We start from the raw sequence: 122,445 nt of genomic DNA, 5'->3' as shown, positions 1-122,445 counted from the left end.
AATACACAATCATATAAAGCCAAAATGAACTACCTCTTTCCCTTTAAAAAGTTATATTACAATTAAAAGTGCTAATAGCTTTTTAGTGTTGCTTTTGTTGTATTCTTGAAATGATTTTAGTAGCATATATACCAAAGCCATAAAGGTGTTGATAGTAAAGAAAATTGTATGCCTATAAAAGCCAAGGAAAAAAAAACAATATGAGAATGAAATGTCATCCACAAAAGTTATGGGATAGGGATATGAAAAGAGAAAATTAAACTTCTAATTTATAGCCATGTTTGCAACAATTTTGGCTTATTTTTCAATAATTGATGTCTCACCTTAAAATTTTTAAGAAGTTAACAATTTGACTGTCTATTTTATTTAAAAAAAAATGAATTTCCGGTGTGTCACTATTGTAAGCAAATAGAGTTGTTTAAATTGCTATTATGACAAGTCTTACTAGTTGATGTATTGTGGAATACTTAGGATTTGTGGAGTCTCTTTATTATTCGAGATATTGAGATGCTCTAACGTTTGTAATTTGAGTTTTCAGCACTATGTCTCCATCATTGTATTCAGCAGTTTTATTAATTAAAGTTTGAAGGTAATCGCGTTGGCCTCTATTTAAAAAAAAAATTTGAATTTCATTCGACCATGATCCAATTATAGACAGAGTCTAATTATAGTGTTTAGTTGACTGTATTCGTACGTTTAAGTTATTAAGAGGGTCATCATACAGTTGCAACACTATGAGAGAAGGGTGAGGTGCAAGATATTCTTTGGATCAACCGATGATTCTCTAAAACCTTTATCTTCATATCTTCTTTACATAATCATACTAGAAATACTAAAAGTTTCATATACTTTGGCCATTTGTTAATAGATGTGGTCCTTTTTGTGGTTATGTGATGCTTAGCTTAGAGTACGTTGGTACCTACTCTATCTCTGTTACGATACTGAGGTTAATAACTTTTTACAAAAGCTATCATGTACTTCGCAATAGGACACCCTACCAACCAAACCCTCGTTTTGATGGCATTTCCTAGATTTTAAATTACATGTATTCCACTTTGTGTTTAGTGGGAACTTTTCAAGGATAGAAAATTATCGAAGTGCTGAAGTGAGCTTAAGATGATAAAGTGATTTGTTAAACAAATAGATGGGTGATTTGTTAAACAAATAGATGGGTCTCTTCTTTCTCCAATCTCATCATTTATCCGACAGAATAGTGAAGTGTCAAATTTTTTTCACATTGCTAGGTAAACTATCTGGGGATTGCATAATGCATACCACCCATGTGTTATAGTACTGCATATAATATGAACATGTTCCTGTTATTAATTGATACAATATCCAAGCTCGAAATCCTCAACCCCAAAATCCTTGCAGTCCATAAACCAAGCTGAGCTATCCTCTGATGAAGTTGAAGACAAGCCAAGATCACTGTAATTGTCTTCCACAGCCGGAAAATTCCATGACCAATCCTGGAGAAATGTATCGCCAGTATCGGATAATATGTAATTCACCAAAGGGTCATCGTCACCATTGGCATTGACCTCAATTAGTGACTGAGCTTCATTGCTTGAGGAATTCTCAGTTGCAGAGCTGCCATTTTCGTTGCCGGAGACTCCATGCTCCGGGATGTTCACACTTTGTTGAATATTGGCTTCACAAGGCGTTTCTTGTGGGGTTGTAGTGACTTGTTTTTGGAGAGGCGCATGAGTAATTGGATCAATCCCCATCTTGATAAGTTTTTTCTTAATGTGTGTATTCCAGTGATTCTTGATCTCATTGTCTGTTCTTCCAGGCAGTCTTGCTGCAATTTTAGACCACCTACACAACAAAAATCAAAATCCACAACTATACTAATTAGCTAAGAAATTAAGGCAGCTAGCTGGGCTATAGTTAAAGTACATAATGACAAGAAATGAAGTGAGCAAAAGGAGAGAGAACCTATTGCCAAGACTAGCATGGAGGTCAATAACAAGCTGCTCCTCAGCTTCATTGAGTAGCCCTCGCTTCAAGTCGGGCCGGAGATAGTTAGTCCAGCGGAGGCGACAGCTCTTGCCGCAGCGGCGCAGACCCGCGAGCTTGGGTACGGCGCGCCAGCAGCATTGGCCATGAGTGAGGATGAAGTTCACTAGTTTCTTGTCTTCCTCGGCTGTCCATGGACCTTTCTTGACGCCAAGCTTGTCACAACAAGGTTGCCTGCCCATCACCTTGTGCTGGTACCTTGCTTAGCTTTGCACTAATCTCTGCAACTCCAAGAGAGCCTAAGCCCCACCCACCCACCTATATATACTGGTGAGTAGTGACTGCCTAGCTTTTAGGAGAAATCAGAAAAAGATGAAAAAGAATGTACTAGTCTCACGCTTGACATTTATGCGTGTGTGACACAACTGATTCTTGGGCCAAACTAACACCGACAGTTACCATGGTATTATCATTTTTCTTCCTTTGGCATATATTATGCATATCTTCATGGGTAAGTGCAATCTATTGTACCCCTTTTCGGAAAGAATTTCTTTTGAAGTATAAAAAATAACTGACTCAATGGATTTAAATTCTTGCTAACTTCGTATCTAATGAAAAATAAAAAAAAGACAGTTTCCTTTCATACCCTAAACAACCAGCAAATGTGATTTAATTCATTAATCTCGACTTTTATACTGGATACTCTACTACATCTACTCAATATATAATGTAAGAGTTTTTCTATTGAAACCTCCAAGTTTACTCACTTGACCTCTATGCTTTTTACACCTCTTATCAAATTTTCAAATACTAAATTTACTCACTAAACCTTACTAAACTTCCTCAAATAATCTCACTCATATAATTTGCAAACAAATTATTATCTTTAAAATAAAAAATTTAGTCATTTGAATGATTTAATCACTCTATAAATCTTAACTAAATCTACATTTCTTAATCAAACTTGAGTTTCAAAAATTAATGTCTAATCAATAAGAAAATGCCATGAACTATTCTATTTTTTTTCTTTCTATTTTAGCTGTGCAAAAAAAAAAAATCACTTGTTTTTATTCTAAAAAAAAAAATTCATTTGTTTTTTAATGTTTATTTTTTTTCCTGTATTTTTTGTACCACATGATTAATTATTTAAATATATATATTTTTTAACTGCTAGTTTTTTTTATTTATTTTATTGACTTAGATTTAGATCATAAATCATAAGCGAATTTATTTTGTTTTCCCTCACGAATATGCGTTCAACATATATATCATACATTTTTATGTCACAAGATCTTAATCATATTTTTAATTCTTATTAAATATATATGAATGTTTTAATGAGCATGTAGTGAAATTGGAAAATGAAAATAGATAAGGAAAATAATAAGAAATACAATCTAATAATATTGAATTAGAAAGTCTACATAAAATAAATATAATATTTTTTGGTATAATTATTGTCCTTAATTGTCATTTTATAGTAGGTTATATATGTCATTTAATAATTCATAATAGAGTGAGGTCAAGTGAGTAGATTTGGAGGTCCCAATAGAAACTCTCATAATGTAAACAGCCCAAAACAATTCTTTTACTATTCTATGTATGTATAGTAGCAGTAGGGTCTTTGCTAACTTTGTATCTAATGAAAAATCAATAAATAGAGTTTTCTTTCATACCCTAAACAACCAGCAAATGTGATTTAATTCATTAATCTCGACTTTTATATTCGATACTCTACTAAATCTACTCAACGTATATGATATATAATGTAAAGAGTCCAAAACGGTTCTTTTACTATTCGATGTAGTAGCAGTAGGGTCTTTGCTAATCAACTATTATACATACCCATTTTTATTATAAAGGGTCTTCATTGATAAGATGATAATGTATTTTTTGTCTTTAAAGATCATTATAGATACATAGATAGATATACATTAATTTGCTTTTCTTGATGAATCAAAGAAAAACATATATGCTTTAGGGAAATTTTGGTCCCAAAGGCGCAAGCATGCCCAACAAAAAGGTCCTTCCCAAGGGTGGCACTCCACTTGCACTGTCCATGATGATGAGTTCATGACAAGAAAATGACTGGGGCGGTGCATGCCTTTGTCCAAAGGATTCGAATTCCACAATAACAAACAATTTATATTGACAAAAAATTCATATAAAAATCAATATAAACAACATAAATAATAAAATTCTGTGGCGCGTGGAGTCACGCGCTTGGTAAAAGGGATATGGAGGCGAGGCCCAAAGGAAATAGAGTGGAGTAGTGCACCCACCAGGGGGAGGAAATCTTCTGTCCCCAATCCCCCTATCCCCTCCTGTCTCTTCCTTGTGATTGGTTCACAAGGAATAAAAAAATATTTATCTTAAACTTTGTTTCATTTTTTAATTCTTGTATTCATTTTTTATTCCTTGTGAACCAATCACAAGGAAGAGACAGGGAGGGGATAGGGGGATTGGGGACAGAAGAATTCCTCCCCCCACCAGGTGTTTGTGAACAGTCCTCACAGAAAAGTGCCTGGGACCTAACCTCAACTTTGATCATCCCATTTTCTTATGTTCCCATTTTGTTTAATTTTTTATGGCATTCACCTTTCTATTTCTTTCCTTTTCAATTTGTTTTTAATTCAATATTATTTTCCACGTGTCGTGTTCTCACTTCTCTCACTCTTACTTCAGCACTCCATCACCTATATCGTCACCACACTCAAGCCATAGTTGTGGTTCTTGCTAGCTTCACAATCTTTGGTCACTTCATTTCAATTGGGTGCTTACGGTTCAATGACTTCAATCCATCATTTTCCTCTTTCAATTCAGTCTCTCACAATTAGTTGTATTACAACATCAATAATATTTCAAAAATTATGAAATTTCTAATTTCGTCCGAGTCATAATCCATAACATAACAAAATTATTATTCATAAATATTGTAATATTTCTAAGACAATATTTCTGACTTCATGTCTTTTTTATTTTTGATGAATGTTTCCGACTTCACGTTAAGTCTGACGTATATAGGGTTGGGTATAGAGTTACATACAAGAATGCATAGAAACTTGTGAGCAGCTTCGGATGATATTAAACACTTTGTAGAATCCATGGAATAGTAGGAGTGATATCATTATCCTATTAAGTGATATCAGTATCCGAAAGAGTGATGTCATTTATGCATACTCAGTAAATTGAAACCATGACAATAACATATAATGCCGGATCAAATTACTTAAAGGTTGATCAACTTTTTTGTCCAATATTCAACATGCATGTGTACTAAGTTTATTCACCTGCGTTGGTTGGTCGATCTGGTGGGGGAGTTGGCTGCTTCTAAAGTTATAATACGCGATGGTCATAATAAACTTTGAGTGTTAAGGCAGCAACACCGTTTAGACCAATCCCCAATATCCAAAAGCAATTTCGATCAAACCCACTAAAAGCTTTGAGCCTTTGACAAAGGTACCATCTTGAATAAGAAGATCCCAATAATCTAATCGATCAGTGCTGAGTGCGTCGAGTCTTTTGACGTTTGATTTCTTTCATAGTAGAGTTTGGTTATGATTGATGGAATAATGGATAATGCAATTGTAACATGAGTTTGATTTGGGTATCATTAGATAATAGATACTAGCTAGCTAATGTTCAAAGAGTGTTGTGGATGAATGATGATAGATTGAGCACATTTGTATGTCATGCCCTTTGCATGTTCTTTAGATGCAAGATGGAAATAGTAATATAAATGTATTTATATGTCGAGGAAAAATGGAATTTAAGATCCAGCCTTTATTTCGTTATACTTGTATCTCGTTGTGCTTGTGTTAATTGAACAAAGGCACATAAAGACTTTGAAATGGATTCAGTACGTAGAAAAGGAAGTTTTAATACTGGATAAACTTTTTATACTAATTGATTTGGGTATTGTTAGATAGCGCTAATATAGATTTCAAAGAGTGTTTTGCATGAACATAATCTTTTGCACACTTTAGCAGGGTTTACCAAGTTCAGTATCTAATTCTGTTTCGTTAATTTCATCTCGGTGTGAACTTACGATCTTCATCACTTCATGTCATTTGTGACATATAAATTAACGTGTGAAGTTCAAGTTTTGGGTCACTTTTAGGTCGCATATCCACATCTCGACCGTTCAGTTTTTAGGTACTAGTGTATAGATCATCTTTGCAAATTTTCAGCCAAAATGATGATCGTTAAGGCATTGATAACTTCCTTAAAGCTAGTACGGTTCAGGTTGACAGATTCAGTCCGTCCATTGGTTTAAGTGAGTTAGATACCTTAACGATCATCAATTTGTCTGAAAATTTGCAGAGATGATCTGTACACTAGTACCTAAAAACTGAACGGTCGAGATGTGGATATGCGACCAAAAAGTGACCCAAAACTCAAACTTCACACGTTAATTTTCAAAGCGGAGCTCCGCTCTGGATAGGATATGTATATATATATATATATATACACACACACATATGTCACAAATGACATGAAGTGTGTGTGTGGAGTTTGAGTGTTACAACTTACAACTAGCAATAGCAGCTTGTTTTGAACTTTTGATTAGTAGCTTAATTGAGATGACATAAACAAATTGTTAAAACCCATTCAATAATGAGTGATAAAATTATTTGAATGAGTGATTAGTAAACTAAACCCTAACTAAAAATGACTAGATGCAATAGCATTTGAAATGAATTTGAAATGCCTGTGCAATGAATCATTTGACATCCATATGTTTTATTGTTTGTTCAACTCAAATCTTGAAAACTATAGATTGTAAGAGCAAGATTGCAATAGCCAACACAAGGAATTTAGCCTTCTAAAGGTCAATGGATTGAAAATCACTCCATCCAAACTGTACATTACAGTGGAACCAATGGAGAATTCATTTGCAAATGAACTGATTAATTTCAATATTGTCCTTATCTGATTTAGTTCCAAACACTAGCAGCAGATGTATTATATACAAGAATTTGAATGCGCCGGTATAAAGACAAACAACTGTAATAGATAAACCAAGAAATTAAATCCAGGATTGAGGATGTGAAACGCTCTGAAAGTCAGAACATTATAAATGACAAGTTGTCCAGCAAGACACAGAACTATGAAATTGTATTGCATTTGAAAGCTATGTTTATTTGACACGCCACGATAGAGCTGATATTGTTTCCATAGATACAAAACTAAGAATCAGTGAATGAGAAACCTCCTAGAAAGTTGAGGGTCCAAACATTATAGTCTTGGTACTATGAAGCAAATATTGATAAGCATGAAGAGTATAATAAGATACTTTTATTTTTGAGTAATGAAAGCTTGTATCCAAATGACACCATTTGAGTCGTCTCTTATATCTGCAGGTGGAAAAGGATGTGCTCAACAGTTTCCAGCATGAGCAGAACTGCAGATGGAAAAAATAAAGTCAAATGTTAAAACAGAGGAAAATCTAATTGCTTCAAAATATGTTGTCATTCGCCCTCGTTTTTCTACATGCGTAACATATCTAATAACACTATCATCAATAACCATGACATCTGAAATGTATTCATAAGAATGAATAGTATAATAAGATATTCTTATTTCTTACTGAAAGCTTTAATTTAGATAACACCATTTGAGTTGAAAATACCTGGTGAGTCTGAGTTGTCTCTCATTCTCATTCTCAGCAGGTGGAAAAGGATGTGCTCAACAGTTTCCAGTATAAGCAGAACTGGAGATGAAAAAAATAAAAATGTTAAAACAGATCAAGGAAAGTTTGAGATGAGCAATGTGTTGTTATCCTTGTTATATATGGATCAAAAGAACCTGAAGAGTTGATGACTTGATCAATAACTGGCCTTCAGTGGCTTGATTAACAAGAGTAAGAGTGCTTCAATTGTAATGTGTGTATATATATATATATATATATATAACATTAGGATCAATATGGATGTTGTCTGAAAATTACAAGTAGCTGGAATTGAGAATCCAAATATTATATATGTTCTTGGTACTATGAAGCAAATGTATTGATAAGAATAAAGAGTATAAGAAGATATTCTAATGTCAATAAAATTCCCCTATTTCTGACTAGTGAAAGCTTGATTTGAGTTGTCTCTTATGTCAATATGTGTAGGAGGAAAAGGATGTGCTCAACAGTTTTTAGAAGATGGAAGAAATAAAAAGTTAAAAGGTTTTCAGCAGTTTTCAAAACATGTTGTCATTTGCCCTAGCTTTTCTACATGCTAAATATATCTAATAACACTATCATCAATAGTGCTATGACATCTGTAATGTATTCATAAGAATGAAGAGTATAATAAGATATTCTTACTGAAAGCTTTAATTTAGATAACATCTTTTCTGTTAAAAATACCTGGTGAGTCTGAGTCGTCTCTTACCTCATTCTCATTCTCCTTCTCAGCAGGTAGAAAGGGATGTGCTCAACAGTTTTCAGCATAAGCAGAACTGGAGATGGAAGAAATAAAAAGTTAAATCAGAGGAAAATTTGACAAGCTTCAACATGTTCCCTCGCTTTTCTACATATTTGATTATTTGATAAACATTATCATCAGTGAGGATGTTGTCTAAAATTACAAGTACGTACCTGGAAACGACTAGATCAAGGAGCGTCAATTGTCTATTATATGAGCTTCCCATCAATATATGCGCGAGGGATGTGTGCTATCTTGGGCCGGTATCGTCCTTTGCATCTCTCTTCAAGTAGAGGACACCAGCAAATCTCAAGTTTCGGGAGTTGAAGATTATATACATTTTATACAATCAATCTTCTAATGAAAAATTGAAGATCAGAACTTGATAAACTAGAGCGAAATAAAAGACTTTTACCAAGTCAAACCAAGTAAGCACCAACTAGAGGATAAGCAATTCAAACAATGACAACTATTTGTTTTCCCTCTTTTTAAAATCACATCTGAATTCCCCCTTTTTGCCCCAATGGCTGAACAAGACACCAGGAGTAGCTCACTAGGACTTGAGGCAGCTCCTTACATCTTGGCCATTGGCACAAGCATATCTCTTAGACACATACAATACAGCATGGGAGACTTTGAAGACTGGTTTTGAATATGGCAAGGAACAATAAGAACTCGATGACTGAAGTGATTATTATTATTATATTTTTCTTCTGAGATTTCAACTGAAGATTAGCAACTTGACTTGAATAGGCCTGAAGCTTTTCATGGACAAATATGTGCTGATTCAAAAGCTTATTAAAATTCCTTACAGTCAACAGGTCAAATCTAAAATGAAGCCATCTTTTGAGAATCAATGAAATTCATAGCAGTTCACAAAAACCAAACACTCTAAAGCAGGGTATTAGGTAAATAATTCTTTAGGTTCTGAAAAGTGTTAAATTCACTTGACAAAACCACATACTGAGTATTAAGTCATTAAGTACATGTCCAGAATTCCCAACAAAAAGCTCACCATAACATACACGTCACGCCCCTGCACCAAAACACAGCCAAGGAACTCAATTTGGAGTTTATGTAAATGACAGAAATTCATGTTCTATTTCTTTCAACAGAAAGTACAAAATGAGAATGCATAATCCTATTCATCCCGCTGGTTTTAATTATCTAACTGATATCAATGGCTTAAACAATGAACTGGACACATGCAGATACACATAAACTACGAAGTAAATACCTTGTTTTCCTTTTGAATCCCTGATGCAACTCCAGCTACGCCAACCAAAGACTTTGAACTTATCAGATGAACGCTCATAACACTGCAAACAAGCACCAAGGGAAACTCTTTTAGCACTATATAAACAAGTAAAAGCAAAGGCCAAGGAAACTAATCTTACTTAAGCTTCTTCTTAACGGTGGCCTCCACAACCCAATCACCAATACAATTAAATCAGTCCCCTTGGGAAGTAAATTAACCTGTCATTAGAAAGTCCAATTAGAAAACTGCATGCATCAATGTCACGTTAAATAAGTACCAATGAGCAGCTTAATACCTTAGTAATTACAAACATTATCGGATTTGCACCAGCCAAATCACACACACAAGCCAAAAAGCTACCATTGAAGTCCACAATATCAACCTACATTCCACTAACCATCTGCCTTGTTCCCAATTTAGTCAGTAGATTAAAATATGAATTTGGTGTTAATAGGTAGAGTAATCTAGTATCTTTGCTTACTTTAGAGTTTGTCTCAGAGCCGAAACAGGGTCATGATGATGACTACCCCATAACTTAGAGGTAACAAAAATGTCTTCTCTTTCTACAGTCCCATCTTGAACTGCGTCTGTTAAAGCATTTCCCAGGGCAGCCTCAGAACCATATATCCTGGCTGTGTCAAAATGCCTGTAACCCATCTGCATTGTACAAATCAATTATTTCAGAAATTTGCAGGAAATTGGAGCATACTACTCTGGAAAGGCTACTATGTTTTGCTACTAAAACTCACTTACAACACTAAATCTAAAAAAGAGTCTCATGATGTTGTACAATATGTTTTGCTACTAAATATGTTACATTTAAAAGTTCGAGCTTTGAACTTTTTTTTGACAAATATCATCAAAATGAACGATACCCTTGACTGAGTGTTTCAGTTTTGAGTGAGAGCGTTTAAGTGTCTGAGACTGTTACAACTTACAACTAGCAATGGCAGCTTGTTTTGATTAGTAGCTTGATTAAGATGACATAAACACATTGTTAAAACCCATTGAATAGTATGAGTGATATAATATCCGAATGAGTGATTAGCAAACTAAACCCCAACATAAAATACCAAATGAAATGACTAGATGCAATACATTTGAAATGCCTGCTGCAAGTTGTCCGATACAAAACTAACAAACAGAATTGCATTTTGAAAGCTAAGTTTGTTTGACAAACCTCGACAGAGGTGATATTGTTTCCATAGATACAAAACTAGGAATCACAAACTTACTGGAAAGGCTGGAATTGAGAATCCAAATATCATATTCTGTGGAGGAGGAAAAGGATGTGCTCTACAGTTTTGAGCATAAGCAGACCTGCAGATGGAACAAATATAAAGAGGTAAGTTTGACACGCTTCTTCAACATGTTCCCTCGCTTTTCTACGTTTCATAACATTATCATCAGTGCGGATGTTGTCTCAAATTACAAGTTCCTACCTGGAAACCACTAGATCAAGGAGTAATTAATTAGTACCCAAGGGATGTGTGCTATCTTGGGCCGGTATCGTCCTTTGCATCTCTCTTCAAGTAGAGGAGGACAGCCACAAATCTCAAGTAGAGTAAGTGAAAGAGGCAGGCCCTCCTCTGGAATGGTTGTAAGCTTCCGACAGTTGATGATGTAAAGACTCTCAAGAGAGGTGAGGAATTGAAAGCCCTTGCTCAGTTTCTTTAGATTTGGGAAGCCTACAATTCTCAATGTAACAAGAGATCTGGGGAGCAGCATCTCCTTCTCATTCGAATTCTCACCAGGTGGAAAGGACACCAGACCTCGATCATCTCCACCACCGTAGATCCCCAATTTTCTCAAAGAGGTGAGTCTGTGCAACCCTTGAGATTCCATCAGCGCCTTACAATTATTGATCCCCCAAATGTCAATTGTAAGTGATGTTAGGTTGGGGGGAAAGGAAGTAGTAGTCAAACCTTCACAGTAATCAATCCACAATATCTCAGTGTGCATCATGTCTCTCAGCAAGTGTGCCACCTCCAATTTCGCACAATATCTGATCTCAATGTCTCTTGGCCACACACTCATTCTCGGCAACGAAACCAGACTTTGACAACGCCTAATATATAATGACTGAAGATTGGTGAGTCCCTCAGGTAAGGATTTAAGGTTTGGGCAGTCGTAGATGTTAATTCGTTCGAGTTGACATGTGTCATCGAGGAACCTCTCACTTATTAACTCCAGCTGTCTACAATTATCTATCCAAAGCTGTTTAAGAGCCCTGGGTAATTGGCCTTTGCATAATAAAAACAACAGAGATGGACACTCAGTTATCTCTAAATCCTCGAGACAATAAGACGAACAAGAACCATCCACCACCACCTCCTCTTTCTCTATCAATGATTTCAATTTCTCACATTCCTGAATCACTATTTTTTGTAGGCTTGGAGGAATCTGGTATTTTGCAAAGTGCAACAGAGAATCGCAGTTCCGAATGCTTATGACTTTAAGACAAGGTGGCAGACCAACATCCGGAAAAGAAACTAGACTTGAACATCCCTTTATGCCAAGCACTTGAAGAGATGTAAGGTGATGCAATCCTTCTGGTACCTTCAGAAGGCTTCCACACTTGCTTAATTCCAGACGTTCAATCTTGCAATCCAGTATTTGCAATTGCACCAACTGCTCTGCTTCTTTCCCTAGCTTTTCAACAAGGGCAGAGTTGTCTTCAATACACAAACGACCAAGAGAAATCAAATGTTGCAGTAATCTATCCTCATTCTGAAAGGAACATGTCAGCTCCTCACAACCAGTAATCTTCAACTCTTTAACATTTTTCAAGCTTTTCATGAACGCCTCTCTTTCGAATCTCAGCTCTGAAACATTTGAAAATGTCAACCTCTCTAGTAAGTCCAAGAGAACTGGACTTGTGTCGTAAACCACCATCTTGCAATTGTTGATGTCTGATTCATGAAGCTGTTTATAATTGGATATTGAAACCACCAATTCCTCACATCCAGATATCTGAAGCTGCTCTAATGAATCAAGCTTCTCCGGTAAACTACCCTCCAATTTGGGGCAGTCGCTGATGGAAAGCTTTTTCAGGCAAGAGAAAACCCCAACCCCCTCATTTTGTTGGCAAGCAGACCACTTCTTCCAATTTTTCAGATCCTGAAACCCAAGGGTCTCTAAAGATTGAAACGGCAAGTTACCTTCTCCATAAAACTCAATACCAACACTTTCCACTGCATCCATTCTTTTTATATAAAGTTCTTTGAGAGAAGGCAACTGTCCGAATGGTGGCAAGAATTGACAACGATGACAATCTTCTAACCTTACATGCACCACATTAGAGAATGAAGGGTCTCCAATCCATGTTGAAAATTTCAATCCGGCATAACCTTGGATGGTGAGCTCTTTGAGTTTGGTATGAGGTTGTAACATGTCAAGCACATGGTTTGCAATTTCTGTTGAGTCACTTGAAGAAGACCACGAAAGAAACAGAGCTTCAAGCCCCTCCTTGCTCTTTAAGCTAGCACTTCTAGCATCCTGGACACAAGCCACATTCTCTAGTCTTGAGAGGTGCAATGTACCTTGCAGGCGCAACAATGACCCAATCTCTCTTACTCCTGATCCACTACCTTTGCCAACAACAAAATTAGGCAATGTTTGGAGATTAGTCAATCGACCAAGCTGAGGAGGCATTTCTTCCAATGAAGATGTATTCGAATTCATGAGGTGACGCAAATTTACTAGATTCCTCATGCCTGTGGGTAGTGCCCCCAACTGATCACAATTGTCCAATATCAATGTCTCTAAGTTGTAAAGAGTGGCTGTTGAGTCTGGCAAACTTCTTATTTGAGTGTCAGAAAGATCAAGATACCGTAGATGCTTCAATTTACCAATTGTATTTGGCAGCTCGGTTATTTGATATCCACTCAAAGAGAGCAGTCGCAAGTATTGGAGTTTGGGCAATAAATCAGAAGTAACCCTTTGAGCCAGATAATTATAATTTGAAAGTGAAAGTGGTAAGAATGTCCGCAGACATATAGCTTCAGAATAGACCTCAAACTTTTTAACCCCATCATACCTACCAGGAATGTAAGACGAATGACGAACTTTGGGCAAGTAGTCATAATTCTGCATATCCTCCAATCTAGAACATGAATTTCCTGCAGCCCAACGTGCCAAATCAGTAATGAGGTCATGCATTATGTATCGCGAGTTTTCTTTGCTTGACTTTTGAAACAATGACCTAGACACCAACTCTTGAAAATAGTCACGGCCCAAATCTTCCATTTGTTTATTTTGTTGCTTCGGAATCAAACCCTCTGCCATCCACAAAAGGATCAATTGCATCTCCCCAAATTCAAAATCATTTGGAAGTATTGCACAGTAGGAGAAACACTGTTTCAAATTCGAAGGGAGATAATGATAGCTCAATTTTAATGCTGGAAGGATGTCTGTCTGGCGGTCTGATAGAGTCCACATCTTGTGGTCTAATATTTCTTCCCATTCTTCTACTCTTTTACAACGTAAAAGACCACCAAGTGTCCTTGCAGCCAACGGCAATCCATTGCATTTTACTACAATTTTTTCCTGAAGTAACTCAACATCTTGGGGTCTGTTGTTTAAGAGTGCATGGTGCTCAAAGATTTTCCAACAATCATCTTTTGACATCGACTCCAAGTTATAAGGACTAGTGTCTCCCATCATCTTTGCAACATTGGTATCGCGTGTCGTAACAATGATCTTACTTCCAGCTGCTCCAAGACGAAAGGAGGACTGTAGTGTTGTCCATTGACCATACTTACATGTGTCCCAGACATCATCTAGAACAATTAAAAACTTCTTGCCAGCCAATTCCTTACATAACTTCTCCTGAATTGAATTAAGCTCCTTGAATTCCTGAACATGAGCTGACGTGACTGATTCAAGAATTGCTGCTGTCACCCTTACAATGTCAAAGTCATCGGACACAGACACCCATCCCTTTGGGTAAAACTGTTCAGCTGCAGCGTCGTTGAATACATGTTTAGCAAGTGTTGTCTTCCCGACACCAGGCGTACCAACAATGGCAACTACTTGAAAATTCTGAAAACTGCTGGTACTATGCTCTTCTTTTGACAGCAATTTATCAACAATAAGTGTTTTTGCTTCATCCCTTCCGATCACAGGTCCATCTAGTTGAGAAGTAGTTTGTGGCATGTTCCATGGCTTGGTAGACACTCCAAGTTTCTTCAGATCAAACTGCTTTTCTTGAGTAGTTATCTCTTCTAGTCGATCACTTATCTTCTTGATTTCTGAGTTCACACTAAAATTAAATTTAGGTTTAGAGAGGCAGCTGATGCATGAATTACTTGTGCTTCCTTGTTGTCTTTCTATCCTTCGCTTCAGCATTTTAGTATCAAATATGTCCAACATGTCCTGAACATCGTAAGCCAAATCTCTGAGATCATCTAGCCATAGCTTCACTGCTCCTTGTGTTAGTTGCTTCTCCTCCGCATCACTCAGCACCGCGTCAATTGCAGTCAACATTCTTCTCCATTTCTCCAGCACCTTTTTGTCGACCCCCTTAAGGCGTCCGAAGTACTCAATGACCTCTCGATCCGCCAACTTCTCAAGCAGCACCGGGAGGAATGCCCCAAGAACAGCCTCTCCCATAGCTTTTTGGTATGAGAGTACTTAAAAGTTAAAACTGTAGAAAGTGAAACCAGTAGTTAAATAAGGCGCAAATATAATATTTGTGATGTAGGACGAGGTTTCAGCCAATTTCAACAAAGAATCTCGAAAAGAAAGAAACGTCTCTACATTAAGAAAAATGATTTGAATATTGGAAATTGGTATTCAAATAGGCTTCTTAATGATGAAATTAATCATAAATTACTTTTTTGGATATATCGGGATTTTCGAGCAAAATCTTGATTGGGATTCCAAACGTAATATTCTTTAGTATCTAGGATTTTATTTCCGATTTTTATTTAATCAGGTTTAATTAGGTTTCCTAGTTTTAGTCTACAATAAATTGTTTTTTATGCTTTCTAATTGTATTAGGTTTATGCTATGTGCCCTATATAAGGGACTTCTTAGATTGTAATTTTGATTCAAGTTATCAATAAAAAAACCAAATCTTAGAGAAGTTTCTCTATTTTTCTTACGGCTGTGCCCGTAATTGCTAGTGGATTCTAGCTCATCTCATATGGCTTTCGACGCTTGACGGAGCCTCTTACTATCGTGTTCACGCTTCCCGCATCAATTTGGATCATGTATTCACAATTAAGAAGATGAGAAATCATTGACTAAAACACAAGAAGATGAGAAATCGAAATTTAAAGGGAATTTAATTTATATCATGCATGTTAATTATAGCTAGCATGATCTGTTTAATTTGATATGTTTCCCTTTGATTTGCAGGATGAGAACACACTTACATGAAAGTTAATTCTTCTCTCAGATCACTATGAAAGCACTAGCGAAGCTAATTCTTCAATATCGATCGTAAGCAAGTCTCTGATTCCGCTTAAATCCCAACCAGTCCAAATTGAAGCAAGCAAGCAAGCTAGTGCAAAAATTAGTGGAATTAGTTCATCATAATGATGCATACAGATTAAAATTCAAACAGAATGAGAAATATTGGGTTCAAGAAGCACTTACATGGACGTTTATACGGATCCAAATTCAAGAAGCACCGATTGTAAGCGACCAAATTTAAAAGAAGCACCAACTTTAATCGATTCAAGTATAGCTTCGGCCGAACGCAAAGTCATTGGCCGAAAGTCGAGAATAACTTCAGCTTGTCATCTTTTATGTGCCTTGGGCCCAGCAAAAACCACAGAATCATCATGTAACTCCAAACCAACCACTTGCCTTTCCGCCAGGGCCCGTATATGGCAAACCAAACAAGAGTACCGTGTTTCTCTGATTCCCCTCGTTTCATAACTAGGTATGCACGTCCACACTGTAAGCCTCTATCCAGCAAATTAACAATCGCAATTTAATTTTATTTTCAGAGAAATTGATATCATTGATATTGAATCATTAATACACTGTTATTAATTTTGGAATTTATATTTTCCCTGTTGGGAATTGTAATGAGTTGTTTTAACTGTCAGTGCGATCTTATTATCAATCTTACTAGGTCAACCAGTGATGTCATTTTAATCTAATTGACTGAATTATATGTTGCTACATTGTTTTACTTTCAAATATTGCCTCAGCATGAGATGCTTTAGTAATAAAATTCTGTTTTTAACTTGATCTTTTGCATGCTTTAGCAGGATTTACCTAAGTTTTATATCTAGTTCTGTTTAGTTAATCACATCTAGTGTGGATTTACAATCTTCATAATATATGGAGTTTATCTTGATATAAATATGGAGTTCGATAGAGTAGTATAACAACTTACAACTAGCAATGGCAGTTTTGATTAGTAGATTAAGATGACATATACACTTTGCTAAAACCCATTGAATTGCAAGAGTGATACACTGGTTATCCAAAATTCCAAACGAATGACATATCGATTAGATGCAAATAATGCAATACATTTGGAGTAGTGCTACATACACCAAAAAATTATACAAAAAACTAACACTAAAGGATGTGGCATCCTACGTGGCATATGTCCAGTCATCACCTTCAATTAAATAATTTGCAGCATATTATCTATCTAATTAATAATATTCATTTTCAATTAACCTAAAAAAGTAAAAAAAAAAAAAATTAAAATAACTTCCTTATCTAAAAGGAAGACGTGATGATGAAATAAAGTAATCTATAACTCTGCAAATTTAACAGTTCACAGATGTATAGAAAGAGGTGGATGATTATAAATACCCAGCCCTGAAAAATTAAACTTTTTTTTTTTTGAGAAGAGAAAAAAAAAAATTAAACATAACTGAAACAAGTCATGTAATCTAACTAAGATAACGTTCATCTTTAGAAATTAGAATCATCGACCTTCAATTCTTCAACTTTTGATTAAGGCACTTGAGGAAGGGTGCGGAAGATGCCGATGCAGCAAGAATTCTTGGCTTTGGATTGGAGGCCGGAGGAATAGTAAAGTGCATTTGCATGGTTTGCCCTTCTTTGACAGTTTTATCAGATTCTTGTCTATAATTTTGTCCTTGTCTTTGCTTGTATTCATGATTTCATGGCTATGGCTATGGTGGATCATCTTTACTATGGAGAACTTTGAAGGTGTTCTATCAAAATAAAAATTTTAATTGTTGATTTTTATTTTAAATGAAAAAGAATAAAATAGGAAGACATGTGGGAAATTATTAGGATTAAGATGATGATGTGGCACATGCCACCTTATTTGGTATAAGTTTTTTGTATAACATTTTGGGATCTTAAGCATTTTCCATACATTTGTTTTTGGCTGAAGTCAAAGGTTAAGAGAGGCAAAACAACTATGTTAATCTCTGAAATTTATTAAAGAAGAAAAAGAAATACAAGAGGAGGAGGATCAAAAAACCAAAACATTCCATAATATAAACAAGCTATAGAAAAAAATAAACTACTGAAAATGAAAATTTGACATAAATTACTCTGAAAATGTTTATGAATGAAAGAATGAGCTAGGTCCCACCAGATTAACTAGATGCAATACATTTGAAATGCTTGATTTTGATGATACCCCCTGTTGGTGTGGAAAAATTCATTAGAAGATTTTCTCACCTACTTGGGATTTTGCATTAATATTTTCTCACCTACTTATTCTAACTAGAGTGAAAGTGAAAGTTTTACTATTAAATAATTGATTTATGGTCTTTGAAATGAAGTCTTGCGTTTGACAAATCAAGCTTTCAAAAGAAAGATGAGATACATGCTAAACGTACTCCGATGCCTAAGTTAGTAATAACTTGAGTTGTAGTGAGTGTATATAAGGGTTGATTGCTCACCTCGAATGTTTACTCCGCCAAGTATTTATACGAGAGCTCGAGCTAATATCCTAATTAGTGCACATAGTGGTGTGCTTGGTCCACAAGCCATGAGTGAACGGACCAATGATGCTACTCTTTGGACAAAGTGGGAAAGTGTTTCCGCTTGCTTCAAACTCGAATGAACTAATAACCAACTGACCAATTTTGCCTCATTTGGATCAATTTTGAGAGGATTTTTGTTCGAATGGATTGTGCTTCGAATAGATTGTATCTCAAAGGGATTGCACCTCACATGGATTGTTCTTTAAGCAAACCTCTCCTCACTCATATTTTGTCCAATCAAGATCCTCCTCGACAAGTTATTTCCTCCTCAATCGAATATTTCTAGCCTTGACTAGATATCTCCACCTTAACCGGGTATCTCCTCCTAAGCAAGAAATCTTCTTATTGAATTACTAAAGTTATTCTCAAAATTTCTTTCCCGCCACGCCAATACTAAAAACCAAACAGATGGACCAGAACAGACAAGCGCATCGTGAGGATTGCAGACTGTTCCGCGTTGAACCATGACCCCGAATAGCAAGCCTTTCTGCGACACACCGTTTTGGAACAAATTATACAAAGTAGGGAACTATGGGCCCAATAGCAGTTTGGGCCATACATACAAATACGAAATACCACCGTGTACAAAACCAGGTTCACTTGCCGCGCCCTGCCCAGACAATAAGGCACACCGCACCAGTCGCTCGACGAAATGCCTCACTGAGAAAAGCGTCAACCCAAAAAAAGCAAACACCAAAATCTGAGCTAGCTCTGCCGCGATGTGGAGGCGCGTGGCTTCACTCTCTCCTCTGATTTCCCACTCAAAACCCTCCATTCATAACCAGGTATGCAACTCCACGCTAATTGCGATTTGATTTTGTTTCCCTAGAGAATGATATTGAATCATAAAATCATTGACCTCAGGCAGCTTCCACATTCAAGATTTGGGAATCATTTACCTCACAATCAGAGACAGTAACTCCTGTACGGTCAAAATTTCCATTGTTATAAAGTCTAATTTATACCCTAATTGAAAATTGTGACGAGTTTTTTAACTGTGGTTGACATGCCTGTTTGATCTTATTGACTGAATATTGGTGTTTGGGTGCAGTCGAAAGCTGCTCCATTCATTACTTTCGTGTTGGGTAAGTTTTTTTTTTTAATTTTATTTTTTGGCCATGCTTATGTACTATGTTGCTTTGAGGTGGGTGACGTTATGGTGATGTCATTCTCAGGTGGCCCTGGTAGTGGGAAAGGTACTCAATGTGCTAAGATAGTTGAGGCATTTGGGTTCACTCATGTGAGTGCAGGGGATCTGTTGAGGAGGGAAATTGCTTCGAATAGCGCATATGGGTAATTGTTTTTGTCTTCTTTTTGTTGTTATTGCTAGTTTCTTTAAGCATTTGTGGATTTGCTTGAGTTAATTTTGCTTATGGGTGTGACGGGGCTACAATTTCAGCGCTGTGATTCTTAGTACGATTAGAGAAGGAAAGATTGTTCCCTCTCAAGTGACGGTTCAGCTCATTCTAAAGGAGATGGAAGCGAGTGATAATTGCAAGTTTCTCATTGATGGGTTCCCTCGAAGTGAGGAGAACCGCAAGGCATTTGAAGAAGTTGTGAGTTCCCTTCTTTTCCTGTGATCTATCTACTGTGTGCATAATGTTCTTGTTACACTTGTTAGGCTTGTCTACAAGGTCGTGTTAGTTTGTAGCGAATTCATAACATGTACAAGTATGTGAAAGAGAAAACTGGAGAGATCATATGAGGTGGCATCTAAAGTAGCATTTTGTTTTTCAACAACTATTGTAGATTGGAGCAGAACCGGATGTTGTACTTTTCTTCGACTGTCCTGAACAAGAGATGGTGAAGCGAGTGCTAAATCGTAATCAGGTTGGGACTTATATGGATTATATATTTCTGTTAGGTTGAATAATGTGCAAATATTTACCTTGAATGTGGTGTTTTATTGCAGGGACGAGTTGATGATAATATTGAAACAATCAAGAAACGGCTTGAAGTGTTTGATGAATTGAATTGGCCTATAGTCAATTACTACACACAGAGGGGAAAACTTCACAGGGTGAGTTCGACATTCAAGGGTGTTTTAATGTTGGTGGTATCGATACAGCTCTTTTCTGGGCTTATCAAATACCATTTTGATTCTGATGTTACTTGTATATTGCTAGTGTCTAAAACTATAAACTGACAATTTGATATGTGCAGATCAATGCAGTGGGAACAGTAGATGAAATATTTGAAAAAGTTCGCCCTATTTTTGCTGCGCTGAGGTATGTTCGGTTAATCTCCACATAAAATTTTTAGCAAACGTTGTTATTGGTAATTCTGGTTTTGTTCCTTACCTTAGAAACTTTGTATGAAACAAAAAATTAGTGAGCAGCCTAGAAGAATCCAACTTTTATGCCACAAGTTCCTGTATGCCTAGTTTTGAAAAGCTTCTTTTTTTCTTGCAGCAAGTGAAATGTTGAATGTTTGAGTACAATATGGCAGAGAATGTAAAGATTCTCGAAGAACACCAGAGGTCGGTCTGCTAACTACAAGCTTCGCGAGGAGTGGAAATTCCTACTAAAAGGAGCACTGTCAATTCTAAAGCAACTACTTATCAACGGGATTGATTTTTGTACCCCGATTACTGCACTTGATATATGTACACCCCTTAAGCTGGACAGAAAACCACGCAGCATTACTGTTTAACCGCAAGTTCTCACTGTTGTGACCTTCCTCAAACTGAAGCTTAATCTCCTCACTGTTAATCTGAAATCTAATCTGTATTTCCTAAGCATGATAAGAAAGTTTTTCTGATTTTATTTTACTCAAGTAACTCAACAGACTCAGAAATCTAAATCTTGATTGTTGGTCCCACAGGCACTAGTGGCTGTATAACTATAAAAATCATCTTTGGTTTCTTGTATACTCCCATTTGGTTCACAAATGGTGACCACTTTACAACCCTCGAGTCTACCCACAACAAAACTCACTATCCACTGCTCCTCTAATAGCAAGAGAAGCAAGAAGCCCAAGCAGCTTCACCAAAAGCAGAGCACCAAGCTCCTCTCTTTCTCAAACTCATCCCCAGCCCCTCTCATTATCTACCAAAAACCCCAAACCCAGACCAAGCTCCAAGCCCTCGAGGCCATCATCAAGGACCTTGAAGCCTCTAGCGAAAACGGCATAGACGTCGACACTGAAACCTTTGCTTCCCTTTTAGAAACATGTTACAAATTAGACGCCATGGACTACTGTCTCCGGGTCCACAGACTAATACCCAGAAACCTTTTACGTAGGAATGTAGGCCTCTCATCAAAGCTTCTTCGCCTGTATGCGTCGTGTGGGTACGTTGAGGAAGCACACCAGGTATTCGATCAAATGCCCAAGAGAGACGTTTCGGCTTTTGCGTGGAATTCACTTATATCCGGGTATGCTGAGTTGGGTTTGTATGAAGATGCTATGGCGCTGTACTTTCAAATGGAGGAGGAAGGGGTTGAACCGGACCGGTTTACGTTCCCTCGAGTTTTGAAAGCTTGTGGGGGAATTGGGTTTGTTCAGATTGGTGAGGCTGTGCATAGGCATGCGGTGCGTTTGGGTTTTGTAGGTGATAGGTTTGTGCTTAATGCACTAGTGGACATGTATGCTAAATGTGGTGACATTGTGAAGGCTAGGAAGGTGTTTGATAAGATTGGTAGCCGGGACAAGGTTTCTTGGAACACAATGCTTACTGCTTATATGCGCCACGGCCTTTTGTTGCAGGCATTGGACATTTTTCACCAAATGATTAGAGAAGGGTACCAGCCGGACTCCGTTACTATATCCACAGTTCTCACCGCAGTACCATCACTGGAGCTTGTTGTTCAAATTCATGGGTGGACGATTCGGCAAGGAGTTGAGTGGAACCTGTCTATTGCTAATTCCTTGATTGCTGCATATTCCAATCATGGAAAGTTGAAGCGCGCTCGTTGGCTGTTTTGTCAAATGCCTGAGAGGGATGTGGTGACATGGAATACTATAATTTCAGCTCATTCTAAAAGCCGAGAAGCTTTGGTGTACTTTGAGCAGATGGAGAGTGCCGGTGCCTTGCCGGATGCTATCACATTCGTGTCAATTCTCTCGGTTTGTGCGCATTTGGGTTTGGTGAAGGATGGGGAGAGATTGTTTTCTACCATGAAAAACAGATACAGAATTAGTCCAATTATGGAACATTATGCTTGTATGGTGAATCTTTATGGAAGGGCAGGTCTAATCAAAGAAGCTTATGGTATTATAATGGAGGGAATGGAGTTTGAGGCTGGTCCAACTGTGTGGGGTGCATTGCTATATGCTTGCTACCTTTATGGGAATGCAGAGATTGGAGAGGTTGCAGCTGAAAGACTCTTCGACTTGGAGCCTGATAATGAATATAATTTTGAGCTTCTGATGAAGATTTACGGCAATGTGGGTAGACTGGACAATGTAGAGAGAGTAAGAATGATGATGGTGGATAGAGGACTGGACTCGTAGAAGCCTTTAGCCATTGCTGTTTCTAAATTGGTAGGGGAAAAACAGATTTTACCTTGTAAATGGTCGACATAAGTTAGAAAATAGAAGCATTAATCTACCGCGTGTTTTAATGTTCAATTTATGAGCTTGATTAGATTAAATTATCAGATTCTACACATTGAAACATGATTATCATGAGTTCTGATGACATAAGTTAATAAAGAGAGAGAGATTTATTTATAAGTAGATAAAGAGTACAGATGATAGCAGTGCTATTGAGGCCTATGTATTATGTAATTTCCTTGATCTTCTGAAAAAGAGCCAGCAACCTTTTTCTCCTTAGTTTCTTTGCTTGTGCTTCTTTCTTTTTTTCCTTCTCCTTCTTCTCATCCTCCTCCTTCTTTTCCTTGATGAATTTCACCAGCGCTGCAAGAGCAACATCAGCATCATAACTCACCTGTAGCTGCCCAGCTACCTGTGCCGGGGTGACCTCTGTGGTCTGCATCAACCCTTCAATTTCTGCAAAGAGAGGATGATCATGAATGTCAAGGTACCTAGAAGCCAGGATCTTGAATCCATTCACAGTGCAATATGACATGTGTATATGCACATCCATTCGTCCTGGCCGCAACAATGCAGGGTCTAGTTTATCCTTGTAGTTGGTGGTGAACACAATGATTCTCTCATCACCACAGCTTGACCACAGGCCATCAATGAAGTTCAGTAGCCCCGACAGTGTCACAGTCTGTTGCTTTAGTTCGTTCTTGTCCTTAGTAAGGACAAGCACTTGCTCATCTGATTCCTCCTCTTTTTCCCGGTTCTGTATATCCAAGGAGCAATCAATGTCCTCAATTATCAAAATAGAGCGATTGGTGGTGGACAGCAAAGAATGCCTCAAATCAGAATTGTTGGAGATGCTTGTCAGCTCCAAATCATATATATTGTAGTTGAGGTAATTTGCCATGGCTGCAATCAAGCTGGATTTGCCAGTACCAGGCGGACCATATAACAAGTAGCCTCTTTTCCACGCCTTCCCAACCTTCTTATAGAACTCTTTCCTCCTCACAAACCTATCCAAATCGTCCATGATCATTTTCTTCTCCGTTGGATCCATGGCCAGTGTCTCAAAAGTACAAGGATGCTCTAATATTGTTGATTCCCAGTATTTGTACGAACCTGAAGTGCAACGAGAATAAATCCTGAGAACCTTTTCTGCATTTTTGATCTCTTTAGCTTTAGCAACGACATAGTCCAAGTAGGAGCTCATTTTGGCTCTGTGCTTCTTGTGGAAATTTAGTTCATAGTAACGTTTTTCTTCAGAGTGATGATCCTTTGGTTCAATGTGTTAAATCTGGTAATGTATTTGCTATATTCAAGCACCCATACAACTGAATTACAAACCTGCTCTTATAGAGCTCCTACAAGATTATAATATCAGCATTGTAGCTGGAAAGTTCATATTTACATCCTGTCAAGATGAGTGTGATCCAGCTGATGTGAGGCTGGAAAGGTTAGTGGCTACAGCTCACTTAACACAATGCACACATAACGCCACTTAATACTGAAGTTTTCAAATGTGTCTGTGACTTCTTGATAGTCGTCAAGGGTAAAGCTGGTGGTCTTTTGCCTAGTGGTTTTGCTGACTCTGACACGTTTCGTATTGGTGCCTATTTTTGCTCGGAGGTAGGGCTCCACGGAGTCGTATATCTGATTACGTTCTCCTACTTCGGTGTACTCCGGGACAACAAAAGTCAGATCAGACCGGAACCAAGCCCAGAGAGCCTGGAGGTATGAGTTGTTGAAGACTTGATCCACCATGGAACGGCCCAACATCAGTGTTGCAGCAAAGGAGGCAGCAGTTGAGAACAAGGTCGACATTGTGTTGCTAGCTCTTTGCCTCTTTGGTGCCTAAGAGAGATTTCTTTGATTCTTAGCTTTTGGTTTAGCTCAAGTCTGAAAGATACGATATAGTAGGGACCTTATATAGAGTAGAATCCCTAAATCTAATAGGAATATAAACATAAACGATCCCTTCATTCTTGGGCGGAATCCTTTTCAAAATAACAATGTCTTGATCCTTAAGTTGCAAGGAATCCTTGTTATCCTTGAATAATAAGGATTCCTGATTCAAATACAAAAACCATCTTTTAAGCTTTAAGAGTAGAGTCAGTAGACTTCTAAAGCAAAACGAAAAATGGGAAAAGGTGTTTATTCCAGGCTTATTTATACTACTAATTACAAACCTTTTAGGCTCATAACTGACATTGCACATTCAATTTAACAAACACCTCTTTTAAGTACTTTTTCATTGATAAAAACATTTTGGATGAAAAAGTAAAGAGTGTTTTAGAGAAACTGAATTTGAGAGGAATTTGCTGTGTATTCTCATTGATAATAGGGGCTTCTTTATATAGAGGATTACAATGTCTAGAATCTCAATCATACAAGGAAAGTAATTCTACATTGATTAGGATTCTAGATCCTTCTAATTAAATCCTATTACCACTAGGTCAAGTAACCTAGAGTTTGGGCTAAACACAAATTAGGTTTTCCTTCAACACTCCCCCTTGTGTTGCCCAAACGCGGTGCTTCTCTCGTTGCCTCGTTAAAAACCTTGCCGAGTAACAAAAACCCAGTGGGACAAAAATAACCTCGGTCGAAGGGGAAAAAGAGCACAACACACCCTTCACGATTCGAGACAAACATATAGACATCTCCCCCTGATGTCTGCACCTCCCCCTGATGACTACAATCATGGGAGTTCAGATAATTTTCTCAAGCCAATTCTTGCCACATGTTTCTCGAACGTGGTATTAGACAATAACTTTAGTAAACAAGTCTGCCTCACTGTCCTCAGATCGAACCTAGTTCACTTTGATCTCGAGGAGTGTCTGTTGTTGCTGATTATGCTTGGTGTTGTCGCTTTTGATGTAGTCTTGCCTCATTTGTTCAAAACAAGTAGCATTATCCTAAATGCTCGTAGGCTCATCTGTGGTAGACTTCAAACCACAACTGCTCGAACATGCGTAATTATAGATCCAATCCATATACATTCACGAACCACTTCGTGAAGAGCAATGATCTCTGCACTGTTCGAAGATATAGTGACTAGGGTCTAATATATAGACCTCCAAGATGTCACGGTCTTTTCCCATGGTGAACACTTAACCGGATTGGGAATGACCATTGAGTGGGTAAGACAGATACCCAACATCAGCAAAACCTTCCAAAACACATGTCGTTTTGGGATGGGGATAGAGAACGCAGGCCAGCGTTGGCGGCGTTTCTGGTGTGTGATGGGTCCGAATCTATCATCTCTCTATAGGGATAGAACAAGCCCATATCATTCATACATCTCAAGTATCGAAAGATATCTTTTACACCAATCCAATGGCGTCGCGTTGGCGCACAGCTATATCTTAGCTAACAAGTTCACAACATATGAGATGTCCAGTCTTGTGCATTGAGCTAAGTACAATAATACGCCTATTGTACTAAGTAAGGCACTTCCTCCCCTAGCACATCTTCGTCATCATCCTTTTGACGAAGAGGATTCTTTTCAGGATCAAGACTACGGACAATCATGGGGGTGCTTGAAGGCTTGACCTTGTCAAAATGCCTAAGCATCTATCGACACGATGCTCAAGTTCCAAACCGAGACATAATCGTGTTCTCCCAAAATCCTTCATCTCAAACTTGGATTTCAAGTGTTCAGCGGTTTCCCTTAACTCTTTAAGGGCTTCTAATGAAAATCATGTTCAACATGAACCGCGATAGGATCCGAAACTTGTTATATAAACGCGTGGGCATATCCCTTCCCAATCAAGTAGTCACTTTAGTGAGCGTTTCAACCTCTTTGTAAACGCGCTCCATGGTCTAGAGCCACTTGACTTGGGTAAATGAAGTTCACCATGAACCTTCATGTATATTCTGTATCTAGATCCCTATATAGATACATAGTGACCACATTTGTAGGCTGCATGTTCAGTTATTCGGAAACTACCAAACTGACAGGGTAGTGGAGTGCAATGACATCCATTACGAGAGAATATGTCTCATCGTAGTCGATTCCAGGGCGTTTTGTGAGAAACCTTGCGCCATAAGGCGAGATTACCATATCTTTTTCTCATCACGCGTTCTAACGAAGACCCATTAGTCAATAGGTTTTATGTTAGGAGGTGTTGGCATCTCTAGCTCGAAAACCTTCCTCTTCGTTAGAGAATCCATCTTAACCTGAATCGCATCTTTCCATTTAGGCCAAAAACTCTCTACGTTGGCATTCATTCATCAACGGAGCGTGGTTCGATATCATCGGACTCAGCAAACTCATGCGCAACAAAATGCGTAACTACATCATCAATTATGATGGAGTTTCTATCCCACGTCTCATGTACACTAGTGTAAGTTTCATAGAGCTCTATATTCTCAGGAATAGGGTTTGACGTTGAGGCGTCCCCCAACGATAACCATAACCCGGAAGATACTCATGAGACGGATTTTGAGTCTTGATGATTAAAGGATTGGAATGTGCCAAAGTATCCTTCGAACCCACGGGCCTGATGTCGCTAAAAAGCAAGCGCATAATTTAACCCTAAAATATCGTTAGTAGTATAAGCAAATAGGGATCGTTCTATTCCGGGGATTGAGGGTACACCTGTCATTGTGAAACAATTAAACAATTAAAATTAAAACAAAGTATAATATTCACAAATATATTCACAACTATAAACATTATTTACGAAAAAAGGGGGGATTTTTTTTTTGGATTTTCGAAAATAAAACTAAGTTAACAAAATAATTAAAATGCAAAAACATAAAAATACGAATGGAGTGAGAGAACAAAGATCAAAATCGAAACATATGATTAAAATTGATTCAAACCCTAATATTGTTCATCTAAGTCATGAGAGAGGAGTTGATCATGTGAAACGTTAAAAGCAAACAATTTCCCATATTTTACTTTTCAATGCTAATTAATCTAAGTGAAAGCACAAAGACTAATCCTATCAAACATGCATTCAAGCCCTAGAAAGCTAGTCAATCATAACATGTTCAACGCAATAAACATAGAGAAAGGCTATCAACTCAAGTGTATAACTTAGTATGGAAAAGTCCACCTAATTGCAATCCTCGTTAATTAAATTCGATCTTTGTCCAAAACCTTTACTACTTTGGTTCAAGTTTACACAAAACGAAAAGTCGATTTTATGTTCTTAAACCTAGCAACAATTATGCATAAACCCTATAAGTGTCGACCCAAATAAGATTAATACACAAAGGATATCTATAATGCAAATTTAATTAAACAAACCCACATAAGCAACTCTCGAAGAACAATAATATGAATCTGAAAATTCTCAATTAATCATAAAAATTCCAGAAATTAATATTTGTTCAAACACATGTGTCAACTAGTTCATAACCAACGAAATTCAAAGCAAAGGTTACAAAGGAGAATCGGATTACACCGTGGATGAAGATGAGATGGATGATAAACGTTGTGGGCTCTTGAATCTCGAAAGCAAGCTTCAAGGATGGATATGGATGGTGATGGTCACGGCTTCTCTTCTTCTTCCTTTGGCCTTGCTTGAACTCGTGGAGATGACTAGAGGATGGATGGGAAAATGGAGAGGAAATGGTGAGACAAGGAGATGAAATGGATGAAGGAATGTGTTTTAGAGTGAGAGGAGAAGGTGTTTATATAAGGAAGAGAAAGAAGAGTGAAATTGGAAAAGATGGAGTAAATTAGTGTGAGTAATGATGGAGAAAACATGATGATTACACCCTAAAACATGGAATGTTTTTGGGTGATGATGATGGTGGATTAGTGTGAGAAATGATGGAGAAAACATGATGATTACACCCTAAAACATGGAATGTTTTTGGGTGATGATGATGATGGATTTCCTACTCATTTACTTCAATTTTATCTCCACCGAAAGTTTAGATTCTGCCCAAGACTTCTTCATAACAAATATTCCCCCATGAATGTAGATTACTGTGGTAAAATTTCAGAATGTATTGCCATATGGTTGGGCCGGAAATGCTGCTGGACCTCTTACAGGTCCAGTTTTCCAGTTTTGATTCTGTAGAAAATTGGGCTGATTGTTTGAATGCCTTCCACTCATAGTTTGCTCTGGCACTTGATGCGCTTTTAGCAAGCGCATAATTTAACCCTGAAATGTCGTTAGTAATATAAGTAAATAGGGATCGTTCTATTCCGGGGATTGAGGGTACACCTGTCATTGTGAAACAAATAAAGAAAAGTATTATTTACAAAAATAAAATAAAGAATAAATATATACAAGTGAACAAAAATAAGGGGGGGTTTAGGATTCTTAAAAATTAAAATAAATAAAATAAAGAAAACGTAAAAACATATATACAAGGGTGGAACGCAAGGAACAAAGATCAAAATCAATTCCATGTAATCAAATTCGATTCAAACCCTATAATTGTTCTTCCAAGTCATGAGAGAGGAGTTGATCATGTGAAACATTCGAAAGCAAATGATTTCCCATATTTTGCTTTTCAATGCTAATTAACCTAAGCGAAAGCACCTAGATTAATCCTATCAAACATGCAATCAAGCCCTAGAAAGCTAGTCAATCATGACATGTTCAACGCATTAGACATAGAGAAAGGCTATCAACTCAAGTGTACAACTTAGTTATGGAAAAGTCCACCTAATTGCAATCCTTTTCAATTGAATTCGATTTTTGTCCAAAACCTTTACTACTTTGATTCAAGTTACACAAAACGAAAAGTCGATTTCATGTTCTTAAACCTAGCACCAATTACATGCAAATCCTATAAGTGTCGACCCAAATAAGATAAACATATAAAAGTTTTCTGTAAAGCAAATTTAATCGAACAAACTCACATAAGCAACTTAGAATCACAATTATAGAATTCGAAAACTTTATTTAAACATAGAAATTGGGCTTAAACTTTGCCCTAAACATTATTGTTAACTATAAACAAGTTCATATGAATTCAAACAAGGAAAACAAAAGATCATTACAAGGAAAAAGAATGAATTACACCGTGAGGGGAGATGGAGATGGAGAGCTAGATGGTTGGATCTTGAATCTTGGAAGCAAGCCTTCAAGGTGGATGATGGAGGATATGATCTTCACGGCTCCTTCTTCTTCTTCCTCTCCTTGCTTGAAAACGCAGAACTTTGCAACTAGAGAATGGAGAAGGAAAATGGAAAGGAAATGGAGAGACAAAGAAGATGAGATGGATGAAGGAATGTATATAGGAAATGGTGACTAAGGAAAATGGAGAGAAAATGGTGAGACAAGGAGATGGAATGGATGAAGGAATGTATATAGGAAATGGTGACTAAGGAAAATGGAGAGGAAATGGTGAGACAAGGAGATGGAATGGATGAAGGAATGTATTTTGAGAGTGAGAGGAGAAGTGTATTTATAGCCCAAAAAATGATGAATGGAGGGTAGAGATGAACATAAATGAAAGGCTAGATATGTTAGACAAATTTGTAAAAAATATCTTCCCACTTGTTTATCACTTGTTCAACTTGAATTGATTTTCCTCCTCAAGATTTTCCACTTGCTTGCAACTTTGATTTTCCTCCTCAAGATTTTCCACTTGCTTGCAACTTTGATTTTCCTCCTCAAGATTTTCCACTTGCTTGGAGGTCCTAAAAATAGAAACTAATAAGAAAAATAGAAACTTTCCTAAAATGAAAAATGGCAACTTTCCTAAACTGAAAATGGAAACTTACTAAAAATGATAAATAGAAACTACAAAAATATAAACTTTCTACAAATAGGAACTTTCCCAATCAAAGAATGGAAACTTTCCTAAACAGGGTTTTAATAAGGAAATAACGTAAGAAATGTAGGGAAATGCAGTTAAAACGTCGCATTAAAATGCTCCTATCAAATTCCCCCACACTTAGCTTTTGCTAGTCCCTTAGCAAAATCACACTAAGACACACACTAAGACTCAACGAAAATTAAAGACTCTACAAAAACAATGACTCTATTGCCCTTCAACTTTTTGTCTCAGAAATCTCCTACTTTCACAACATCTAGATTAGCACTCAACCAAGAATCAATATGTAGATATTCAAGAGTTAATTAAAAAATATAATCCACACATACACAAGTAGGACTTGGTTGTAATAATGGTGATGGTTTCTGTTAAGCATGCTTCGAACAAGTATGATTCATATCCTCACAAGGTATATCCACTCTTTCTTCTCTCAGAATTCAAGACAATGCTTAAAAGCTTATAATCACTCAATTATATGTGAGAGAAAATATTTTGAGGCAATCAAATAGCTCACATATATAAGAAACGAAAAGCACTTTGTGAATATAATTTTTTTTGAAAAGATCTCATGAAGGATATCAATTACTTGCACGGATGGACCCAAGCCATAGGTTCAACTCTTGTAACTCATCTCCACATCAAGGGCTGTCCCATCTTAAGGATCAAGAAGGTCTTCTCAAAGGTTGTAATGGGGCTAAGGCTCAAGGTTTAAAGAAATGAAAGGTAAGGATTTATCAAAGTGTCCTAAAAACCTAGCAGAGCACATGTAGATGTAGAGACCTCAAGAAATCCACCAAGGCATTGCAAAAACGTCACTTTCCCTAGAGGTAACATAAAAGGGCCTAATGTCTTCATGTTGGGCCAAATCTTCATTGTAAACTTCCCTAGAACTATAGTGGAATGGACAAAGGCCAAATTTTTCTGTAGTGGGCCTTCAGTTCAAAGTAAACTCCAAAATCACTAAGTATGGGGGACTAAAATCCATAAACATTTTTCTTTCTTTTCTTTTCTAGCCGTACACAATTTTTTTCTTTTCTTTTCATTTTTCACGGCTTTCACAATTTTTTTTTTTCATGGACAAGTCTACCCCCACACTTGAATTTTCACCTCTTCTCAATCTTCTTTCTCAATGCCAAATCCTCAAGTAAAGTCCCAAAATATAGCTCCACTAAGTTTTTAGAACAAAGGGTAGGAGTGTAGCTATACTAAGGTTCAGGGTTAAGAATTTAAGGGTGATGAAAGAAAAGGCTTAATGTAAGCTCAAAGGGGTTTATCTAAGGGAGTCCCATGACGGGCACAAATAGGGACACATGCTTATTTGGCAATGGTGATAATTCCTAGGTTGCCTCTATCCCTTCCAGAATCAGGGCCATGTATTGACAAACGTCTCAACAAGCACAAGAGCGAATTCTAGCATTCTCTAGTCCATCAAACTTAATCTATGGCAAGCAATCAATCAAATGAAAGAGTAATGAGATCATCAAAACATCGCCAAGAAATTAAGAATATGTTTTTCATTTATCACTCCAAGAAAAAGGGACATGGCTCAAATATCTCACATGGGCTTTTATGAATCAAAACTCATCCTAACATGCTCATATTCTGTACCAAGGTTACGAAATCCATATCCACTACACATGCATGCATTTTTCATATATCTCAATTAACCAAAGAATACCATTTTAAAAATCATCTCAATTTTGTGATCCTCTTTTAATCATGATTTCAGAGATATAGAATCATCTTAGACAGTTGAAAGGGCATCCTAAGACTCAAAAACAAAAACAAAAGTAAAATTTTTTTTTTTTTCTTTTTCAATAATTTAATTTAATTTCAACACTTAGGTACGGGAACAGGGAGTCTCGATGTGCAATGGGACTGAAACAGCTACCCTTTTTCAAGACTATGTTTAATCCAATATACCTTAGTGTATCACAACATCAATTAAAAACACAATCCAACATCAACTATTTTTTTTTTTCTTTATATACTAACTACTAAAAATACAATAAAGCAATAACCCTTCCCCCATACTTAATTCATGCATTGTCCTCAATGTATAAACAAATATAAATCATGCAAAGCATAAATCAAGCATAGAAGAGAAAATGAACACAACGAAACCTAAAACAACTTAAAATTTAAGAAAATAAAATAGAAGGAAGAGTTCAAGAAAGCAAATCTGCGTTTGATGTCTCCTCCACAGCTACAGTTGAAATGGGTTGCCTCCCATGCAGCGCTTAATGTTTAAAGTCTTTCAGCCTAGACTTGTACCTCCATTTACTCCTTTGGAGGAGCAGTATGCGGGCGAGTGGCAGCCCTCTTGCTGGTTTCAGCCTTCGGAGGCGGGTCCTCATGTTGTGATGCAGTAGCGTCCTTGCGAGGAAACCCAGGAGGATAACTCTGCAAGTTATTGACTTCCTGAGCAAGCTTGTTTATTGCAGTGTGACAGCGGATCAAAGAGCAGTTCATCTCAGAGATGTAATCGATCATGCAATTGACTCTCCAATCTGTCACCATAATACCATCGCGGAGAGAGGAACGCAAATCATCAATCGAATCCGACAAGCTTTCCAGGGTGGCCATAGGCCGAGGAGCACGAGCAGCTGGTGAGTGATAGGAGCATTTTAATGCGACGTTTTAACTGCATTTCCCTACATTTCTTACGTTATTTCCTTATTAAAATCCTGTTTAGGAAAGTTTCCATTCTTTGATTGGGAAAGTTCCTATTTGTAGAAAGTTTATATTTTTGTAGTTTCTATTTATCATTTTTAGTAAGTTGCCATTTTTCATTTTAGGAAAGTTTCTATTTTTCTTATTAGTTTCTATTTTTTTTAGGACCTCCAAGCAAGTGGAAAATCTTGAGGAGGAAAATCAAAGTTGCAACCAAGTGGAAAATCTTGAGGAGGAAAATCAAAGTTGCAAGGAAGTGGAAAATCTTGAGGAGGAAAATCAAAGTTGCAACCAAGTGGAAAATCTTGAGGAGGAAAATCAAAGTTGCAAGGAAGTGGAAAATCTTGAGGAGGAAAATCAAAGTTGCAACCAAGTGGAAAAACTTGAGGAGGAAAATCAATTCAAGTTGAACAAGTGATAAACATGTGGGAAGATATTTTTTACAAATTTGTCTAACATATCTAGCCCTTCATTTATGTTCATCTCCACCCTCCATTCATCATTTTTTGGGCTATAAATACACTTCTCCTCTCACTCTCAAAATCAATTCCTTCATCCATTCCATCTTCTTTGTCTCTCCATTTCCTTTCCATTTTCCAAACACATTCCTTCATCCATTTCATCTCCTTGTCTCACCATTTTCTCTCCATTTTCCTTAGTCACATCTTCCTTCATCCATCTCATCTTCTTTGTCTCTCCATTTCCTTTCCATTTTCCTTCTCCATTCTCTAGTTGCAAAGTTCTGCATTTTCAAGCAAGGAGATGAAGAAGAAGAAGGAGCCGTGAAGATCATATCCTCCATCATCCACCTTGAAGGCTTGCTTCCAAGATTCAAGATCCAACCATCTAGCTCTCCATCTCCATCTCCACTCACGGTGTAATTCGTTCCTTTTCCTTGTAACCTTTTTGGTTTCCTTGTTTGATTTCGTATGAACTTGTTTCTAGTTAACAATAATGTTTAGGGCAAAGTTTAAGCCCAATTTCTATGTTTAAATAAAGTTTTCGAATTCCATAATTGTGATTCTAAGTTGCTTATGTGAGTTTGTTCGATTAAATTTGCTTTACAGAAAACTTTTATATGTTTATCTTATTTGGGTCGACACTTATAGGATTTGCATGTAATTGGTGCTAGGTTTAAGAACATGAAATCGACTTTTCGTTTTGTGTAACTTGAATCAAAAGTAGTAAAGGTTCTGGACAAGAATCGAATTTAATTGAAGAGGATTGCAATTAGGTGGACTTTTCCATAACTAAGTTGTACACTTGAGTTGATAGCCTTTCTCTATGTCTAATGCGTTGAACATGTCATGATTGACTAGCTTTCTAGGGTTTGATTGCATGTTTGATAGGATTAATCTTGGTGCTTTCGCTTAGGTTAATTAGCATTGAAAAGTAAAATATGGGAAATCATTTGCTTTCGAATGTTTCACATGATCAACTCCTCTCTCATGACTTGGAAGAACAATTATAGGGTTTGAATCGAATTTGATTACATGGAATTGATTTTGATATTTGTTCCTTGCGTTCCACCCTTGTATATATGTTTTTACATTTTCTTTATTTTATTTATTTTAATTTTAATTTTAAGAATCCTAATCCCCCCCTTATTTGTGTTTACTTGTATATATTTATTCTTTATTTTATTTTTGTAAATAATACTTTATTATTTTAATTCTTTATTTGTTTATACAATTGTATATATTTATATTCTTTATTTTATTTTTGTAAATAATACTTTTCTTTATTTGTTTCACAATTACAAGTGTACCCTCAATCCCCGGAATAGAACGATCCCTATTTGCTTATACTACTAACGATATTTCAGGGTTAAATTGTGCGCTTCCCAAAAGCGACATCAATTTTTGGCGCCGTTGCCGGGGATTGAAAAATCACTTGCTAAATTGTGTCATTTATTTTATATATTTGTTGTATATAAATTGTTTGAAACTTAGTTTAAATTAACTAGGATATTATTTATATTATTGAACACGAATTTTAATTGTAGGTTGTAAATTGAGAGGAATAGGTGAAGTCTCTTTTGTTAATATTGGCCTAAACCCCTTATTGGTACCTAGCTAAGGACCCTTAAGGTTGAGGGCGGCCTTTATTAACACTTGTTGAACTGTCTTCACACTTATGAACTTTTTCATCTTAGTAAGTATAGCCTATGTGGAATGGTGTCTAGGAATGGGATAACGTTCATGACGGGTTTTTGAATCCAGAAGTGCTTGCAAATGGGCCTAAACCACTATGTGGGAGTAGCTCATGCCAAAATGGATTTTTCCTCTCGTGTTCGCCCTCCCCCACCTGGCCATTTCAGTAAGGTTGCCCAAACGATTTGAAAGGGAGTTTGTGTCTAGGCGACTATACTTGGGCCGCACGTCCACTTGATTTACAGTTTGGAATCTGATTCGATATCAATAATGTTTATAATAAAAGAAATACTTGTGAATACTCTATACGTGTAAATTATTTTGTTGTTTCACACTTTAAACTTGTAAAAATACTTTTCACGTTTTATACTCACTTGTGTACTTAACTTGTGTGTTATGTACAATATACTTGTTAATTTTACTTGTAGTTTGTAATTAATAGTTATACTTGTTTTTATTTTGTATTTCTTTGTTAATTATAGTTACTAACTTTATTTAATGTAGGTACCGTCTGGCTGCAAGACGTAAAATACAAGCGCTACTTGGGAGGCAACCCAATTCAGAATATAATCAGATTTGCTTTCTCTTTCCCTATTTCTTTTTATTTTTCAATTTTTCTCTATTATTTTTATTTTAGGATTTGTTTTCGTAAATGTCTTCTATCTATGCTTACTTATTTCATTGCATGCTTTTAATTGATTACATTGAAGATAATGCAATATTTAAGTGTGGGGGAAGAGATTTATATATTCGTCTTCATTTTGAGTCCTATAAATATTTTTGTCTTTCATTTTGAGTCCAATATATATTTATATTTGTTTTTTGTTTTTTTTAGTCCTTTATATATATTAAAAAAAAAAAAAAAAAAAAAAACTGCATTCATTCAGTCTTTTTAAATTCAGCTATTTACAAAAAAAATTTAAAAAATAATAATAATAATAAAAATACTCTATACTAAACCATGTCTGCATCTCCGTAGGAGTTGAGGCTGAGCTCAAGGGAAATGCGAGAGTCACCGCCATAACCGCTACCTCCCTCAGAAGTAGTCTTCATGTTGCCAAAGATGTCCTCACCATGCATGGGGAATAGTGGAAGGGTTTCAATCTCCTGGTGATATTCTCCTCGTTGTTCCATGATCGATCCATCAACACCATAGCCGACACGTGACCCAAAGTTTAGATCAATGGATCTACCATCATCAGTAGAACTAGTGGATCCAAAATTGAGATTGAGAGATCCACCAACCGGAACGTTCCGAAATTCCTTCAACTTCTGCCTCTCACGAGCCTTGAGGTTCTGGAACCAAAAGAAGACATTTTTGTCCTCGATCTGCCCATACTGTTTCAGATGAAGGCAGATCTCTTGAATCTGCTGTGGAGTTGGGTACTTAAAACCCTTATCATAGTAAAGGCCCTTGAGGATTCTTAGTTGAGGCGGTGTGGGAGCCCACCGGTTATTAGTCCCGGCTGCTTGGTTGTTTCCTCCATCCTCGATTTGTTGTTGGGTCTGTTGCTCCATTAGTTGCAGAGTTCGTGGTTCCATGTTGATGAAGAAAGGATTTGAGTTTCGAAAGAAAGGCTGAAGGGTTGAGAGAGAAAGGCTGGAACTCGGAAGAATTTTCTTTTGGAGTGAACAGTCGCTCAGAATGCACCTATTTATAGAACGAGTGAGCAGATCTCCACCGTTGGATCGACGATCTCTGAGATTAAATCTACTCGTTGGATTAAAGTCACCCGAAAACACGGAAAAGCTGTTGGCTCGTGAAGGACACGTGGGGGAACCAAACTGATCTCGAGGAGCTGTGACAGATAAGCTACAGCCGAAAGTAGGTATGATTGCCATAAATTAAGGAAAAGAAAGGACGCGTGGGGGAATCAAACGAATCTCGAGGATCCGTGACAGACAAGCTATAGCCGAAAGCATGCCATAAATCCAGGAAAAGAAAGGAATATTTACACGTGGGGGAGTTTCTTGGGCCGTGAACTATCATAACTCTTCTCCTTCCCGGAGAAGCTTTGTTAAAACCGTGTGCCTGTTGAGATTTCTACCCTATTTTGTGCTTTACATATACATCCTTTTTTGTCTCCTCCAGATTTTACTAAGGTTTGTCTAAGCGTGCAGTTTCAAATTCCTTCTACTTCCTCATGGCTCGAACCAGGGTTACCCCTCGCAGGGGCGTCAATCAACGCCGTGTTCTCTCTTTGGAAGAAGAAGGTCGTCAAGCGGCCACTAGAGCTGGGCTTACTCGTCCATGGGACCATCGTCCTATCCGTGAGCGTACCCGCAGTCCCCCTCCTCTGCCTCGTCGCTCTCCCAGACTGCATCCCGGAGAGTCTTCTTCCTCACCAGCTGCTCGTGCTCCTCGGCCTATGGCCACCCTGGAAAGCTTGTCGGATTCGATTGATGATTTGCGTTCCTCTCTCCGCGATGGTATTATGGTAACAGATTGGAGAGTCAATTGCATGATCGATTACATCTCTGAGATGAACTGCTCTTTGATCTGCTGTCACACTGCAATAAACAAGCTTGCTCAGGAAGTCAATAACTTGCAGAGTTATCCTCCTGGGTTTCCTCGCAAGGACGCTACTGCATCACAACATGAGGACCCGCCTCCGAAGGCTGAAACCAGCAAGAGGGCTGCCACTCGCCCGCATACCGCTCCTCCAAAGGAGTAAATGGAGGTACAAGTCTAGGCTGAAAGACTTTAAACATTAAGCGCTGCATGGGAGGCAACCCATTTCAACTGTAGCTGTGGAGGAGACATCAAACGCAGATTTGCTTTCTTGAACTCTTCCTTCTATTTTATTTTCATGAATTTTAAGTTGTTTTAGGTTTCGTTGTGTTAACTCTCTTCTATGCTTGATTTATGCTTTGCATGATTTATATTTGTTTATACATTGAGGACAATGCATGAATTAAGTATGGGGGAAGGATTATTGCTTTATTGTGTTTTTAGTAGTTAGTATAAAAAAAAAAAAAAAAAAAAATAGTTGAAGTTGGATTGTGTTTTTTGTGTTTTTAATTGATGTTGTGATACACTAAGGTATATTGGATTAAACATAGTCTTGAAAAAGGGTAGCTGTTTCAGTCCCATTGCACATCGAGACTCCCTGTTCCCGTACCTAAGTGTTGAAATTAAATTATTTAAAAAAAAAAAAATTTGGTTACTTTTGTTTTTGTTTTTGAGTCTTAGAATGCCCTTTCAACTGTCTAAGATGATTCTATATCTCTGAAATCATGATTAAAAGATTATCACAAAATTGAGATGATTTTTAAAATGGTATTCTTTGGTTAATTGAGATATATGAAAAATGCATGCATGTGTAGTGGATATGGATTTCGTAACCTTGGTACAGAATATGAGCATGTTAGGATGAGTTTTGATTCATAAAAGCCCATGTGAGATATTTGAGCCATGTCCCTTTTTCTTGGAGTGATAATTGAAAAATATATTCTTAATTTTTTGGCGATGTTTTGATGATCTCATTACTCTTTCATTTGATTGATTGCTTGCCATAGATTAAGTTTGATGGACTAGAGAATGCTAGAATTCGCTCTTGTGCTTGTTGAGACGTTTGTCAATACATGGCCCTGATTCTGGAAGGGATAGAGGCAACCTAGGAATTATCACCATTGCCAAATAAGCATGTGTCCCTATTTGTGCCCGTCATGGGACTCCCTTAGATAAACCCCTTTGAGCTTACATTAAGCCTTTTCTTTCATCACCCTTAAATCCTTAACCCTGAACCTTAGTATAGCTACACTCCTACCCTTTGTTCTAAAAACTTAGTGGAGCTATATTTTGGGACTTTACTTGAGGATTTGGCATTGAGAACGAAGATTGAGAAGAGGTGAAAGTTCAAGTGTGGGGGTAGACTTGTCCATGAAAAAAAAAATTTGTGAAAGCCGTGAAAAATGAAATGAAAAGAAAAAAATTGTGTACGGCTAGAAAAGAAAAGAAAGAAAAATGTTTATGGATTTTAGTCTCCCATACTTAGTGATTTTGGAGTTTACTTTGAACTGAAGGCCCACTACAGAAAAATTTGGCCTTTGTCCATTCCACTATAGTTCTAGGGAAGTTTACAATGAAGATTTGGCCTAACATGAAGACATTAGGCCCTTTTATGTTACCTCTAGGGAAAGTGACGTTTTTGCAATGCCTTGGTGGATTTCTTGAGGTCTCTACATCTACATGTGCTCTGCTAGGTTTTTAGGACACTTTGATAAATCCTTACCCTTCATTTCTTAAAACCTTGAGCCTTGGCCCCATTACAACCCTAAATAAGACATTCTTGATCCTTAAGATGGGACAGCCTTTGATTTGTGGAGATGAGTTACAAGAGTTGAACCTATGGCTTGGGTCCATCCGTGCAAGTAGTTGATATCCTTCATGAGATCTTTTAAAAAAAAAAAAAATTATATTCACAAAGTGCTTTTCGTTTCTTATATATGTGAGCTATTTGATTGCCTCAAAATATTTTCTCTCACATATAATTGAGTGATTATAAGCTTTTAAGCATTGTCTTGAATTCTGAGAGAAGAAAGAGTGGATATACCTTGTGAGGATATGAATCATACTTGTTCGAAGCATGCTTAACAGAAACCATCACCATTATTACAACCAAGTCCTACTTGTGTATGTGTGGATTATATGTTTTAATTAACTCTTGAATATCTACATATTGATTCTTGGTTGAGTGCTAATCTTGATGTAGTGAAAGTAGGAGATTTCTGAGACAAAAAGTTGAAGGGCAATAGAGTCATTGTTTTTGTAGAGTCTTTAATTTTTGTTGAGTGTTAGTGTGTGTCTTAGTGTGATTTTGCTAAGGGACTAGCAAAAGCTAAGTGTGGGGGAATTTGATAGGAGCATTTTAATGCGACGTTTTAACTGCATTTCCCTACATTTCTTACGTTATTTCCTTATTAAAATCCTGTTTAGGAAAGTTTCCATTCTTTGATTGGGAAAGTTCCTATTTGTAGAAAGTTTATATTTTTGTAGTTTCTATTTATCATTTTTAGTAAGTTGCCATTTTTCATTTTAGGAAAGTTTCTATTTTTCTTATTAGTTTCTATTTTTTTAGGACCTCCAAGCAAGTGGAAAATCTTGAGGAGGAAAATCAAAGTTGCAACCAAGTGGAAAATCTTGAGGAGGAAAATCAAAGTTGCAAGGAAGTGGAAAATCTTGAGGAGGAAAATCAAAGTTGCAACCAAGTGGAAAATCTTGAGGAGGAAAATCAAAGTTGCAAGGAAGTGGAAAATCTTGAGGAGGAAAATCAAAGTTGCAACCAAGTGGAAAAACTTGAGGAGGAAAATCAATTCAAGTTGAACAAGTGATAAACATGTGGGAAGATATTTTTTACAAATTTGTCTAACATATCTAGCCCTTCATTTATGTTCATCTCCACCCTCCATTCATCATTTTTTGGGCTATAAATACACTTCTCCTCTCACTCTCAAAATCAATTCCTTCATCCATTCCATCTTCTTTGTCTCTCCATTTCCTTTCCATTTTCCAAACACATTCCTTCATCCATTTCATCTCCTTGTCTCACCATTTTCTCTCCATTTTCCTTAGTCACATCTTCCTTCATCCATCTCATCTTCTTTGTCTCTCCATTTCCTTTCCATTTTCCTTCTCCATTCTCTAGTTGCAAAGTTCTGCATTTTCAAGCAAGGAGATGAAGAAGAAGAAGGAGCCGTGAAGATCATATCCTCCATCATCCACCTTGAAGGCTTGCTTCCAAGATTCAAGATCCAACCATCTAGCTCTCCATCTCCATCTCCACTCACGGTGTAATTCGTTCCTTTTCCTTGTAACCTTTTTGGTTTCCTTGTTTGATTTCGTATGAACTTGTTTCTAGTTAACAATAATGTTTAGGGCAAAGTTTAAGCCCAATTTCTATGTTTAAATAAAGTTTTCGAATTCCATAATTGTGATTCTAAGTTGCTTATGTGAGTTTGTTCGATTAAATTTGCTTTACAGAAAACTTTTATATGTTTATCTTATTTGGGTCGACACTTATAGGATTTGCATGTAATTGGTGCTAGGTTTAAGAACATGAAATCGACTTTTCGTTTTGTGTAACTTGAATCAAAAGTAGTAAAGGTTCTGGACAAGAATCGAATTTAATTGAAGAGGATTGCAATTAGGTGGACTTTTCCATAACTAAGTTGTACACTTGAGTTGATAGCCTTTCTCTATGTCTAATGCGTTGAACATGTCATGATTGACTAGCTTTCTAGGGTTTGATTGCATGTTTGATAGGATTAATCTAGGTGCTTTCGCTTAGGTTAATTAGCATTGAAAAGTAAAATATGGGAAATCATTTGCTTTCGAATGTTTCACATGATCAACTCCTCTCTCATGACTTGGAAGAACAATTATAGGGTTTGAATCGAATTTGATTACATGGAATTGATTTTGATATTTGTTCCTTGCGTTCCACCCTTGTATATATGTTTTTACATTTTCTTTATTTTATTTATTTTAATTTTAATTTTAAGAATCCTAATCCCCCCCTTATTTGTGTTTACTTGTATATATTTATTCTTTATTTTATTTTTGTAAATAATACTTTATTATTTTAATTCTTTATTTGTTTATACAATTGTATATATTTATATTCTTTATTTTATTTTTGTAAATAATACTTTTCTTTATTTGTTTCACAATTACAAGTGTACCCTCAATCCCCGGAATAGAACGATCCCTATTTGCTTATACTACTAACGATATTTCAGGGTTAAATTGTGCGCTTCCCAAAAGCGACATCAGTGAGGAAGAAGACTCTCCGGGATGCAGTCTGGGAGAGCGACGAGGTAGAGGAGGGGGACTGCGGGTACGCTCACGGATAGGACGATGGTCCCATGGACGAGTAAGCCCAGCTCTAGTGGCCGCTTGACGACCTTCTTCTTCCAAAGAGAGAACACGGCGTTGATTGACGCCCCTGCGAGGGGTAACCTTGGTTCGAGCCATGAGGAAGTAGAAGGAATTTGAAACTGCACGTTTAGACAAACCTTAGTAAAATCTGGAGGAGACAAAAAAGGATGTATATATGAAGCACAAAATAGGGTAGAAATCTCAACAAGCACAGGGTTTTAACAAAGCTTCTCCGGGAAGGAGAAGAGTTATGACAGTTCACGGCCCAAGAAACACGTATGCACATGAAAAACTCCCCCACGCGTAAATATTCCTTTCTTTTCCGTGATTTACGGCAATTAGGTCTGCTTTCGGCTGTAGCTTGTCTGTCACAACTCCTCGAGAACCGTTTGGTTCCCCCACGCGTCCTTTCTTTTCCTTAATTTACGGCAATTAGGTCTGCTTTCGGCTGTAGCTTGTCTGTCACAACTCCTCGAGAACAGTTTGGTTCCCCCACGTGTCCTTCACGAGCCAACAGCTTTTCCGTGTTTTCGGGTGACTTTAATCCAACGCGTAGATTTAATCTCAGAGATCGTCGATCCAACGGTGGAGATCTGCTCACTCGTTCTATAAATAGGTGCATTCTGAGCGACTGTTCACTCCAAAAGAAAATTCTTCCGAGTTCCAGTCTTTCTCTCTCAACCCTTCAGCCTTTCTTTCGAAACTCAAATCCTTTCTTCATCAACATGGAACCACGAACTCTGCAACTAATGGAGTTACAAACCCAGCAACAAATGGAATTACAAGCCCAGCAACCAACCGAGGAGGGAGGAAGCATCCAAGCAGCCTGGAGTAGTAACCGGTGGGCTCCCACACCGCCTCAACTAAGAATCCTCAAGGGCCTTTACTATGATAAGGGTTTTAAGTACCCAACTCCAGAGCAGATTCAAGAGATCTGCCTTCATCTGAAACAGTATGGGCAGATCGAGGACAAGAACGTCTTCTTTTGGTTCCAGAACCTCAAGGCTCGTGAGAGGCAAAAGTTGAAGGAATTTCGGAACGTTCGGGTTGGTGGCTCTCTCGATCTCAATTTTGGATCCACTAGTTCTACTGATGATGGTAGGTCCATTGATCTAAACTTTGGTTCCACTGGTTCTACTAGTACTGACAGATCCATTGATCTAAATTTTGGGTCACGTGTCGGCTATGGTGTTGATGGATCGATCATGGAACAACGAGGAGAATATCACCAGGAGATTGAAACCCTTCCACTATTCCCCATGCATGGTGAGGACATCTTTGGCAACATGAAGACTACTTCCGAGGGAGGTAGCGGTTATGGCGGTGGCTCTCGCATTTCCCTTGAACTCAGCCTCAACTCCTACGGAAATGCAGACATAGCTTAGTATAGAGTATTTTTATTATTATTATTATTTTAAAAAAAAAAATTTATTATTTTTTTTTTGTAAATAGCTGAATTTAATAAGACTGAATAAATGCAGTTTTTTTTATATTATTTTTTATATATATAAAGGACTCAAAAAATAAAAGACAAATATAAATATATATAGGACTCAAAATGAAAGACAAAAATATTTATAGGACTCAAAATGAAAGACAAAAATATAAATCTCTTCCCCCACACTTAAATATTGCATTATCTTCAATGTAATCAATTAAAAGCATGCAATGAAATAAGTAAGCATAGATAGAAGACATTTACGAAAACAAATCCTAAAATAAAAACAATAGAGAAAAATTGAAAAATAAAAAGAAATAGGGAAAGAGAAAGCAAATCTGATTATATTCTGAATTGGGTTGCCTCCCAAGTAGCGCTTGTATTTTACGTCTTGCAGCCAGACGGTACCTACATTAAATAAAGTTAGTAACTATAATTAACAAAGAAATACAAAATAAAAACAAGTATAACTATTAATTACAAACTACAAGTATTAACAAGTATATTGTACATAAGACACAAGTTAAGTACACAAGTGAGTATAAAACGTGAAAAGTATTTTTACAAGTTTAAAGTGTGAAACAACAAAATAATTTACACGTATAGAGTATTCACAAGTATTTCTTTTGTTATAAACATTATTGATATCGAATCAAATTCCAAGCGGTAAATCAAGTGGACGTGCGGCCCAAGTATAGTCGCCTAGACACAAACTCCCTTTCAAATCGTTTGGGCAACCTTACTGAAATGGCCAGGTGGGGGAGGACGAACACAAGAGGAAAAATCCATTTTGGCATGAGCTACTCCCACATTGTGGTTTACGCCCATTTGCAAGCACTTCTGGATTCAAAAACCCGTCATGAACGTTATCCCCTTCCTAGACACCATTCCACATAGGCTATACTTACTAAGATGAAAAAGTTCATAAGTGTGAAGACAGTTCAACAAGTGTTAATAAAGGCCGCCCTCAACCTTAAGGGACCTGAGCTAGGTACCAATAAGGGGTTTAGGCCAATATTAACAAAAGAGACTTCACCTATTCCTCTCAATTTACAACCTACAATTAAAATTCGTGTTCAATAATATAAATAATATTTAAACTAAGTTTTAAACAATTTATATACAACAAATATATATACAATAAATGATACAATTTAGCAAGTGATTTTTCAATCCCCGGCAACGGCGCCAAAAATTGATGCGCTTTTAGCAAGCGCATAATTTAACCCTGAAATGTCGTTAGTAATATAAGTAAATAGGGATCGTTCTATTCCGGGGATTGATGGTACACCTGTCATTGTGAAACAAATAAAGAAAAGTATTATTTACAAAAATAAAATAAAGAATAAATATATACAAGTGAACAAAAATAAGGGGGGTTTAGGATTCTTAAAAATTAAAATAAATAAAATAAAGAAAACGTAAAAACATATATACAAGGGTGGAACGCAAGGAACAAAGATCAAAATCAATTCCATGTAATCAAATTCGATTCAAACCCTATAATTGTTCTTCCAAGTCATGAGAGAGGAGTTGATCATGTGAAACATTCGAAAGCAAATGATTTCCCATATTTTACTTTTCAATGCTAATTAACCTAAGCGAAAGCACCTAGATTAATCCTATCAAACATGCAATCAAGCCCTAGAAAGCTAGTCAATCATGACATGTTCAACGCATTAGACATAGAGAAAGGCTATCAACTCAAGTGTACACACTATGCCAAAAACTGCATCAGACGACAGACAGAAACTGTTGTCTGATTTGGAGTGCCACCGTTGTAGAGCGAGCCGTTGTCTGTTGAAAATTCAGACAACGGTGGAACACAGTTGTCTGATCAACAAACAGGCAACGGGTATGTGTTATAACTGTTGTGTGATGGATCGACAGATGGCTCGGCAGATGCCATGCGCAGCTGCGCAGCAGTTGAAGCGCTGCCTTCAGACAACAGTGCTTGGTTTCAAACTGTTGTATGTTATGCATATCAGACAACATACTTTTATTTTTTCTGTTGTCTGATTGATCCTCAAACTTCAGTGCTTGGACTATATCTGTTGTATGATCAACATTTAGGACAACGGAATTCAATTGCCACTGTTGTCTGATTTAGTTTTTGGACAACAGAGTTCAATTGCAACTGTTGTGTGATTTAGTTTTTGGACAACAGAGTTAATTGCTTCTGTTGTATGATTAATGTTTAGGACAACTGACTTTAGTTGCTTCTGTTGTGTGAGTAGAAATTATAATACACTGATTTGTTAAGAACCGATGTGTGATATGAATCATGGCAATCAATTTCTGCCCCATTTTCGGCCATTCAGACAACGAGCAGTCGACATTATATATATTCTGTTGTGTGATCACCTGAATTAGATTGTGCATTCATTTCGGCTATTTACCAAATGGACAGTACTCCATCAAACACGAATATTGAAAACCATCAAATGAGTAATCTAACCAATACTTTAAACTTCAAAAGCAAAAGAGGTGCATTTCCAAATAAGAAAGCCAACATTTTAAACAAGAAAAGCATTCTAGTGCATGCCCATCTACTTGGGACATCAAAAAGCTGATACACATATATGTATTGTTCCAAAACATGCCACATGGTGCGTGACAATAATGTACCAGCAGAGAAGCACAAAAAAGATGCTTTCCTTATCAAAATTGTACCAGCAACAAGTGCACTACTTCAAGGCTCATGCACGTATGTGTTGACAACAAATTTTCCCCACTCATTTCGCACTTGATCAATATCTGCTTGGGTGTATTGGCTGCTGCCTCTTCTCTCCCACTGAAATCAGTTTATTATATCAAAAGAATTAGTAACCAAACTTTTTGGTGAATAAGGCATGGACATAACAACAAAGTTCTGAAAAATTGAGTCTAGTTACTATATTTATAGCTATATATATGTCGATACCTTCATAGGAAACAATGACATGTCTTTATCCTCAATGATATCTCTCATGTATCGCATGATAAAGTATCCACACTCCTTGTTGCTAGGTTGGGGAGGAATGCCCTAAACACAATCAAATGACTCAAGAAGTGAAATCGGACAAAATGAAATATTGTTTTCTGAAAATCAGAAGTAGTGAATCTTACAGCCAAATTTTTCCATTGGACTGAACTGCGGCCTTGCTTTTTCTTTTCAGCATTATACATACGCATAGCACTACACCAAAACAACAATATAATCAATACTTCTGCCATATAGGAAAGGAAACAACAAGTACTGTATTCAACAGATTTTATAAAATTGAGGCATGTGTGATCAATATATAAACCAGTGACTCACGTTTCCACGATAGACATCCAATCTCCTGTGGGTAAGCGTCTTTTTAGCGGGTCCATAAAATAGGCGGTTTGTTTGTCCGGATCAACAAGTGTTAAAGTCCAATGATCACTACATGCATGCAAAATGTCATATATCCTTAACACTAAATTTTTGTTTCTGACACAAGTTACTTAATTATGAAAGTTTGCAAACCTTCGTGAACTTACCCCGAGTTAAATGGCAACATGAACATCTGTCCTGGTTTAGCAGTTGCAAGCCTTTCTTTGATGTGTTGGGCCCTGATAGTTCCATTCCCACACCCCACAGCACCAACAAGTGAAGGGTCAACAAATGCAACCATGTCAAGCATTTTATAAGCCTTCAACTGATCATAGAGGTACCTGATAACAAACATTTACACAATGCAAGTTTCAGCAACTTCATTTCTTATCAAGGCAACAAACATTTACACATAGTAAGTTTCAGCAACTACATTTCTTATCAAGGCAACAAACATTTACACCAAGTCAGTAAGTTTCAGCAAGATGCATTTCTTATCAAGGCAACAAACATTTACACAAAGTAAGTTTCAGGAACTGCATTTCTTATCAAGTTAACAAACATTTACACCAAGTCAGTAAGTTTCAGCAACTGCTCCGATTATCAAGGCAACAAACATTTACACCAAGTCAGTAAGTTTCAGCAACTGCATTTCTTATCAAGGCATTGGGGAGAAAGAAAAAAAAAAATATATATATATATATATATATATAATAACAGTACTGCATATTTCCTACCTCTGGTACACTACAATGCATGTTCCAGTTAATTCCCTCATGCTTGCCAGTCGCCGAACATCTTTTCCCAATATATAAGTCTTGCGAGAAAATCCAAACACTTCAGGCTCCATGTAGAAGCTGATTGTATTCCCATCTTTGAATGCATCTTCACCCCACAGACATAACATCTTTAATGAAGCTGGTAATGATGGTGCCAATTTAGCCAAGCCAAATTCAATCTCCGAGTCTTCTTCCCCTATCTCTTTCCTTTTCTTCTTCTTTTCAGCACTATCCTTGGGAGGTTTCTACAATAAGAAAATAAATGTGAGGTATATATCATAAATATATGCTACAAATCTAAAGTTATGTGAATTTCTATAAACAATTGAATGTTACCGAAGTATCTATAGATTGAATTAGACTGAGTTTTTACCTTGAGATGTGATTTTATGACTAGGTGTTTAGGCCATGCTATCCAACTCCCCATAGCCTGCTTCACTGTTTCAATTTCATCTTTCACAGGAAATGGCACTTTTGCTTTCTCCTCAAGCGCGGCATAGATAGAAACGTGCACATTGCCATTCCCTAGTGGAGTGCCATGAACAAGTTGGGAAGGATCCTCGCACTCCATAACAGTCGCACAAGCAACAATATGTTCAACAGAACCTATTGCCAACTTGCATTCAACCTCAGCTACCTTTGACTAAAATGTAGACAAAAAAAAAACAAGATTTATAGCTGGAAAGTAACAATAACTTGCAAGCTTGAGACAGTTTCAAAAAATTGGAAACATGAATAATAGTTATTCACCACCAACTATTGTTTCTTTGATTTGCAGCAAAACTTTCCAGATTTCAAGTAGACATTCAAAGATACTATTTTCCAGAGTTTCATGCTATTCGCAATGAAATTCTTTAAGTGTGCAGTAACTTAAAAATAGCATAATGGACTCACTTCAACTCTGTTTTTCTCCAAACCAAGTTCAAAATGATCATTGAAGATTCGCCTTTAAGCTACCAAAAAATGAGAGTAAAACAAGTACAGTTTTTTTGAAAAATCATGAAATGACCGACTGGTTTAGTTTTGATAATTAAACTTTGATCTTTTCCAGTTCATTATTGGCGTTAAGTAAGACCAAATTACCTTTGATGTGGGTGGACACATCGTCAAATCCACGTATTCTACCCCCTCCTCATTCTCCGGCTCCTTGGTTAGATTGACATTTTCTTCAACAGCCTCAGTGACATCCTCACGGTTGACAACTGCTTTCTCAACCAACTTGGGAAACTCATTACCTCTGTTGGAGCAAGGACGTTTATCCAACCTACCTTCCTTAGCGATCTTTGTCCGTTTCCTTTTATGTATGAGGGTGTTGTTTTCCATTGCTTCAAAAATGCTCCGAATTTTAGTTCCATCCACAATGTTTGCTACTTCTTCCAACGGAGCTTTATCCGATTCTTGAGCAATCTCATCTACTGTCCTTGAGCAACTTCCTTGGCCAGATGCATGTGGCTGAATAGTTGCACCTTCTTTTCCATTTACCTTTGCTTCAAGTGCAGCAAACTTGGCCTCCCACATAGCCCGCTCATCTGCAAGTATTTTTTCTTTCGCTTCCTCAATTATCCTCTCCCTCGCCTCCTCTACTATCTTCTCTCTCTCCTCTAACAATATTTTCTGCACACTAACTCTGACAGTAGCTTCTATGCTCTCCTTTCTACGTTTAGGGAGGTGGAAGTAAGTAGAGGGAGTGACAAAACCTCCTATTCCACGCACTCTTCCCCCATGCTCTGGAGTCCCCAAAGCCAATGTCAAGACATCATTTGTTCCTTCAGCATTTAGTTCTCCACTAGCAACCTTTCTCTTCAAGTTTGCCTGAAAGTTTAGAGTAGGAAATATCATTACATATCATGTTCAGAAACCTTATACACCTAGTCATAGGCTTTCTATATTGGACTTACTATCTTTTCAGCAGTCCTTTTTGACTCCTCATCCTTGAAACTGCCATCCTTTGTTTGCCGTCCTTTTATCCACAAAGTGGCCCTATCAACTTCTTCGTCACTCATTCCGGTAGCCTACAAAGTGAAATAGTTAATGCATGCATTACACATGGTGTAAACTCCATACTAGTAAGGTAGAAAACAGTTTCACTAACCAACTCATCCTCCAACCCTGCATATCCCTTACGGGACATTCTATGAGGATACTTATTCAAGCTGCGCCTCTCTTGTTGCTCACGACGCTTTTCCTGCAAAATAAGGATACTTAGTTAAATGAGAAGTCTATATATACATAACTGCATTTGATATTTGTACAAGTAAATGATTTTAATAGAAGTGCATTTATACCAAGAATGAGGCCTTCGTCCGCATTTTCACAAATTCTGTCCAATGGTCAGCAAGGATGAAAGGATAATCATCCGGAGGATATCGCAAGGCTTCATGGTCATCCAAATAGGGGATAATGTACTTGGAAGTAAGTAGAGACTTGAATTGCCTCCACTTCGTTGCAGCAGATTCCAAGACCAATTTTTTAGCTTCAGGACCAATCAAAAATGGAACCTGTGCGTATATCGTTGCTAAATATCAGTTCAAGGTTAAGAAAATAGCGAAAAATTGAAACAATATAATGAACACTATTATACCAAACTAACTAACTGCACCTTTAATTCTTAATAAAACTGAGACTGATTTGCATACCTGAACACGTTGCCAGATTTTGTTCTTCTCTTCATCAGTTGCCGCTTTCCAGTTTTCCCTTATTATCGGTACTTTCCTTCTTGCCAATACACCAATGTAGCTTTGCATTTGCTTAGCCACCTTCCCACAAGGGGTCCCTTTTCGGTTAAATAAAACAACCTTCTTCTGAATACGATTCTTGCGGCTTGTAATGCGTGACATAGTCACCGCATGCCGCTTCAGCAACTTTAGGCCCCCGGTTGGTTCAACTTCTTTCTTTTTGGACTTTCCCTTATTTGAGTGAGATCCATCAGAAAATGAAGATGTTGTTGGTGACTTCAAAGACTTGGTCTTCTTATGCTTCGAACGTTTTTCCTTCGACTTTGTCTTCTTCGATACACTAGCAGATGGTGATCCCGCCATTATCTACACAAATGTTAGCCCCATTAGTACAGCAAAACAGAAAAATCATAGTCATTTCCAAAACAAACACTTAACACATAGTAGTACATAAATCTGCAAGTGTTTAAAATAACACACTTTAACACATATTACTACACATAATTAGTGCAGAAAATAAGAGTAATTAAAATAACAAACACTTAACACAAATTGAAGCAGAAAGTAAGAGTAATTAAAATAACATAAACTTTAACTTGGTACATTAAACTTAACAGAAAATAACCAACGTTGACCACACATTTAGTTAGCCAAATATCCTTTACACATGTCAATTATAAATTACATGAATACTACTATGTGAACTACTCTCCCTCAACTACTATATCCTCATCCCCTGCACGCCTATAACCCATTGGCTCCTCATCCGGATAGTTCTCAAGTGACTGAATAGTAGGCATCGTAGTTGCGATGGGGGGGTGAGAAAGAATGGTGTCCCCAACATCATCATACTCAACAGATTCATGGTAGTCTCTTTTTGGGACTCTTACCACAACATGCCACCTACGATCTACAGGGTCTTCAACATAAAATATTTGCTCCACACTTTTTCCTAAAACAAAACTATCGTTTAGATAACCTTTCCTATTCAGATTAACCAAAGTGAACCCAAGATCATCTACTCTAACACCCTTTTGATTCTCTACCCAATCACACTTAAAAATAGGAACCCTAAACTGACCATAGTCAAGTTCCCATATTTCAACAATCACCCCATAGAAGCTCATGTCTTCAGTAATAAGGTTTTTGTCCCTAGCAGTAGCTACTTGAGGTGTTTTGGCAACCAAATAAACCCCACTGCTTTGTGTCGACCGAAGATCATCGCGAAACTTAGTGTTATATTGCACCCCCCCTATTTGGTAACCACTAAACTTCGGGACTTCATTGCTTGGTTCATCTGCTAGCCACCTCACAATCTCTGGGATGTCACAACCTGGTTCTGCAAGCTGTGATTCAACCTACAAAATAAAATATAACAGTCAACATTTCTGTGCTCAAATCATCCAAAACATTTCTAGCTACAATTATATACAAGAAATGGAGAATACTTACCCTCTCCTTCACCCACTGGCCAAAAGTCTTGTTTTGTTTGTCCAGCAGCCATTTTTTATTCTTTTTGTACTTGGGAAACTCCCTCTTCAAATGCTCCATGTGTTCCCTACAAGAATATTTGTAAAGTGTTAAGTGTATAAGCATTAGAACAACAAAATAAACAAAACTGTAAAAAACAGAATTTAATGATTGACTTACAAAAAGTAGCTTCTAAATTCATCAGTGTTTTGAAGCACGCATAGATGAGCTTGCTGAAATTCTTTGCCATAAACTGACTCAACAGTTGCACCGGAGGTAGGCTTGTCAACTATGTATTTTTCTTTTGGGATGCCAACAGTCTTGTCATCAAGGAGAAGTTCAGCTAAGAACTCAATCGCCTCTTCAGCTATATAACACTCAGCAATGCACCCTTCCGGATGCCTTTTATTTCTAACGTACCCTTTGCACACCTTCATATACCTTTCGAAAGGGTACATCCATCGAAAACAAATCGGTCCACATAGTTCAACTTCTCTAACCAAGTGGACTGTTAAATGAACCATTATGTCGAAGAAAGATGGCGGAAAATACTTCTCAAGCTCACACAAAGTTTCGACCAGATTACTTTGTATTTTTGGAAGCCTTGAAGCATCTATAGTCTTGCTGCAAATTTCATTAAAAAAAAGGCAAAGCCTGATTACTGCAACTCTGACCGGTTTTTCCAACACCCCTCGGATAGCAATTGGGAGTAGCTGTTGCATTAAGGCATGACAATCATGGGACTTAAGTCCGGTCAGCCTCAAATCATCCATTGAAACAAGGCTCGAAATGTTTGAACAATAGTTTTCAGGAACCTTCATGCCATGAAATGATCCACACATACATTTTTTCTCATCTACTGTTAGGTTCCAGCTTGCCAATGGGAAGCGCTTCTTTTTCGGACCATCTAGATTTGGGTGCAGCTGTTGCCTTATACCCATTTCCCCCAAATCCAAACGAGTTTTCAGTCCGTCCTTGGTTTTTCCGGGAATGTTCAACAGCGTCCCTATTAGACTATCACACACATTTTTTTCAATGTGCATGACATCAAGGCAGTGCCTAACAGGGAGATACTTCCAATATTCAAGCTCAAAGAATATCGACTTCTTCTTCCAACATGGCCTGGTTTCATCCTCAGCACCCCTATAAGTAGGAGGAGGTTTTTTTTTTTCCAAACGGCCACTGTGGAACTTCCTCCTCCAACCTCCTCAACAATTCTTCTCCACTCAATGGCACTGGAGCTGTTGCATGTTCTGGCTGGTTATTGAAAGCAGCCCTTAGCTTTCGATAAGGATGGTGTCTTCCTAAAAACCGCCGATGAATGGTGTAGGCCATCTTTCCTCCATGAACTAGCCTTGTAGGTTCTGTTTTATCAAGGCAAATAGGACATGCATTATAGCCTTTCACTATACTTCCTGAAAGGTTACCATAAGCTGGAAAATCATTGATTGTCCAGAACAGTAAAGCCCTAAGGGTAAAATTTTCATTCTTAATGGCATCGTAAACTCCATTCACCCCTTCCCATAATAGCTTCAAGTCATCTATTAACGGTTCAAGGTAAACATCAATGTCGTTTCCCGGTTGTTTAGGGCCTGATATCAATAAGGTCAGCATCATGTGTTTCCTCTTCATTACCAACCATGGAGGCAGATTATAGGTTACCAAAATAACGGGCCAACAACTATACTTGCTACTTAAGGAACTATGGGGATTGAACCCATCTGATGACAATGCAAGCCGTAGGTTTCTTGGCTCACTATCAAAATCTGGCCATTTATCATCTACCAACTTCCAAGACGTAGAATCTGCAGGATGCCGAATTAAGCCATCCTTGTTTCTATTGGTGGCATGCCAAGTTAAACTCTTCAATGTTTCAATTGATTGAAACATTCTTTTGAACCTAGGAATCGGTGGAAAGTACCACAACACTTTTGCAGGTACTCCCTCCCTTTCTTTTTTGTTTTTGCAGACTTCCCACCTAGAAATACCACATGTAGGACAACACATTTCATCAGCATACTGTTTTCTATATAGAATACAGTCATTCGGGCAAGCGTGTATTTTGGTGTAATTCATTCCCAATGCACTCAAAGTCTTCTTTGCCTCGTACACAGAGGCAGGTATCTCGTTTCCTATGGGCAGAAATTCAGCAAAGGCAATCAACCAGTCAGAGTATGCTGCATCACTCATACCATGCTTCGCTTTCAAGTTGTAAAGCCTAACCAACACATTCATCTTTGTGTGCCTATTGCAACCCGGGTATAAGGGTTTGTTGGCATCTTCTACAAACTGCCTGAATTCATTACACTCAGTTGAAAGCTCATCATTCTCATTGCCTTCCAACTCCACATCACTATCTAATTGTACTTCATAATCTGCCCCTGCATTACCCTCCACAGATTCAGATTCAACACCCTCTGTCTCTGCGCTATCAATATCACTATCTGATTCTGACTCTACCACAACCTCCCCATGTTCTGTCCATTTATCATAACCTACGTCTATCCCATTCATAAACAAGTGATCCTTTATCACTTGTGCAGAAAAGTCTTTCACATTTCCACATTTTGTGCAAGGACAACAAATGCGATTAGGGTCTCTAGCATTATCAACAGCAAACTGACAAAACTCCTTCACTCCTAGCTTATATTCATAAGACCTCCTATCAGCATGCATCCATGACCTATCCATCTACATTACACGAAACTAATTTATAACACAAACCAGGCCTACATTTACCAAACCATTTAAAAAAGACAGCAATTTGCATTTATATATACTCCGATATCAAGTGACTAAGCAAAGCATCTATATAAACCAATTTACATGTCAGAGAAGTAAAAAACAAAATTGTTCGACCAAAAATTCATTCAAAAAGTACCTTAACAGTGCTCAGAAATATATAGGTACTCAACATCAAATTAGTTCAGTCAATACATGATATAAACAACAATTAGCATAAATATATGGATATTACGAAATGCATCTCTTTTAATAAACTTCTAGTAGCCTACCTGTCTTATACATTCAAAATGCATTAATTAATCATGGTAAATGCAGATCAATGCATAACCATAAGACACCAAGTCAAACCATACCAAAATGTTTGGACAACATTTTCCCAACTAATAAACATGCTCCACACTTAGTTTGATGTAATATTTTATTGTTTTCTACAAAAGCTTACTGCCCACACAGAGATAAAACAACCTATTTCAATAAACAAACAACATAGATGCAGATCAATGCATCATGGTAAATGCAGATCAATGCATAACCATAAGACACCAAGTCAAACCATACCAAAATGTTTGGACAACATTTTCCCAACTAATAAACATGCTCCACACTTAGTTTGATGTAATATTTTATTGTTTTCTACAAAAGCTTACTGCCCACACATAGATAAAGCAGCCTATTTCAATAAACAAACAACATAGATCAATAATTCACAACCATTTTTTATGAATCATATAAAGAATACAAAGAATCATTTTACAGAAAACCTTACCAGTTAAGCTCCCAGCAATACTCTTGCTTAACTCTAGCTAGCTTCAATCTCCCAACTCTAATGGATAAAACCCTATACAACAAAAGCAGTGGTTAAAAGCAAAACCAAAACCAAAACCAAAACATGGAGCCGAGAATTTAAGGCGGACCTTCAAAATTAAATACTCTTGTTTTGTATAAACCAAAAGCATATCCAGACTAAATTAATAGAGAACTGAAATCCCTACATCAATACTTCACCAAAACTCAATGCCTTATCAAAGTTATTCACATTGTCAAAAGTGGGAAAAAAACTCAACATATAAGCCACCCTCATTGACCAGTTCACATTACTATGTACTTCAATTAGGTATCTTGATTACAACAACAGAACATAAGGCGGTTTATTTATACTTTTAACTTCATTACTATATGTTAAAAAAAAAAAACAGGAAAACTAGTTTCACTCTCATAAGTCTACCTCTAAAAAAGTTCAGTTCTTTTGCTCTCAAACAGTGTAGTATACATTACAAAACGAACTGCAATTTGAGCTCATAATATGAATAATCCTTGAGCCAAAAAAACACACCTGAAGTTTAACAAAATGGGAATGGTATCCTACAGCATTGACATTCCATTTTCTTTCAACATCCACATTTAGAATCAGAAGCAAATTTCGACCCAGATTTGTTGTTCTTAGAACTTCGATTCCTCCCTGCAATTCGAAAACCAAAACCAACTTCAGAACAACAAAAAAATGTAAACTTGTTTCATTCAATGCACACACATACATAGGTTTCTACTCAAGAAGATTTACTAAGTACCTACAGACAACAAGAATATCTAAATTACAACCAGGTTGTTCATACAAAACATAATAAAGAAAAATTTCACCAACAATTCAATAAACAACTACTAACCACAAAGTCCACAAAGTCCACAAACCAATTAACAAAACGATCAAATAAGTATAATCTACCAAGAATTAACAGACTAAAAAGAATGGTCTTTCACCAAACAAAGATGGCACCCACTTTTGGACAACTAACATTTACATTTGAAAATATACCCATCTCTTTAACACCTGACAGAAATCGGAGGACTTGACAATCATCTAACAAGGTAAAGTTAGAACAACCAAAGAGAAGAATATGAACGATTGCACATGCAGTACCAATTAAGGAAGTCGCACTCACCCCAAATTCCTAAACGGAACAAAAATAGAATTCAAACACATGCAGCTCAATTATTTTTTCCCAATTCCAAACTTTACCTTGACAAACAGACCACCTCGGGCAGAGGATATCGACGATGATCTTCTTCCGCTACTGTTCCAAGTAACCCAGCTCGATGTTCTTGTTCTTGTTATTGTTGAGTCTTCGTCTTCCTCCTCATCTTCTTCATCCAGATTTAACTCCCCCCTCCCTCCTTTTCCTCCTCCTCCAAATCCCCAAATTGAAAACCCTAATCCCGTGTTTTCAGAAGATGGTGTTCTAAGAAGATGGGTTATGGGAAGAAGATGGGTTTGTAGATGAAGATGGGTTCGATCCGTAAAGAGAAGAACACGGCGGGGTTTTGCTTTGAGATATGAGTTTTCAGGTTTTTGTCGAAGACTAGCTACACCAGTGTTGAAAACGGCCAAGTACATTTAAGTTTCGCTGTTTTGTCGAAGATGGGAGACAATATGAATGCCCTAGCTATTAATTCTTGTCAGTGTGGTAGCTAGACATGCGTTTAAGTTTAGTTTTTTATTAGTATAACCAATTCAGACAACACAGAAATTCATTTTGGTTGTCTGATAATATACAATGAAACTTCAGCTTAGAGATCCATGATTAGCAAATCTCCCGCCCAGACAAATCACAAACTCATTTTTCCCTCCAAGGATTACCATCGCACATTCACACAACAAAAATAAGTAATTCCGTTGTAGGAGCTTACTATCGTGTAACAGCATTTCACTCAAATATTGGTCTTTTTGCGATACTCACTCACATTTTGGGGTACATGTGATTTTCTTCCTAACTTGCACAACGGAAACAAAAAAATGCGTTGTATGTTATTTTGCAACTTACTCTCATACAACATATACAACAATACTGTTGTGCAAGGTGAGTCAAAATTTCGACCCAAATTTGAGCAAGGTGAGCGGGAATTTTTTTTTTCATTCAGACAACAGACAAATCCTTAAAACTGTTGTACAATAATCTTGGACCCAAAAAAATTTATGAACAACCCCCTTATACAACGCCAATCTCATTAAACCTGTTGTGTGATGCAGTTTCAATGATCACACAACGGAAATTTTTTTTTCGTTGTCTAAAAAGTGTAGTGTGATGCAGTTTTTGGCATAGTGACAACTTAGTTATGGAAAAGTCCACCTAATTGCAATCCTCTTCAATTGAATTCGATTTTTGTCCAAAACCTTTACTACTTTGATTCAAGTTACACAAAACGAAAAGTCGATTTCATGTTCTTAAACCTAGCACCAATTACATGCAAATCCTATAAGTGTCGACCCAAATAAGATAAACATATAAAAGTTTTCTGTAAAGCAAATTTAATCGAACAAACTCACATAAGCAACTTATAATCACAATTATAGAATTTGAAAACTTTATTTAAACATAGAAATTGGACTTAAACTTTGCCCTAAACATTATTGTTAACTAGAAACAAGTTCATATGAATTCAAATAAGGAAAACAAAAGATCATTACAAGGAAAAAGAATGAATTACACCGTGAGGGGAGATGGAGATGGAGAGCTAGATGGTTGGATCTTGAATCTTGGAAGCAAGCCTTCAAGGTGGATGATGGAGGATATGATCTTCACGGCTCCTTCTTCTTCTTCCTTTCCTTGCTTGAAAACGCAGAACTTTGCAACTAGAGAATGGAGAAGGAAAATGGAAAGGAAATGGAGAGACAAAGAAGATGAGATGGATGAAGGAATGTATATAGGAAATGGTGACTAAGGAAAATGGAGAGGAAATGGTGAGACAAGGAGATGGAATGGATGAAGGAATGTATATAGGAAATGGTGACTAAGGAAAATGGAGAGGAAATGGTGAGACAAGGAGATGGAATGGATGAAGGAATGTATTTTGAGAGTGAGAGGAGAAGTGTATTTATAGCCCAAAAAATGATGAATGGAGGGTAGAGATGAACATAAATGAAAAGCTAGATATGTTAGACAAATTTGTAAAAAATATCTTCCCACTTGTTTATCACTTGTTCAACTTAAATTGATTTTCCTCCTCAAGATTTTCCACTTGCTTGTAACTTTGATTTTCCTCCTCAAGATTTTCCACTTGGTTGCAACTTTGATTTTCCTCCTCAAGATTTTCCACTTGCTTGCAACTTTGATTTTCCTCCTCAAGATTTTCCACTTGCTTGCAACTTTGATTTTCCTCCTCAAGATTTTCCACTTGCTTGGAGGTCCTAAAAATAGAAACTAATAAGAAAAATAGAAACTTTCCTAAAATGAAAAATGGCAACTTTCCTAAACTGAAAATGGAAACTTACTAAAAATGATAAATAGAAACTACAAAAATATAAACTTTCTACAAATAGGAACTTTCCCAATCAAAGAATGGAAACTTTCCTAAACAGGGTTTTAATAAGGAAATAACGTAAGAAATGTAGGGAAATGCAGTTAAAACGTCGCATTAAAATGCTCCTATCAGCACTCTTCATAAGAAATGATCCTTGGGCTTTCTAGAATGAATCTGAAAAGTTTCAACTCATTTGAAATTCGGATGGTTAGTCTGCCACTCCTCATTTCTTGTCTAGCTCGCTTTCTCATTGGCTCAATTTCTCCAAGACACGCTTTCTCAGGCCAAAATGCTCATTTTAGGGCCAAACAGCTCATTTCATCATCATCTACTCCAATGTACCTAAAAAATAGAAATTGAGTTAAAAATCGATTCGTTAAGGAATTAACTAAGCAAAATGTGAGGAATTAACTATTAAAATACCGCATTAAAATGCTCCTATCAAATTCCCCCACACTTAGCTTTTGCTAGTCCCTTAGCAAAACAAAACAAAAAAAATCCAAAACAGAACAAAGACTTGACAAAAAGCAAGTAAATGACTCTATTGCTCCTAACTGTTGTCTCAGAGACTCCAAACTCATGGCTTTCACGTTAAACACTTAATCAAAATCACAAAGATAATTCCATGGTTAATAAACCTGTGACATTCGTATGACTAAGTAAGATATGGAGAACTTAAGTTATACAGTGAATGATAGCATGTTTCGAACAAGTCCAATCCAAACTCACAGGGCATACTCTCGATTTTTCTCTCAGAAATGGCTATGCTTAAAAGCTTCACACTCAAGCATATGCAAGAGAACAAATTGTAAGGCAACAAACAGCTTGCATATTTCATCAATAAACACATTTTGTGAAGAATTTTTAAAGACCTCATGAAATGACTAAGTGCACAAATGGACCTAAACCATAAGCTCGACTGCGTAACTGACTCCACTAACCAAATACTGCCCATCTCAAGGATCAAGTCAGCACTTAAAACAGGTTGTGCTAAGCTAGGGTTTTTGAAGTGAAGATTAAGGATACAAAAAATCCTAAGGACCTAGCAGAGCATATAAGGACCACCTTATGTCATCATTTTTGTAGACCAAATATCATTGTTTTGGGCCAAACCTTCACTCTAACCAACATGGGAATGGACAAAGGCATAATTTTCAACTTTGAGCCTTCTACAAATTTGCAAGTCCAAAACCACACTTCAACATTTTCCCAAGAGTTTTCTTCTCTTTTGCCGCTTTTCTTTCTTTCTTTCTTTCTTTTTTTTTTCAAGGCAAAATTTTTTCTTTTTTTTTTTCTTGGATTTTCCCCACCCCACACTTGTCTTTCATCGTCACCCCTACATACTATGTCATGCTCTACTAAGTCCTTGAGACAAGGGTAGAGATATCCTGTACTAAGCTCATGGTAGGGTAGTGAGGGTGATGAAACAAAGGTTTTCAACGTAGGCTCAAAGAGGTTCATTCTAAGGAGTCCCACGACGGGCACAATTGGGGACACATGCTTGTTTGGCTATGGTGGTTACCCTAATGCCTTCTATCCTATCCAGGATCAGTGTATATTATGGCATACAAGTTTTGACAGTCACAACAGCCGAGTTCTAGTACTCTCTAGTCCATTAAAATCTATGGCACATGATCATTGGATTTTCAAAGAAAGATGAGGTTTTGCAAATACAGCCATGAAATTATGAAATTATCAGTAAGCACTCAAAAAGAAAGTATTTTAGCTCAATAGCTCACTTGGGTCAAATGAATCAGACTTAATCCTAGCATGCTTAATGAACCAAGTTACAATCCTATCTCAAATCTTCATACAAGCATCACAATGTCGATTAACCACAGAATTCAATTAAGTCCTTTTTCGATTGTGAAAACCTTCAGCCATGAATTCGGAGACATGTTCATCCTAGACGTTAGGAGCATCCTAAGACTCAAACACACAAAAACACTCTAAAACCAACATTTTTTTTTTTTTTTACAATTTAATTTAATTTCAACACTTGGGTACGGGAACAGGGAGTCTCGATGTGCAATGTGACTGAAACAGCTACCCTTTTTCAAGACTATGTTTAATCCAATATACCTTAGTGTATCACAACATCAATTAAAAACACAATAAAAACACAATCCAACATCAACTATTTTTCATTTTTTTTTTATATACTAACTACTAAAAACACAATAAAGCAATAATCCTTCCCCCATACTTAATTCATGCATTGTCCTCAATGTATAAACAAATATAAATCATGCAAAGCATAAATCAAGCATAGAAGAGAAAGTTAACACAACGAAACCTAAAACAACCTAAAATTCATGAAAATAAAATAGAAGGAAGAGTTCAAGAAAGCAAATCTGCGTTTGATGGCTCCTCCACAGCTACAGTTGAAATGGGTTGCCTCCCATGCAGCGCTTAATGTTTAAAGTCTTTCAGCCTAGACTTGTACCTCCATTTACTCCTTTGGAGGAGCGGTATGCGGACGAGTGGCAGCCCTCTTGCTGGTTTCAGCTTCCTGAGGAGGGTCCTCATGGTGTGATGCAGTAGCGTCCTTGCGAGGAAACCCAGGAGGATAACTCTGCAAGTTATTGACTTCCTGAGCAAGCTTGTTTATTGCAGTGTGACAGCGGATCAAAGAGCAGTTCATCTCAGAGATGTAATCGATCATGCAATTGACTCTCCAATCTGTCACCATAATACCATCGCGAAGAGAGGAACGCAAATCATCAATCGAATCAGACAAGCTTTCCAGGGTGGCCATAGGCCGAGGAGCACGAGCAGCTGGTGAGGAAGAAGACTCTCCGGGATGCAGTCTGGGAGAGCGACAAGGCAGAGGAGGGGGACTGTGGGTACGCTCACGGATAGGACGATGGTCTCATGGACGAGTAAGCCCAGCTTTAGTGGCCGCTTGACGACCTTCTTCCTCCAAAGAGAGAACACGGCGTTGATTGACGCCCCTGCGAGGGGTTACCTTGGTTCGAGCCATGAGGAAGTAGAAGGAATTTGAAACTGCACGCTTTAGACAAACCTTAGTAAAATCTGGAGGAGACAAAAAAGGATGTATATGTAAAGCACAAAATAGGGTAGAAATCTCAACAGGCACACGGTTTTAACAAAGCTTCTCCGGGAAGGAGAAGAGTTATGACAGTTCACGGCCCAAGAAACTCCCCCACGTGTAAATATTCCTTTCTTTTCCTGGATTTATGGCATGCTTTCGGCTATAGCTTGTCTGTCACGGATCCTCGAGATTCGTTTGATTCCCCCACGCGTCCTTTCTTTTCCTTGATTCACGGCAATTAAACCTGCTTTCGGCTGTAGCTTGTCTGTCACAGCTCCTCGAGATTCGTTTGGTTCCCCCACGTGTCCTCCACGCGCCAACAACTTTTCCGTGTTTGCGGGTGACTTTAATCCAACGCGTAGATTTAATCTCAGAGATCATCCATCCAACGGTGGAGATCTGCTCACTCGTTCTATAAATAGGTGCATTCTGAGCGACTGTTCACTCCAAAAGAAAATTCTTCCGAGTTCCAGCCTTTCTCTCTCAACCCTTCAGCCTTTCTTTCGAAACTCAAATCCTTTCTTCATCAACATGGAACCACGAACTCTGCAACTAATGGAGTTACAAACCCAGCAACAGATGGAATTACAAGCCCAACAACCAACCGAGGAGGGAGGAAGCATCCAAGCAGCCGGGAGTAGTGCCAACACGCCTATCAGGCCTACCAATAATCGGTGGACTCCCACACCAGATCAACTAAGAATCTTCCAGGAGCTTTACTACGACAGGGCGCTTAAGAACCCAACTCCAGAGCAGATTCAAGGGATCTGTCTCCATCTGAAACCGTATGGGCAGATCGAGAACAAGAACGTCTTCTTTTGGTTCCAGAACCTCAAGGCTCGTGAGAGGCAGAAGTTGAGGGAATTTCGGAACGTTCGGGTTGGTGGATCTCTCGATCTCAATTTTGGATCCACAAGTTCTACTGATGATGGTAGGTCCATTGATCTAAACTTTGGTTCCACTGGTTCTACTAGTACTGACAGATCCATTGATCTAAATTTTGGGTCACGTGTCGGCTATGGTGTTGATGGATCGATCATGGAACAACGAGGAGAATATCACCAGGAGATTGAAACCCTTCCACTATTCCCCATGCATGGTGAGGACATCTTTGGCAACATGAAGACTACTTCCGAGGGAGGTAGCGGCTATGGCGGTGGCTCTCGCATTTCCCTTGAGCTCAGCCTCAACTCCTACGGAGATGCAGACATGGCTTAGTATAGTGTATAAATTTTTTTTTTTTTTTAAATAGCTGAATAAGACTGAATGAATGCAGTTTTTTTTTTTTTTTTTAATATTTTTATTATTAATTTTTTTTTTAAATATATAGGACTCAAAAATAAAAGACAAATATATAAATCTCTTCCCCCACACTTAAATATTGCATTATCTTCAATGTAATCAATTAAAAGCATGCAATGAAATAAGTAAGTATAGATAGAAGACATTTACGAAAACAAATCCTAAAATAAAAACTAAAGAGAAAATTTGAAAAAAATATAAAGAAATAGGGAAAGAGAAAGCAAATCTGATTATATTCTGAATTGGGTTGCCTCCCAAGTAGCGCTTGTATTTTACGTCTTGCAGCCAGACAGTACCTACATTAAATAAAGTTAGTAACTATAATTAACAAAGAAATACAAAATAAAAACAAGTATAACTATTAATTACAAACTACAAGTATAATTAACAAGTATATTGTACATAAGACACAAGTTAAGTATACAAGTGAGTATAAAACGTGAAAAGTATTTTTACAAGTTTAAAGTGTGAAACAACAAAATAATTTACACGTATAGAGTATTCACAAGTATTTCTTTTGTTATAAACATTATTGATATCGAATCAAATTCCAAGCGGTAAATCAAGTGAACGTGCGGCCCAAGTATAGTCGCCTAGACACAAACTCCCTTTCAAATCGTTTGGGCAACCTTACTGAAATGGCCAGGTGGGGGAGGACGAACACGAGAGGAAAAATCCATTTTGGCATGAGCTACTCCCACATAGTGGTTTAGGCCCATTTGCAAGCACTTCTGGATTCAAAAACCCGTCATGAACGTTGTCCCCTTCCTAGACACCATTTCACATAGGCTTTCTTACTAAGATGAAAAAGTTCATAAGTGTGAAGACAGTTCAACAAGTGTTAATAAAGGCCGCCCTCAACTTAGTATGGAAAAGTCCACCTAATTGCAATCCTCGTTAATTAAATTCGATCTTTGTCCAAAACCTTTACTACTTTGGTTCAAGTTTACACAAAACGAAAAGTCGATTTCATGTTCTTAAACCTAGCAACAATTATGCATAAACCCTATAAGTGTCGACCCAAATAAGATTAATACACAAAGGATATCTATAATGCAAATTTAATTAAACAAACCCACATAAGCAACTCTCGAAGAACAATAATATGAATCTGAAAATTCTCAATTAATCATAAAAATTCCAGAAATTAATATTTGTTCAAACACATGTGTCAACTAGTTCATAACCAACGAAATTCAAAGCAAAGGTTACAAAGGAGAATCGGATTACACCGTGGATGAAGATGAGATGGATGATAAACGTTGTGGGCTCTTGAATCTCGAAAGCAAGCTTCAAGGATGGATATGGATGGTGATGCTCACGGCTTCTCTTCTTCTTCCTTTGGCCTTGCTTGAACTCGTGGAGATGACTAGAGGATGGATGGGAAAATGGAGAGGAAATGGTGAGACAAGGAGATGAAATGGATGAAGGAATGTGTTTTAGAGTGAGAGGAGAAGGTGTTTATATAGGGAAGAGAAAGAAGAGTGAAATTGGAAAAGATGGAGTAAATTAGTGTGAGTAATGATGGAGAAAACATGATGATTACACCCTAAAACATGGAATGTTTTTGGGTGATGATGATGGTGGATTAGTGTGAGAAATGATGGAGAAAACATGATGATTACACCCTAAAACATGGAATGTTTTTGGGTGATGATGATGATGGATTTCCTACTCATTTACTTCAATTTTATCTCCACCGAAAGTTTAGATTCTGCCCAAGACTTCTTCATAACAAATATTCCCCCATGAATGTAGATTACTGTGGTAAAATTTCAAAATGTATTGCCATATGGTTGGGCCGGAAATGCTGCTGGACCTCTTACAGGTCCAGTTTTCCAGTTTTGCTTCTGTAGAAAATTGGGCTGATTGTTTGAATGCCTTCCACTCATAGTTTGCCGGCACTCTTCATAAGAAATGATCCTTGGGCTTTCTAGAATGAATCTGGAAAGTTTCAACTCATTTGAAGTTCGGATGGTTAGTCTGCCACTCCTCATTTCTTGTCTAGCTCGCTTTCTCATTGGCTCAATTTCTCCAAGACACGCTTTCTCAGGCCAAAATGCTCATTTTAGGGCCAAACAGCTCATTTCATCATCATCTACTCCAATGTACCTAAAAAATAGAAATTGAGTTAAAAATCGATTCGTTACGGAATTAACTAAGCAAAATGTGAGGAATTAACTATTAAAATACCGCATTAAAATGCTCCTATCAGGGCCTCCCACGCATCCTGGCTGGGGCCATGGCCTGTAATGCCAGAGTGCCACTCTCTTTGGCATTGGCGCCATGCCTACCTCCGTGTAGGGTGGCGCTTACGTCCTCTCGTAGGGACGTCCTTCCTTGCAGGCATGTTTGCAGCATAATTGTGTGATCTCGTCACTTTAATAGGGATTAAGATGAGACATAGTAGGGACAGACTACGACAATTCTTGTCGTTCCTGTTGAACATTCGTGTTCTTATCTCCCCCTAACGACGGGAAGACTGTCTCATCAAAGTGATATCCGCGAATCTAGCGGTAAGGAGATCGCCTAGCAAGGGCATTTAAGTGGCAGACGATTGTTGGAAGCGCAAATCTAACGTAGTTGCCCATTCGTCTGTAAGGACCCATCATAGAGCGCTGTGGTGGCGCAATTGGCACATAAATGGCTCACTCAAATGTGCGTAAGTACAAAATACGTGTACCCAGTCACTAGCTGTAACGCATAGGTACATTGAGTGGCGGTAGGTCGTAGACGAATTAGCATGGTTGCATGCGATATAGCATCACCCCAAGCGGATGTAAGAAGATTGGTGCGCATTACCAATGTTCGGACTACCATCGTAGTCGTTTCCGCGAGACCAATTGGGTGTGTACATGGGAATGTGATGTCCAACATCAAACCCATTGCAATATCCATCGAAAGTCTTTCGATGTAAACTCTCTAGCATAGTCAAATCCAAATGACTGAATAGGATGATTCGGGGAGTGAGCCCGTTGTCACATGATATGTGCTAGGAGTGTAGCATAAGTAGCATTTATAGGTGGACAATGACACAACACGTGACCAGCGTGTTTGCGTGCCAACCAACATCATGAAATATTTAAACGTCCGCAAGTTGGTTGAATCAATCCACAAAATCCCTACGGATTCTTTATAAGAACAGAATGAGTAATGTCATATCCTTTGCATAGGATGGTCTCAGTCCTAATTTCCCTAAGGAACAGGCTTAGTAAAATGAGCGAGAGGCCTTAGAAGCAACCAGGATTTTGGTTAGGCCTAAGCGTCTGTAGCGCTTTTAGAAGCAAAATGTGTGACTACATCTCCCATCATGGTGTGGGAGCCATGGAAATTAGCATGTATGGCGTCATGGCCACTAGGAGGAACAACCATGGCGTTATGCCCATGGTTGGCGCCATTTATGGCGGCATCTTGCTTCATGTTGCTCAAAAGAAATGATGCCCATGTGAAGTCTTTTGTAGACGGATCATCATATCATGACTAGGATGATCTATCCTGTCGTGACAAAGACAATATGTGTCTAAATCCAAGAGATCTTCTCTCATAAGTTTATTGGATTTTAGAGCTCGAATAGTGACATAAAGTCCACTAGGGAGACACATAAACGTCTCTAAGATGCGTCTTTGTTCGCAATCATTAGAGGTAATGCAAAGGAACTCATTTCCGTTCTCTACATGCATTTTCGCATGGAATTCGTTGGCTATTCATAGGGTACTTTTTGCCCTAAGAGCGAAGAGAGTTTCTGTGACAACCGTAATCAAGGTGCCATTTGGCAAATGGAACTTGGGCTATTCCATGTCCTTAAATTAATACTGATGGTCTAGCCATCGTAGTCACAAAGTCATATGCTCAGAATCAAAATTGAGTCATAATGAAAAGAACTTGAAATTTTATTCATAAGCCAACGAAATACATCATTGTTTCTATGATCAAAGAAAATCTAATCCAATAAAAAGGAATATGGCAATCGCCTACATCTCTTGGAAAATAAAAAAACTTAATCAAAATCGCCAATTTCTGGGTCTTGATCCTTGTAGTCTTCCACCCTTAGATCTAGATCACCATCTTGATCTTCTTGTGCCATGTAATTTGCTTCCCTTGCTTCACGATACGTCTTGTATGCGTTTGCAACATTCTGGGGTGCGGTACATGTTTTGGCCCAATGGTCAATTGATCCACATCGAAAACAAACATCATTATGGTCAGGCTCCCTTGATCGAGGCGCCATTGGGGCGCGATTTGAACGACCTATCCTTTTGGTGGAGTTACCACCATGGTCGGAGGCTCCGCCTCTCTCTCTCTTCACACGTTGACCTCTACGGTTCCGTGCACACCTCTCTTGGCTATTTCCTTCCTCTTTAGGGCGAATATATGGACCAGAACGTCCAGAATTGTCCCTATCCTTAGGGTTTCGCTCCTTGCGTCCTCCATTGGGGGCGCGACTATAGTTAGACTCCGGAATAGGCTTAGTTCCCACGGGTCTAGCATTATAGTTCTTCACAAGGATATTATCGTGCTTTTCAGCTACTTTCATGGCGCCAATGAGCTCATGAAACCTTGTGATACGTCCTGCATTTACATCAATCCGATGATTCTTTGAAATCGTAAGTGCAGAGACGGGGAAGGTAGAGAGAGTCTTCTCGATCAACATTGTATCAGTTATGGCTTGGCCACAATACTCCATCAGAGACTTGATACGAAGAGCTTCCGAGTTATAATCAAGCACAGACTTGAAATCACAAAAGCGGAGGCTATGCCATCGTACTTCTAAATCAGGAAGCATGGAGTCACGAACGTTGCCAAATTGCTGCTCTAGTTCTACCCATAGCTTTCTTGGGTCTTCCTCATTGAGGTATTCATTTTGGAGCGCGTCATTCATGTGCCTTGTCATGAGAATTATGGCCTTAGCTTGTTTTGCTTCAAAAGCAGTAGCTTGCTCGAGTGAGAGCACGTTCTGACCAGGCTCTTGGATGGTTTCCAGAATTCCATCAGCCTTAAGATGTTGGCGCACATCTCGGACCCACCTATGGTATCCTGCGCCAGTTGTCTCGAGTGGGACAAAGCTCAACTTGTTCAGGTAACTCATCCTGAAAAACAACACAAGATTAGGGTTAGTTTCGGAGCGAAAAAGGCTACCACGAAAAACTATTAAATTTCTGAGCGTAGTCGCTTCCAAGAAATTAGGAATTTTCTGAGCGTAGTCGCTTCTAAGAAAATCAGATTCCAAGAGGGGTTTTGGATTAGATCGAAATAACGATGTATGTGGTCGATCGTTTTCTTCTCAACAGACTCTAAGTTTGGAGGACTCTACAAGCTCCAAGCTTGAAGTGAGCGCGAACCCCCACAGTTCGGCTTTTGGTCTCCCCTATATAGAGAAAAGGGGGGTAGAAGAAGGGATTTTGGAAGTCCCCGAGAAAAGAAGAAGAAATTGAAAAACTTCACAAAAACGGGAACTTTTAGAAAAAATTAGCTTAAAAGATGGTCGGAAAAATCGTCGTCGGAAGTACTGTAGCGGCCAGAGTTACTGTAGCTGACCGGAAAATTAACTGGAAAATGGCCGGAAGTCGGCCGGAAAAGTCACCGGAGGGTTGACCGGCGTTGATTGTGGTTGACCGGCCTGCTGACGTGGCTGCTGACTGGATGCCTGCGTGGCTTGATGACGTGGCAGGTTTCTTGGCGGCTATGCGGCTTGGCTTGCACGTGGGCTTCGCTGGGCCTGCTGGCGGGCTTGGGCTGTGAGGTTTTGGGCCGGACGCAGGGCTGGGCTTATCTGCTGCCTTCCCTTTTTTTTTCTTTTTTTTTTTGCTGGTTCGGTAGTAGTCTTTTCCGGTGGCCGGTTCGGACGGTTCTAGGCCCGTTCCGGTCATGATTTTTTGTCTTCGGTGAATTGAGGTGCTGCTGCAACTGCTGGTGAATTTTCGTGGCAGTTGACAGGGTGGAAAGTATCGAACCGGGCAGAAGGATTTTCGATACTTCCGGTGGCCGGTTCGGTGGTTTACCGGCCGGTTCTGGGGGTGAGACCGCCGGTCCTGGACTCCTGGAGTTGAGATCTTAAAGGTGGTCGGCGGTGGTTTCTGGGATTTGAAGGCTACGAATTTAGGGCTTCAGGGTTAGGGCTTCGTGCTGATAACGTGTTTTAGATAAACTGAATTTGAGAGGAATTTGCTGTGTATTCTCATTGATAATAGGGGCCTCTTTATATAGAGGATTACAATGTATAGAATCTCAATCATACAAGGAAAGTAATTCTACATTGATTAGGATTCTAGATCATTCTAATTAAATCCTATTACCACTAGGTCAAGTAACCTAGAGTTTGGGCTAAACACAAATTATGTTTTCCTTCAACAAAGAGAAAGTTTTTGTGTATTTTTCATTTCTATTTCTTGTGTCTTCTGGCAAAGCATTGAGATATGATGTAGTAAATATTACTTTGAGAACTCATGTTACCACTTTGAGTCCTCAAAGTGATAACTATAAAAAAAAAGTTCTCATTAAGGTAAGAGATCATTGTTAGAGTAAAATAGGTTCTAAAATTGGTAATTGTAGTAGGTTCTCTTTAAGTAATTAAGGCTTATCTGGCTATTTTTTATTTTTTAGGAAAATATAATAGTTTCATTCATAGTAATGCAGGCCAAAATTGCACAGATACAAAGCCCTAACTAGGGATGATAGGTTCCATTACATTAAAAAACAATTCCGCTCCTTTATTCAGAAGCCTAGCAAAATGACTATTCAATACATCAGTTTGTATCTTTATTTGCTAATTGCTTTCTTTCATTTTCTAGTAGGAATTCATCAGTGCAGAAAAGGCTCGAGATGTGCAGACTAATAAAGATGGAGGATAAGTATAATTGGATTCAAGAAATATATGGAGCTGTTCAAGTAAACCCTAATTTGTGTTTGGCCCAAACTCTAGGTTACTTGACCTAGTGGTAATAGGGTTAAATTAGAAGGATTTCGATTCCTATTCAATGTAAGATTACTTTCCTTGTATGATTGAGATTCTATACATTGTAATTCTCTATATAAAGAGGCTCGTATTATCAATGAGAATACACAGCGATTTCCTCTCAATTTCAGTTTCTCTACAATACGTTATCAGCACGAAGCCCTAACCCTGAAACAAATAGCCAAACCTTGATTCAAGAAACTAAAAACCTTGAATCCGAATACAAAACCTTGAAGCCTTTTCTGCCTCCACCTCACACATTGAAGAACTCGATCCCAGGAGTCCAGAACCAGTGGCCCCACCCAAAGAACCGGCCGGAAACCCACCAAACTGGCCACCTGAAACTCGCAGCAAATATTCCACCGGTTCACCATCATCCGGACCTCCTATTTCAACCAAATTTTGTAACAAGAAGCTCCTCCAGTTGAAGATTTAGGAACCGAAAGAAATATCACAAAAACCAGCCAAAACATTGCTGAACCGGCCAACTGAAAGTCCAGCAGAAAAACCGGCAGAAGGAAAAGAAGAAAAAAAAAAAAAAGGAGGAAGAGAAGCTGCAGCCCAGAGACCCAAGCCGAGCCCACAGACAAGCCACGTCAGCAACCACGTCATCACTGGACCCCATTGCCACGTCAGCACACATGGACCCACTGCCGTGTCAGCATCAGGACCCACTGCCACGTCAGCGATGGTTGACCAATTCCGGTCCTTTCAGGCCACTTTTTCCAACCTATTTCGAGGTATTTTTTACTAAACGTTCCCCTTTTTTTAGAGTTTTTAAATTTAATTTCTCTTCTTTTTCGGGGACTTGCAACCTCCCTTCTTCTACCCCCCTTTCTTTATCATAGGGGAGACCAAATTAAGCCGAACTGTGGGGGTTCGTGCTCACTCCAAGCTTGGAGCTTGTAGTTGGTGGTGAATATAATAAGTCTTTGATGACCACAGCTTGACCACAGACCATCAATTATGTTGAGCAACCCCGAAAGTGTCACCTTATGTTGTTGCTTGTACTTCTTCTTAGAGGAAGAAGAAACTTCCCCTTCTGGCGATTCTGTCCCCTTTCTTGATGTCTTTAGCTTGAGCATACACATTGGCCAAGTAGGAGTCTATCACATAACCTCTGTGTTTCTTGTGGAAAATCAGTTTGTATAAACGCTTTTCATCGGAGAGACGGTCCTTTGGTTTAATGCACACGTAACGCCACTTGACATTGAAGTTTTCGAATGTGTTGGTGACTTCTTGATCGTCGTCAAGGGCGAAGGCGGTGGTCTTCTGCTTAGGGGTTTTGCTAATGCGGATGCTTCAAGTTTGGGGGCCAATTTTAGCTCGGAGGTAGAGCTCAACGTAGTTGTATATTTGGTTGCGTTCTCCGACTTCAATGTACTCTTCAACCACAAAAGTTTGCTCAGAAGAGAACAAGGACGACATGAGGAGTGAGAACATGTATTTTCTCACCTGCTTCGGGATGATTTGCTCCGCCAGGGAACAGCCAAAGATCACTGTTGCGGCAAAGGAGCCATAAGTTGAGAAGAAGATAGACATTGTGTTACTAGCTTTCAGGTTTCTGACAATTAATTTTGGATGTGAACGTCAGATTACTTATGTTAATTAAGAATTCTCACCCGTAGAAGAGAGACTTCACTACATTAGCTTTTGATCTATCAACTGAGTTATGAAATATACAATCAAATAGGGAACTTATATAGCACAATTCCATAAATATATCTAATAGGACTAGAAACACAATCTATCCTTGAATCCGTAGGAATCGTGCTTGTAGACTTTAAGCTTAACTTGCATGGAAAACAAGACCTTAACAAAATAAGAAAAGTAACTAATCCCTTGCAGACTAAAGCCTAAAACAAAAGAATCCTAGTTCAGAATACGAGAACAACCTGTTAATCTTTGATAAAGATGACAGAAATCCAAACCCCTCGTGAGCTCCAAGCAAACTCTGTACCTACAACAAAGCATCACACTACCTTTCATGTGGATCAATTTATATTGCGTTGGGCTATTATTTTCCGTTTGGGCTTGGTGATTGGGCCACCCAGCTGTTCCAATGAACATACATCTTGAGTGATGAAATTTTGTTTCGGGTCTTTGGACTGTTTCCTTTTCCTTCTCTCTCAACATGGGAGGTTTCAGTATGGTGGAGATCGAACAGAACTATAGAACTGAAGTTTCAGTATCTTCTCTTCTACTTGAAGCTTATCCTATTATTCTTTTTTATCAATCCCTATCATGTTAAAGGTTATAGCTCTGTATGGCCTTTGGTAAAATACTAAAATATGAGTCTAATGTTCACAAAGCCGTCACAAATTATTGATCCACACATTAATTCACTGTACTTAAAGTTTGAAAGTTAGTTCTATGATGTCCTTTCTCATGGGGAAGGTGATGAAAAAGTTCACATAAGTGATCAAGCACTTGCTCGTTATTATCCTACTTTACTTACCCAGCCGATTATAATATCATTGTTTTCATCTCTTTGAGACAATTTTCCAAATACTTTTCCATACTCTTTGTCAAAATTTATTTTATGTTCACTCTAACAAGTTCTTAATTGTTATTAGGCTCTGAAACAGGGACATGGAGAAACTGATACATATACCAGCTTTTCTGATCTTCGATCGGCCAAACCCTGATAGGTGCTTGTCGGCCGCAAAATTTTCTGCTCGCGCTTTGAGTATGCTTGAAAATATTGTATACAATTGATGATAGCTCATTGTTGGTCACATGATTGTCTTAATTATATGCCAAATTGTCAATAATGCATCTTGGCAGGTCCCATTTTTTCTTTATTTTGGTTGTTTGGTAGGTCCTTTAAGAAGTGATTGGAGCCTGGGTTTTCTGTGCAGCAGCAATAAACCCTGGTTATGCCTCTTGATATTTAATGACCCGAGAAAACTGGATGTCGGCAAGGGAGGAGTGGGGGACTGGAGAAGAGGCCTAGGGTGGTGGTTTGTTAATCAATGAAAGTTTATTCAGAAATAGAAAAGCATTTGTTGTAGTTAGGCTGTGTTCCTTTCACATATCTTTGTACGGCCTCGGCCTCGAAAGCTCTCATTTATGTGTTCCACGTTACAATGTTTTCTTGTTTGTTTCCCACTTGAGTATTTTTAGTTGGTTATCGTATCCACTTTCTCTACACCATTTCTTCTTATCTACACGTTCTTTATTCACTTCACAACTACCTCAGGATCGGAACTACCTGAGTTACTTTTCCAAGGAGTTATATCCAAGGAAATTTACCTAAACTTCGGCAGTCAGACACCCAGCCCCGGTAAGTGAGGTGAGAAAAGGTAACCACTTTCGAATCACATGTTTGTTGAGCAATTGAAGTAGTACTAGCTTGACCCTCTCGACCTATAGGTTTCCACGAAGTAAGTGCTTGTTAAAATGCATGAAATAAACTCATTTAAAAATAAGACAAGTGGTGAAATAATTAGTGATACTTAATAAATTTTAAAAAAGATCTCTAAGATTTGTCTAGTAAATACTAAGCAATGACAATAATCAAAACAACATGGAGTACGCGCTGATTTCTTCATTTCAAGAGTAGGATCGGATAAAAGAAAAAATTTAAAAAAAAATTATTCATTTATAGATTTGCTACTGGTCATAGTCATATATAGGCTCACATGTGTCTTCTAGAATTCTAGTTAAGTAAGCACTCAGCGCAGAGATTATAGAATTAAAAGTCATTAGCCCGCCATTGTGTTTGTGACAGAGTCACTTTGGCAGTTTATGCTTCAAGAAATCCTTAAATCCTGTAACCTGTTGCATGACTAATGGAAAATCTAATGCTCTATAATCCGTGATTGGTGTGTGTAGGGCTGTAGGCACAACAGGGCTTCTGCTTTTTAAATTTGTCCTCCAATCCACAGCTTCCTGCGATGTGGATCCTACGTGATCGATTACCCCCAGGCTACTGATGCGAATTTATATTTGTATCTGCCATTCTGCTTATTCATAAAGATATTTAAGCCAAGTCGGTCGCATTTTCAAGAAATTTAATATCTAATTATAGTATAGCAAAATAAGATTGTCATGGGCCTAAATTTTCATGAAGTTGACAAAGATTTCACTGGCATTTTATTTGATAATATGTTCTGCTATCTGTTCACATTTCTTTTCAGCTTCATTTGTGCACCGTCGACCTTTGCTTAGCCTTTCCAAATCGAATACAATGAAAATACAAAAAAATAGCACATTAGCATTTTTTATTTGGTAACAATCCATTAGCATCTGGACTCGCCAAAAACAAAAATCATTCATTGGGAAATTGCCAACCCTAGGACCCCAAAGTCATTTTCATTTTCATTCTCTATGACCTTTCCAAATGTTAAAGAAAAAGGAGTGAAATTTGCACTATTCTAATTAAATATAGAGAAAATCGTTCAAACAGTGTCTGAACTTTTCCATACTATTAATTTTCGTACCTATACTTTCAACCTGAAAATTTAAACCCGACCCAATTTCCGTACCTGGCAACAGTAATATCGTCAATGGCGTTAATTTTTGAAGGGTAAAATTGGTACTTCATATGGTTTGAGATATGAAGCGGAACCACCCCGAAACTTCTCGTCTTGGCTCATCCTATTCGTCTCCGTCACTTACAGCGTCTATGCCCTCAAGCTCGCCTCCACCTCACTCGTCGCCAGTGACATCGACGACCCGTTCTCCACTCCCCGCCACCTCACCACCCCAACCTCATTACTCACCAACACCAACAACAATTGATGGATCCCAATCCCAGTATAAAAGGATATCCGAGTCCTTGTATTGCATTTTTCATCAATCCGAACACCAGCAAGATTCTCCTCTGGTCTTGCAAGTTTTGTCAACGGTGGCAAAGCTCTCCGCTTGAGAACAGTATCTTATCCCTGTGTGGTGAGAATGACAAGGCCAGAAGCGGCAGAGCATACTATATCTTTAATTTCTTTTGGATTACTCCATGAGGTTTTAATTGTTTGTTCTGTTGATATCCACGAAACGAAGGTTGATTGAGAATTTTGCAGTAGTCTAATCAAATAGTGGTTTAGAAATAGCTTTGTTGCAAATGAGGTATGGTCACAGTAAGAACTTCCTTTATAGGATCAAGAGAGGAGGAGTAAATAAAGGAAGAACTTTTCAAAAATGGTTCTACTTCCAGCGAAGGAGGTTTCAAGCAGAATTGGGAAATTGATTTTTGCCAAGTATATCTTGCCGAAAGGGTAGATGGCATGTTCCCCACAAGATGGTTTATTGAGAGATTGAGGTAATTTAGTCCCTGACCCAGACGATCTCATGCAGCTCCACTTGAGTGAGTTTGGGCAACCAAAGAAACCTTTAGGAATTGACCCATTTAGAAAGTTCTCACCCATTTGAATCAAGAGGCAGAGCTCCTGTCAAATTTCTATTTATTTATTTTAATTAAATAGAGGATTAGGCCCTGTCAATTTGTTCAAAGACGAGTCTAGGATTTGAAGTTTTCTATTTCTGTCCATACCTTGAGTAATAGACCCAGTGAAGTTGTTCTCCAATAGCTGCAAAACCTGGAGCTCGGGCAAGTCTGCCTCGCTACACATGGCCAGCACCCCGCTTGCGCAAAGCCTGCCCAGCCCCGCGAGTCCATTAGCCTCTCTAGCTCACGCATAGGCCCTGCTCAACCCTTGCAGCCCCGCCCAGCCCATGCACGGCCCCCAGCCCTTCAATTTGAATAAACCAGATTAAGGTTTTGGAGGCCGAAGAATTTTAGCACTATTATGAAGTGAATCAACCATCAGAGAAAGAGAGAAAGAAAAGAATTCGAAAGCAGGTGGAAGGAGAGGGTTAACTTCAATTTTTGTTTTTTTTTTTTTTTGTTTCCAGAAGTACCAATTTTACCCTTCAAAAGTTAACGCCGCTGACGATATTACTGTTGTCAGGTACGGAAATTGGATCGGGTTTAAATCTTCAGGTACCATTTTGATGTTTTTGAAAGTACAGATATGAAAATTAATAGTCTAGAAAAGTTCAGACACTGTTTGGACGATTTTCCCTTAAATATATTCCACACTACATTTCCCACTTTTAGCTGTGGAAATGTCAAAAATGCCACATTCTTTATCTTCTCAAACAGCCCCTCTCCTCTAGTGATCTCAGAAGGCTGTGCTTTGAAAGAACAGAGTCATGGACAGTTCGATCTATCAGGATACCTTCAAGTTGTAGTATGTGTGTGTGCCTATAAGATGGACTAATTCATTCCATGCCTCATTCTCCGTCAAACACAGAATTTCTTTAGTGCTTTTTTAACAATAGATAGTATGTAAGAACTCCATCACCACGTCAATCACGTACCCTTTAAGCTTTGTTTTGCTGCTTAAGGTGCTTTCTCAGTATTTTTTTCTTTTTTCAATCAACTTTAGATTTTAATGAAAATGAAAAAAAAAAAAAAAAAAACATAAAAGAAGGGTTCATTACAAGCGTAGAGAGGGTATAGCTCATAATGAGATATTGAAATTTAATATTTGTGAGAGAGGGCTTTTCTTTTGATTAAAAGCTTTTGTCACTTCTTTGAAAGTTGAAGTAATTGATTGAAACTGTTACCATCCCCAAGCCAATCGGTTTGCTGGGTCGTCCTAAATCTGGTACACAGAGGAATGCAAAGCAAGCAATAAATGGGGAAAAAAAAGATCAACGAAGGAAGGAAAAACTGGCAAATGGGAAGCATGAGAATACCCGTGGAGAATTATTAGGTAGTCCCGGAGTGTGTTTGGTTCAAGCTCGCAACTCAGGAGCCAAGATCACTTGCTTGAGGATGGGGATGGAGGCCATGCGATTTGTGGACCACCAATGTGCGGAAGAGGCAGATGATATAATTTGGCCATGGCTACCTTAACCAATAAATAAGCTTAACCATATGCCAATACAGAAGGATCAGCTATGTTCTAGATGGTTTTCTTGTAAGCACTTTGGGAAGATGGATGAGGCACCTAGAATTCCTGGTAAGTTATGGACTTCTAGTGGTGTATTAGTGTTCGATTAGCTAAAAGTAGGAGAGGAAGTGTGGAATGTAATTGAGAGAGTGCAAATTTCACTCCCTTAAAGAAAATATTGTATTACAACAACGTATTTTTATTTACATTTGAACTTGTTTTTTATGAGTTTTTTATAACTAATAAATTTCATTAGAAGGTATTAGATTCATCACCCTATATACTTTAGCTAAAGACCCTTTAATTTGCTTATTTTAGCTTCGATCGAAGACTATCCTCTTCCAATTTTTTCTTACCCTTCCCAAACTCCAAGAAGACATTAACCCATTTGACCATCCATAACCTAACCATACTTGACCATGAAAGTGTAAAAGGACATTAACCCAATTTGTCTATACACGCAGTCGTACAGGGTGTAGATTAGCACAGATGCTCACCAATCCCATCCCCTCTATAAATACACCATCCCCCTCATCCTCATCCTCAAACCTCAACTTTCCCAATCAGTCCCTTACTCTCTCATCCCTACTCCAACTCAGCCTCATAACAATGGCTAGATCCTCCATTCTCTTTCTACTTCTTGCCCTCTTCGCCCTCACCGCCAACTCTGCTTCCACCACCACTGCCTCCAACTTCGTCAAAACCTCATGCAGCACCACCACCTACCCTGACCTCTGCGTTCAGTCCCTCTCATCATTCTCCACCGCGATCCAGCAAAGCCCTCGCCAGCTGGCGCAGACCGCCCTCTCCGTCAGCCTCACCCGAGCCCAGTTCGCCAAGTCCTTCGTCACCAAGCTGACCAAGTTCAAAGGTTTGAGCCACAAGGAGTACGAGGCCATCGACGACTGCCTTGAGGAGATGGGTGACAGCGTCGACCGGCTGAGCAAGTCCGTGGACGAGCTGAAGAAGATGGGGAAGTCATCCAAGGGCCAGGATTTCTTATGGCACATGAGCAATGTCGAGACTTGGGTCAGCGCTGCGTTGACTGACGACAACACTTGCCTTGATGGGTTCTCCGGGAAGGCCATGAATGGCAAGATCAAGGCCTCCATTAGAGCTCAGGTGCTTAATGTTGCTAAGGTTACTAGTAATGCTCTGGCCCTTTGCAACCACTTTGCCTCCAAATACTGAGATATGCAGACCCTGTAGTTGAGTTTGTCTTTATGATTAAGAACTATATATATGGTTTTGATGCGTAGTATATGTATACCCCAGTCAGTATTTTATATATATGACAATATGAGATGTAGAATTTGTGTTACAAGTGTTAATTTTGTGTTAATGACCTAGTTTTGGTACTTTAATTAAGCTCGGAAACTACATATATATAGATCGATCGTCTTCACGCAATAGATACTACCCAGCTAGATCTGTGTAATGGTCGACCAAGCTGTCATTACCGCAACACATGAAATAGGTCTTTCAATGCATAAAATCGGCTATGATCTGTCTATCAAATTGGTCTACTTTGTTGTGCTAATGTATCTGTATTAGGAAAGAGACTGTAAACGGTTTCTAAGGCTTTTCTGTTTGATTTTGATTAGTATCCCTTGATTGAAGGATTAATTGGCTTATGACAGATTTGCTTGTAGGCACAAAATCTCAATTGAAGTGACTGGCATAATTAAAATAGGTAAATGTTTTTCGGGTAGTGATGATGGTGATGCGAAGCAACAGTCTGTTTTGTTTAGATTAGATTGAACTCATTATGATTTAGTGACGGAAAGAAATTTGGAGGCTGTGAAAAGGTTAAAGGGTGGGCTGTGTGGAGGAGACAAAGAGGAGGCTGGTGGAGACTCACCGTGTGACGATGGTCACGTGAGTGGGTGAGCCAGTTAGGGACGTGGGGGGGGACTGAGAGCCAGTGAGGTTCCGTAACCGTAAGTAACCCTGGCCTAGCCATGAATGCAAAATGTGAATGATTTTCTTCCACATGCTGCACATGCATTGCCACACAAATCAACGTTACTATAATACTATCTTACACATGACCAAGTCACTGACCCCATCTTAGGGGCCTCTTTTTGGGCAAAATATTAACGTCATTATCCAGACATCATGGTCAAGCCGAATTTTGAGAATTTCAATTTCCAAACTGATTACTTTACTCGTTAGATAGATCTCCATTGATATTATCATTGTAGAATATATCTGTAGAGAGTGTCAATTTTTTTTTTCCGGTATTTTTAGTCATACTTTCGATAAACTATTTGTATAATTAAATAGTAGTCTCAAAATTATAAATAAACAAATTGTTTGATATTTTCATTTGGAGCAATTCCTATGAAATTATGGTTTAGTGACCCATCTCAATGAAATGCATTCTTTATAGAGCACAAAGTCTGTCCGAACGAAGGCCAACTCAATGTTCAAGAGACTTCTCAAATTAAGGTTAAAAATATATTTATATGACGTCTCGATCGAAAGTTGCTCGTATTAAATCTTCATAAAAAGACCCTATATTACTAACGATCCATGCAAAAACCTTGTTTTGGTGTACGTGCTGATAAGATTGGGGGTTTAATTTGTTCCACAGACGATCTCTTCCTATGTGTGAAGTTGCATTTTCAAGTCTTTGACTTGTAACACATTCAGGTAAACTCCTAGTATCTACATGCATGTGATGCCTACCCATAACAGAATCTGCCAAATTATGCTAAAAAGTAAATCATATCAACAATTCAATTCTCTGATGAAAAAAAATTAAAAATTTTCAGTTTTTTAGTCACGGATCCTTATCCCAGTGGATCACTTATTTTGTATGGGCCTGGGAACCCATCAATGTATGATGACATTTAATTGTCAGGCAAATGAATACTGAAAATAGTCGATCGGGAGACTATTTGAGCTTATGGACATGGGCGTACGGAGACGGGGGTAACCCTCATCATATTTTCATCTAAATTGTTGATTAATTAAACTTTTTATAAAAAAATATAATACAATACTATAATGACCATCTTATTAAGTCCTAACAAATGACAATAATGTATTTTTAGCTTTACTTTTGGTTCAATTAGATACATAATTTTATCTCTTTACTTTCCGGTTTTAAGGTTTGATACATTCATTTTTCAATTTCTAATAATACAGAGAAAATCATGACCGATATTCTCAAATAAATCAATCTAATAAAGTAATTTATAAAACTAGGTATAACTCAACTATTCAAAGATTTTACATGGAGCAATTATGTTGTCAAATATTTTTATTTTATTCTAATGTAATAGCAATTTATGTTTTGACCCTTTTAAGTAAAATTTCTAACTACGCTTCCTGGATTCTTTTGAGCTTCATGTTTCGATATTTCTTCTTTTCTAATAATTACTTTGTCAATGAAATGAAGGAACGGAACCTAGAAGATTTTCAAGGATAAGGTGACTGCGCGCTGTTTGGTCCTCTTTCCGGTGCCTTGGACGTTTCTACTGACACTCATGTGAGCAGCTAGACTTTAATTGTACAAAAGTTGGAGGGTCTAATTTTCAAAATGCAAGAAAATAAAGGTTCAATCATCGGACAATTACCAATCATCCATTGTACATGTGATTATACATCAAGTCTAAATATGGGCTGTCCCTCATTGACCTCCATCGATTGTCTAAGATAAGTGCATAAGTAGTTTTTAGATCAATTGTTACTTGTTAGTCGATCGGGAGTAGAGATTAAAACTTGAAACTTGAGGGTTCATTTAATAAAAATATTGGAGGTAGCCAGTTTTTTTTAGCTTTCCAGTACATGCATCGCACAATCGCACATTGATGTCGGAAACAAAACCCAAGATAGGCTAATGGTGGAAACCTAATTTCATACTAACGTACGAATATGACGTGCATCATGGCTGACTGGCTGTGGTTGAAACATGCTGTAGCTAGCAATCATTCATATATTTTAAAAGTCATGTGGGAAAAGTGGAAAACCTCTGATAAAAAGGAGAAATAATTAGTTAAAGGACAGCTACAGAATCAAAGTTCCAGAAACTTCAACCGTCTTTAACTTATTATAGATGAGATCTTCAACATGGGGCTTATTTGTTGGTTTGTATGAGCTTGGTCGACATCGACGGATCTCATTATCAAAACTCTGAAAGAAATCCAAATAAACAAAACAAAATAGAGCTCAAAAGTACCTCTTAGCATAATACGTATCATATTAGAATCCAAAACTACACCATTTTTTAATTACACTTAAACAGCCAGAAAACTATAAAATTAGGGCTGCAGCACTAATAATTGAGGCTGTTGATGAGAGACAGGGCATTACTAGCCAATCTAGAAATATTGACGATGCTCTTACTGATGGCGTTCTTCACATCCAAGCTCACCTAGCCCTTCACCTCATCAAACCCTTCCATACAAGTATCATCGTCTGTTAGGGCAGCGCTGACCCAAGTCTTTATGTCACCCAACTGGTATTCCATATTGGCACCTCCCAAGTTGCTCATGGCACTCACGGACTGCTTGAGCTCGTCAATGGAGTCCCTGATATTCTCTATGCAATCCTTGACGACCAAAGCCTCTGAGTGTGTCAATCCATTCCTCTTGGACAGCTTCGTCACGGTGGAGGAGGCGTTGCGGGCGGCTTTAAGGGCGACAGAGAGGGCGAAGCTGCAGAGCTTCTGAGGGTTTGAGTTGATTGTGGAGGCGTAGGAGAAGAGGGACTTGTAGCAAATTTGTGGGTATGTGGTTGAATTGCAAGCTCTTAGGAGATAGGAGTTGTGAGGTTCTGGGGTTGAAGAGGAGGCTGCCATGGTTGTGTGCATGTTTATCATGATGATGATAATGATAAATGGGAGAAGAGTGACATGAGATATGAGAGTTTGAGCTCCCATTTTTGTTTTTCTCGGATTGATGGGTGACTGTGTGAGAGGAGGCCAACACCAATTTATAGGCATTTGAAGTATTAAAGTATATATGAAGTCTAAATTTTTACACCATGAACTAGTCCAAATCTCAAATACATTATTTTTAGCCAAAAACAAAAAAAAGATAGAGAGAGAGCGCGCTGTTCTTTCAATAGTATATAAGCAATAAACGAGATGGCACATGATCATTTGCTAATTAAGCATTTAGATCTTGCAGTGGAACCAACCAATTAAAAAGAAAAAATGTAGAGCAAGGTAACAGTTTAGTGAAATATCCAAGGTATTATTCTGATAAAACAAGAGACAATATCTTAGAAGACAGTGAGAATAATGTTCATGGGTCATAAATGTCCCTGTGAAACAGGCTAGCTAGCTATATATATAACGTAATTATCCCCAATACTATAGCTTGAGATATATTACCCAAATTATAACAGGCTTGTGTACTTAATTTCATTTTAATGGCTATCAAGGTCAGTACTTTTTCTTATGCTGACAGTTATACAATTTTATATTGGCCATTGGTCAATTCTGAAATAACGTAATCTCATTCATACATCGCGAAACTCACATGGCAATGGAATTTTTTTTTGAATATTTGCAGCTGCCCTCAAGCCTTAATTAATGAAACTGTCGAATACAAAATGAGGACATAGAGCCTAAACCCTGATTACAATATTTAAAGTATTTCCCAAAATAATATTAGGAATTTATATAGATTTACATGTATTCTAACAAGCACCAACTAGCAAAGAGTGTCTTACTGGCTACTCAATTTGCTTTGACATAGCGGTGATATAATGGAAAGATAACTCGATATGTAACCCGATTACAACGTAGCATAATTACTATAATCCCAACTTTCCCACTATGTTGCCGCCGGAGAATAAATCCGACGACATTAAGCTCTTTTTTCTTTTTGTGAACAGACATGAGAAAGCTCTTTATGTACAAGAAAATTAAACCACGTCCACAACGGCAAATTAATTAAAACGTCTATATAAGATCGGACTATAAACATCTATAATATACCAGCCAACACACGCATAACAAAGAACAGACAATGGGGATGAAGAAAGCACAAGGGTACGTTAACTGCACTAGTAACTGAGGTTGTTGATGAGAGATAAAGCATTGCTAGCCAATCTAGCAACAGTGAGAATGCTCTTATTAATGGTGTTCTTCACCGCCGCACTTACCTTCTGCTCATCGAATCCATCCGTACAGGTGTCCTCATCCGTCAGCGAAGCGCTAACCCAAGTCTTTATGTCATCCAAATGAAGTTGGACATCCGCATCTCCCAAATTTTTCATGGCAGTCACCGCCTGTTTGAGCTCATCGACGGAATCCTCAATGTTCTCTATGCAATCCTCCACTACCCCGGCCTCTGCTTTCGTCAATCCTTTCTTATTGGACAGCTTCGACACCGTGGAAGAGGCTTTTTTCGCGGCTTTTAGGGTTACGGAGAGGGCATAGTTGCAGAGCTTCTGAGGGTTTGATTTGACGGATCTGGCGTAGGTGGAGAGAGCCTTGTAGCAAATTTCTGGGTACGTGGTGGAGTTGCAGGCTGTTTTGACGTAGGTTTTGTAGGTTTGGCTCGAAGAAGAAGTAGCCGTGGTCGTGTTGATGAAGAGGATGAATAGGAGAAGAGTGGAGAGAAATGTGGGAGTTCCCATTTTTTATTTTGTTGGATATTGATGGATGTGTATGATGACATGACAATTATGAATTTATAGGTGAGTGTGGGATGTCGAAGCAACTTCCAATCCCAAATATCTTGTGTTTTTAATTAAGGGTAAGCAATAGATCGATGAGATGACAAGTACATGATCATTTGCTTATAAGGAGTGTTGCTTTTGGATCCCAACTATTTAAGAATAAGAAAAATTAGTTCTTAATCAGCTTAATATAATAGAGAATTATTATTAAAAGAACAATGTTCATGAGTCAATCTCTTAGATTAAACATGCTTAATTCATTGACTTTTAGACTTTTACAACAGTGTTTCCATTCCAGTATTCTCACAACTCTATGCTCAACTCATCGACTAAAGTGAACTTTGAAATTTTTTTGGTCAATAGTGAACTTTGAAATTAAGAACTGTTTTTGCACAACAAAAGGAAGTATCAACACCACTTTTTTTTTTTTTTTTCCTCTAGTTGTATCACTTGTATGTTCTTATTCATGGTGTTTTTAATCAATATTGTTGGCCCTCAGACAAGCGCTCTTAGCTACTATAGGTAGGTGCTTTGTTTGAGCTACTTAAGGTACTGGTGCAATGCCATTGAAATTCTTGAAAAAGTAAGTAGCTCATACAAAACAAAGTGTTCTAGTTACTTTCTAACTAATGTATGTCATGTTTTCCTCACTAATCTTATGCACTCTTGATACAAACGGCTTATATATAATTAAAAATGCGTGTTTATAAATTAAAGTTTTTTTTTTTTGCATCAAATGAATATGCAACCAGGAAATGAATACTAATAGAGTAATAGGAAGCAAATCACCAAGAAATCGGATAACAGTGTGTTTCACAAGGATGATATCGGCTGATCAATCTTGTAGCCGACGTGATAGCGGAGGCGCGTGGGCACTACTGCGTGAGTTCGAAGAAATACCGCAGTGACATGAGCCTATAATAGAGGTCATGCGCGCCCACCCTATCACATGTAGATACAGCATCAAATGACGTACGACCACTTAAAAAAGTCAAAACCATACAAGAACGTGCGGGAGGCATATCACATGTACGCATGCACTGTAGCCTAGCGTGACGGAAGGCGGTGTTCCGGGGCGGCTGAGGTGGGCTGGTGGGTTGCACTCCTCTACATCTCCGCCCACTCCTACATTGCTACGTTCTAGAGACCCGTCGGCCACTCATCGCTAGCCACCTAAGGGATTCGAGAGTATGGTAAGATAATCATCTATGTTGCATACTTGCATTATTAAGGGGAAGACTTGAGGAAAATAATTCTTGAATAATCAAAGTGCAACTGCTCGAGACATGGAGGTAATGTACTTATTAAGCTAAGGGTTTCCCTAATCCCATAATGCATGGAAGAAAGGATGGGTTTATGTTTTTGTAATAAAACAATGTGGTTTGTCAATGTGATACAAATCTCTTTTTTTTTTTTTTTTTTTAAAAGAGGTACTGGGAAGGACCACAAGGAGGCACGCAATGGCCTTTTTTACCCGAAATCCAGCACAGTGCCGCGCCAAAGACGCAGCGACACCCCCCCTCCGGGCATCGAGTACACCAAATAGGTGGGCTTGCCCTCCCCGCATAGTCTTTTCCATACACAAGGCATACAAATCTCTTTCTTTGAGATCGAGCTTCCCTAATTTGGGGCTCTAGAACTATTTCATAAATTTTTGCATTATTTCTGTAAAGGGCAATGATATAGGGCCTCAATGAGGTCTAAGATTTATGGTCTCAAATTCTAGGTGTCATGCTATGTAAGCAAATACTAATTTTATTTTCAATTTCACATAATATATCTTGCCACATCATACTATTGCAATACCAACTTTACTATTTTATATTTCCTTTTAGATGTTAGGGGTGAATCAATTATATTAATGAATTTAATTAGGTGACGAAAAAAAAAATCTGCTATTAATTATGTATTAATTTAAGAGATATGTCTTCAAATTCTTTAACCAATATTTTTCTTCATTTATTTAAATTATTTCCTATAATTTTTCTTTCCAAATAGCATAAATATATTGAATTAGGTGTCAAGAAATAGGCAATAACTTTATTGATTAATTTCATCCAAAAAAATAGCATTAATAAATTGAATTTGGAAAATACATATGTCTAAATTAAGAGGTAAGTACCAATGCTTGGTGGTTCAAGTGGTAAAGAGCTTGTTCCCCTTAAGCAAGGTCTCGAGTTCGAACCTTGTGAATGGAGCAGCCAGTATTGGGCCGGAGAGCTTCCCCCCTAAATGGGGTCCGACCCGGCTCTAGAGGGATTAGTCCTTACCTACGGGTGGGGGATACATTGGTTTAACCAAATTTTTTTTTTTAAATTAAGAGGTAAGAAAAAAATTTCATGTTAGTAGCATTCATTAATTATCATTTACAATCTAAATACAAGGAAAATAAACAAATAGAAAATAATAAACTAAAATATAACGTTTAAACCCTAGCTACATAAAGAGAAAAGAATGAACATAAGAACATATAGAATGATATAACTATGTATTTTTCACATTATATTTTCAAACTTTACATAAACGCAATAAAGGTTGAACTCATATACATGTGTTATGCAAATCTATTGATCAAATGTATGTGCAAATCTATTGATTGAATTACATGAAATTTTTTCTATTCTTGGCATTGTTATTTAAATCTAAGCATGAGTGTAATGAAAAGAAAGAAAAAAAGACAAAATAATTTTTTCTTTTAGGAAAAAAAAATCAAAATAACTTAGAGACATTAGATTTTGGAAGGCTAAAATTGTATTTTTCTCAAGAATTACATGGCATAATTTGACAAATAAGTGATGTGTGTAGGTGACATGACATGACACCTAATATTGAGACCATAAATCTTAGGTCTCATTGAGACCACAAATCATTTTCCTTCTGTAAATATGTAATCAGAAGTTTGTGCTGCCTAATGCTCCTCTTTTTCAGGTTATATTCAATTGTTTTTGGACCCCTTAATTGATTAAAAAAAAATTCCAATGATCTGGCTAGTGATTTATTAAATGCATTGCACAATTGGATCATGTTTTTCAATTGTGAATTAAGACCTATTACGGACAAATTAGGTTTACAATGCATGTATTTCTATTTGCACTTATATGGCCTTTATACCAAGCACCAACTGTTACTAGGTCAAGGTCGAGGAATTAACGACATTCATATTTTGACTTCTTTATACTACTTCCATTTTTGAAGTTTCTCTTATAGCTAGAAAAATCTTATCGATCAGTTATATTCCTAATAGCCTCCACCAATATCATGAAACTTGATATTAATTGGTACATGCAATACAGTTCATAAACAATCCTGGGCTGAGTGAGCTCGGTACAGACATATGTTGCTTCTTGATCCTTCGTTGTCAGCTCTTCATTTCATTCGGGGCTGAATGAAAGATATTGTTGAATTATTAATGCTCACCTACTTATATTTGGAAATATGAGCTGACTTACAACGTTGTGAGATAAATTAGTTTTATCTAGCGGACTAGCGATGAAAAATGGCACAATAATAATTGAACCTAGCTAATGTATGAGATGAGCCATTGATTCACACACTTAGAAACTCCTAAGCATAACTAAGGGATAAGAGAAACGACATAAGTTAGATAAGGAACAAAGAAATTTAGCAACCAAGACAAGATTTAATGGGTTGATTGCTCATGCTACGATGATTTCTAGACTTATTTCAGGACATATACAAGCTTCTAGTCATCTTGCTAAGGGATGCATGCATAATCTTTTACAAGACTTTTGAGTTGTAAAAAGTTTTGGTACTCAATGTAATCCATGTCGTACGTACTCCTGTAATAATTGACGTAAATGGCCTGCTCCTCCTTTTGGTTGGGTTAAGATTAATTCAGATGGGCTTGGAAAAGTGGCTCCAACCTTGGTAGTTATGGGGCTGTTTTTCGTGACTATATAGGGGACTTTCTCGGAGCTTTTTCTTCAAATATAGACATCCCTAGCTTAGTTGCAGCAGAGGTTATGGTAGTTATTAAAGCTATCGAGTTAGCATGGATCCGGGATTGGAAGCATATATGGCTAGAAGTGGATTCCTCTATTGTTCTTAATTTTCTTCGCTCTCCTCATTTGTTGCCATGACAATTTAGAGTAGAGTGGATGAATTGTTTGCACCGCATTTCTCAGATGCATTTCCGATCCTCACTTATATTTCAAGAAGGTAACAAAGTTGCTAACATCTTAACAAATCATGGTACCATGCTAACAAGTTTAGTTTAGTGTGATTTGACTCCTCCGTTCATTGTTTCGGCTTGCAATAGTGACCGTTTCGGTGTTTCTCAATTTTATTTTCGTTAATTTGTTTTCTTTAATGTTTGATGTATTCTATAATGGATGGTCTAGTTTCGTCCCCACTTATTGTATATGTTTTTTTCTTTAATAATATGGAGCTGTAAAAAGGTTTTTGCCTCTTTTATCCCTCATTGAGCCAAAAAAAAAAAAAGTTTAGCAACCAAGTATTTTTCATATAATATAATTTAGCGAAAACTCTACCATATTCAGATATATAATACACATTTTACAATTTTCGGTCGTTTAATTAGCTAAAAATTATGTGTGTGTGTGTGTATTTTAAATAAATAGAGGATTAGACGATATTAACTCCTCTACAACAGTCGATTTTGGGTGTCAAGCACCCTCCCACATCCCCGAAGGAAAGGAGGCTATCACAACCGGGAACCCACCGCCCATCCCTCCATTTAATTTTATTAAAAAATAAAGGATAAAAAAATACAAAGAGGAAAGGGGACCAAACCAAAACATTTCCCAGAAAAAGCAATAACAGAAGAAGAAAAAAGAATACTCCTCCAACAGAGAGTAAAAAGAAATCATACGGTGTGCAGCAATTGTGATTACTATGTAGAAACAGTTCGCACAATGAAACATTGATTGTATTGTGGCGAATATATGAAGCTCCAAAAGCATCGCGTGACAACAACCAGTAAATCTCTATCGGTGGAAATAAGAACCAAGAAAGAGACGGAGAATCTAAACCCAAGTTGGCGAGACCATCAGCAGCCGCATTAGTCTCCCAGAGAACATGAGAGCAGCGAAATTGCATTACTCGAAGACGAGCTAGGCAATTACGTCAAGAGATTCGCATAGGCCAAGGAAGGATAAGGATGATGACGTGAGACAATTAACAACAACGGGGCGGCTCAAGATCATGTCGACAAGAATGCTATCTATCATATCTCCAATGTGGCCCTATTCAATAATGAGAATCGACAAATTCAGTGTCCCAAAATTTTAAAAAACTTTCAAACAAGTTATACCAGGATTGTTAGCTAAGCATACCAACAAGAATTGCACAAATGACCTATATATTGATTCACAACATGTAATCTCCAAGTTAAGATCAATCTTTAAGGTATCTTCCTTAATTTGCTTGGTCATAACATGGAATTCTATCTCCACTTGATTGACCAATTTAGCTCAACTTTATGGCATTTGGATTTTTGCTGAATAATTAATATCTAGTTTGATTTTCATGCATGTTCCTTTCATACAACGAATTCCTCTTTGAAGGGGCCGATGTATATATCAAGTTGCAGAAAGACACTAGTCTATTGTTTCATCAATCAAACCTCATTCAATCATAAGTCTAGAGATAGGTTCGAGTCGCTTTTGTATCACTGTTGTAATAACAAAGTTCAACATGAATACAATTCTCTTTGGATATGGCAACGTGTTATAACTTGCAGTATGAGTTATCCGAGATGAACTATGATTCCTAGTCTTTGTATATTTGTGTTTGTGATAAGAATCACACAAACATAAGAAGAAGTCCAAACAACTTGGTAACCAAGTAAATATCATCAGATAAACATATAGTGTAGCAGTTCGAATAGAATACATTAGCCTCTTATGGGGAGGACTCTAATTGATTTGTTCACTATATAAACAAGGTCCCTGTGACCTCTCTTGTTACGAGCATATTCAGGTAATCTAGCCCCATAGATAATCGCGAGTTATAGAGAGAATCACAGAAGCTCTTGTTATTTCCAGAAATTCTTGTTCTTCAGCAATGGCCTCCTTTTCTTCACAAGCTGGTATTGGTCTTCAGCCTGCAAGACGTTCACGTACAAATTGTTTTCTTCATGCACTTGTATCATGATTGATGTGTTATCCTTGTTTTGTATGTCTATTGTGTTGATCTAATATGCAATTGTATGATCTTCAGGTTTTATCTTTAAGTTAACAACTGTTCCTTTCGGACAAGTATTGGACCCATATTAATTGACCCACCAATCGGGCAAATTGCACCAAGTTAATATCAAGAAATGAACATGTGAGAAACATATAATCCAAAAAAACCTTTGCAAGCAGTAGATGATATGCCATGTATATCCAGATGAAATTTTCATTTATTTTATTTTTGTGTGTACGTGGTCGGTTTGTTCCTATAAATTGGTACCTTTGGCTCCCTAATTTCATATCACTCCCCTCTCTCCCAAAATTTGAAAAGAGAATCAAAGAAAGAAATGGCCTCCTCATCTTTCACATCTCTTCTTATAGTACTTTCCATTAGTTGCTGCATATTCTACTCAACCTCAGCAGCTAGAGACCTTCCACCAAAAACCAACACTGAGTTCATGAAAACATCTTGTAGTGCAACAAGATACCCAAAACTTTGTCTTACTTCCCTTGCAAGCCAAGCAACTGCAATCCAAACAAGTCCGAAACTCATGGCGGCTGCAGCCCTTAGCGTGACACTTTCCTCTGCTAAATCAACCTCTACCATGATGTTGAGTCTCTCCCACAGCCACGGAATGAAGCCTAGAGAAGTTGCTGCCATGAGGGACTGCGTTGAAGTGTTGAGCGATTCTGTGGACGAGCTTCAGAGGTCTATTTCCGAGATGGCTAACTTTAAGAGCTCGGATTTTGAGATGATGATAAGTGATGTACAAACTTGGGTTAGCGCGGCCTTAACGGATGAGAGTACCTGCACAGATGGGTTTGCTGGAAATGGGTTGAACGGGAATTTGAAGACTGTTGTGAGGGGGAAGATTGTAAACATTGCACAATTGACTAGCAATGCCTTGGCCTTAATCAACAGATACGCCTCAGTTCATGGTTAAAGTTGTCTCCATGTTCTCAATTACTGAATATGTTTGTTCGATCTTAAAGCGGTATTGTAATTGTTATATATATGTAAATGATTAAGGTGTAAATTTTTACACGGTGCATGTTTGCTCAACAAGTAACTACTGACTAGCTAGGGAGTGGAACGTAACTAGCTAGAGAAAATCATCAAGAACCCTGGTAACTTTTTAATAGAAGGTGACAGCAGGCTAATCCTTGTCTAAAATTGGGGCGGCCATGGTTCCAGGTCGCTCTTGGTTGTCTGATTTTCTAGAGAAAGAACACATTTTCCGTCATGTTAAAGTCCAATGGTTTCTTAGGGGTCCAAGCTAAACTGCAAGTCGCCGAGTCGGGTTCATCAACTTGGCTAATGGCGGCTATCGTATTGGTCAACATGACCCAGAATGAAAACAGAGTTGATATGTCACACTACCTGCAGTCGTATATATGAATGTGGTCCATGTGGATGTGCGATGGTCGATGTCCTCGTCACAATGTCCCCTACCAAGAAGCCAGTAGTACAACCCTTGGTTTTGATGGTAACTTTGTTGAAAATACTCTTTTGGAGCATGATATGATTTTCACTTGAATCAATAGATTTGTGTCTCATATGGGATTGAATATCCAACTCTCTGGCCATCTTCATTAATCTTAGTGGGTTCATCTGTGTTCAAGTGAGGATTCAGATTTGAGAAAAAGAGTCATAAAAGATGTTGTACTAGTGTCGATATGTTAGTTGCAGATTGCTGCCAAAAGCTTTTCCCTAAACTTGCTTATCAATCAACCTGGCCAGTCAGTCAATATTACATGACTTGACCAAATTTAGCCATTAAAAAAAATAATAATAAATAAAACTTCGATTTGTCATTTAACGTACTCTTTATCATTTGATCAGGACCGTCCCTTTTATTTAGCCACTAAGACCTGCAGGGTTAATAACCGAATCCCCAAAGAATTAGGAGATCACTCTATGCCCTGACAGAATAGAAGATTAGAAGTAATCCAAATCCTCAAAGACTTGGGAGAACACTCTCTCCTACATTCAACAGGATTGAAGTGATAGAAATCTATAAAACATATATACCATACCCTCTTGGCTCTTCACTTTTAGTAATCAGAACCAAGTCATCAAGGCGGGTACCGCCATCCTCAAGTACTCACCGCTTGTGTTTCTCCAGTGGAAGAATGGAGAGGTACGAGTTAATAAAGAAAGTTGGCCATGGAGCATTTGGGACTGTCTGGCGAGCTAAAAATAAGCAGACTGGTGAAGTTGTTGCAATTAAAGAACTCAAGAAAAGATACTATTCATGGGATGAGTGCATCAGTCTTCGAGAAGTTAAGTCATTGCAGAAAATGAATCATCCAAACATTGTGGAGCTAAAACATTTGATCCTATCAGAAAATAATATTTTGTACTTTGTGTTCGACTATATGGAGTTCAACCTGTACCAGCTTATGAAAGATAAGGTAATGCCTTTCCCTGAATCTCAAGTGAGAGATTGGTGTTTAGAAGTTTTCAAAGGCCTTGCTCATATGCATCAACGCGGATATTTTCATCGCGATCTAAAGCCGGAGAACTTGTTGCTTAACAAAGATTTCAAAATCAAGATTGCAGATCTTGGTTTTGCTCGGGAAATCGATTCCCAACCACCCCATACTGAATATGTGTCGACACGCTGGTACCGAGCTCCGGAACTCTTGTTCCCAGGTTTGTATAGCTCTAAAGTTGATATGTGGGCAATGGGTGCAATCATGGCCGAGTTGCTTACTCTCCGCCCTCTATTTCCTGGTATTAGTCAAGCAGATGAAATGTACAAAATTTGCAGTGTACTTGGCACACCAACCGAGGATTCATGGGCCGATGGGCTTCGTCTTGCAAGAGATATGAACTACCAGTTTCCACAGTTGGCTCGTGTTCATCTTTCGTCACTTATTCCATCAGTTAGTGATCATGCAATTAGCCTCATTAGTTCACTTTGTTCTTGGGACCCTTCCAAGAGGCCAACAGCTGCAGAGGCCCCCCACCATCCTTTCTTCCAGAGTTGCTATTATCAGTATTATGTTCCTCCACCTCTTCGTTGTCACAAATCAACAACTGCTGGAGCAACAAGGGGAGCGTCGGAGCAGCAAAAATATCTGCCTCCTGGAAAGAGAGTCGATCATATTCCTACCTTAGTGAACAAGGGAAGGAACGTTGCACGCGGTACTATGGGGAAGCCGCTGCATCCGCGTCCCATGAAAGCTGGAGTCCAATGGATTGGCAAGTCAAGAGAATCAAGTCAATCAACCGTTACATTGTCAACAACTAAAAGCATAAGTAGTTTTTGATAAGCAATCCATCAATGCAAAGCAATGAATTGCATTTACCTCATCTTGATTACCATCTTTATTTCTCTGATCATCAACTATTAGTATCAATGTTTCTTAGTTGTCAATTGCTTGATCTTAATGTCTTAATTGTATTGATGGTAATTGCTGACCTATAGGATCTAAACTGACTATCAGTCCTATAGTGTACTTATTGTAATAGCAGATCTTTAGGATCTAAATTGATCCTCAGTCTTGTATATAAGTTGAAACACATCAATGAGAAAGTATGAAACATTTTTCTCCCAATCTTCTTTATGGTATCTAGAGCCTCTTTCTAACGACATCATCCCTTTCCTCTTTTTTTTTTTTTTTCTCTACTCTTTCTTTTCCTCTCTCAAGATCAAATGGCCACTCCAAACACCACCACCACCTTCAATTTCCTCACCATCAGCTTGATCGGACTAACTACTCACTATGGTTAGCTCAAATCACTCCCTTACTCAAGATGTTGAGAATATATACATCCCACATGAGAAAAATGGGACATTGCCTATGAGTTTATAAGGGTTTGGGCCACTCTATCCATTGCCAATTGGTTTTGGATGTGAACCCCAAATTACTTTATCATGATATCAGAGCAGGTTACCCACGTGTGCATGCCTAACGGCCACACGGGCTTCACATCACCTAAAAGTTGTCCACATGTATAGCTTGAAAATTTGTTACACATGCGGGGGCGTGTTGAGAATATATACATCCCACATAAGAAAAATGGCAAGATCCTAAGATCAAGCAATTGACAATTCAGAGTAATAAAGATGGTAATTAAGGTGAGGTAAATGCAATTCATTGCTGTGCATTAATGGATCAGTTTTTAAGTTTTCCTTAATTGAATAAGTCTTGTAATTTGGTTATACGTGAGTATCATTTTGTTTTGTCCTTAGCTTTATACCCTCGAAATGACTAAAATGTTTGAAGGAACTAGCAAGGTGTGTAAGCCTATGTGCAACACTATTTGCTTCACGGTAAATATGTCGAATTTCCACAGATTGAAAAGCAATTTGGTTATACGTGAGTATCATTTTCTTTTGTCCTTAGCTTTATACCCTCAAAATGACTGAAATGTCTGAAGGAACTAGCAAGGTGTGCAAGCCTATGTGCAACACCATTTACTTCAAGGTAAATATGTCGAATTTCCACAGATTGAAAAGCAGTTAATTAAGTATATGCATGTTATTAATTTTGTAGTCCTTGTAGGTTTACTAGTTAGCTTGAAAACTTCGCCGATGATTGAAAAATACGAGTCTTGTTGCATGTACTGGGTTTTACACTTATACATGAACAAAACTCCTTGATTTTATCATCATTATAGATTTTACCCATAGTTTTTCTTTTACTTTGAGAATAGGAAGTCAATATAAAACATGGGAGGCCAGAAAAACATGAATAAAACTGGAGAACTTAGAACGCTAATCATTCACAAAGAACCAACAATCAAGGGATCCATCAAGGACCAATGCTCCATGGTTTAACACAGCATATGGATGCAGACCACTGGGAAAGGGCTGAATGTAAACATATTATCGAGTTTTTTTGACAAAAAAAAAGTGTTAAGATATTTGTAGGCCTATAAGGTTCAAGAAATATCTTTCTACTAAAAATATAAAAAGCCTAAAATTGATCGACATGCCCCATTTGGTATCTGTAGGACAATAATTTTGCATGATCTTTATTTGCTCCATATATGATATTTTTCAAACTTCCTCCTTATTTTATCAAAGATATCCTTCCGTTTCTTGTCCCTTTCAGACAATAAATTCCGTTTGGATTTGCTCCAAAATGGGGAAAGGCAGATTTTCACAAGTCGGCCAATGTTTTTCACCATTCAAGCTGCGCTTAACTACAAAATTTAAAGATGAGCGTAACTGGAAGGAACATGCTTTCGTTTCACATCGCTTTGTAGACTTAAATTTCTCCAAGTTGAGGAAGCAAAAACACCAACAACTACTTTCTGGCTAAAGGAAGGATGTATTTTTAGCATTTGGGGCCCCAAAGAAAATAGATATTTGTCTAATTTGATCCTAGACGGCTAAGGATTATCACAAATTGGTGTTGCTTCTTCTTTCTTTTTGGTTCTATAAATCAGTACTTTTCCCTCTCCTTTCATCACTCCACTGCTAAATACTCTGCTGCCTAAGTATTGAAACAGACAGAAACAGATGGAACCCTCATTTTCTAAACATTTCTTTACATCTTCTCTCATAGTACTACTCTTCACTACTTGTAGCATATTCTGCTCAATCTCAGCAGCTAGAGACCTTGCCCCGAAAACCAATACCGAGTTCATTAAAACATCTTGTGGTGCAACAACCTATCCAAAACTCTGCCTTGCCTCTCTCTCAAGCCAAGCAAGTGTCATCCAAACAAGTCCTAAACTTATTGCTTGTGCAGCCCTTAATGTGACACTTTCGTCTGCTAAATCAACCTCCACTATGATGTTAAGGCTCTCCCACGGCCATGGCATGAAGCCTAGAGAAGTTGCTGCCATGAGGGACTGCGTCGAACTGTTGAGTGACTCGGTGGACGAGCTTCAGAGGTCTATTTCGAAGATGGTTAACTTTAGGAGTTCTGGGTTTGAGCTTATGATAAGTGATGTTCAAACTTGGGTTAGTGCTGCCTTGACGGATGAGGGCACCTGCTCGGATGGGTTTGCTGGAAATGGATTGAATGGGAATTTGAAGACTGTTGTGAGGGGTCGGATTGTGAACATTGCACAATTGACTAGCAATGCCTTGGCTTTGATTAACAGATACGCCTCGGTTCATAGTTGAATAATATAGTTTTGATGGAAGATGTTAAATTCTATGTGATTTAGATGTGATTGCCGTTGTATGCGTTCAAATATATAAGCTGAAACCCCTAGACTAAACAAGTTCCCACCAAGGATTCTATGTGATTTAGATGCGAATGCTTTTGATTCAAATAAGACAAAAGCCATATAATCTAGAAAGATTAATTAGACTAGCATGGAGGCTAATAGCTTCTTTCGGCAGCCATTCTTAATGTTGTTTTTATGAATTGCCATATCCAAACTAGATTCTTAATTAATCCAGTTTATGCAACTTTACAGATACCGAACTTTATAATTTTCTTTTTCTAAAAAAGAAAAAAAAAAGGTGTTTTTCCAAGACTATAAAGACTATGATTTCTACCCAAAACCCAAAACGTATCGTGGACAATTTTTAGCTAAAATTGTATGTTCTTATTTTTTAATAATTTTTTCTACTCTCAAATAATGATTTTTAACCACTTTTTTGAACTAAAAAAACTAAAAAATCATGATCCAATTTTCCTTTTATGATTTTTTAAAATTAGAAAACTGTTCAAGTAAATTCAAAATATCTGTCTGGCCCAAACTCTAGGTTACTTGACCTAGTTGTAATAGAGTTTTGTTAGAGAAATTCTTGGAGATATTCATAGATATCCGATTAATTGTACAATTACTTTTCCTTGTACAACTCTGATTTTATGTTTTATAATTCTCTATATAAAGAGGCCCCTATTATCAATGAAAGCACGAGTCAATTCTCTCCTAATTTCAGTTTTCCTTCAACACGTTATCAGCACGACGTCCTAACCCTGAAACAAATAGCTAAAACCCTGAATCCGAATACAAAACCTTGAAACCTTTTCTACCTCCGCCACACAATTTGAAGCCCTCAACCCCTCGACCCCACGAATCCAGAACCTACGGCAGAACCACCAGAACCGGCCTGAAACCTACCGAACCGGCCACTGGAAGCTCCAAACCACCTGCAGCAAATACTCTACCGGTTCACCACCTTTCGGACCTCCTATTTCCACCAAATTTTTCCAGCAAAAGCATTTCAACTCCAGGATTCAGGAAGCGAAGGAAAATCACTGAAAACCGGCCTAGAAGTTGATGAACCAGGGCCAAAACCTTCTGCAGAAAAACCGGCAGAAGAAGAAGAAGGAAAAAAGAAGAAGGGAGAAGGTAGCCCAAGGCCCAGCGGCTGATTTGGTGCTTGAATGCAACTTACGCGCAATAAGGGCATGGTCATCAAAGAAGTGAGAAATATTTAAACCCGAAATTATCGTACCACAGGGATTGAAAAGCTAACTTCAATTATTGGTTATGCCGATTACTAAGTCACCAACAATTTAACAAACAAAACCTAGAAAAATATCACCAAGCTATTTACATGCCCGACTCGGAACAACTAAGCCTAAAATTGGTCAAGAGAACCACAAATAAATGCGGAAACTCACAACCAAATGGTATGGACAATGAAAGTGGTTTGTGAAATTTGATTTTTTTAATTGCGAAGAAAATAAAATTAATAGTTGAAAATTAAAATTAAAATTAAAAATAAAGATAATAGAAACTAATCAAGAAATGGAAATTAGGTCACTAGGGCATCCTCCTAGCCAAATTTAATGCACAAATATATTCCGACAATGGTCACTCAATTCATAGTGGCATCAAAAACCGTACCCAAGACTTTTCAAGACTCATGGGTCATTAGATTCCTTAAAGGGTATTTCTACTCTGGATCAAGGGTCGTAGAAACTCAATTGGGACAATTTAGAGCCTTGTTAGTAGGGCTGGGCGTCCGGACCCGAAAGACCGAGGACCCGACCCGAACAGAGGAAAAAAGCCCGATTCAGTTCGGTTTTAGAATAGAAATTTTCGGTTCGGTTCGGTCTCGGGTTCCATATTTTCAGGGCCCGAAAGCCCGAACCGACCCGAAAGTTTTCCTTACATAAGTTTTCCTTTCTATTTTCTTTGCAGGATGACTTGTAAAACGTTCCAATGTACAACCTAGAAAGGTTCCCTTGTAGTTTCCATTAGGATAGTTAAATTCTTGTGATACTTTACAATTTATATATTACAACACAGTGACACACCTTATATTAGGTTGCCAGAAAGAGACCCATCTAGGGGCCCCGTGGCTCCTTCACGCCTTTGATTTTGTAGCTAAATGAAATCTTTATCTTGATCACATGTAACATATACAATGATGTGGTGTTGGGCATTAGAAAAGGAAAAAAAAATGTTTCATTTTTGTTTTTCGGTGGAAAACTGAAAATAAATGTTTGGGCCCGAAAAAGCCTGAAAACCGAACCGGCCCGAATGGGTTCGGTTTATGTCGGTTTTCAGTTTACAAAAAGACCGAACCAGCCCGAACCGACATTTTCGGGTTCGGTCTCGGTCTCACTAATTTTCAGGCCCGGCCCGACCCGAGCCCAGCCCTACTTGTTAGGGCCTCTAGTTGTACCAAAAGGCGAAGAGTCCTAGAATCAAGGTTCTCAGGCTAGCCAATACGGCAATCAAAATTGGTATTATAACTAACCATGTTCTAAACAAGTGTTCTAGCTATAAATTAGAGAAGTGATTAGGTCCCCTAGTTTGTTCTAGACATGCTCATCTACACATTCAAGAGTTAATCAAGCTCATAAGCATCCATCTAAGCCAAATATTATAGAATAGAACATATGCCAAACATGAAATTGAAAACCATTACATCAAAACATATTTATTACATTAAATCTATGTTAGGGCTCAAACTCTAGCTTCCTAAATAGACTACTCACAACTCATCCACAAATCAACAACAATATTCATCAATTAATTAAAGAGGTAAAGGTGAAGAAGAGTGAAAAGTAACAAGAACAAGTCACAAATTGCTATGGAGCAATTATGACAAGCCTTAATTTATGGCTTCCCACTATACACAATCTCAAATCTTGATGTAGATGAGATCCCTTGAAGTTCCTTGAAATCCCTTTGAGAAATTAATGAGGATTTGATGGAATTTTGGTGAGGAAGAAAGTGGATCTTGGTGAGGTGATAAATGGATCTTGGTGAGGTGAGGTGGATCTTGATGAAGAGAAATCTTGGTGAGGAGGAAAATGGATCTTGGCACTACTACAAAAAGTTAATCACACAACACTAATCACACAACGGAACAGAAATCATATGTTGTGTGTTTAAGTAAGTTTTATTGCACAACGGTACTTGTTATATTCTGTTGTGTGAATGCCAACAAAGTGATAACTTTTTATTCAAAATAACATTGCACAACGGAATTAAGTAATGTCTGTCGTCTGAGTCTTAAAAAATTTAGCGGCAGATTTCCCTCCACTTTGGAGTCTTGGTTAGCTCTTGAAATACTGAAATTTGGGATACTAGGACAACGGGTTTTACTATTTCCGTTGTGTGATTGAAAAACTAAGCATCAAAGTTTGAGAAAGCTTGCTTGAATGTCTTCCCCTAGATAGGCCTAGCACAAGTTGTAGAAATTGGACAACATAATTATAATTTTCTGTTGTGTGAAGTGGGAACATAGGCAGTAAGATTTTGAGCCAAAATGTTGTGGGCGGCATATTTCCCTCCATATTTTGGTATTTTGATTTTATGTATTGCATTCCTACAACAGTTTGTTACAGAAACGTTGTGGGAGTGACTTGAGAATTTAACGAGAGTTAATTGTGTCCCAAAGACCTAGCCATATCTAGGCCTAATTGTAAAGTGGAAAGAGAAGAAAACAAAGCCTCTCTCGACCTTCTCGAACCTGTCGACCCGTCTCGACCCTCTCAGTCACCTTCTTCGCCACCTTCTCTTCCCTTCTTATCCAAAATGCAAATCCTGTGCCCTCCTCGCTTGTAATCCAAATCCCTAAATCCAAACCACTAATTCAATCCCTCAGTTTCCTCCATTTTCCTCTCAGTTTTTCAAAATCCATACCAAACTTTCCCTCAATTGAAAAAATTGGATTCAAATTGAATGCTTTAGGGTTCCGAGTAATCGAGCACTAGTGAGATGAACAACAACATGGAAAGTCCAAATTCTGAGCCTCTTGAGCGTGACGGCGGCGCTGAGGCTGTTACCTCAATTCCCGATTCTTCTAGTGTTGAGGATGCGGTGTCGCCACTACTGAACGTCGTCGTTTCGGAACCACCGAAGAGCTGCATGAGGATGAATCTAACAACGATGAGGATGACCCTGATGGGTTCAAACCTTACACACGTTCAAGCTTGCCCCAATTCCTTTACCGCAACCCGTCTTCTTCTTTCCGCTCCGTTTTCAAACCATTATCCAAAACCTTCCTCTACTGCCATAGCCACACACCAAGACCTCAAGTTCCTATCTTCTTCGTCAAGGGCTTATCAGCCTCGGCCGTACAAGCCACTGTCGCTACAGCACCAAAAGCAACAAGCCCAGATGAGAAAGGTTCTCTCTTTTCATAAGCTCGTTGGGTTTTTGAATAAAGTAGAGTTCTTTAGATTATGCTTAGTTAAAAATTTTATTTTATTTTATTGTTTGTTTGGGGATTGTAGGTATGAAACCGCAGTGGAAAGCAATAGATTTCAAATGGATAAGGGAGAACAAGGATGTTGTTGCTTGGGTAAATGCTTTATCATTCTGCATATGATTTATCGAGATCCCATTCGTTTGGTTTATTGAGATATGGTAATAGGCTGAATTGAGAAATGCTTCTGGTAATGTGAATTGAGAAATGCTTATGATTTTTATTTTCTTTTTACAGTATTGCAGCCTAGTTTCATTGAATTTGGGTGATATCTGGTATGAGTCTGGTATTACATCCTTTTCAGATGGCTTGATTATTGGGATTTTGATTCATGTGTAAATTTGCAGTTTCTAGAATTGAAATACATATAATATTTTGCTTGTTTTAGAACTGGGTCATCTTTTTTCTAGCGCACACTACCTATTCGATGGAATGCCTCACATAACCCTTCACTTTAATTGGGTGGGAAAAGAAGTATCTTTTAGCTTTCTTATTACTTGGGTGCTGGAAATTGATATATTGTAGATAGTAGGCAAATAAAAGGTCGTCGTTTGATATGTATATTATGTACATGGATATTGTCTCTAATTCTCTGTGTGTGTACATTAATTTATTTACCATTTTCTATTCCATTTGTAGGTAGGGCTTGAAAGGAGTTCTGTTGGACATTGGTGGCTGGATAATATAGGTAAGGCTTTTGAAGAAGGAAAAACTTATGAATGTATGAGTTCTAGGCAGCTAGCAGGCTTGTTCATAACTCTTTGGTAAGTGATTATTGTGAATTAAACTCTAGGAATTAGACTTTCACCTAGTATAATAAGCTTGCAGTTCGTTGGCATGTTTTTATAACCTTACTGATCATGTCCTCATATTTTACGCTACTTTTTTGTAGTAGTGTGCATCTAGCCACCCAAATTGCAATGAGACACTTTGATTAATCTCCTCTGTCCATCAACCTCTCCCTTATATTCTCCTCTTTCAACTAGACACGTATTCTCCTCCTCCTCCTTCTCCTTTTCTCTACACTCTTCTTTTCTGGTACCAATGAGTCTACTATCTAATTCATTGACAATCAACCCATAACTAGCTACCAAGACAAAAGAGAAAAGAGAATTCACCATGAGTTTTCATTGTCAAGGAAACTGAAATTTCTTCCTCTTTATGCAGCTAGCTACCTTGTCTTTCTCAAACTAGTCATCTTGTTTAAGCTCTTTCGAAATAAATGGAAGTATGATTTGTATCATGAATATCAATTAGGGGACTTGGATTGCTAAGGTACAAGCTGGGTGTTGAGCTTGGTTTGCTTTTGCTTGGTTCTCTTAGCTGCTGATTTTGAAGGGTTGAGGTAGGGAAAACAAAACTTTCTTTATAGCTTAGATTCTAATCTAGTATGTGGAGTTGTATGATTATGCTTATCTTTGTTCATTTAAAATGCATAAGAATTAGCTTAGGTGTGGAGTTGTATGATTATGCTTATAGCCAGACATATTTTTTCCAGTAACCCATAATTCTTCTAATGAATTTCATCATGTATCAGTAGTATGTGAAAAAGACAGAAAACATGGATGGAGATGCTTTGGGGTTGCAATATTACATGAGCCCACCCCAAGGAAATCAATTTGAACTCTTCCGTGCACAAATATATAGACATATATTCATAAAAACTAACCTCATTTCCTGCTTCTCTGAGTGAATCATTGATTTATACTTTTTTGTTGTTCGATTGAAACTTCTATAGCCAAACCAAATTCTTGGCCGGATTACCACAACAGTTTTCTTCTGAACACTGGTCATGAAAGCTGCAGATTTATATATGATGACTAGCAAACAGGCACAGGCACCATAGTAATCGAGTGCATGACTATAAATGATACACATAAGCTAAAAGAGTATGCACTTAAGCTTGTGAATGAGACCAAAAGAAATTTAGGTAGTGAGCATTAGTAACACTGGAATTATCAGTTGCATGTGAATGAATAGACAAGTGTAAGCAAAAAGGAACTCTGAAATGGCAAAGCATAGTATTGTCAAAATAATGTATATGTAAATTAATGTGATAAGACGGTAAGAGTAATGTGGCAGACAATAGATGAAACTGCACACTTATTTTTTTACTTCATTACTCCATGCAGATGCTCCATTCACATACTTGGCAAATTTACCAACTGCACATATCCACATACATATGCTTGCCTAATGTAAGGAAACAGTTTTAATAATAGATTTTAAGAGAAGATGAAGGCAGAATTAGTAACAAGTGAATATTGGTAGTTTTCTTTTTGTAGCAAGCATATATTTTGAGCGTAATTTGTATTACATAGTTCTAAAGATTGAATTTTGTTTGTTTATTATTTCAGGGAAACATTCCAGACAGTTAGAGTGGTAGTTGAGTTTGGAAGACAGGTTCTGCTATTTAGAATTTTTTGGGTAACAGCCTATTTTTTTCCTCTAAATATTTCGTTACTTTGCATTCACATTATGATAGTGATTTCTTTGGGCATTTTCAGATTGGTTTGTATGATGTATGACAACAAACCGGTCTATCTCTAAGTGTCATAGAGATTATGAAGAGAATGCTCCAAACACCGCTATAAATATTGTGAAAACTTTCATGTCTAGCTTGGTAGATCTGTTATTGACTTTACAAACTGATACAAAACTTTTTGTTTGCATTTTAAAATCCACTTTGCTTTTCATTTTGTCTTTATTGTTATGTCGGTGATGAGGTGTGCTCTGATATGAATATGTGGTAATGATATTTGATTAATTTGCTGTTGAAATTGGATTTTGATTGCTTGTGATGTTGAAATTTAGGTAAAGGTGGAAGCTTTTTCGGCTACTTTAAATCTGGGGTGGGTGATACAATGAAATGTTTATTTATTTGTTGCTCTTAGTTTTCGAGTTAGTATAGGTCAACTAATTTGTTCAAATTGGATTGAGCTTATCGGTAAAAAAGGAATATGAGGTCTGCTAGCTCCTTCAACAGCAGCAAGCAATTAATGTCATTTTGAATGCATGGCCACAAGAAGCTAATGTAAAAAATTATTATAATCTGCATGGTTGCAAACTTGTAGATATATGGGTACAGAATGACACTGTGGGCAGAGCATTTAGGACTTGTTGAAGAATGTTTCAATCAGCCGGAGTCTTGAATGTGTTCAAAGGGTAAGGTCACTGGATGAGCAGAAATGGAGTCAATACTAGAGCTTCTGCAGGGTCCTTGTCCATCATGTGTAGGATCAATGGCTTAAGAGATCAAAAGACTGCTTATCATCTTTGCCTACAAGAGAGCTTCTGCAAGAACAAATGAAGGTGCATTAAAAGAAAGCAGGAGTAATCTATGTAGTTTAGGTCTTCCTAGCTAGAACATTTTACAAGTACAGACTCAATCTATGTTGTCCCTAGCTTGAATTATAAGGATTGTAGTACTGTTTCTATGGTCATATATTGAGCATTATTTCAGGAAAACGTTTATATGGATATTCTTCTTGTTGCCCAAGTTTCATTCATACAACACAACACATAACAATGTGTTGTATGACTATAAAAGAGTTCAAAATTAAGGCTTTTCCCACAACAATCATTGGTTGTTAGCCAATTTGATTCCGATATTCACACCACAGTTAACCAAATATAGTTGTTGTATGAACTAACAACCAACAACAAAAGAAAACAAAATTCTGTTGTGTGAGATTCATAACACACAACAGAAATAAAATGATCACTGTTGTCTGAGTAATCAACAGACAAGCGAGATAATTTTACTTCAGTTGTGTGTTACTTACCTCAGACAACAAATATTAAGTTATATCCGTTGTCTGTTATTAGTCTCAGACAACAAAGAATGAGTTATATCTGTTGTGTGTTATGAATCTCAGACAACGGAAAATTTCCTTTTCTGTTGTCTGACGGTGCCGCGGCATCCCCGCGCATGTCATGGCAGGCACATGCCTGTGCAGAATTCACACAACAGAAACAGGTATTCTGTTGAGCAAAGTATTGTCACACAACACTCGTTTAGACCACAGTGAAGTTGGTCATCACACAACACAAAATGTCTGTCGTCTGATTAACTTATTGTAGTAGTGTGGTGAGGTGATAAATGAATCTTGGTGAGGAGGAAAATGAATCTTGGTGAGGAGAAGAAATGGTGTGTTGGAGAAGAAGAGAGAGAGAGAGAGAGAGAGAGAGAGAGAGGGGGTAATGGGGTAGTCTGTGTCTCTCTGCGGCCGAGAGGAAGAGATGAATATATATGGCTGATTATACGCATTTATATGCGTATAATTATATCTAAAACACTATAAATAAGCAAATCCTCATGTCAATTAATATGTAATTAATCTATTTTTATTTACTGTGTAGAAAATAAGCGGAATTGCAGAAATGGAAGAAAATATTGCGAAATTGGAGTTTTCGAGAAAAAAATGAAATTATTGATGCGGTCAACCACGGTCAAAGTCAGAAAAGGAGCTGAATGAAATTATTCATAATTGTGCCCATGCACTTGAAATTATGAGGAGAGAAGGAAAATATATATATATATATATATATATATTTATATATATAAAGGGTTATTGTTTAATTAATCAATCATGATTGATTGATTAAACCAACAAGGAAATGGTGCACGTGTGTTTGGCTTCTGATGTTAGTGTGGCTTTTCTCTCACCACCATGTGCTAGACCACATCCATTTGCCCTTATGATTAATTAATCATGTCAGCCACATCCCATAGCCATATTCACGTTTTATGTTTAATTAAGTTGTTCAACTTGAGCCAATTAAAGGCTAAAACGTGGCAGACCACTTTCTCTACCTTCTCTCTTATTTTTCCCTGCAACCCAGACTTCATCCTTCAAATCTCTCCCAGCCACGTGTCCCTGACCCTTTTTCTGAACCAACATCAGCCACTCATCCAACCTTTTCCCTCCTCTCTCTTGAAGATATATATCCCACGACCTATTCTCCTCTTGGGGGTAACCACAGAGCAGTAGCCGCACCAGAAAACCAAAAACAGAGGCAGCCCCTTTGGGCTGCTCTCTTTTCTCATTCTCTTCTCCTATCCTCTCCTCCTCCCTTTTCATTTTCTTTAGTTTCTTTAGTTTTATTTTGGAAATTTTGAAAGACTCACTCAAGGCTTTAAGGGAATCATCATCAAGAGTACCACACCTCTATTTTGGGTAGTTGGGTGAAGAAATTGTTTGGTTCATACTAGCTCATAGCTAGAAGTGACCAAGCTAATTCTCTCATCTCTTCCTTATTATCTATTCCATAATTTTATTTGCTATTGATGATGTATTTAACTATGGATAGTGAGTAGTTCAATTTTGGGAGTTAGGGTTGTGAAGCCCTAACTCATCTTGTATAAATATTGATGCTTTAATTTTAATAAATGCAATTTTCATTGTGTATGCTTTAAATCCGAATTTATTGGTCCTTAGAAGCATGTTTCTAGGCTTTGTCACCCTTTGAAATTATGTTGTGGGCAATTGTGATGAATGGATTGATAAATTGACAACTTATTGGTCTTGTTGCATCTAGGATTTAAGTGTGGTAACCATTAGCTAGCTTAATTGTAGCTAAGCTTGCTTGGGTCTCTATTATCTTGCACTCTAGGCCTCTAATTTAGGATATTGCGGCCTTAACCGGCGTAATGCCCAAATTAGAGAGTTGATTGTGGCCCTAACCGGCATAATCGATACACCGAAAGGATAATTGGTTTAGTAGCCTTAACCGGTACTAGATACGAGACTTGACACATATAGGAAATGCATGCATTTGTAAAATTGGCATTGATATTTACAAGATAGTTAGTGTGAATCACCCAACACTCCCATATTCCCATTAATTTGAAAACCCAAATTTAATTTTCTAGTTCGTTAATTAGTTGTTTAGTTTACTTTTCGGTTGCGTTTAGTTTAATTAATTCACAATTCAAAACTTCCTACAATTTTCGACTCATTTGTTTATATCCACCACTAGGCTCTTAGTTTTGATTAGGCTTTGGTGAAAACCAAAGCCGAGCATTGCTAAGGCTTGGTGCCTTAGATTAACTTTTTTATTTATTTTCTTTTTCTTTTCTTTGTTTGCTAAGTGTCTTTATTTCCGATTACCCAAGGATTGTGGGTTAGCCACTAATCCCCGTGGTACGATAAACTTTGGGCATAATATTTCCCTATCTTGACAATGATACGTACGCTTGCGTAAATGTGTATCAAGTCAATGGCGCCGTTGCCGGGGATCGAACCCGGGTCACCCGCGTGACAGGCGGGAATACTTACCACTATACTACAACGACCATGGTTCCCGAAGCATATCCTCATGAGCAAGCGTATGAGTCTAGGAAGCCTTCTCTTGAAGAATTGCTAGCTCAATTGCAAGCTTCCCAAGCCCAATTGCAAGCCTCACAAGCTCAATTGCAAGCTTCTCAAGAAATGCTTGCACATTCCAATGAGCAACTTGAGACTAGTCTTGCACAAGAGCCACCCTTCACCATTTATGAGCATGAATCTTTCTTTGACCAAGTGGAGCCTATTTCAAGAGAAGAAGTGTATATCGAGCATCTTGAGCAAGAATCCTTTATGCAAGTTGAAAATGATGATAGTGATGTTGATGTACAAGAAATTGAGGTTGGTTATGAAAGTTTCAATGCAAGTGGGGTGAGAGACTACACTTCGGAGGAACCGGTGCAATATTGGAAATCTAATCTTCACAATGAAGAGGAGGTATATGAAGTTGATTCCAAAGAAGAGGATAGCTTGTCTAGTGAGGAAGATGTGGAGCTTGAAGAATTACACCATGATCCCTTAATCGTTGAGGTCGATATTCCCAAAGAGAAAGAGAGTCATTCAATACCTTGTGATGATGAAGAAATTGAAGAGCCAAGGACTTTCTCTCCTCCCACATCCACGGAAATCCATCATGAACTTCCTAAGGTGGATTGTAGAATATTGAGCACTTACATTCTTAATGAGAGGATTGAGATCAAGGTACTTTCACCTCTCAATCCACCATTAAGTGGTCAATGTTTCTACAATGAGGTGATGGATTGGAAAGGAAATGAAGCACTTGCACTCACCCTTTCCCATCACTCTCAAGAGCTTCAACCACCTATTGTTCCTATGAGCATCATTTCTAATCCACTTAAGAAGGAGAAGGCAAGGTTGGCTCCTAGAAGAAAAATTGAGAAGAGGGGGAATACTAAAAAGCTACACTTTTGGCCACCAATTGGAGTATTCTTAGGTAGTTCTTGGTCTTGTCTCTATGACACATCGATGAGTCCCTTAGCCCCAAACAATAGGGTGGTCGTACTTGAGAAGTATCCACCTTGACAACGATCATGTTCTATAGACCGGCTTGGGGTCTTTAAAAACAAGCGCTTCTAGGGAGGCAACCCTAGGTGGTTTTGAAATTTCCTGGTTTATTTTTCATCAATAAGGCTATTTGGCCATCTTTTTGGAGGATGGGAGGTGTCCGGAGTTTGAAATGTGGAGAAAGAATGAATGTGGCGGTGAGCAGTTTCTGTCCTGAAAATTCAGTTGAATTTGGGTGACTATCGCTTCCATTCTACATGCTATTTTCAGCTGAAATTTTCTGGAGCTATTCTTCTAGATGTCTGCTATCTTGTGCCAAAATTTGAGCCATTTTGAGTCTCTGGAACTTCAATTATTTGGTGGTCAATATGTGAAGGTCAAAACAGAGACAGCTACTGTAGAGTCACTTTGGGAAGCTACACCTTCTACATCCCAAGCAATTTGGAGCTAAAATTTTTCAGAGATGTGTCTACATATGTCTTCTATATACAGGAGAAACAGTTTTTTATTTGAACCTTCATAGCTTCAGATATAGTGCTCCAAGTAACAGAGGTCAGAAGCAGGGCACAGCAGAAACTGCAGAACAGATCAATGAGTTTGGAGGCCAACGATTTTTGACTCATTATTGATTTTTAAGTGAAATTTTAACTGAAGGTAGATTCATGAGTCTAGTTTTATATCTAGTTGGTCTCACCCTCTTTTCACCTCTGGAGCTTCATAAATTGCAGTTTTGGTGACTGAGGGTCAGCAGAAAACTTCATGACAGATTAGCAAGTTTGACCAGCTTTAATTTGCATTTCAATTAGAGATAGGTGGCTAACTTTATATGGATAGAAAGCTTTCTGAGTCTACTTTCCATTTAAAGTAGCCTCACCTGATTATCACTTTCTGAGTATGAGATATGGGCATTTGAAGACAGAAAGGTCATTGCTGGAAGTTTTCTGCACTCACTAGTTTTGTTCACTCGGGTTGGTTGGACTTCTTTGCACTTCATTTCATCTTTGAAGGATAATCTATGGGCAGTTGTGGAGTGTGTTGGATGTATTCAAGGCCATGATCTTAATGGAGGACCTTGGTCCTTATTCTTTGAAGTGGTTGTTGTGTGACGCATTGCTCTTTGGACACTATACATTTCTCAATGGAGTTGATCTTTCATGAGCACCTAGAGCTAGCTTGGAGCATACGTTAAGGAAGTCAAGGTCGTGTGCCTTGAGGTTGGTGCCTTATATTTGTCTTCTCCGAAGGTCGTGAGCAATGGAGGGTCAACAAAGGGGGTTTTCGCATCTCTTCTCCGCATTTAGATTTCCATTTTCGTAGTTAAATTTTGTGCCTTCGCCCGGAATTCACTCTCATGCCTAAGTCCAACATGGATTTAGCTTTCAAGCTCACTTTACAATATTGAGGACAATGTTGGTTTTAAGTGTGGGGGTGAGGGCTCGGGCGCCCTATCAAAAAAAAAAAAAAAGATTAGCTTTTTGTAATTATATTTTAGTGGTTAATGCCTTTTCCAACCCCAATGACGAGCCATGGACTTAACTTGTTATGATTGTGGATAGATTGAGCATGATCTAGGACTATGAATTTGTTTTGTGATTAAGTGTATATGTGATCTATGCTTGACTATATGTGTGCACATAGCCTATGGTTAGGTTGGTTCATCATAATTAGAGAAGCATATAGATGATTTGATTGACTTGCATGCCCTTATTTGTGAGCTTTTGTGCCTATATCTATAGTGTATGCATCGTTCATTCACTTATTCTTTCATGTGTGTACAATTTCATGACAATGCGTATCTAGAACTTGCTTGAGACCTCTCAAGGCTACTTTTAGCTTGCGACATGATAGAAAGGATGGAGGCATTAGGACTATATACCACCATGGCCAAAGAAGCATGTGCCCAAAAATATTTATCACTAGATTGCCACTTTGAGCCTATTTATAATTTAGCCTTTTTGTTCATTACCACCACAAATTCCTACCTAGCCTATACACTTTTATCCTACCCTTCCATGGTAGTTGGTGAAGCGATTCGAGAGAATGACTTTATGTTTGAGTGCTTCAAAAGAAAAGAAAAAGTCAAAAGTGTGAGGTTACAACAGAATAAGTGTGGGGATGAGTGATTTGTATAAAGAAAGAAAGTTCAAGGAAAAGAAAAAAAAAAAGTAAGAAAGTTGTGTAAAGAAAAAAAGGAGTATTACGTAGAAAAAAAAAGAGTTGTGAAAATAAAAAGAAAGTTGAAGGAAAAAAGGAAAAGAAAAAAAAAAAAAAAGTTGTCTTGAAAAAAAAAAAGAAAAAGTATAACATAGTTTAGTTAGCGGGTTGTACATTGGGATTATAGCGAGTGATTTAGCATTCGAAAGCAAAAGTCTTAAATCTCTACAAGAGAGAGTTGCTTCACCGATTTCTATGGACTTTGTATTTCCTTATCCTTCATTTCTATTAGCCACTTGCCCTTAGCCCCATTACAACCAAATAAAAGACCTCTTGATCTTGAATGTTGTGGGTTACCTAGCGGAGATGAGATCGAAGAGCAAGCATATGGCGGTGCGTGTTGTGAAATTGCTTTTGAGTGAACACATATAGCCCCTAAACACTTGAGCGGTAATATTTAGTGAACCTATGTGAGTTTAGTGGGTTATATCGGGTCTTCTATATGCCTATTTGATTGTGGTGGATTAATTTGACACATGGTCAACACATGCATATACTTGAGCATTTCTCAAATGTGCATCTTAATTGCCTTACAAATTCATAAATCTTATGTTGTGCTTCGTCAACCTCACGGTCATATACATAATTAGTTCTCCGAGGGTTATGGTTGGAAAGGCTAATACCGCACTTTCTTTATGTTTGAGGATATATGCTTGAGTCAATAGATTTTTGGTTATTAATTTACATTTAGTTTGCTTGGGGACAAGCAAAGTTCAAGTGTGGGGGTGTGATTATACGCATTTACATGCGTATAATTATATCTAAAACACTATAAATAAGCAAATCCTCATGTCAATTAATATGTAATTAATCTATTTTTATTTACTGTGTAGAAAATAAGCGGAATTGCAGAAATGGAAGAAAATATTGCGAAATTGGAGTTTTCGAGAAAAAAATGAAATTATTGATGCGGTCAACCACGGTCAAAGTCAGAAAAGGAGCTGAATGAAATTATTCATAATTGTGCCCATGCACTTGAAATTATGAGGAGAGAAGGAAAATATATATATATATATATATATATATTTATATATATAAAGGGTTATTGTTTAATTAATCAATCATGATTGATTGATTAAACCAACAAGGAAATGGTGCACGTGTGTTTGGCTTCTGATGTTAGTGTGGCTTTTCTCTCACCACCATGTGCTAGACCACATCCATTTGCCCTTATGATTAATTAATCATGTCAGCCACATCCCATAGCCATATTCACGTTTTATGTTTAATTAAGTTGTTCAACTTGAGCCAATTAAAGGCTAAAACGTGGCAGACCACTTTCTCTACCTTCTCTCTTATTTTTCCCTGCAACCCAGACTTCATCCTTCAAATCTCTCCCAGCCACGTGTCCCTGACCCTTTTTCTGAACCAACATCAGCCACTCATCCAACCTTTTCCCTCCTCTCTCTTGAAGATATATATTCCACGACCTATTCTCCTCTTGGGGGTAACCACAGAGCAGTAGCCGCACCAGAAAACCAAAAACAGAGGCAGCCCCTTTGGGCTGCTCTCTTTTCTCATTCTCTTCTCCTATCCTCTCCTCCTCCCTTTTCATTTTCTTTAGTTTCTTTAGTTTTATTTTGGGAATTTTGAAAGACTCACTCAAGGCTTTAAGGGAATCATCATCAAGAGTACCACACCTCTATTTTGGGTAGTTGGGTGAAGAAATTATTTGGTTCATACTAGCTCATAGCTAGAAGTGACCAAGCTAATTCTCCCATCTCTTCCTTATTATCTATTCCATAATTTTATTTGCTATTGATGATGTATTTAACTATGGATAGTGAGTAGTTCAATTTTGGGAGTTAGGGTTGTGAAGCCCTAACTCATCTTGTATAAATATTGATGCTTTAATTTTAATAAATGCAATTTTCATTGTGTATGCTTTAAATCCGAATTTATTGGTCCTTAGAAGCATGTTTCTAGGCTTTGTCACCCTTTGAAATTATGTTGTGGGCAATTGTGATGAATGGATTGATAAATTGACAACTTATTGGTCTTGTTGCATCTAGGATTTAAGTGTGGTAACCATTAGCTAGCTTAATTGTAGCTAAGCTTGCTTGGGTCTCTATTATCTTGCACTCTAGGCCTCTAATTTAGGATATTGCGGCCTTAACCGGCGTAATGCCCAAATTAGAGAGTTGATTGTGGCCCTAACCGGCATAATCGATACACCGAAAGGATAATTGGTTTAGTAGCCTTGACCGGTACTAGATACGGGACTTGACACATATAGGAAATGCATGCATTTATGAAATTGGCACCGATATTTGCAAGATAGTTAGTGTGAATCACCCGACACTCTCATATTCCCATTAATTTGAAAATCCAAATTTAATTTCTTGCTTGATAATTAGTTGTTTGCTTTTATTTTAGTTTGCATTTAATTTCGTTAATTCCCAATTCAAAACTCCCAAACAACATTCTACCTTCCATTGTGCATAACTCATTAGGGCTACAAGTTAGTGGCTTTGATTAGGCTTAGTGTGAGCTAAGCCGAGCATTGCCGAGGCTTGGTGCCTTGTGACTATTTTATTTTACTTTATTTTATTTTTATTTTTACTTTTTCATTGTATGCTTTTGAGTCACTCTAGCGCCAATTACCTCGGTTAGGTCCAACACCTAATCCCCGAGGTACGATAATCAAGGTTTTAATATTTCCCTTACTTGACAACGATTCGTACGCTTGCGAAGAGTTTATGAACCAAGTCAATGGCCTAGGGCAGTTGTTCACGTGAGAGCTAGAAAAAGATAAGAACTGCCACGTGGTAGCATTTAACTGGCTGAAGCAATTAAGTTTAATTGCTTGCTGCACATGAACGTGAAGGGTGATGGGCTGATGGCTTAAGCAGCTTAACTACATTAATTAATCATATTAATGATTAAAAATTAATCAAATCAATGATATAGGGCCTCAATGAGGCCTAAGATTTATGGCCTCAAATCCTAGGTGTCATGTCATGTAAGCAAATACTAATTTTATTTTCCATTTCACATAATATATCTTGCCACATCATACTATTGCAACACCAACTTTACCCTTTTATATTTCCTTTTAGATGTTAGGGGTGAATCAATTACATTAATGAATTTAATTAGGTGACGAAAAAAAAATCACCTATTAATTATGCATTAATTTAAGAGATATGTCTACAAATTCTTTAACCAATATTTTTCTTCATTTATTTAAATTCTTTCCTATAATTTTTCTTTCCAAATAGCATAAATATATTGAATTAGGTGTCAAGAAATAGGTAATAACTTTATTGATTAATTTCATCCAAAAAAATAGCATTAATAAATTGAATTTGGAAAATACATATGTCTAAATTAAGAGGTAAGAAAAAAAATTTCATGTTAGTAGCATTCATTAATTATCATCTACAATCTAAATATAAGGAAAATAAACAAACAGAAAATAACAAACTAAAATATAACGTTTAAACCCTAGCTACATAAAGAGAAGAGAATGAACATAAGAACATATATAATGATATAACTATGTATTTTTCACATTATATTTTCAAAATTTACAGAAACGCAACAAAGGTTGAACTCATATACATGTATTATGCAAATCTATTGATCAAATGTATGTGCAAATCTATTGATTGAATTACATGAAATTTTTTCTATTCTTGACATTGTTATTTAAATCTAAGCATAAGTGTAATGAAAAGAAAAGAAAAAAAGACAAAGTAATTTTTTCTTTTAGAAAAAAAAATACAAATAACTTGGAGTCATTAGATTTTGGAAGGCTAAAATTGTATTTTTCTCAAGAATTACATTGCATGATTTGACAAATAGGTGATGTGTGTAGGTGACATGGCATGACACCTAATATTGAGGCCATAAATCTTAGGCCTCATTGAGGCCACAAATCATTTTCCTTAACATAATTCTCTCATTTCATTTTTTCTTCTTCTTCTCATTCCTTTTCTCTTCTCCATATACTTTCGCCCATACTATTTAAGGCACTTGGATTCCGCTTCCGTGATTGGCATTGACATGGTTGGCCCGTATTGACAATTTTGTCCTTTTGTTAGGAACTCCAACTAGCTCCATTTTCGCATCAATTTCTCATAATTTCCGTAATTCCGCTTATTTTCTGCAAAACAAATAAAATTGGATTAACTACATTATAATTGGCTCAACTGCTCAAGTATTAGCTTATTTCTAGTATTTTGGATATAATTACATGCATAAAAATGCGTGTAATCAGCGGCCCATAAGAAAAAGGGGCTGACGCAGCCCACTGCAGAAAAAGAAGGAAAAAAAAAAGGAGAGACCAGCCCAGAGGAAGTCAAGGCCCAGCCCATCCATCCACGTCAGCCAGCCAGTCAGCACGCCACGTCACACTGCCACGTCAGCAACCGGACACCAGTGCCACGTTAATAGAGGACCACAGTGCCACATCAGCACCGGTCAATTTGGTTGACCGTTTCAAGTCAACTTTCCTGCTACTTTTCCTGTCAACTTTCCGGCGACTTTCCGGGGACTTTTTAGGCGACTTTTTCCTATCAAATTTTTCGGCTACCTATTTAAAGGTATTTTTTACTAAAAGTTTCCGTTTTTGAAATTTTTATTTCTTTTCTTTTCTTTTTCTCGGGGACTTGTAAACTCCCTTCTTCTACCCCCTTTCTTCATTATAGGGGAGACCTAATTAAGTCAAACTTTGGGGGTTCGTGCCCACTCCAAGCTTGGTGCTTGTTGAGATCTCCAAACTTAGAGTTTGTAAAAAATTTATGATCGACCACTTACGTCATTGTTTCGATATAATTCAATACCTCTTGGAATTGAATTTATTGGAAGCGATTACGCTCATAAATTCCTAATTTCTTAGAAGCGATTACGCTCAGAAATTCATAATTTCTTGGGAGCTACTACGCTCAGAAATTTTATATGTTTTTTGTGGTAGCCTTTTACGCTCCGAAGCTAACCATAATTTCTTGTTCTCTTCCAGGATGACTAGCCTGAACAAATTGGACTTTGCTCCATTGGGAACAACTAGCTCTAGATATCACAGGTGGGTTCGGGATGTCCGCCAGCATCTCAAGGCCGATGGAATCCAGGATATGATTCTCAAGCCTAGTCAGGACGTGCTAACTGTTGAGCAAGCTCAAGCTTTGGAAGCAAATAGAGTAGCCTTAAAGGCAAATAAGACGAAAGCCATCATCATAATGACTCATCATATGAATGAAGAAGACCCCAGAAGGCTGTGGGTTTCACTCGAAGAAAGATTTGGCAACATCCGTGACTCCCTGCTTCCTGACCTAGAAGTGAGATGGCATACCCTCCGCTTCTGTGGTTTCAAGTCAGTTCTTGACTACAACTCAGAAGCTCTTCGCATTAAATTGTGGTTAAACTTGAGGTCGATAAGGTAAGCCATTTTTCTTTCGTGGGTTGGATGTGAAGATTTGAGTTGCAATCTTTGAGTTGAGTTTGGTTTTCAGCTGCATTTGGTAGTTTCAAAGTGGAAATTTGCTTGGTTTTGCTCTTTTTCTTTCATGGGTACTTTCAATGGTGTCTAGAGAGCTGTTGAATTCATGTATTGGGTTGGTTTCGAGTAGTTGATTAGCTGTTATTTCCTCATTTGTTTAGTACCAATGAAATTGATCACGAAACTAAGGTACTGGTGGTAGCAGTATCAGGCTTAATCTGGATGTTCAGTGAGGCTCTTCTTTTCAATCTCTTGATAAACTAAAATTTTCGTTAAATGTATTTTGGTTTGGATAATTTGGATGTTATTAAGTTGGTTTAAGTGCTGATTTCGAGGTAATTTAGATGAGTTGAAGGATTTTTTATGGCCCAATTATGAAATGTTGTGGATGCTGTTATGGCTATCAAAGCCTATGATATACTGATATTGTCACACCCCTGATTTTTAACACAATAAAAATCGATATATAATCTCATATAATGCATGAACGTTCAGTCATCAATATCAAATACCTGGAAACTTTTTCCCCTTAAACTACACACATATTGATTCCCTGAACCTACTATGTCAATATTGACCCGCTCCACAGAGTCATATATTACATAAGCTTACGAATTAAATTGTCAACAACAAAATAAAATGTGAGTACTCCTCAGAGTTTACTACATAGCGGAAGTCATACAATGGCAAAGCCAACAAAATTTGCTTCCTACCTGTTCTGTTACCAACCAGCTACCTCAGCTTCAGCTACGATTTCCCCGACCTACAAGATTAACCCCTACACCATTTGAATGGTGCACCGGGTTGTCACATAACAAACCCGGTAAGCTTTTGCAAGCCCGTATGAGTAACTCAAAACAACTCACACCAAAGCAAGGGATAAAACCCACGCAAATCACGAAATAAGGAAAGCAACTCACACCTTGTTTTCCTTAGAAACACGCAACATAGAAACAACTCACTCCTTGGTTTCTATCAATCGTATCATAGAAAGCAACTCACAACAAAACATTTCAGTCCAACCTGGACAAAACAACAAATCGGTCCAACCTGGACAAAATATCAATGCACCTCAATCATATCTATCGTTAACCTAACAAATAGAAAATGATTCACAAGTCTCCCCGGACATTTAAAAGAAAGAATCCCCAAAACTCCCTTTTAAAAACACGCACTCATGAGCATCAGATAGCTCCCCGCTACCCCCCATGATATACCATAGCAACATACTACAACTCTAACTGATCGTAACCACTCGCCCGGCTCAAAGGCGTGATTCCTGATTTCTTGCCTTGGTCACCATCTGCGACCTATCACCATCTGTGACATGATTTTTAGACCCCGTCTGGTCTTAGAATCAAACATTAAGTAAGTCGCACCCGACCAAAAACGTTACAAACATCTAATTTCGGCTTTCCCCATCTCAGCTCACCATCTGTGGCTCTTAGTACAAGGACCAATACATTTAAAATGAGTCACGCTTGACTCAATATGTAACATCAAACTCAATACTTTTCAAATAATAAAAAACATCTTTTTCCACAATATTATTTCCTGAAAAGTAGCCTTCAACAATAATATGAACATCATGCATATTATTCCATCACACATCACTCACAAGAATATATATATATATATATATATATATATCATGTAAATATATATACATAGTCATTCGCTCAGGAATGCTACTAATACCAACTATAGTTTGCAATTAAACAAATAACGCCAAAACAATAATGGTACTCCGTTCATAAATGAACCTTGTGAGATTACTTACCTCGAAACTCCCGCTGCGTCTTTAATAAAGAACAAAGCAGCCAAACTGCAAAACAACCGTCCAAGGATACTTCGTTAAGTACCTAATCACAATCGGTTTCCACTTAGTAACAATTCACAAATGATTTAAGTCCGAAACCCCTGTTTTGAACTAAAATCCCCAAAGTGACGCCAATCGAGGTAAAACCACATCTTAGACTACCCAATGTCTTCAGAATACTTCTACGATCGATATGCCAAAATCACAAGTCGATCAGACGCTCAAATCCTCACGGATTGAATCATCAAACGGTCCGAAACCGTAAAAATCACAATATATTCATACTATCTCCAAAAATTGCTTATTATATATCAAAACGCTTGTATCGACGAGTAGATGATATATAAAACCATAAACCATCCATTACATGGACAGAAGGCTGCCAAAACGCTGCCACAGTCGGTGGTGCAACCACCACCGGCCAAAACTCAAAACTAGATTAACCCAACCATCCAAAATGTTAAGAACACCAAATAGATCAACTTTAATACCTGGAGTTCAAGCCAACATAGCCTAGATCGCCGCCTATTGCCTCCACAAGCCGTTGTGAACTGGTCACTTTGAGTTGATCTGATTCCAACGTGAATCGATCAAAACAAACACCATGGATCGCTCAGGAAGGCTCTTACGAACTCACCACTGGAACCATGAAGTCACAACGTCGCCAGAGCTACATTTTCCAACCGGGTTAGAAAACACCAAACTGCGCCGCCTTGCTGAGCTGCACACGGTGGATATAGCCGCTAGAGGATGCCACAGAGACGACCGGACGGAGGAGATGAACTGATCTGGAAAGTTTCGTCACCGGAGACCATCAGAGCTCTCCGGAAAAGCCTGGTCTGATCTCCCTGATCCGGGTCGGGTCAATAGAAAAACAGGAGAGAGAACAGAGGATTTCTAAGTTTCTGGAAATGGAAACTTACCGAAATGAAAATAGTAACTTTCCCGAAAGGGAAACCCCTATATATAGTAAATTTTCAAATTTTCGAACACTCATAACTTTCTCATACGAACTCCGATTTTCGCGTTCCACATATCCACAAACTTGTATAGACGTGCTCTACAACTTTCATGAAGGAAGTTTTCAGAGAATCTCAACATATCAAAATTCAACCTTGAACCCCCCCTAAATCCACACTTTTCGAATAAAAATTCGTCCGAAACACTTCCGCTCCGCCCACGAGCCACGAAACCATCCAATAACCACAATTTAGATTCAGAAAAATCCTCGAAAAATAAATACGAATTTCTGGGGCATCACAGCTACCACCAGTACCGCAAATCCAGGAATTAGATGCACATCTTCCAACACCCTTGCTTGCTTGCTTCTTTAACCCATTTCAGCAAAAAAAAACTATTTCCATTTTGTTTCCCTGCAATTACAATTCACAGACCATAAGGTAATTGCTTGTTTCTTTATTCCATTTCAGCAATTTCTACTAGTTCCTCAACTTTAGCTTGATTGCTTGCTCATAGTTGAGATTCTAATGAAAACCTTTTTGTTTCAATACCTCTGTATAGAAACTATATCATTTTCTTGAATCTCTCTCTCTCTCTTAGTGGCTTCTACTATCTTGGTTATATATAATTCCCATTCTTCACAAATTCTAGTTCTACGCATTCACATCATTATTAATGAGCAAGATTGCGATGGTTTTTCTTGGTATAGGTGACTATGAGGAAAAGTGTCTGTACCTTTAATCCAAAAACCCATGTGTCTCCCAAGGCTATAATGATTATCTATCCATCTCCTATTGCAGTTTTGGAACTTACCCCATTTTGGGTTATGGCTTTTTGTTGTTCTGGCTTTTGGTTTTGTTATATCAATGTTCTTATCTTGCTATATGTGAGACTTGAGATACACACACATTGAAAACCTCGTTATGCATAATATGTTTCTTGTTTTGTTTACTAGTAATGCCAATTTCATATCTCAGCTACTTTGCTATTACCTTTAAAAATTCATTGTTTTGATGCTCTATATTATATGTATATGTTTTGTTTAGATTAGTGATGTTATTAATTGTTTGGCTCCAAAACCAGCTGGTGTGCAAACAGTCTCTTTTGGGCGAGTGGTTGCGCAGGCGTGCCAGCACCGCGGGGTGCAGTCGTTGGGGTAGTCCCGTGACCTGACTTCTTCTTCAAGGGCTGTGGACGAGGAGAGCACCAACCTCGTCACAGGGTTCTTTTCTTGCCTTTCGGAAAAAGACTTCTTTACCTTACGCGGGTAAGGGCTTTGGTTGTGATCTCTTTGCGTTCACTGAATCGATACTTAGTGTTGTAGACTAAGCAGAGCAATTACTGGGAAGTTGAGAGAAGCACGGGTTTGCTAAAGCGTGACTCTAGCTTCGCTGGGTTGCGAGGGCGTTACCCTTGCTTCGCTGGAAGTAACAGTGGCGGTTGTGCTCGCAGTCGGCTCCTGGGGAGACTGGGACTGGAAGTACGGTCGCCGGGTTGATCTGGTGAAGCTGACAGTCGGCTCGCAAGGAGACTAGGACTGGCGGGCGGTCACCAGGTTTCAACGGGGTTGAAGGTTTGCTCCGGGGAGGCTTTGTAATCGCTAGGATTGATTGATTCGAGAGAGAGAGCCCTTCTGTATCGTCTTTACCCTCTATATATAGGCTACTGCAGATTCACTTTCCTAATAAGAATGAAATACTATATTTTGGGCCACAGTTATTGGCCTTGCATCAAATCAAAACTCTTAATAGTATTGATATAATTGTGGGTGATAACTATCCACTTCTGCCGTCGCTAGAATATAGGTAAAGATTAATTGCCTCTTAGAATCCTAGATGTGATCGCTGGATGCGAGCAGTAGGATACGCACGTATTAATTGCAAATATATCTTCACGCCCTCACGAGCGCTCATATCTTCATGCAATTAAGGATGATATCTCCTTATGAAACACGGGATGAGCAACATCACAACCCAAATCCGTGTAGTCTCATTTTTGGGCCGTAGGTTTCGGCCCACTAGCTCAGACCCACTAAAGGATTTCGCCAAAATTACTTTTGGGCTCAAACATTGCCCCCCAGGCCCCGAAATCAGGCCTGCTAAAATGCAACTGATTGAAGGGGACTTAGAAAGACGTGTCGGTCGCTTGAAACGATGCCATTAATAAGGGTCGCGTCCCTTCATTTGCGAAACGCCTTCTGTCGCATCGTTTCCCTCACAAAATTCTTTATTTAAACGCACAGCCGCAACCCTGTCACATCAGACACTCCTTCAAACTCTAAACCTAGAAAAACCCATCTCTGCTCCATTTTCTTTGCAAACGATCCAGAAATGGCTCCCCCTAAGAAAATCATCATCGATCAGGAAGAAGAATTGAACGAAACGGCTGCTCGGATCTGGGGCACCAGTATCGGTGCTCGCATTCATCTAGAGACCACTATTCACCGACCCCTACTCCTTCGTTTTTCCGATCACCACACCGGGTTAGGCCCAGCACCGCAAGGTGTTATCCCAGATGATGCCATCGCCATGTACGGTCTTCCTGTCCGACGACCCATTCTAGTCCTCCGAAGGACTCCCGGAGACTTTAGCGGTTGGGGTGTCCAAAACCATCGAGCCAAGATAGGGAATTGGCCATCCTCCATTAGTGCACAGGAGATTTCTTGGTATCGCGAGGCGCGGGCGCGAGATCTAGGTCGCTGGAATGCTGCAGGTATCACCCACACTATTGATCTGTGCTTCCATCTTCCTCGCGGTGGTAATTGCTCGCCACTCGCTGCTTTCCTCTGTTTCTGGAATACCGCAACCAATACATTTGACTTCAGATTTGGTCAAATGAGCATTACTCTGTTGGACATCCTCGCCATCACTGGCCTTCCCATCGATGGCGAGCCATATGTGCATGGTCAATTTGACTCTATTGATTTCACTTTGACCATGGCCCAGCAAGGCCGCAGCGCTCATAGTGGTTCATACCCAAGATGGCTGGCATATCGGGAACACAATGCGACCGGAGGAATTGCCTTCCTTGAATATTGGCTCTGTAAATTCATATTCTGCACCTCCTCCTGCAAGCCCACTGGCACCTGGACCTATTTAGCAACGGCCCTCTACAACGGCCGCAACATCGGGCTCGGACAACCGGTCCTGGGCGCCATCTATCGCATGCTGTACCAAGCGACGATGCATCCCTTTGAGATCAACATTTCCGGACCCTTCTGGATTTTGGACCTCTGGATCCAGACCTACTTCCCATTCTTCCGCCGTGAAGATATCCCGCAGTCCCCGCCGGCCGATCAATTGTTAGGTCGATGGTTTTGCCGCGAAGACAAGTACTCATCTCCCCCTTATTCTGAGTGCTTTTCTTATCTGTATTTGTTAGATGACATGCCATACTGTGATTTAATTTTGGGAAGAAGATTCCCTTCTGTACTACAATATGGCTTCCTTCCTGGCGATCCTCGTTATTCCGACCGCGCTCGCCTGGCGTTCTACCGCGCCATCTCCTGTTCAGACATCCGGATTGCCGCCGAGGAACTCAGCTATGAGCTCTATGCTCCTAATCATTTCGCCCGCCAATTTGGCCTTGTCCAATTGGTACCAGTCCCTCTGTATGATGCCTGGAATTATAACACTTCCTGGCGAAGATTCGGTCCACCTTCCGGACCCCCACCGGCACAAAGTATGCTCGCGCTGGTCGACCTTCCCGATTGGCCCAAAACCTTGATGCTGTAGACGGAACCGAAGAAGGGTATGAGATTTGGTGGAGAGAAGTCTCTGTCAACTGCTGGACTCAACCAGATGACGAACTCTTCGCTACTCTCTTTGGCGAGCTCAGGAAACCATAC

General features: G+C 38.1%; 13 protein-coding genes, 2 long non-coding RNA genes and 1 other non-coding gene across 23 annotated transcripts; 8 read left to right on the top strand and 8 right to left on the bottom strand.

Annotated features, from left to right (window-relative positions):
- Positions 1 to 1,152: 1,152 nt before the first annotated feature.
- LOC112180232 (MYB-like transcription factor ODO1) lies at positions 1,153 to 2,264 on the bottom strand. Its single transcript, XM_024318757.2, has 2 exons — positions 1,939 to 2,264; positions 1,153 to 1,818 (listed from the first exon to the last, which is right to left on the bottom strand). Exons 1-2 carry the CDS (start codon positions 2,199 to 2,201, stop codon positions 1,323 to 1,325), a joined length of 759 nt encoding a protein of 252 aa, XP_024174525.1. The 5' UTR covers positions 2,202 to 2,264; the 3' UTR covers positions 1,153 to 1,322.
- A 4,783-nt stretch (positions 2,265 to 7,047) lies between these two features.
- Positions 7,048 to 16,147, bottom strand: LOC112184566 (putative disease resistance RPP13-like protein 1). 8 transcript variants are annotated; one of them, XM_040511749.1, is made up of 12 exons: positions 16,014 to 16,147; positions 11,076 to 15,280; positions 10,869 to 10,953; positions 10,115 to 10,290; positions 9,929 to 10,033; positions 9,773 to 9,851; positions 9,613 to 9,694; positions 9,391 to 9,411; positions 8,549 to 8,732; positions 8,318 to 8,409; positions 7,592 to 7,672; positions 7,048 to 7,363 (listed from the first exon to the last, which is right to left on the bottom strand). In XM_040511749.1, the coding sequence occupies exon 2, from the start codon at positions 15,244 to 15,246 to the stop codon at positions 11,086 to 11,088; it is 4,161 nt and encodes a 1,386-aa protein (XP_040367683.1). In that variant the 5' UTR covers positions 15,247 to 15,280; positions 16,014 to 16,147; the 3' UTR covers positions 7,048 to 7,363; positions 7,592 to 7,672; positions 8,318 to 8,409; positions 8,549 to 8,732; positions 9,391 to 9,411; positions 9,613 to 9,694; positions 9,773 to 9,851; positions 9,929 to 10,033; positions 10,115 to 10,290; positions 10,869 to 10,953; positions 11,076 to 11,085. The 8 variants fall into 8 exon arrangements, with proteins under 8 accessions (XP_040367683.1, XP_040367682.1, XP_040367681.1 ...); XM_040511748.1 differs by having other exon boundaries at positions 8,549 to 8,729; XM_040511747.1 differs by having other exon boundaries at positions 8,549 to 8,658.
- A 3,002-nt stretch (positions 16,148 to 19,149) lies between these two features.
- LOC112176633 (UMP-CMP kinase) lies at positions 19,150 to 21,339 on the top strand. The gene is made up of 9 exons (XM_024314674.2): positions 19,150 to 19,357; positions 19,437 to 19,496; positions 19,624 to 19,657; positions 19,748 to 19,865; positions 19,972 to 20,128; positions 20,322 to 20,402; positions 20,485 to 20,592; positions 20,736 to 20,800; positions 20,984 to 21,339. Exons 1-9 carry the CDS (start codon positions 19,292 to 19,294, stop codon positions 20,988 to 20,990), a joined length of 696 nt encoding a protein of 231 aa, XP_024170442.1. The 5' UTR covers positions 19,150 to 19,291; the 3' UTR covers positions 20,991 to 21,339.
- A 79-nt stretch (positions 21,340 to 21,418) lies between these two features.
- LOC112171135 (pentatricopeptide repeat-containing protein At4g25270, chloroplastic) lies at positions 21,419 to 23,569 on the top strand. Its single transcript, XM_024308385.2, has 2 exons — positions 21,419 to 23,054; positions 23,428 to 23,569. The coding sequence occupies exon 1, from the start codon at positions 21,462 to 21,464 to the stop codon at positions 23,022 to 23,024; it is 1,563 nt and encodes a 520-aa protein (XP_024164153.1). The 5' UTR covers positions 21,419 to 21,461; the 3' UTR covers positions 23,025 to 23,054; positions 23,428 to 23,569.
- LOC112171200 (AAA-ATPase At3g50940) lies at positions 23,062 to 24,532 on the bottom strand. The gene has a single exon (XM_024308430.2). The coding sequence runs from the start codon at positions 24,268 to 24,270 to the stop codon at positions 23,293 to 23,295; it is 978 nt and encodes a 325-aa protein (XP_024164198.2). The 5' UTR covers positions 24,271 to 24,532; the 3' UTR covers positions 23,062 to 23,292.
- Positions 24,533 to 46,309: 21,777 nt separating this feature from the next.
- On the bottom strand, positions 46,310 to 57,053 carry LOC121049850. Its single transcript, XM_040508118.1, has 15 exons — positions 56,977 to 57,053; positions 56,293 to 56,418; positions 55,726 to 55,797; positions 50,706 to 51,110; positions 50,355 to 50,567; positions 50,162 to 50,254; positions 49,968 to 50,081; positions 49,153 to 49,881; positions 48,443 to 48,712; positions 48,028 to 48,314; positions 47,458 to 47,631; positions 47,252 to 47,359; positions 47,059 to 47,128; positions 46,874 to 46,975; positions 46,310 to 46,744 (listed from the first exon to the last, which is right to left on the bottom strand). Exons 4-15 carry the CDS (start codon positions 51,105 to 51,107, stop codon positions 46,643 to 46,645), a joined length of 2,664 nt encoding a protein of 887 aa, XP_040364052.1. The 5' UTR covers positions 51,108 to 51,110; positions 55,726 to 55,797; positions 56,293 to 56,418; positions 56,977 to 57,053; the 3' UTR covers positions 46,310 to 46,642.
- On the bottom strand, positions 51,449 to 54,905 carry LOC112171588. Its single transcript, XM_024308751.1, has 4 exons — positions 53,392 to 54,905; positions 52,395 to 53,273; positions 52,197 to 52,302; positions 51,449 to 52,102 (listed from the first exon to the last, which is right to left on the bottom strand). Exons 1-4 carry the CDS (start codon positions 54,903 to 54,905, stop codon positions 51,449 to 51,451), a joined length of 3,153 nt encoding a protein of 1,050 aa, XP_024164519.1.
- Positions 57,054 to 77,998: 20,945 nt separating the features above from the next.
- Positions 77,999 to 78,808, top strand: LOC112201018 (21 kDa protein). Its single transcript, XM_024342056.2, has one exon. It carries the CDS (start codon positions 78,076 to 78,078, stop codon positions 78,655 to 78,657), a length of 582 nt encoding a protein of 193 aa, XP_024197824.1. The 5' UTR covers positions 77,999 to 78,075; the 3' UTR covers positions 78,658 to 78,808.
- Positions 78,809 to 81,847: 3,039 nt separating this feature from the next.
- Positions 81,848 to 82,273, bottom strand: LOC112171579 (pectinesterase inhibitor 4). Its single transcript, XM_024308743.1, has one exon. The coding sequence runs from the start codon at positions 82,271 to 82,273 to the stop codon at positions 81,848 to 81,850; it is 426 nt and encodes a 141-aa protein (XP_024164511.1).
- A 1,083-nt stretch (positions 82,274 to 83,356) lies between these two features.
- On the bottom strand, positions 83,357 to 84,097 carry LOC112182399 (pectinesterase inhibitor 4). The gene has a single exon (XM_024320888.2). The coding sequence runs from the start codon at positions 84,061 to 84,063 to the stop codon at positions 83,488 to 83,490; it is 576 nt and encodes a 191-aa protein (XP_024176656.1). The 5' UTR covers positions 84,064 to 84,097; the 3' UTR covers positions 83,357 to 83,487.
- Positions 84,098 to 90,546: 6,449 nt separating this feature from the next.
- On the top strand, positions 90,547 to 91,305 carry LOC112200928 (21 kDa protein). The gene has a single exon (XM_024341969.2). It carries the CDS (start codon positions 90,608 to 90,610, stop codon positions 91,202 to 91,204), a length of 597 nt encoding a protein of 198 aa, XP_024197737.1. The 5' UTR covers positions 90,547 to 90,607; the 3' UTR covers positions 91,205 to 91,305.
- Positions 91,306 to 92,206: 901 nt separating this feature from the next.
- On the top strand, positions 92,207 to 93,606 carry LOC112187042 (cyclin-dependent kinase F-4). The gene has a single exon (XM_024325668.2). It carries the CDS (start codon positions 92,394 to 92,396, stop codon positions 93,534 to 93,536), a length of 1,143 nt encoding a protein of 380 aa, XP_024181436.1. The 5' UTR covers positions 92,207 to 92,393; the 3' UTR covers positions 93,537 to 93,606.
- A 2,064-nt stretch (positions 93,607 to 95,670) lies between these two features.
- LOC112187048 (21 kDa protein) lies at positions 95,671 to 96,474 on the top strand. The gene has a single exon (XM_024325678.2). It carries the CDS (start codon positions 95,738 to 95,740, stop codon positions 96,347 to 96,349), a length of 612 nt encoding a protein of 203 aa, XP_024181446.1. The 5' UTR covers positions 95,671 to 95,737; the 3' UTR covers positions 96,350 to 96,474.
- A 4,404-nt stretch (positions 96,475 to 100,878) lies between these two features.
- LOC112171571 lies at positions 100,879 to 101,654 on the top strand. Its single transcript, XR_005810128.1, has 3 exons — positions 100,879 to 100,948; positions 101,090 to 101,127; positions 101,492 to 101,654. It is a non-coding gene; the product is annotated as an uncharacterized LOC112171571 (long non-coding RNA).
- A 259-nt stretch (positions 101,655 to 101,913) lies between these two features.
- On the top strand, positions 101,914 to 104,320 carry LOC121052814. The gene is made up of 3 exons (XR_005810140.1): positions 101,914 to 102,197; positions 103,210 to 103,279; positions 103,927 to 104,320. It is a non-coding gene; the product is annotated as an uncharacterized LOC121052814 (long non-coding RNA).
- A 2,758-nt stretch (positions 104,321 to 107,078) lies between these two features.
- On the bottom strand, positions 107,079 to 107,150 carry TRNAD-GUC. Its single transcript has one exon. It is a non-coding gene; the product is annotated as a tRNA-Asp (tRNA).
- Between the last annotated feature and the right edge of the window lie 15,295 nt (positions 107,151 to 122,445).

Source organism: Rosa chinensis, chromosome 1, assembly GCF_002994745.2.
Source record: "Rosa chinensis cultivar Old Blush chromosome 1, RchiOBHm-V2, whole genome shotgun sequence".
NCBI classification, from domain to species: Eukaryota; Viridiplantae; Streptophyta; class Magnoliopsida; order Rosales; family Rosaceae; genus Rosa; species Rosa chinensis.
The sequence above is the reverse complement of the archived record's forward strand: the minus strand, read 5'-3'. Positions and strand labels throughout refer to the sequence as shown.

Excerpts from the sequence above, each read along its gene's own strand:
- LOC112180232 (XM_024318757.2), bottom strand. The coding sequence starts at position 2,201 with ATGGGCAGGCAACCTTGTTGTGACAAGCTTGGCGTCAAGAAAGGTCCA. Across the intron at positions 1,819-1,938 it reads CATGCTAGTCTTGGCAATAG|GTGGTCTAAAATTGCAGCAA; the intron begins GTTCTCTCTCCT and ends TTTGTTGTGTAG.
- LOC112184566 (XM_040511752.1), bottom strand. The coding sequence starts at position 15,246 with ATGGGAGAGGCTGTTCTTGGGGCATTCCTCCCGGTGCTGCTTGAGAAG.
- LOC112176633 (XM_024314674.2), top strand. The coding sequence starts at position 19,292 with ATGTGGAGGCGCGTGGCTTCACTCTCTCCTCTGATTTCCCACTCAAAA. Across the intron at positions 19,866-19,971 it reads GCTTCGAATAGCGCATATGG|CGCTGTGATTCTTAGTACGA; the intron begins GTAATTGTTTTT and ends CTACAATTTCAG. Across the intron at positions 20,593-20,735 it reads AGAGGGGAAAACTTCACAGG|ATCAATGCAGTGGGAACAGT; the intron begins GTGAGTTCGACA and ends TGATATGTGCAG.
- LOC112171135 (XM_024308385.2), top strand. The coding sequence starts at position 21,462 with ATGGTGACCACTTTACAACCCTCGAGTCTACCCACAACAAAACTCACT.
- LOC112171200 (XM_024308430.2), bottom strand. The coding sequence starts at position 24,270 with ATGAGCTCCTACTTGGACTATGTCGTTGCTAAAGCTAAAGAGATCAAA.
- LOC121049850 (XM_040508118.1), bottom strand. The coding sequence starts at position 51,107 with ATGGCGGGATCACCATCTGCTAGTGTATCGAAGAAGACAAAGTCGAAG. Across the intron at positions 50,082-50,161 it reads CAGGGTTGGAGGATGAGTTG|GCTACCGGAATGAGTGACGA; the intron begins GTTAGTGAAACT and ends TTCACTTTGTAG. Across the intron at positions 48,713-49,152 it reads TGTGTCCACCCACATCAAAG|TCAAAGGTAGCTGAGGTTGA; the intron begins GTAATTTGGTCT and ends TCTACATTTTAG.
- LOC112171588 (XM_024308751.1), bottom strand. The coding sequence starts at position 54,905 with ATGGATAGGTCATGGATGCATGCTGATAGGAGGTCTTATGAATATAAG. Across the intron at positions 53,274-53,391 it reads GAGGAAGTTCCACAGTGGCC|GCACTGCCTTGATGTCATGC; the intron begins GTTTGGAAAAAA and ends TCTCCCTGTTAG. Across the intron at positions 52,103-52,196 it reads GCCAGTGGGTGAAGGAGAGG|GTTGAATCACAGCTTGCAGA; the intron begins GTAAGTATTCTC and ends TTTATTTTGTAG.
- LOC112201018 (XM_024342056.2), top strand. The coding sequence starts at position 78,076 with ATGGCTAGATCCTCCATTCTCTTTCTACTTCTTGCCCTCTTCGCCCTC.
- LOC112171579 (XM_024308743.1), bottom strand. The coding sequence starts at position 82,273 with ATGGCAGCCTCCTCTTCAACCCCAGAACCTCACAACTCCTATCTCCTA.
- LOC112182399 (XM_024320888.2), bottom strand. The coding sequence starts at position 84,063 with ATGGGAACTCCCACATTTCTCTCCACTCTTCTCCTATTCATCCTCTTC.
- LOC112200928 (XM_024341969.2), top strand. The coding sequence starts at position 90,608 with ATGGCCTCCTCATCTTTCACATCTCTTCTTATAGTACTTTCCATTAGT.
- LOC112187042 (XM_024325668.2), top strand. The coding sequence starts at position 92,394 with ATGGAGAGGTACGAGTTAATAAAGAAAGTTGGCCATGGAGCATTTGGG.
- LOC112187048 (XM_024325678.2), top strand. The coding sequence starts at position 95,738 with ATGGAACCCTCATTTTCTAAACATTTCTTTACATCTTCTCTCATAGTA.